The 144,179-nt window shown below is 35.2% G+C and overlaps 13 protein-coding genes, 1 long non-coding RNA gene and 1 pseudogene across 17 annotated transcripts; 12 read left to right on the top strand and 3 right to left on the bottom strand.

The window, feature by feature from the left end:
• Positions 1-5,594: 5,594 nt before the first annotated feature.
• LOC110702385 lies at positions 5,595-7,916 on the top strand. Its single transcript, XM_021880087.1, has 4 exons — positions 5,595-5,715; positions 5,801-5,858; positions 5,957-6,055; positions 7,679-7,916. Exons 1-4 carry the CDS (start codon positions 5,627-5,629, stop codon positions 7,769-7,771), a joined length of 339 nt encoding a protein of 112 aa, XP_021735779.1. The 5' UTR covers positions 5,595-5,626; the 3' UTR covers positions 7,772-7,916.
• A 15,197-nt stretch (positions 7,917-23,113) lies between these two features.
• On the top strand, positions 23,114-28,373 carry LOC110702541. Of its 3 annotated transcripts, XR_002507492.1 has the most exons (4): positions 23,114-23,479; positions 23,851-23,922; positions 24,149-24,342; positions 28,082-28,373. It is a non-coding gene; the product is annotated as an uncharacterized LOC110702541 (long non-coding RNA). The 3 variants fall into 3 exon arrangements; XR_002507490.1 differs by lacking the exon at positions 23,851-23,922; XR_002507491.1 differs by having other exon boundaries at positions 23,851-24,342.
• Positions 28,374-33,015: 4,642 nt separating this feature from the next.
• Positions 33,016-33,751, top strand: LOC110702303 (uncharacterized mitochondrial protein AtMg00810-like). Its single transcript, XM_021880005.1, has 2 exons — positions 33,016-33,553; positions 33,651-33,751. The coding sequence occupies exons 1-2, from the start codon at positions 33,016-33,018 to the stop codon at positions 33,749-33,751; spliced, it is 639 nt and encodes a 212-aa protein (XP_021735697.1).
• Positions 33,752-39,729: 5,978 nt separating this feature from the next.
• Positions 39,730-41,979, top strand: LOC110702384 (transcription factor bHLH126-like). The gene is made up of 3 exons (XM_021880086.1): positions 39,730-40,242; positions 40,772-41,110; positions 41,560-41,979. Exons 1-3 carry the CDS (start codon positions 39,853-39,855, stop codon positions 41,629-41,631), a joined length of 801 nt encoding a protein of 266 aa, XP_021735778.1. The 5' UTR covers positions 39,730-39,852; the 3' UTR covers positions 41,632-41,979.
• A 5,798-nt stretch (positions 41,980-47,777) lies between these two features.
• Positions 47,778-48,539, bottom strand: LOC110702302 (protein MAIN-LIKE 2-like). Its single transcript, XM_021880004.1, has one exon. The coding sequence runs from the start codon at positions 48,537-48,539 to the stop codon at positions 47,778-47,780; it is 762 nt and encodes a 253-aa protein (XP_021735696.1).
• A 296-nt stretch (positions 48,540-48,835) lies between these two features.
• On the top strand, positions 48,836-51,121 carry LOC110702540 (glyoxylate/hydroxypyruvate reductase HPR3-like). Its single transcript, XM_021880261.1, has 2 exons — positions 48,836-49,580; positions 50,448-51,121. The coding sequence occupies exons 1-2, from the start codon at positions 49,035-49,037 to the stop codon at positions 50,970-50,972; spliced, it is 1,071 nt and encodes a 356-aa protein (XP_021735953.1). The 5' UTR covers positions 48,836-49,034; the 3' UTR covers positions 50,973-51,121.
• A 12,012-nt stretch (positions 51,122-63,133) lies between these two features.
• LOC110702538 lies at positions 63,134-65,028 on the top strand (annotated as a pseudogene).
• A 297-nt stretch (positions 65,029-65,325) lies between these two features.
• LOC110702539 (sulfiredoxin, chloroplastic/mitochondrial-like) lies at positions 65,326-67,303 on the bottom strand. Of its 2 annotated transcripts, none has more exons than XM_021880259.1 (6): positions 67,082-67,303; positions 66,412-66,495; positions 66,162-66,313; positions 65,906-65,939; positions 65,692-65,785; positions 65,326-65,591 (listed from the first exon to the last, which is right to left on the bottom strand). In XM_021880259.1, exons 2-6 carry the CDS (start codon positions 66,479-66,481, stop codon positions 65,576-65,578), a joined length of 366 nt encoding a protein of 121 aa, XP_021735951.1. In that variant the 5' UTR covers positions 66,482-66,495; positions 67,082-67,303; the 3' UTR covers positions 65,326-65,575. The 2 variants fall into 2 exon arrangements, with proteins under 2 accessions (XP_021735951.1, XP_021735952.1); XM_021880260.1 differs by lacking the exon at positions 67,082-67,303 and adding an exon at positions 66,703-67,057.
• LOC110702537 (leucoanthocyanidin dioxygenase-like) lies at positions 66,271-70,603 on the top strand. Its single transcript, XM_021880258.1, has 3 exons — positions 66,271-66,396; positions 68,873-69,352; positions 69,886-70,603. The coding sequence occupies exons 1-3, from the start codon at positions 66,341-66,343 to the stop codon at positions 70,457-70,459; spliced, it is 1,110 nt and encodes a 369-aa protein (XP_021735950.1). The 5' UTR covers positions 66,271-66,340; the 3' UTR covers positions 70,460-70,603.
• A 1,952-nt stretch (positions 70,604-72,555) lies between these two features.
• On the top strand, positions 72,556-76,470 carry LOC110702535 (PGR5-like protein 1B, chloroplastic). Its single transcript, XM_021880255.1, has 11 exons — positions 72,556-72,933; positions 73,666-73,787; positions 73,889-73,985; positions 74,103-74,203; positions 74,361-74,417; positions 74,641-74,717; positions 75,055-75,106; positions 75,219-75,329; positions 75,412-75,509; positions 75,583-75,659; positions 76,163-76,470. Exons 1-10 carry the CDS (start codon positions 72,738-72,740, stop codon positions 75,650-75,652), a joined length of 981 nt encoding a protein of 326 aa, XP_021735947.1. The 5' UTR covers positions 72,556-72,737; the 3' UTR covers positions 75,653-75,659; positions 76,163-76,470.
• Positions 76,471-76,550: 80 nt separating this feature from the next.
• On the bottom strand, positions 76,551-80,376 carry LOC110702536 (histone deacetylase complex subunit SAP18-like). Its single transcript, XM_021880257.1, has 6 exons — positions 80,133-80,376; positions 78,556-78,588; positions 77,557-77,667; positions 77,357-77,452; positions 77,020-77,094; positions 76,551-76,867 (listed from the first exon to the last, which is right to left on the bottom strand). Exons 1-6 carry the CDS (start codon positions 80,301-80,303, stop codon positions 76,835-76,837), a joined length of 519 nt encoding a protein of 172 aa, XP_021735949.1. The 5' UTR covers positions 80,304-80,376; the 3' UTR covers positions 76,551-76,834.
• A 2,526-nt stretch (positions 80,377-82,902) lies between these two features.
• Positions 82,903-84,551, top strand: LOC110702383 (expansin-A7-like). Its single transcript, XM_021880085.1, has 3 exons — positions 82,903-83,138; positions 83,523-83,850; positions 84,050-84,551. The coding sequence occupies exons 1-3, from the start codon at positions 82,970-82,972 to the stop codon at positions 84,360-84,362; spliced, it is 810 nt and encodes a 269-aa protein (XP_021735777.1). The 5' UTR covers positions 82,903-82,969; the 3' UTR covers positions 84,363-84,551.
• A 3,847-nt stretch (positions 84,552-88,398) lies between these two features.
• LOC110702300 (expansin-A7-like) lies at positions 88,399-90,242 on the top strand. Its single transcript, XM_021880003.1, has 3 exons — positions 88,399-88,543; positions 88,969-89,299; positions 89,731-90,242. Exons 1-3 carry the CDS (start codon positions 88,399-88,401, stop codon positions 90,041-90,043), a joined length of 789 nt encoding a protein of 262 aa, XP_021735695.1. The 3' UTR covers positions 90,044-90,242.
• A 10,404-nt stretch (positions 90,243-100,646) lies between these two features.
• Positions 100,647-102,515, top strand: LOC110702382 (expansin-A7-like). The gene is made up of 3 exons (XM_021880084.1): positions 100,647-100,851; positions 101,226-101,556; positions 101,992-102,515. Exons 1-3 carry the CDS (start codon positions 100,683-100,685, stop codon positions 102,302-102,304), a joined length of 813 nt encoding a protein of 270 aa, XP_021735776.1. The 5' UTR covers positions 100,647-100,682; the 3' UTR covers positions 102,305-102,515.
• A 14,929-nt stretch (positions 102,516-117,444) lies between these two features.
• On the top strand, positions 117,445-119,288 carry LOC110702534. The gene has a single exon (XM_021880254.1). It carries the CDS (start codon positions 118,115-118,117, stop codon positions 119,120-119,122), a length of 1,008 nt encoding a protein of 335 aa, XP_021735946.1. The 5' UTR covers positions 117,445-118,114; the 3' UTR covers positions 119,123-119,288.
• The last annotated feature ends 24,891 nt before the right edge of the window (positions 119,289-144,179 follow it).

Below are 144,179 nucleotides of genomic sequence, written 5' to 3'. Positions count from 1 at the left end.
GAGGATAAAGACTGATGCTTGGTCATCTTGATATAACCCATGGTTTTTAAGTCCACGGATCTGCAACAATTGTTGTATCAGACAATTTTGTCAATTTCTGGAACTAATTTTACCTGAGTTACAATGACCCTTTTATGTATTGGTCAATACAAAGCCACAAAGCCAATTTGGGTTGTACGCCCTGTTAAAAAAAATTCAAAAAAAAAATAAAAAAAAAAAGAAGATGCATCAACTGTAACCTTTTATGACCTTGTTACTTATTTGAATTTTCATAAGTTTTAACGGGTAATTTTTATTAAATTAGAGATTATTAGTAACCTTGTTACTTAATTAGGTGAATTTTGGTAGTATGTTTTAATGTGTAATTATTAATTGGTATGTTTTAATGTGTAATTTTAGGTTGTTTTATAGTTCTTGACAAAATTACTAACTTTTATTTTGTTGTTTTATTTTTTATTTTTGTAGATTCATATGTAGTGAAGCACAAGTTTATTAGTTATTCAAGTGGGAAGTTCGAGACATTACATCCATTATACTTGCTATATTGGTATGAACTATAAACTTTATGGAGCTAAATATATTTCTTTCTATTTATCTATTTGATAAAAGTTTGTTCATGATATTACAAGTTGTGTCTTGTTTAATAATAAATAATTACAATAATATGTTGAATGTTTGCATCATCATATGCCTAGATACCCGTTCAAGGCTTTCTCATTAGGAGAAAGTCTTGAATAGTCCCCGGTTGGGACTGTTCTTGAATGTTTACTCTCACTTAGGTGGTGAATGTATGTCTTTTTTTTCGATTTTAAGGAACATCTTGGTTGTCCATTTCTTCTCCATGTTCTCTGGGTACATATGTGGGTAAGTAATTATCTACATCTTGTACTTGGAGAACTGGGGGGAAGTGCTGTCGGATTTTCCTTAAAATTGGAAAATTGACATACATTCACTAGTGAGAGTAGACATTCAAGGATGGATTAGGTTGGAGTGATAAGGACACTTTGGAAACATGCATTTGTTCACTATATGAATGGTATATTCACGATGTGTACTTGAAGTTGATTTACATAAGATATGTAGCAATTGTACATTATTGATAATATGTTGCTATATATGTTTAGAGACACTTTACTAAATGGGAAAGGATCGTGGTTGGATGTATGGTAGACGTGATACAATGGATTTTTGGAATGGGGTTCAAGAGTTTTTCGAGACGGCTTTATCTTATCAGTGCAAAATTGGTGAGGAAGGCCTATACTGTCCTTGTGTTGATTGTAATAATGTGAAGGTGGTCAATAGCGTTGAAATCATTAGAGATCATGTACTTTGTCGTGGGTTTAGACTTAAATACCATGTGTGGATTTGGCATGGTGAAAGTGGAGAGTATAGTGAGGATCTTCATGGGAATGATGTGCATGATAAAAGCAATGAGATTCATGTGGACGAGGAATGGGAGAATGATGAATATGTTATTGATAGTGGTGAGGATGGAGTTGAGGATCATCCAGTGGATGAGGTCGAGGATAATGAAGTGGATGAGATGTTGCATAATGTCAGAGGAGATGTGTTTGAATTACTATCGGAGGCTTCCAAAAAGCCTTTGTACCCTGGGTGCAAAAAATACTCCAAACTTTCTGCCGTGCTAGCACTTTTTAACATTAAGTCGAAGCATGGGTGGACGGACGTTAGTTTTACTTCTTTGTTGACCGCATTAAGTGAGATGTTGCCTGATGGGAATGAAATTCCTACGTCTTACTATTATGCAAAGAAGCTTATGTGTCCATTTGGTTTAGAGTATAAGAAGATACATGCCTGTCCTAATGATTGTATTTTGTATCGTAATGAGAATGAACAATTAGAGGAGTGTCCACGATGCAAGCAATCGCGCTACAAGAGCATTAGTTGCAATCCTGGTACGAAGGGACCTCCTGCTAAGGTGTTGTGGTATCTTCCGATTATTCCAAGGTTTAAGCGTCTATTCTCAACACCAAAAGACGCTAAAAACTTGAGGTGGCATGCCGAGGGAAGGAAGAAAAACAGAATGCTGAAGCATCCGGCTGACTCCCCGCAATGGAAGAACATTGATTTGAAGTTCTGGAGTTTGGTAATGAAGTCAGAAATTTAAGACTTGGGTTGTGCACAGACGAGATGAATCCATTTGGCACTCTTAGTACCCAACACAGCACTTGGCCGGTTCTTTTAGTGATCTACCATTTGCCTCCTTGGTTATATATATGAAACGGAAGTATATAATGCTTTCATTGCTAATAATGGGGCCTAGGCAACCTGGAAATGACATAGATGTTTACCTTACGCTACTAATTGACGATTTGAGAAATATGTGGGACGAAGGGGTTTCTTGTTTTGATGCTCATAAGAACGAGGTGTTCACATTGCGTGCAACCCTTATGTGGACCATGAATGACTTCCCTGCATATGGCAACCTGTGTGGGTACAAGGTTAAAGGGAAAAAAGCATGCCCCATATGTATTGATGAAACATCAAGCATATACCTTAAGAATTCTCACAAAGATGTGTATATAAGGACTCGAAGGTTCCTTAGGCGTGATCACCCGTATCGTAGGCAAAAAAAGGCTTTCTATGGGACAGTGGAAGAGGAGACTGCGCCTAGGCCATTGACCGGTGTTGAGGTTTATGCTCGAGTTAAGGGTATACGAACAGTGTTTGGAAAATCTGAAAAAGCTCCGGTCTCAACAGCTCTTTTCAAAAAAGAATCAATTTTGTGGAAGCTTCCGTACTGGAAAGAACATGATGTTAGGCACTGTCTAGATGTGATACATATAGAGAAGAATGTGTGTGATGCTCTTGTGGGAACACTTTTTAATATTTCAGGCAAAACAAAGGATGGAAAGGGTGTACGGTTAGATTTGGAAGAGATCGGGATTCCTCCGGAATGGTGGCCTCAAGACAAGGTTACAAAGGGGAAGGAAAGAAAGGGAAAGGAACCGGAACAAGAAACTGTAAATGGTTCGAAAAAATGAAAGGGGAAGATCAAGGGAAAGGGAAAGGCCGCGGATGCTTCAAAGAGTAGAGATGAGGGTAAAGGCAAGCTTGAGAAGAAGTATTTACCACCGGCTTGCTACACATTGTCAAGGGTAGAAAAGCGGATGTTTTGTGCATGTCTTTACGGCATTAAGGTTCCATCTGGGTACGCATCTAACATGAAAAGATTTGTATCCTTAAGTGGAGAACTGAAGCTGACAAGTATGAAATCCCATGATTGTCACATGTTGATGCAAGTATTTCTACCGATTGCAATACGTGGTATTTTACCGAAGCACGTGAGAGAAGCTATTACAAGCCTATGTTCGTTTTTCAATACAATATGCAGCAAAGTGCTTGATCCTTTTACACTTTATGCTTTGCAAACGGATGTAGTTGTGACTTTGTGCAAATTTGAGATGTATTTCCCACCCTCCTTTTTTGACATAATGGTGCATCTCATTCTTCATTTGGTGCGCGAGATTAAGTTATGCGGTCCAGTTTTCTTGAGGTGGTGCTATCCTTTTGAAAGACACATGGGCACATTGCAAGATAAAGTAAGGAATCCGGCTCATCCGGAAGGAAGCATGATTCAAGGGACCGTGAGTGAGAAGATTGGTAATTTTGTGGCCGGCTATTTAGCCGTTGATGAACCTATTGGTCTTCCTGCTTCTCGACATGAAGGGAGACTGGATGGTCATGGCACAATTGGGTCGAAACGAATGTCACCGGATCGAGATCAGTTCTTACAAGCACACCTTTATGTGTTGCACCATGTTGCTGATGTTCACTCATATTTAGATGAGCACATGGATAGTTTGCGTGATGAATTTCCATCGAAAGGTGAAAGGGCACTAATGCAGTTGCATAATAAGAGGTTTGTGAGTTGGTTTAGTAAACGAGTGATGAGTCGCTTGGATGATAGTGTCACCGATACAGTAAGGTGGCTTGCTTATGGTCCTAGGGATGATGTTCGCTCATTTGAGGGATATGACATCAATGGGTACACTTTTTGGACAGAGGGTCGGGATTTGAAATCTACGTCAACCCAAAACAATGGAGTAATGCTTATGGCATCGTCAAGGGAGTTTGCAAGTTCTAAGGATAAATCACCTGTCGATGCAAAATTGTCATACTACGGTCGAATTCAAGAAATATGGGAGCTTGATTATTGTAACTTCACGGTTGCTCTTTTCAAATGTAAGTGGGTTGATAATATCAGGCGTAATGTCAAGTATGATGACTTTACTCTTGTAGATCTTGGGCACTTGAATGATAGTGCGGAACCGTTCATCCTAGCTTCTCAAGCTAAGCAAGTGTTCTATGTAACTGACCCAGTCGATTCAAGATGGTCCATTGTGCTAGCTGGGAAAAAGAAGAATCCTAGGCATTGGAGATACTGAAGATGAGGAAGAATACGATGCATTTAATGATTCAGAACCTTTCACTGTTCCTAGACCTATTGCATCAAATGACATAGACGACCAGACATGTTATATGCTGTCAGACCACAATGAAGGAATATTAGAATGAGGTACTATACCATTTAATTTGAAATTGTAAGCAATTAAAAGTATTATTAAATTTAATCAGAAGTTAGGTAATTTTATGAATAGTTGGAGGGAAAATGTATGATATTGTTATCTTAGTTGCTAAATTTTCACAAATTCTTGTTAATGAATGAAGTATATCTCAAAATTGACATATTATGATAGAATTTAATTTTTTTAGTGTTAACGGTACTAGAAATTAACAAGTTACGTCAATATGCATCAAAAATGATAGAATTTAATATTTTATATACTAACATGTATTATGACCTATATGTCAACATTTTTATCTCTTATGGACCTAATATCGTGTTATGTTTGTAATGACAGGTGTTTAAAACTCATGGAGGACGATTATGACCCACTAGTAGAGGATTTGGAGGATGATGATGATGGCTATGAGGATGAGGATGAGGATAAGGACGAGCCATATGATGTCAACAAGGAGACTAATTTGGGTGAGCCAGAAGATCAGGAACAAGATGCTTTTGAGCGCAGGCTTGATGAATTTGAAATTTTAGCTGAACGCGCGCCTGCTATTGATTCTACAATTGTTGAGATTGTTGGTGAGAACACTACTCCTCAAACTCAAAGCCAAGGAAAGGAGCAATTGAACACAGGTGGTGGAGTGGGGGTAAAGGCACCAGCTAAGAGAAATGGTAGGGGTCCGACAACAAGTTTTAAGAAGCCATCCGGTCCCATGGTGTTGGAGTATGACAAAAGACATCCGAGACAGAAGCCAACGGGGGCACTTAAGTGACACTGATTCCAACGGGAAGCCAACGGGAGCACTTAAGTGACACTAATTCCCCTAGTAAAGTTGGGTGGTTATGCCCCGAACAGACATCCGAGACTAGAATCTTACACAACTCCCCCGAGGTGATGTATTATGTTAATCATAATATTCGGGAATCAATGCGTGCGGGAGAAAAGTTCATATTCGCCCCATGTTATGAGGAGTACGTTTAACCATGTGTAATTCAATTCTTTCTACATTTGAATTATTTGTTGTAACCTAATTATTGATTTGTTTGTGTATTGTGAATTTATGTAGGTTTCATTGGTTCCTCATGGTGATTTGTCCTGCTAATAACACAATCTTTCACCTTGATTCAGCTCGATCAACAAAGAAGTACCTCGTGATGTCTGTACTACAAAAGTAAATATAGCTACCTAGTGTTGATTATCTTAACCTAACTCATTTAGTAGTCAAACTAATCAAATTTGAATTTACTTTCCTATAGTATTATGAAGAAGATACATGGTCGTGCTCCACGGGGTCCTACATGGAAATCACCTATGGTAATGCCACATCATATTGTGATTATCTTAATAAACATTGCTAAAACAATTGTGGGTTTTACGTGACGTTTGATTCATTTGATTTGTTCCTATTCTAGTGCCCACAACAAGATAATGGAGTTGATTGTGGATTATACGTGATGAGATTCATGCTTGACATAGCGACTCATTGTTCCAACACCATACATCTTGATGAGGTACGACCTTAAACTTAGTAAAAATGCTCTTTTTCTGTGATTTCAAGGCTTAGCCACCTATAACTAAGTATAATTGACATGTTATGAGAAAGAACTTGGTCATTTGTTTAAAAATGTAGAAAATGGGCAAGTAGAAGTCAAATAGGCCTTATTTTGGCTATTTTGGATGAAAATGCGACCTTAAACTTAGTAAAATGCCCTTTTTCTGTGATTTCAAGGCTTAGCCACCTATAACTAAGTATAATTGACATGTTATGAGAAAGAACTTGGTCATTTGTTTAAAAATGTAGAAAATGGGCAAGTAGAAGTCAAATAGGCCTTATTTTGGCTATTTTGGATGAAAATGCGACCTTAAACTTAGTAAAATGCCCTTTTTCTGTGATTTCAAGGCTTAGCCACCTATAACTAAGTATAATTGACATGTTATGAGAAAGAACTTGGTCATTTGTTTAAAAATGTAGAAAATGGGCAAGTAGAAGTCAAATAGGCCTTATTTTGGCTATTTTGGATGAAAATGCGACCTTAAACTTAGTAAAATGCCCTTTTTCTGTGATTTTAAGGCTTAGCCACCTATAACTAAGTATAATTGACATGTTATGAGAAAGAACTTGGTCATTTGTTTAAAAATGTAGAAAATGGGCAAGTAGAAGTCAAATAGGCCTTATTTTGGCTATTTTGGATGAAAATGTGACCTTAAACTTAGTAAAATGCCCTTTTTCTGTGATTTCAAGGCTTAGCCACCTATAACTAAGTATAATTGACATTTTATGAGAAAGAACTTGGTCATTTGTTTAAAAATGTAGAAAATGGGCAAGTAGAAGTCAAATAGGCCTTTTTAGGCTATTTTGGATGAAAATGCGACCTTAAACTTAGTAAAATGCCCTTTTTCTGTGATTTCAAGGCTTAGCCACCTATAACTAAGTATAATTGACATGTTATGAGAAATAACTTGGTCATTTGTTTAAAAATGTAGAAAATGGGCAAGTAGAAGTCAAATAGGCCTTTTTAGGCTATTTTGGATGAAAATGCGACCTTAAACTTAGTAAAATGCCCTTTTTCTGTGATTTCAAGGCTTAGCCACCTATAACTAAGTATAATTGACATGTTATGAGAAATAACTTGGTCATTTGTTTAAAAATGTAGAAAATGGGCAAGTAGAAGTCAAATAGGCCTTTTTAGGCTATTTTGGATGAAAATGCGACCTTAAACTTAGTAAAATGCCCTTTTTCTATGATTTCAAGGCTTAGCCACCTATAAATAAGTATAATTGACATGTTATGAGAAAGAACTTGGTCATTTGTTTAAAAATGTAGAAAATGGGCAAGTAGAAGTCAAATAGGCCTTATTTTGGCTATTTTGGATGAAAATGCGACCTTAAACTTAGTAAAATGCCATTTTTCTGTGATTTCAAGGCTTAGCCACCTATAACTAAGTATAATTGACATGTTATGAGAAAGAACTTGGTCATTTATTTAAAAATGTAGAAAATGGACAAGTAGAAGTCAAATAGGCCTTATTTTGGCTATTTTGGATGAAAATGCGACTGTTTTTAATTTTCCCAAATATTTAATTTTTTTACATATTAATTTAATTTATTCTAACATAATTTATATATATTCCAAGTTTTGCAAGGTGCAAAAGGGAGATCCGTTAACAAGCAAGGAGCTTAATGAAGTTCGAGACATGTTGGCATCTTTCATCACCTTCAATTTGTAAATGTGGCATCATTTTGAATTTATACTTTGTTAATTATTAACTTTTAAACTACAATATTGACTAGTTATTAGTATTGTTTGTATTTATTTATATATCACACTTTATTTAATTTGTTGTATTGCATTTGGTTTTTAATTATAAAAGTCTAAATATATATTTTTAATTCTTGTTATGTTTATTAATAATAATTATATTATGGAAGAATTTATAGCAATAATATGGCAGAATATTATAGCAGGATCAATTGCAGGAATAATTGCAGGCAAAAAAAAAATTAGATCCTTTTATTGCCACCGGTTTACCGGTTCAAACCGGTGGCAATAGTCAGCCTTCAGCAGCAAAAAAAAACGCGCCATTTTTTATTGCCACCGGTTAACCGGTGGCCATAATTATTATTACCACCGGTTAATCGATGACCATGAAGATTATTGCCACCGGTTTTGAACCGGTGGCCATGCGACGCTTTATTGCCACCCCCCAAATGACCACCGGTTCAAAACCGGTGGCAATGGGGGGTTTTCAACCGGTGGCCATTAGCAATTTTCGCCTAGTGCACATTAATGCAAAAAGCCCACAATCATAATTTTCGGTGCTAGTTTTCCTAGTAAAAACTGGAGTATTCCATGACAAGTCAGGAACTATTTCCGCTAAAGGATCTCCTTTACTTTGCAAAAAACGATGAACAGCTCTGATCTGTAAATATAAATATAAATATATATATTTATATATATAAACATCTAAAAGTGTAATATTTAAGAAACAAAATGAAATAGTTACTAGAAAAAAAAAACTTACCAAATACTTATCAATTAAATCCAAGTCAGATCGATCAATGTCAATCCTGTTATTTATCCAATCTATACGTGGAGTTATATCAGGAATAAGATTGAAAACCATCAGAGTATAGTGATTTTTGTACCAAATGGGAAAGATTAACGGCAAAAATAAAACAAAAAAAAATAAAGATAAATTATTATAAGTTATAGACCAATACCTGACTTAAACTTTTATATTTTTATCTGTTAATTTTATAAATCATAAGAGTCTAGTTTTATATGAGTTTTATATTACAATGTCTGACTGAATGATAAATGACATAAATAATCTAATACTTGATAATTCCTGACAAATAATATCTAATTACTAATTATAATAATATAATTCCTGACAAAATATTGAAATCTTTGATAATTCCTGACTAAAAATATCTAATTACTGATTATAATAATATAATTTCTGACTAAATATAATAATAATATATTATCTTAAACTTGACAATGTTAAATCCAAAAGTTGAACTCTTAGACTATAAATTATTAATATTTGACTAAAATTTAATTCCTAATCAATATACCTTAATTCCTAAATAGAATAATAATATTTAAGACTTAAATTGTTAAGTCTGAAAAAATACAACAATACATGATATAAATCATCTAATATCTGACTAAGCATAGTAATTCCTGATTAATAAAATCTTATTCCTGATTATAATAATCAAATTCATGATAAAATGTTGTAATGTTAATCCAACACTCTAAAATCTAAGATTGTCTAATTACTATATTAAATATCTTTATACATGAAAAAAATTAGATTAATACCTGATTATAAAAGCTAGTATTTGAATTTAAAAATATATTACCTGAGTAAAAACAACAAAATAAATTTAATAACTTACCAACTCTGCTTCTGCTATGTTTAACTTTGGAAAACGATCAACCCATTTTTCAATGGAAGCATAAACATCATTAGCATCATGTTTTTTCAATTCCATATTGAGCTCTAATTTTTTCAACTTCTCCTTAAAAGTTGCATATTCTTCTGGATTATTTTCCAAAGAATTCAAAAAATTTTCCTATTCTTTTATCTTCTTGACATCTTTTTTGTAATTTTCTCTCTTTATTAAATATCTCTGTACAGAGTCCTACAAAACAAAAAAAATTGAAACATATATTATTTTATATACATAAAAATTCTAAACATTATAAGTAAAGATAAAAAAAATAAAATAAAATAAAAAACTTACAGCAACTCCAGTAAAAAAAACAAATCTTTTGTACTGAAATATTCCTCTGTCAGCTATTTGGCTCTCTTCAAGATTCAAAGCAGAAGCCCAAGTATCATGAATAGTACTATTAATCCAGACAGAGGGGCACACCGAACAAAACTCCTCTTTCACCAAAATAATATCGCTTTGGGAAAGATCTTCAGTTCTAAACTAACAGATAACATCACCTGTATCTTGCACATACAGACTGTTGTTACGCGCCTTAACTCCCTCATATTCTCCTGTAGGATCTAACTCATACAACTCATCGTATTTTCTAAAAAAGAGGAATTTTACACATATATCTTTCATGCTCAGTTAAATTTTTCAGATACAAAGACTTATTTTCCTGCAAACTCCTAGAGACAATCATTTCTCGATTTTGAATCGGAATCTTAGCAATAGGGGGATCTACCCAATCTGAATCCAAACTAGATGCTTCCAAATTATCCTGCAATTCCAACAGCTGTTTATCTCTTAGATATTGCAATCTCTCAGCTTTTTTTTTTTAGCATATGCATCAGCAGCAATAAATTTAATTTCAGGAGGGACATGTTTATCAGTAGGAAATTTGTTCACATCAATTAACTGAATGTGAGTTTTAGGAGGCTGAGGTCCTATTTCCATAAACTCATCTTGAGATAATTAAGCAGCAATAGGAGTAGGAGTTTTATCTGTTACAATAAGGGTAGGATGAGGAGCACTACGAGATTTTACAACTTCAGTTGGAATAGATTCATTAGCAACCGTTTCCGTTTCAACATATTTATTTCTCAATAAATCTAAAACTTCATTTGTATCTCTAGGTTGAGCTTCTTACAGAAAAAATAATATGTATTAAAATAAAAAACAAATAACTTAAATACAAACAATAATAACCTATATTAATTAATAAACTAAAATTTCTAATTCCTGATAGGAATATTCTTATTACTGGCAAAATTAATCTAATAGCTGATTGAATAAATCTTTTTCCTGATTAAGAATGTATTATTTTGAAAAAAAGAAGTAAATTTCTGATCAAAAAATTATTATTCCTGACTAAAATATTCTTACTACAGATAGAGGTAATCTAATAACTGACAATGACAACTTTATTCCTGATGAACAACTAGAGTTATAATTTACATCTGAACAAAATTTTATCATTTCCTGCACAAATCATCTAATAACTGACTAAAATATAATTATTCCTAATACAATAAATCTAATTAAAAATCCAACAACTATATTTTAAATCCTGACAAAAATATTTCAATTACTGACAAAACTTATATAATATATGACAAAATAAATCTAATTCCTGACCAGAATAATTTAATTCGTGAAAAACTAACAAAAAAAATTACCTGATTCACAACATCAATAGGTGATTGATGTTCTTCTGTAACTTTACTCTGACCAACATCATCAGATTTAGTAAAAACCTGAAAACATATGTATAACAGAAATAAAAAATAAATAAATTTATTTATATAAAATATTCAATTTTAATACAATAATTACTAGTATTTTAATAAATTATTCAAATAAAATACAAATATTAGACCTTAGATGTGCTGTCATCATCTTTGTCATCTTTTGTTTCTTCTTCAACAGTTACCGGATTTTCTTTTTCAGTAACTTCTGCATTTTTCTCCTTTGATGGTTGAGGAGAAGGAGGAGTAGGGGTAATTAAATTAAATTTTGGCATAGACTGATCTCCCATTGAAAAACTCCTACCTTCTTGCACAATCCTAGCCTGATTATCATTCAAACCAGCAGAATAAACTTCATTGAGTCCCCTAGCTTTCCTTGGTGTCCTAGGAGGTGATGTTGAAGAACCAAGAACACCCTCCTTACAAACTGAACTAACCACATTTTCACCTGGTGCTGTGACAGGTTCAGAATTTACAGCAGTAGTTTCAACAACATCTGAAACAGCAACATCAGTTACTTTGTCAACAGCAGAAACTTCTGCACCAAGTGAAACATCAGCGACAGGTCCTTGATGAACAAAAACAGCTTCTGAACCAATTGAAACATCAGCTTCATCTTCATTTTTCTCTGGTATCTGTTCAGAGATACCAGTTTCAGGTACATCAAATTCTTCTTCTTCTTCAGATTCTTTTTCTTCATTTCTATCTTCTAATTTATCACTTTTAGGTATATCTTGACTAAAGACTTTTGACAAATCAAGATCAGCAATAACATTATTCATCACCTGTATAAAATAAACATTAATATCAAAAATAAAAATTAAGTTAAATTTCATATAAAAAATAAAGATAAAGGTAATAAACTTACAATTTCATTAGACTTAAGTTTAAGATCAAAATTATCCAATTCAGTGGCTAACTCTTTGCTCTTCATAGCAGCTAACACTATTTCATCAATTTTAGCTAAGAATTGTGGATTGGAATATATATCATCATCTCCTTGAGATTAAAATTCTTGTGAACTTTTTATTGCCTCATCCTTCAAGTTAGTAGCAAAGTGAATTTGGTTATCTGATACAATCTTCAAGTCACGACCAAATTTCATCATTTTCTTTTTCACAGCCCGATAAAAAAAATTGAGTTTAAAAAATGAATGAGTTAAATATAATAACATATCCAACATAAAAGACACTCAATATTCTAATTCCTGATAAAAATTAAATAATTTCTGAATAAAACAACATTATTCCTGAAACTGATACCTTATTTTCTGACAATAAAAAATTAATTCCTGACAAAAAATAACACATTCCTGACAAAAATAATGTTATTCCTGTTAAAAGTAATATAAATTCTAATTTAAACAATGTTTTACCTAATTGAGATATATTTTTTAACCATTTTAATTCCTGACTAATAATATATAATTCCTGATCATACCAATCTTATTTCTGACTTGAACTTGCTAATTCCTGAAATTTAGAATGTTAAAATAAACCAAGAACTTAATTAAATTATCTAATATATGAAGAAAACAAACTAAATCCTGATTATAATAATCTTATTTCTGGACTAAAATTGTTAAATAGAAAACAGTTACTATTGACATCATCAATTGGGTATTTAATTCTTTTATTACTGATAAACATATATCAATTCCTGATATAAATATTCTTATATCTGACTTAATAATTTTCTAACTTTTAGAATTATATGTAAGACTTGAATGCAATTGAGATATAAGTTATTTCCTGACTAAAACTATTCCATTCCTGAAAAAAACTATGATATTCCTGATCAACATTCTCATATTAATAATGATATCAAATTTCTTACTTCTAATAAAACTAAACTAAACTAAACTTAATGACAAGTTATAATAAAAAAGCTTTCATAATTTAGTGCATAATAACAGATAATAAATAATGAACTCTTGAATTAAAAGCTTTAATAAATTAATAAAAAAAATGAGATTTTAAACTTACATCAATATCCATTTTATCAATCTCATCATCAGTTGGGTATTCTTTAGGAATTTTGTACATGACATATCTAGCTTTGTCATCATCAGCTTTGAACTCAATTGGGGCAGATTGTAAACCCTGACCATCCTTATTTTCACCAGAATCAATTAGGGCAGATTGTACACCCTGACCTTCCATATTTCCACCAGAATCTTCATCATCATCAGTATCTTCAAATTTAAACTCAATGTTATCCAGCTGAAAAGATTTAAGAATCTCCTGTTCACTTTTTCCAGCATACTGTAATGGTAATGTCTGAGGATACAATTTCACAGAACCATCGCTTTAATCCGCTCATTCAGAGATTCACATGACCAATTCATTACAAATGGATTCCTATCTAAAGTGGTCCCAAACTCACACTTTTGCAAAAAAAGCAATTATAAAGGCAACCAAACAGCCATTTACTTGTTTTGGTTTACTTTTCAATTCTTGTCCTTCCTTCTTCTTCAAAATAAAGGACTGAAACTCTGCTATAGATGTACATAACCAATCCATCACATAACCAGCCCAGTTGTAAGTCTTTATGAAACGTACATCTTCCAAAGACTTTATGATGTTAAAATTAGGGGACTTATCACCAATTGGAGCCAAAAAATTAGAAACAGCAAACATAACAAAGAGTCTCTTAAATTCATAACCTTTACCCCTATATTTTTCAAACAATGATTGATAAGTAAGAAAATTAACATACGTCTTCTTCTTCTTACTTTGAGCTGGTCTTTCAGATTCCTTTTTCTTGCTTTCAATACCTTTTTCAGATTCATCACCAGTTTTCCTCTTCTTTTTTTTTGTTACTTTCAGATTCATTTTCTTTTTCCAAATCTTCTTCTCCATCCAAACCTAAAAATTTCCTCCACTCTGATTTCAAATAATCATCAGGATTAAAACCTTTTTTGTTTTTTGGAAATCTCTTTTACTATCTTTTACAGGTATATCATTAAAAGGAATGCCCAAAACCTCAGCAATATCAGAACTGTCAATATGAATGGCATGTTCTTTTTTTACCAACAATCAGATTTCTTGCCTTAGGATTATAATGAGTTACCATATAACCATACAACTGGTGACTGATATTATCCTTCAAGTTCATATTAAGCAACCCACCAAACCCAATATCTTTCACATCCTTTTTTGCTGATCACTTAAATCTTCCATGATTTGACAAAGATGATTAGGACCAGATTTATTACCAAGCTCTAAGTCTTCAATATCATCTTCACTAAGAATTCTGAAAGTTTGAAAAGTAAAAAATCACATTAAAATTGAGAGATTTTTAAAACATATATTTAAGATAAAAATCTTTAAGCAAATCACAAAGTACTGAGAACCAGTCTGAGTAAAATAAAAGACTAATAACTGACAAAATTAATTTAATATCTGACTAAAACGTGCTAAATGCTGACGTTTAAATTGTTATTCCTGAATAAAATTAACCAAAGCATGAGATTTATTTTCTTACCATTCTAATTCCTAACTAATAATATTTAATTCCTGATTATATTAATCTTATTTCTGTCTTGAACTTGCTAATTCCTGAAATTTAGAATGTTATGCTAGACCAGAATAGACAAAGAACTAAATTAAATTATCTAATATATGAAGAAAGCAAACTAATTCCTGATTATAATAATCTTATTTCTGGCTTCAAATTTTTAAATACAAAACTGTAACTATTGACATCATCAATTGAGTATTTTATTTTTTTATTACTGATAAACCTAGATCAATTCCTGATATAAATTTGCTACTATCTAACTATAACTTGATAATTTCTAACTTTTAGAAATATATGTCTGACTTGAATACACCAATTCCTTAAGCACACTATCTAATATCTGACTACACAATCCTAATTCCTGGCTAATAAAATATAATTCTTGAAAATAATAATCTTATTCCTGACTTAAAAATGCAAAAATCATAAACATTCACATCATAATATAGCATTATGACTAGTGAAACAACCATTTCCATAACAAAGGGCAAAACAACAAAAGATAATCCTGACAAATATAATCTATTACCAAAATATAATATAATAACCACATATGTGATTTTATTTCCCAAGAAAATATACAAGTATTCAATATGAAACAACAAATACAAAATGCTATGTCTTTTTGCGAAATAAATAGAATACAATTTCACACCTAACAGGTCGACTTCGTTTAGACCCAGGTTTAGGACCACACTTCTTCAATGGTGGTTCTGAATCGACCCTACAAAACGGAATAATAAATTATAAAAATGATTGTTAAAAAAAAATAACTGAAGTATAACCTAAAAAATAACTGAAGTATAATAAACCTTTCAGCCATTGCAACTGTATTCTCTTTTTTTTCGAGCTTGTTTACTTCATTTATGATAAACTTTTAAGGGAGAAGAATCTTTAATCGACGACATTTATTGAGTCGAAAATGAAGAATGTTAGGGTTTATAAAGAAGTAAAAATTAAGTCGATAGTAATGGAGTGAAATTAAAGCTAGAAAATGAAGTAGTTATGCGAATTAGTCGGAAACGTGAAATTAAGTCGATAGTAATGGAGTGTAACTGTTAAAAATGGAGTGGAAATGCAGAAAACGTGGGTGAGAAGAAGGAGGAAGGCGGAACGATGAAAAATAATAATAAAAAAAAGCGAAAATTCTACTATGGTCCACTTTATTTGGACCATCACTATACTGAATTATCATTGACCGATTATTTATTTATTTTTTCACCTTAGTCAAACCTTATTTTTAGTTATTTCCTTTTTTAATTCTTTTTTTTATTTTCCAAAATTTAATTACTGAATTTAGGAAAATCATTTTAATTACATTTTCAAAATTTAATTATTAAAATCAGATTTTAATAAAATAAAAAAACCGATTAAATTAAAAAAATCAAAATAAAAAAATTGTTCATAATGTTCTTCATAGTTCATCAACATTCTTCAAGTTTTTTCATTCATGGATGAGATTAAACACAAACACATGATCTATGACCATTAAATTCACTCGCGCATCGAAAGCGAATAGCAATATAGACTGTTTAAAAAAGAAAATGCGAAATTTTAAGATATCAAAAAGTTGTAGTCGTTGCGAATTTGGGCAGGGATTTAAATCCCTAAATAATAGGTTTGGATTGTACTAAATCAGTCAACGTTTGCAAAAACGGTGATTTTATGTAACCGAAATAACAATTTTTAAGTTTTACGATAATCGGGGTTTGTCATGAACATCTGAAAAAGAAATTGCATCATTATTTTTTCGAAACCTTGTTTGATCCAAAAAAAGGGAAATCGAAATCGAAATCTTGTTTATGTAAAATGTTTTACCCAAATAAAGGATAGGACATTACCTGTTATGAAAATTGTAATTATCAAAAACATATGACATCAAGTTCTTTTGGACATTACCATTCTGATTTATAATTCATTAATATCTTGTTATTTTCTTAATTCGGTAATCTACGTTCTTCAAGATAATCTAATAAGAAAACGTATGATTTTTCTTCGAAACGTTGTTTGATCCAAAAAAAAAAGGAGGCCGAATTACAAATCATATTTGTGTTTAAGGAATTTACCCACATATGGATTGGACATTACCTATTATATACATTTTAAATATTAAACGACTATGATCATACGTTACGTTAGAAATAACCAATTATTTTAAAATACTTTACGACCTTTGCAAAATATTTGTAGCTAAACATGTACAAAAATTAAAATGAATCTATTTTAATGATTATATATATAAAAAAATAAAATAATGGAATCAATATCTTTTAGGATATCTTTTAACATTAGAAATATTATTTAAAAAATATTTCAATCACCAATTATAATAAGGATAGTTTCCTAATTTCTTATCTCATTATTATTGTATAGAAGATTTTAAAATCAGTATAATTTTCAAATTTCAAAAGATTATATTCTAATATAATCTAAATATTAGAATATATATCTTACTGATTTTGTCGACATATCTTATGATTTTGTAAAATTATTGATTTTTATCACGCCTAGAATTATGGTAATATATATTTTTAATAATGCAATAAACATGGAATGTTTGATAAACAATCGTGTAAAATGAATTTAAAAACAGGATAAAATTTAGTAAATGGAATATTAATAAATCTTAGGATAATAGATGATTTATTTTCCCTCAAATTTTAGATTTTCCTGAGATTTTGTTATTGTGTTCTTCACGCAATTTGGTTAATAGAATATTAACAAAATCTTAGGATAAAAACTTAGTACTTTCCCTACAAAAAAGATAAAATTAGGACAATACCATAATTTAATTAAGGTTTATGATTTTAAATCTATCTTTTTTTTTAAGAAAACACTTTAAGTCTTTCTTTTCTAAAATAAGAACAGATTTTTCAGATTTTTTTGACATGTTTATCGTATAAAATCAAAATGTTGGTTTCCCTCAGCTCCACGTCAAAAAAATCATAAAGTTAGAATTTTTACAATATCCAAAATACATATGGTCATTCGTCAAACTCAATAAAATTTCTTTTTTAGGTAATAACCAAAGTACACATAAGTTAAAACCTGAACTATAAACAGATCACAAAACTCACACTTGTGTTCTACGTATCAAACAAGATTTATGAGAAGAATATTAAAAAAAAAAAAATTGCGTCTTCTTCCTCTAATCGATTTGCTCATTATATATCTTTGTATCCTACAATTGCGTCTTCTTCCTTTGATCAATTTGCTCATTATATAGGTTTGGACATTAATTTTTGTTTTTTGGTTTGTGTAATAATTTGAAATTTAAACCATCTTTCTATAAGGTAAAAAAATCACATATTTAAAGCAACCAATCAAAATTGAAATTTAGATTAACAATGGAATGTGTTAGATTTAAGATCTATTTGAAGAATAATATTGCCTATATGATGGTAGTTGATTACTTATTTTTAGGAAATATTGTTACTAAATGAAACATAAGTTATCCCATATAAATTGTCGTCCAAATCTTTTTCAAATATTCTATTATAATATCTAACGTACTATTTAGGAAATAAATCAATGATATACAATAGTGTTATTATCAATTAATTTTATGACACATAAATATAGACTATAAATTAAAACTGAAACTAAACTAATAAAAAAAAAAAACTACTCGTAGAGTCGTAGTACTAAACATTGGGTAAAAAACAAAATACAAAAAATTACATTTAACATGTAACGCTATTTTGACAAATAGGAACAAGGATATTTTCGATTATCATTAATAAAACTAGAATACGTATATATACAAAACAGAAGTATGATATGTCCTAATTATAAGGAATACAACTAGCAATAGTAGTATGTATTTAGCCTAAATATAAGGGGTTGAATATTGGCTTTCCTATTTATAAATACAAAAATATATTTACTATATGTTATCAATTTATCATTGTTTCTTTCCAAAAAAAAAAAAAAAAAAAGTTTGCCATGTAATTGCTCACCTCCACCTTTTTTTTCATTTGGTTATTATATGCGATTCGTCCAATATTAGGATATGACATTACTTATATATTTAGAATTGGTCTCAATCTCCTTAATTATTGTAAAATTATAATAATAATCGAAGACGGTTCATTATTTAAATTAATAACAAACTAGTATCCAAGTAATCCAACCATTGGGTCACACGATAGATAAGAAGATAATCATCTAATTTGACAATTAGGTTGCCATTAGAATAGCTCTAAAGGTGGTTTGATTGAGAGTTTAAATTTTGAGGAATATGCATACAGAAATCAAACCACAATAGTTGATATATAAGTGATCATTGATACTTAACTTGGTATATGTAAATTGTGACTTAGCTAGTGAATGAGGATTGAGGACCACGATCCTATTTGCTATTAATTAAGAAAAATATTAGGATATTAATGCATGCACAGTATGAACTAATTATTAGCAATGTCCAAAACAACGTATGGTCGTAGACCAAGTAAACAATAATATTGCATTTTATAGGTAATGTCCTATTAGCATTTGGGTTAATACCTTATATGCAAACAAAATCGAAAACTCTATCTTTTTTTTTCAGATCAAACAAGTATTCCAAAACAAAAATCGGTGTCTTCTCCAATTTGCTCACAAACCCAGATTTCTAAAAATTGTTTTTTTTTTTCGCATACATATAATGACCAATTTTTCATCCCTTGTTTGCGATTATCCAATTAACATTTATTGCTTTAGGATTAAAAACAATCCCAAATTCATACATGAATCCAAATTTTGAATGAACTCTTCACATATAATATGTAAATCGATGTATATTTTCAATTTTCATTGATGTGCGAGTGTATTTACGGGACAAAAAGATTACCATAATGGTGGTTAATCTCATCCATGGATAAACAAACTTGAAGGACAATGATGAATCATGAAGAACATTGATGAACAATTTTTTTATTTTGATTATTTTAATTTAATGTTATTTTTTTATTTTAAAAAACTGATTTTAATAAATAAATTTCGAAAATTATAAAATAATTTCTGAAATTCAATAATTATATTTTAGAAAATAAAAATTGAATTAAAAAAGGAAAATACTAAAAATAATGTTTGACCAAGGTTAAAAAAAATTAAAAATTCGACCAATGATAATTAAGTATAGTGATGGTCTAAATAAAGTGGACCATAGTAGAAACATCCAAAAAAAGAGCTATTTAAGGTTCGGGCCGCGCGCGGGCTAATCTTAATAAACGAGCCGGCCGCGGGCCAGTAAATAGAACAGACTCACACACAATATTTTTCGAATAAACATTCATTTATATGATATGCACATATTATATAAACATTAATTAATTTGTGATTGTTTGATGTTATATCACTATCATACGACAAATCCCACTGTATAAAACTAATATATTATGACCATTTACCAATTGGTTAGTAGGCGTGACGAACATGAGATTTTCATTTGATGGAATAGTTTCATTTAAATCATAATATAATTTGGAGACAGTATGAAATTTTTGTTCGATTTAGTTTGGACTACCAGACCAATTTCACTTTTGGATTTAAGTTGGTTATTTAATTTATGATTTAAGTAATTAATTATAAGCAATTTAGTTTTCTATAGTCTAATAGTTAGATAAGCTTTTTCTTTCTTCTCTTTCTTTTTTTTTTTTTTTTTTTTTTGGAAACTAGATATGCTTTCCTCATTTGCTATAATATAGAGAGAGAAAGAGTGGAATGTTAAGATACAAAAGAGGGAGAATGATAGAGAGAGAAAAAGAGGAGAAGAGCCGAAAAGGAAGCTCTAATCTATCATAATTAACAAAATATGGTCTAGTGGCATTGTTTTTTGTAATATTTTTGTAAATACGGAGTACAACAATATCTGTGGGGCCTACATTTAATAAAAAAAAATTGTTGACTTATTTATAAATGTCATGTAGATAAACTTGTATTTTCTCATAGGGGAGTGTGAGGAGAAAGAAAGAGAAGGGTGGTTGAGAGAGAAAGAGAATGGGAAGAGTAACAGAGTCAGAGGGGTGGTGTGAAGGATGCTTGTCTTAAATTTCGTCGGCAATTATTGTTTGATTTTAAAAACAGTCACTAATCTCTACTGTGTGTTAAAAGGCATCCATAAATGTGTGTAAGTACCACGTGTATCCATTCTTACACTGATATAGCACCACATCATCATTCAACAATCTTTAGGTTCATGCCACGTCGTCATTCAATGATCATAATTAAAAATGCATGCAAAGAAATTTGAACCTCAAACCACATTGAAAGGATCGCAAACCACATGTATTACCATTTTAGCTAGAATTAATTCATGCTCTATATAATAATCTTAATTTATATATAAATACATATATACATGCATTATAATGTAGAATAAATTATAATTATCATAGTTTCTAATTTATTATTTACCCACGTTAAAAAAATTAATACGAATAAGTCTTTTAAAGTAGAGTCTAATATAAAAATGAAATTATTCAAAGTATCACCCGGGGCGGCAAACCCTGGTCACACACTAGTTTCCTTTTAAAACTCGTTGGCAATTAGCGATTGATTTTTAAAATGTTTTTTTATTGGTCACTAATTTGCCAATTTATTAACTGATTTTATGCCCGTCGGAAAATTGGTCACTAAAACTGCATGTTTTTTTAATATGTATTTATTAGTACTCCACTACTCCTTAACTTAGAAATTGTTCTTGGTTTATTACTATATTTGTCACATTTTTCTTTGATATTTTAATTTCTTATTAGGTTAAACCTCGTACAATCTGTGTATGTCAAATAATTATGATGTCAATGTAATCATATAGAATAATGGCAATGTAATCATATAGAAAAATATAAAATATAACAAATCAATACACTGCATTAAACGTATGAAATATATATATATATATATATATATATATATATATATATATATATTTTGAAATAATAGAAACATGTGAGAGATAATATTTTAGTATGCAATAGTTATATATTGAACAAGTTGATTGATTAAAAAAAATTGTGAAAGTTGATCTTTTAGGAAATTTACTTTAGATTTTATACAAAGTAAAAGTTATAATAAAAACAAACTTTTTTTTAAAAAATTTTTTTTAAGAAAGTTATTTTGGAGGGAAAATATTTAATGATCTACCGCGTACTATGTACTATTGCTACTACCACCTACTACTAGTCTACTGCTACTACTATCACTACTACTAGGAATGGCAACGGATCAAATTCGGGTTGGATGTGGCTAAATTCAAATCCGATCCGTTTAGTAAATGGACCCTGAATTCGGATCAGAATCCGAGTCCGAATCCGATCCGACTCGTAATTTTCGGATCCGAATCCGGTCCGTCTATACGAACCTCCGAAATGATCCGAATTTTTATTTATTTATTTTTGTAATGTCATATACCTATAATTGCTTGTATTGTCATACCAATTAAAATATAAATATAACATATTTAATTATAAACTAAGTTATGTAACAAAATTTTGCTACAAAACAAGCAAATAATTGTCCAAAGTTATAGAGCATATGCTTATACTCTCGGATTCGGATTCGGACTCGGATCGGACTCCGTCGGACTTTGCGTAGGGTCAAAGTCCGATCTACCTCCTATTCGGATCTATTTTATCGAATTCGAACTAATTTTAAACGGATTCGAATCGGATTTTTTCCTTGGGATCGGATCGGATTCGAATCGAACTCGGATTAAATTGTCATCCCTAACTATCACTAGTACTACCCCCACTAGTAAAAAGGAACGATTAGAGTATATGTTTATAAAATAAAATCTAAAACCAATCCAAATCGATCTGGTGTTCAAAAATTAGTCTACATTCAATTCAATTTTACACTTGTGAACAACCCCAAGCTAGTTTCCATAGGACATGTCACATTGTCACATTAATGCTTCAGCATAGGGCGCATAGCAAATTACATCTCATATACACTTCTTTTGTTCTAAATTAGATGGCATTTTTTTTTTGACACTATTCATAAAATGTTACTTTGACTATCTTTTGTGATTTTAATATAAGAAATAATTACATAGTCATGTGAGGTCTCCTCTTAATATCTATTTTCAAAATAGCAAGTTTTTATAATTTTTACTTATAATGAGAGATATTTATAATTAATTTAAGCATTAATAAACGTGATAAAAGAAGCGTGTCAATTAAATTGAATAGAGGAAGTATGAAGCAACCTTCGAATATATGCAGTGGCAGACCCACGTGAGGACAAGGGGGGACCATTGTCCCCCACTTTCAAAAAAAATCAGAGAAATTAGAAAAAAAAGAAAAAAAAAAAGAAAAAGAAATCAGCAGCACGTGGGTAAGAAGAGAAGGAAAGAGAAAAAAATTCAGAAAAAAGGGAGGAAAGAGAAAAAAAGGGAGGAAAGAGAAATTCAGAAAAAATTTCAGAAAATTAAGGGAGGAAAGAGAAAAGCTTTGAAATTCAAAAACCTAAGAGAAATTGAAGATCCCCACCACCGACCACCGCAAGAGCACGGCACCACCGAGTCACCGACCGCCGGATTTCTCGCCGCAACACCGCCACAGCGCCACTACAGTCAAGGCGTCAACACCTGAAGAAATTTCTGAAATTCTGCAAATTAAATCACAAACGAATTCTACTTAGTCCTAGTTTATCTCCATCAAAATTTTTGTACTTCAAAATTCAATGGAGTAACAAGCTGAGGATAACGAAAACCCCACTCAAAACCCTCTGTTTCCGGTATGTTTGCTAAACCCTAGGTTTTGGATTATTATATGTACGCATAATTACCTTTATTTTACAATTCTTGTTGATTTTTTTGTTGGAAATATCAAATTTAGCTAAGTTATTGTGTGTTGATTTTAATTTTTTCATGTTGATTATATATTTTCTCATTACTTTGGATGCTTTTAAATGATAAATTTGTTACATTTTGATTGGATTTGATAGTGATTCCGTATAGTGTGAATAAGATTTTATAAATCCAATTATTACCAATTGCAAGATTGATTTGAAGGCAATTGACAAAATAAACTTTTTTTGTGTTTAATCTTTTGTTGTTGTTGTTGTTGTTGTTGAAATCTTATACTTAGCTGGTTTTATTGCTTAAGGAAAAAGTCGTACAAACTAATTTGTGGAGAGAGGAAATGATTTGAGGTGAATGAAACTCCTCTATATGTCAGGTTGTTCTTTTTTTTTTTTTTTTTGATTTTTTTCTAATCTTTTTATCTTAGATTATAAAAAATTATAGAATTAGTTTATGAGTAATTATGTTTATGAAATCATGTTTTTGAATTAATTTTGATTTAGTTTATTTCTTATTAGTATTGTTTACCCGTTTTTTTAAAAAAGAAACAGGTTGATGTTAGTTGAATTAACGAAATTGTCCCTCTATTGTCAAATTTCTAGGTCCGCCACTGAATATATGTGTGCCTAAGTGATGTATGTTGTTATTGAATTATGGTGCATGTCAGTATCATTACGCGTTCTTTCTTCTACTTATTAGCTAGTTGTGCATATGAGGATGACCGGCTTGGATTGAGTCTTGAGGATTCAGGTGCCACAACATAATGCACTTACAACTTTAACATTTCTCAAATTAAGTAAGTTTTTAAATTTAAGGTTATACAGTGTAATATTTTTGGCATGTACATTAATGAAGATTAAGGGTCAAAATTTTGTTACTTGGATTCAAAGAGGCAATTTAGTAAACTTAATTAGATAGGCCAGGCCAGGTATGTTTTTGGGTCCATTTATCAACTACATACTCTGATATTTTGACAAAGCGATAGACCGATGCAATAATTATCCAATTTAATATGGTTGTATGATTGTGACAGTTTTATTCATGATTGACAGAAAAGTTGCTGTTAGAAATTTGATTTAATATGATGAGTAATGATCCTTTGCCGCTTTGCCGATCGGCATTCGGCAGTGCTAGCTATAATGCTGTTGCTATGGTCTTGCTTTTATTTTGTAGGAATGGAACGAAATTGGAATACGGCTAAGGGTCACTTCTGATTTACTGAATTGAAATGAACAAAATTGTTTATTAGAAAAGAAAATTAGGAAATGAAGTGAGCTGAAATGAATTATTTATGAGAGAAGAAAATTAGAAACTGAACTGAACTGAAATAATCTGAAAATAAGCTGGAAAAAAAAATAGATTCTAAGTTTCTATATTTATTTTTGTAAGAAAAGAGAAGGCGTTATGTTGTACAAGATAATCATTCAAATCATACTTACTCCCTCCATTTTTTTTAAATGCATCAATTTAGCTTTTACACTATTTACATGTCATGTTTGACTTAATTTTTTTGCTACTATAAAAATTAATAATCTGTAAATGGTTTATATATATATATATATATATATATATATATATATATATATATATATATATATATATATATATATATATATATATATATATATATAAGGGAAGACTTTCGTGAGAATTTTTCTTATATGAGAACACTTTTTATGTTCTAAATTTTTACTCGTATGTTCAAAATTTTAAATCTAATGTTCTAAACTTTTCCCCAGGTGTTCTAAATTAAATCAGATGTTCTAAATTAGTACTTACATGTTCTAAACCATAAATTAGTTAAGTTAGATGTTATAAATTTCGAATGACTTATTCCGAAATTTTAACTTATTTGTTCTAAATTTTAAAACGTGCGTGTGTTCTAAGATTTTTAGTTATATGTTCTAAATTCGAAAGCATATGTTCCAATTTTTACTCACATATTCTATATTTTTACTTATATGTTCAATATTTTTACTCCCATTTTCTATATTTTATACCAAGTGTTCTAAATTTTTTATTCACACGTTCTAAATGTTAAATCAGATTTTCTAAATTGTAATCATATGTTCTAAATTTCATAAAGCAAATTTTTTAAATTTTTACTCTCATGTTCTAATTCTTGAATAAGATGTTCTAAATTATTGCTCACATACAAGTTCAAAATTATCAGTCATATGTTCTAAATTATTAGTCATATGTTCTAAATTTAAATTTGAGTCGCATGTTCTAAATTTTTACTCGTATGTTCTAAATTTTTACTCACGTGTTCCAAATTATAGATCAGTTCTTATATAAGTATGAATTCTCACATATGAACCTATTCTCACCAGATCTCTCTCTCTTTCTCTCTCTCATATATATATATATATATATATATATATATATATATATATATATATATATATATATATATATATATGTGCGTAAATCCTTAATTTACTCTTTAGTTTGATAGTCAAAGATATTCTTAACTCTTAGATAATGTATCTAGTTATATTTTATTGCTTACTCATGTACTATATAACGCACTTATACTCATGAATATAATCAAACTTTTCAAACATTCTTTTTCTCATAATTCTCTTAGACACACTACTGGGCTATATAATCTCTCAAAATCTTTATGAATGTGACACACAAATCTTACACTGACGTATTTTTAATGCCTAAGTTTCTAATTGAAACGACATATTCTCCTAAATCAAACGGCTATGAAAAATAAACTAATTGTAGTAAAGAACAACACTCGTTCCTTGGATTAGAAGAAAATTTTGTATAAAGATTCAAATGGAGTGACCTAACCATGCACGATTTATTTTAACCTAGCTTGTATTTTTTTTGTTTATTTTGATGCCTTAATCGCCCCTAGTTAGCACCCCAAAAAAATTATGTAATATTTTGAACTAGTCTATTTATAGGCCTAATAGTTTGGTAACTAAGTGACTTTCTTTTGTATTGTATTGGTGTTTGCGCCTTTAAATCAATTTTCACATGGACTTCGGACTTCTGTAGCAAAATAATAAGAAAAGATGTAAGTAATTGATTTTCAGTTGCTTATCAAAAAAAAAAAAAAAAAAAAAAAAAAAAAGGAGATTTTCAGTTGGCTTAAAAACAAACGTAATAACTAAAACCAGATGTTTATTATTAGAGTTTGGTTTATTATATTTGTTAATATTGTAATTATGTTAAGTTTATCTTGTTAGGAGTTTTAGGCAAGTTATGTATTGTGTATATATATGTGAGTATTATCAATACAAGCACTACTAGAAAAAAAATGCTATTTGTAACGCCTTATTTGTAACCAACAATTTTTTATTAGTTACAAATACTATATTTGTAACCAACATAATTAGGTATGTCTGTTACAAATAGGATGATATTTGTAACGGACAACATAATGTTGGTTACAAATACACCCATTTTGTAACGGACAAGAGAATGTTGGTTACAAATACATCCATTTGTAATGAACAACTTATAGTAGGTTACAAATAGGAAAAATAACCGCCTAAAGCCCATTGCCCCTAACCCTAACAACCATACAGCCGCCCCTTTGTTTCTTTCTCATCTCTATTCTCTCTTCTTTCTTCTCTCTATCCTCCTGATCTCCTCCTCCTTCATCCTGATCTCCTCTTCTTTCATTCTTTTCTCCTCTCAAATCTCTCGGTCCTCCTCCCTTCTTTCTTTCTCGTCTTTCCCTCTCCTCTTTCCCTTAATAGCTTCATTATTATCTCCTCATTAGCACACCTCGATCACACATGAGCCGTAAAAAATCGAGCTTCACCATTAGCCCAAGAACACCGTCAACCGTGCACTCGAAGCTTATTAAACACCGACCACCACTACAACAAAATAAAGCAAAGGTAACAATGGAAAACCATTGCCTAATATAAAAAAAAGTGTTACCTTGTAGCTAAGGCAACACATATGAGGCGTAATTTATGCCCCCGTTGTCTATTCATAAGGCAACACATTTTTATTCAAAGGCAACAATTTTGAAAGCCAAGGTAAAATGATACATAAGGCAACACTTTTACAAAGACAACAAATGGAAAATGTTGTCATCTAAGGAGATAATTAAAATATGTTTCTAAATGTTGTCACTCCCAAACATTTAGTAGTTGGTAGGGCTCGAACTTGTGACCTCAAAGTCACAAGTTGAGTTTCCCACCATATATATATGCGTGTGTGTATATATATATATATATATATATATATATATATATATACACACACACACACACATATATAAATGTTGCTATAGATGGCAACATAGATATTAATGTTACATTTTCAAACAATAGTTTTGTTATTGTTATCTTTTCATGCAACAATTATTATATTTGTTGTCTTAGACAAGAAAAATGTAACACTTTAAGCAATTGTTGCCTTATATAGTCTAGAGTAACACTTTTTTTTTCCATTACTTTAGTTCAAGGTAACAAATAAATATTGTTGCGTTAGATTATTAAGAGTAACATTTCTGTAAGTGTTGCAATCTTAATTGTTGCCTATTCTCATTTTTTTTGTAGTGCACATTGCTCCACCATACACTGTCAACCACCCACAAATTAAACACCGAGAAGAATGTTGAGCACCCACATAATAATTGTCCGGGGACGAGCATTAAGATGTCAAGGTTTTTCATTTTAAATTCGATTTTTATTAAGGTTATAGTATAGATCTAGTTATTTTTGTTTTTATTTTTAATTCAAGTCTTCGATTATAATTAATTTGTTGATATAATTGTAATTTTATTACATTGTTTGAGATAATTGTAATTTTTTTTAGACGTTTTTATATGTGTAAGTTTAATTTATAGTTTTTTTGATGTTATTTTTGTTATAACTTAGCTTAGATTTGATTTTTTTTTTCATTTTGACTGAAGCTTAGATGTGATTTTACTTGTGTTATTTTTAAGATAGTTGTTTGTGCTAATTTTTATTAATTTCTAGACGATTTTCTATGGGCGATGAGGTGGTTTTTCGTACATTCGCTGCTATAGGTGGTGGTGTAGATGAGGGTCACGGGGTTGGGGATTGGTGGGTAGTGGGGGTGGGTTTTTTTGGTCATGGATGGGTAAGGGGCCTAACGGGTCGTGGTGGTAGTGAATATGGTTTGCGGTGTGGGAGAGTGGGTTGTGAGGGTAGGTTTGGGTCATGGGCAAAGCCACAAGGTATTGTGCACCTTGCGTTCAGATTCAATGATATATCTAAACCTAGCATTTTTTGCTAGGTTATTTCTTTTTAATATAAAAAATGAGCATTTGTAATTGATATGCCAGTTACGAATAGACACCTATTTGTAACTGACAATTCAATTGTCGGTTATAAATATTTACCTATTTGTAACGAACATATTAAATGTCCGTTACAAATACATAACTATTTGTAACTAACAATTGAAATGTTAGTTACGAATAGGTACCTATTTGTAACGGACAATGTCCGTTACAAATGACATGACTATTTGTAACCCCATCACTTGTAACGGCCAATGTTAGTTACGAATAGCGTTTTTTGTACTAGTGAAGGGTCAAGCCGTTTTTTCCACATTATTCTTGAGTTTAACATGGTATCAGGCCTCTCTAATTTCTAGAGATTTTTCATCGATCTTGGTTAGTTTTTTTTTTTTTTAATTCTGCAAATTTAATTGTTAGAGAAATTTGGCTTTAAATTTTTCTAAAAAAATTTTCCTTCAAATTCTGTTTTATTTGCTCGAAATTAGGGCTCACAAACCCTAATTTGATTTTGGTTTGGTGCGCATCATTGGTGTGTTCTGTTTTGTGCGCTCTGTTTTTTTTAGTGTTCTGTTTTCTTTTGTTCTGGTTTGCGTGTGTTGTTGTGTGGTGTTGTGTGTTTGCAGCATTGTGTGGCGTGGTTTTGGTGCAGTGTGGTGCTGAGGAGTGCTGCGCTGTGTGTGTTGGTGGGTGTTATTGCTCACTAATTGGTTGCTCGGTTTGTTGGGTGCTACGTGAGTGTGGTGCTCATAGTTAATTGCGTGGTGCTGCTTGTTGCGGTGCTGCGGGTGTGGTTTGGTTCCTGCTGCAGTGTGTGTTGTTGTGTTGAGCAACGTGTGTTCAGGTTTGGCTGTCTCTTTGTTGCTGCTCTTGTGTGTTGATTGTGGTGCTTCCAAGTAGTGTGGTGCTGCCAGGTGTGTTGTGATTGGTTTTGTGTATTTCGCCGCTACTTACTGTTGTTGTAGTGGTGTGGTTTGGTTTCGTGGTTACTATTACGCTTTGTGGTGCTTCGTTGAGGTTTTTCTTCACTTTACATATTTGAAGTCGGTTTGGTTTTGTCTTCGAGTATCATATTGTTTTGTGGTTCAGTAGCTCGTGGTTTGGTTTGTTGTTTGAGCTAGTTTGGTGGTTTCCTTTTCTTTTGGTGCTCGGTTTGGTGTATTTTTTTTGTTGGATTGGCCTAGTGTTTTCTTTCAATGGGGGCTCAATCTAACCGTATATTTGAGCGTCTTACGGATGCAGATCGTAGGAGTGTTCCTACTATCACTGATGAGCAATGGAAAGAACTTTTATCTTTAGTTTAGTGCTCGAGTTCTTCGTCTATTCGCACCTATAATTCTGTCGATTGGCTCATTGATAGTGGAGCTTCAAATCACATGTCTGGTAATATTGATTTATTTACAGATTTATCTGATATTTCGTCTCCTGTTGGTTTGCCTAATGGGAAGAGCACTACTGCTACAAAAGAAGGGAGAGTTATTCTGTTTGATAATTTAACTCTTCATAATGTTCTTTATGTTCATGCTCTTAAATGCAACTTGTTGTCTGTGTCTCAGTTGTTAGAAAAACAATATTATTCTGTTATGTTCACTGACAAGCTATGCATTATTCAGGACCGCAATTTGAGGAACCTGATTGGAGCGGGGGAGTAGTGTGATGGGGTCTATATTTTTCGTCCGGTTCGTGCTCGTTTTTCTCAGGAAAACAAAGTGATGATTTCAGATGCGAGTTTGTTATGGCACAGACGTCTTGGTCATCCATCAATGCAAGTGGTTAGTTCCCTTCCGGGAGTTTCTCGTATTACTTATGATCATAGTAGTTCTTCTGGTTGTTCGTTTGATTGTGATATTTGTTTTATGGGGAAGCAACCCCGCAACTCTTTTCCATTGAGTACGAATAGAGCATCTGGTATATTTGATTTGATTCATTGTAATATTTGGGGTCCGAATAAGATTTTTTCTAGTAGTGGTGCTCGGTATTGTTTAACCATTATTGATGATTTTTCTCGTGCTACTGGGTATTTTTGATGGTTGGAAAATACGAAGCTTCACAGATAATTCGTGAATTTTGTGCTTTGGCCAAAACGCAATTTGGTCGTAAGGTAAAAGTTGTTCGTAGTGATAATGGTCAAGAGTTCCTCAGTTTTGGGTCTTTCTTTGCAAAGAAGAGCATCTTGCATCAAACTTCATGTGTTGACACCGCTCAGCAGAATGGTAGAGTTGAACATAAACATCGTCACATTCTCAATGTGGCTCGTTCTCTTCGTTTTCAGGCAAAATTGCCCAAGTATTTTTAGGGTGAATGTGTTATGAATGTTGTCCATTTGATTAATAGGACTCCGACTTCGGTTCTTCGTGGGAAAACCCCTCATGAGTGTTTGTTTGGTCAAGTGTCGTCTTATGATGGCAATCAGATTTTTGGTTGTCTTGCTTATGCTGGTAACCGTCCTCGTGTTAAGGACAAGTTTGATCCTCGGAGTCGCAAATGCATTTTTGTTGGGTATCCACATGGTAAAAAGGGGTGGCGTCTTTATGATTTGGATACTAACGAATTTTTCGTTAGTCGTGATGTTCAATTTTATGAAGATAAGTTTCCGTCTCTTGAATCTCTTCCCGATGACCGAAGATTACAATGGGAGAAATATTTTTTGAACCCACCGTTGTGGGATGATGATACGGAGCTACTTGGGGGTCCTTTAGGTGTTCAAGGGGGAGGTAACGCGGTCGAAACAAACCACCCCGTAACCAAGTCGCGGGAGCAGCTGCCAGATGCAACATGGCTGCGGAGCAGTCTGCTTTTCATCCCTGCCCCCCTGCTGGAATTCCAGCAGGCCACCCAGCACCCGCTGGCCAGACGGTCGCTCAGCAGCAGCAAGGCATTGGCCAGCCCGCTGGAATTCCAGCACCCGCTGGCCAGCACAGCAGCGTGGCAGCAGGTCAGCAGAGCTGCAGCACCCAAACAGCCAGTGATGGGCAATCAATACCCTAGCCTGGCGTGGCTGGGCAGCCCACGCCGGACACCGGAGCCGGTCAGACCCCACCCCAGTCAGTGGTGGTCCGACAGCCGGTGGTGGTCGATGATGTAAATTCGCCGGTTGTTGATGATTTTTCTAATGCCGAGCGTCCTTCGCATATTATTGAGCAAGAATTAAACGACAAAAGTCATTTTATAAATCTGGAATTTTAGAGGGGGAGTTCGTCGGGTAATTTGGGTCGTGGTCATCGTGAAAAACGTCCTCCTACGTGGCATCGGAATTATGTCACTCATACAATCATCACTGAAAATATAGACCTTTCTACATCAACTGTCGTCCCTCCTCATTCGCATTCCTCAGGTAAACCTTTCCCTATGGCTTGTCATGTTGAATATAATCGTTTTTCTAACAGACACAGGTGTTTTTTTGCGCGACGATCACTAAGGGAAAGGAACCGTCTTCATTCAAAGAGGCGGTTTAAGACGTCGGTTGGCGTAAGGCTATGCAAGATGAGATTGATGCTCTAGAACGCAATGGCACATGGACCGCTGTGGATCTTCCTCCAGGCAAGAGGGCTATTGGCGTGGTTAGGTGTATAAAATCAAGTACACCGACAAATCCAAGGTGGAACGTCTCAAGGCTCGTTTGGTTGTTTATGGCAACCGTTAGGTTGAAGGTGTTGATTATATGAGACATTCGCTCCAGTTGCAAAGTTGACTATGGTACGTATCCTGTTAACTGTTGTTGTGTCTTTGAATTGGGAATTACATCAAATGGATGTTCATAATGCATTTCTTCATGGTGATTTGGATGAAGAAGTATATATGCAGTTTCCTCCAGGGTACGGTACTCCGACACCTGGTAAAGATTGCAGGTTGGAGAAATCTTTATATGGCTTGAAACAAGCCCCGAGACAGTGGTTTTCTAAACTGTCAAGTGCTCTGCGAGGTTTTGGGTTTAAAAACTCATATGCTGATTACTTTCTATTTAGCTATGTACAAGGCAATGTCTCTTTGCATGTTCTTGTATATGTTGATAACTTGATAATTGCAGGCTCTTCTCATGATGCTATTTTTCGTTTTAAAGCCTATTTGAACAAATGCTTCTATATGAAGGATTTAGGTTTGCTTAAGTATTTCTTAGGCATTGAGGTTGCTCGGAGTCCCTAGGGCATCTTTCTTTCTCAACGAAAGTATGCTCTAGATATTTTGACTGAGGCAGGAATGTTGGGTTGTAAACCCATTGATACTCCGATGGAGCAAAATCATCGTCTTGCACATGCTTCCAGTGAGCCGTTCGCTCATCCGGAACAGTATCGTCGTTTGGTTGGTCGTTTGGTTTACTTGTCGGTCACTCGACCGGAGTTGAGTTATTCAATGCATGTTTTGGCACAATTTTTGAGTGTTCCACAGGTTTTTCATTGGGATGTGTCTATTCGTGTCTTGCGCTATCTTAAGGGTAGTCTGGGACAAGGTATTTTGTTGCGACCTACGACAGATTTATACTTGATGGCGTTTTGTGATAGTGATTGGGCGGCGTGCCCGTTGAGTCGGCGTTCCTTGTTAGGTTATTTTGTTTTCTTAGGTCGTTCCCCCGTTTCTTGGAAGACTAAGAAACAGCCTACTGTAGCCACATCCTCTTCTGAAGCCGAATACAGATCTATGTCCCTCACTTCTCGTGAGTTGAAATGGTTGAAGATGTTGTTGTTTGTTCTTGGTGTTAAGCATTCAAAGCCTATGCAGTTGTTTTGTGATAATCAGTCGGCTTTGCATATAGCCAAGAATCCGGCCGGTGTTTCATGAACGTACAAAGCATTTTGAGGTAGACTGTCATTTTGTTCGTTATGAGTTGATAAATGGTAATATTTCTACCTCATATGTTCTGACAGGTCATCAGTTGGCAGATATTCTCACCACGGCTCTTGGTCGTCAGCAGTTTGGTTTTCTCTTACGCAAGTTGGGCATTCGTGATTTACATGCTCCAACTTGAGGGGGAGTATTAGAGTTTGGTTTATTATATTTGTTAATATTGTATTTATGTTAAGTTTATCTTGTTAGGAGTATTAGGCAAGTTATGTATTGTGTATATATATGTGAGTATTATCAATACAAGGGTCAAGCCGTTTTCTCCACAATATTCTTGAGTTTAACATTTATTGTATAGTGCGTGCAATAATTTGATAACTGGCTATTGGTAAAACTTAAATCTTAGTAATATCTAATATATATATATATACTAAAACTTAAATGAAACATTTATTGGTAACTATATCAATAGTTCAACAACACTAACTTAGGTTGTCAAACAAGTCACTCCTCATTTTAAAGCATTTCATACAACAAATAGAATACATCCTTAGGGTTTACAACCCTTTTGAAAGGATAAATAAATTAGGTGTTAATTATAGATGTAATAATGTAGTTTGGACAATTATATTAATTAACCAAACATTCATGATTCATCATCCTCTTGTCAATGTGAAATTAGGCTAAAAGTTCACACAAACTAATACTCCATACTAAACCTGGGCACGGGCCGGGTTGGCCCGCGTGCCGCCCGGCACGGCCCGAATTCAAGCACGGCACGACACGAAGTTCAACTCCCGTGCCACGGGCCGTGCCACGGACAGGGTTGAGAATTCCCAGGCACGGCCCGGCACGAGCACGGGCATGGCCCGCAGGCACGGCCCGCGGGCCAACGGTAATGTTACCGTTTATTCTAGCTCCATAATAAGCCAAAAAACGGCTAAAAAACGGCTAGTTTTTTTGCCAATTTGCTCCCCAAAAATTCTATAAATACTCACCTCCATTTCATTCCCAAATCACAAAATCACAATCTCTTCTTCTTATCTCTTATATTCTCTAAATCTCTAATAATCCTTATTTTCTTAAATTCTCTAATTATTCTCTTAAATTCTCTAATTATTTTCCTAATATCGGAAAAAATTAAAAAGTTCGTAATCGTAATTAGTGGAGCGTTGAAGCACGGTTGTAAGATCTAAACTAATCTTAAATTTATTATTGTTTTATTGTTATTATTAGAATAATCTTGTTTAATTATTATTGTTGTTAATTGTTATTGTTGTTGTTATAATTGTTGTTATTAATTATTATTATTGTTACAATTGTTGTTATTATTTATTTTTGTTGCTATTGTTATTGTTATAGTTGTTGTTATTAATTAATATTATTGATATTTTTATTGTTAAAATTGTTGTTATTAATTATTATTATTATAGTTAACCACTTTTTATTAAAAAATTAATTGTTAATTATGGCATCAAACAACCCATCATCTAGGTCTAGGGGGAAAGGCCGACTTATCCGTAGTAGTAGTTCTAGGGAACCACCAAATACAACGAGCCCCCAAATTACGAGTCAAACCAATGACCCCATTTACTTCCCCCCGGGCTATGAGCCATATAATACGTCGGGATTTCCAGCACCACCACTAAACCAATTTCCACTACCACTATACCAATTTCCACCTAATTATATCGGTGATCAACAAAACTATTGTTCTAGCCAAGGTAGCCAAGAAAGTACCCGAATTCCCTCCGGTTCTACCCCTTCTACTGCCACTCCCACTAGTCTCACTACTAACCATCACACACATCATGAATGGTTAACCGAAACTGAGATGCTACTTTTGAAAAACCGAAGGAGTGAGGTATGGCGTTATTTTGTCCTAAGTAAAGATGGTGAACAATGGGCAAAATGTAAAACATGTAATAGTGTATTCACGGCAGTTACCAAAAACGGGACGGGACACTTATCTAGACACATGAAAGCTTGTGCAAAACCAGCTAGTGATCCAACCCAGCCCAAAATTTCCCAATTCCATCCATACGGCTTTACATACAACTATGAGAGGGATAGGGATGAACTAGGAAAAATGATAGTACACGCCGAACAACCTTTTCTTTTCTCGGAAAGTGACGCATTCAACACCTACATTAACAAAGCACTACAACCCCAACATAAAAGAATCTCTAGGAAAACCGTTCGTTCCGCCGCAATGAAAAATTTCCTAGAGTACAAAGTCCGGTTACAAGCCGAATTGAGTAACCTTAACTGTAGAGTATCTTTAACAGCCGATTCTTGGGATAGTGGTTATAAATATCACTATTTATGTGTGACTTGCCATTGGGTAGATGATCAATGGATGTTACAAAAAAGAATAATACATTTCAAAATGCTGGAATACCCACACACCGGCATTAACATTGCTCACCATTTAATGCAAGCAATAGACGAATACAACCTTCGAGATAAAATGATGTCTATGACTTTTGATAATGCAACCTCTATGACATACACAGCTAATCTTATCAAACAAAACTTAACCGATGTACTATTAGACGGTGAAGCTCTTCATACTAGATGTGTTTGCCATGTACTTAACTTATGTGTACAGGATGGAGTTCGGGAAATTGGCCCATACTACAGCAAAATCAGAGATGCTATTATGTCTATTAATAGCTCTAACATGAGATACCAAGAATGGAAGAGTTTTCTAAAACAACAAAAGATAAGGGTAATAAAAATTAGAACCGATTGCCCAACTAGGTGGAATTCCACCTATGACATGTTAACAAAGGCAATTGAGTACAAGGGACCGTTAACATTATTTTACAACCAAAAATTTCCACAAAATGCTTTGTATGATGATGATTGGAATAACTGTGAAAGATATATGCAATTTTTACAGTTATTATATAACATGACGTATTGTTTTTCTACTGTTTACAATCCTTGTGCTCAAAACTTTCTTTCTAATGCATGCTTACTCGCCCAACTTTTCGCTGATCATCGCCATCAAAGTGATTATGATCAGTATCTTCCAGCAATGGAAAAAAAGTGGCGTAAATATTATAGTGAGATTCCTTTGATTTATATTTTTGCTTCCATATTAGATCCTAGGCAAAAGTATGAAAACACATTTATGTTAGTTGACATTTACTTTCAATGCATGTTTCTTGACGATAATGTAGAAAACTATAAGACTAATGTGAAGGATCAGTTTTTTGCTTTATATAGAGTCTATGAAGCCAAATACGGCATCGTTCCTCGCTCAGGGCCTTCCCAACCATCCAAAAACGTAAGTAAGAAGGCCAAACATTTATTTTCACAAGCTACTAACTTGATTTCAAGGTTTTCAGGTGATTCATCAATCAGGAGAACGCAAAGCGATGTCTCGGAGTTGCAGATGTACCTGAGTTACGACTTCACCAAAGGCATGGACGAAGATGAGATAAACAGCCTCGACCTCCTTGCATGGTGGAAACAACAAAGCTCGAAGCATCCAACTTTGGCGGCAATGGCACGAGACATTCTTGCTATCCAAGTTTCCTCCGTCGCCTCCGAACGAGCTTTCAGCGCATCCGGAAGGGTTTTAGACGATAGAAGAACAAGTCTAAAACCCGAAACACTAGAAATGTGCGTGTGTTTCAAAGATTGGTTGGATGCGGAAAATCGCTCACAATACCGTTCTTACGACCACAACGACAATGAAGAAGGAACCTCCGCTTCCGGTTCGGGTTCGGCTAGTTCCCAATCTATGCAACTAGCCGATGACCTTGAAGGCGAAGGCGAAGACGAAGACGAAGACGAAGACGAGCAAGAAGAAGGAGAAGAAGAATAGACAATTATTGTATATTGTACGATTTTAAAAATATCAATTTTATCATTTTCCAATTTTTGTTTAATACCATCATTGTATGATTTTTATCATTGTTATCATTGTACAATTTTCTCAACTCAATTAATAATAATATAAAGTACGCATTATTCACATCCGAAGTCTAATTTGCCTTTTTTCCCCGTTTTGTTACAATTTGTAAATTCATATTAAAAAAAAATAAAATTATACCAATTACTAATAAATCATAAACATTAAATTTTAAAGTAATAGTATAAAGTAAATATATAAATATAAATATTGAATATACAAATTATAAAACATAAATATTCAACTTATAATTATAAAATTCATAACTTAATAACTTATAACTTATAAGTTATAACCTTATAAAACTTATAATTATAATTTTATAACTTATATAAATTATAAACTTATTAATTTATAATGTTGTCATATATTAAAAAAAAAAAAAAAAAAAAAAATTATTTGAAAACTGCACCAGCCCGCAGGCCGGCACGTGGCCGGCACGGCACGAGCCCGCCAGGCATGAGGGCCGTGCCGTGCCGTGGGCTGGCCTGTGAAAATGGCCGGCACGGCACGACACGAAATCCTGGCCCGCCGGCACGACCGGCACGGCACGAACCAGCCCGTGGCCCGCCAGGCACGGCCCGCGGCGGCACGGCCCGGCACGGTGCCCAGGATTACTCCATACCATCTTTCGACTAAATACTTAACCTTTGGTGATGTCCCTTAACAAAGGGTGATAAGTAGGGGGCGGAGCTAGGGGTTGGTGGAGGCCTTTTTATTTACAAAGTAGACCCCTAAAAATATTATAAAATACATAATTTGTAGACTAACATCAATTATAATTGGTGATTTAGTTGGCAGAAGCATTTATAATTATCATTGATAATTTATAAAGTGAAATTTACATTTATTTATTTATTTATATATGGCGTTGTATATGTTGGTCAGTAGAGCTTTTTTATTTTATTTTTTTATTTTTTTTATTTTAAAGAAAGTCACTAGAGCTTTGTTGATATCAAAATGAAGTCATGTCTTAGATAAGCATGGGTCCACTATGCGACACAAAATCAAATAATCTTGGGTAATGCAAGATCTTATTCAATATTTTTTTCGGCTATTTCACCGAATGCCACTGAGTAATTTCGAAATTCACCAAATGCCATCTAACTTTTCCAAATTCACCAAATGCCACCGAATTTTAACAAAATTCACCAAATGCCATTTCCGTTAGTTGACCGTCAATGTCCGTTAGTTGACCGTTAGTTATACCCCACCACTTGCCACGTGTCACCTTCTGATTGGTCCGTTTTAAAAAAATATATATATTTTTAATAAAATTAAACAAATAACAAAAATAAAAATTAAAAACTTTTAAAAATAGTAAAAAAAAAAATTAAAATAAATAAAAATTACAAAAAAAAAATAAAAAAAATTAAGAGGTGGCAGCCACCACCTCCTCCGTGACTGCCCACCCCAAAACCCTAACCACCACCACCTCCTCCATGACTACCCACCCCAAAACCCTAGCCACCACCACCCCTGCCGCCAGGGCTAGCACCGGAAGGCGCGCTGGCCTCCGGCGACCCCTCCCCTTCCCCTCCCCTACCCCGTTGCAACCCCTTAACCCGCAAAACCCCACCCCCTTCCTCCACCACCCCGAAATACAGTGGGGACTGGGGATTCGCCGGTGGGTCGCGACAGGAAAGGGGAGGGGGCTGCGACGGGGGGAGGCGAAGGGGAGGGGGGCTGTGACGGGAAAGGGGAGGGGAAGGGGAGGGAGCTGCGACGGGGAGAGGGGAAGGGGAGGGGAGCTGTGACGGGAAAGGGGAGGGGGATGCGACGGGAAAGGGGAGGGGAAGGGGCTGCGATGGGTTAGGGGAGGGGGTTGCGACGGGATAAGGCTAGGGGAAGGGTCGCCGGCGGCCGGCGCGCCTGCCGGTCCTAGCCCCGGCGGCAAAAGGGTGCGGCGGCGGCGGCTTCGTGGGCTGGCCGGTGGCAGCATAATTTTTTTTTTGTTTTTTTTTTATTTTATTAATTTTTTCAAGTATTTTACTATTTTCCATTTTTTAAAAATTTTTTCAACTTTTTTTTATAATTTTTGTTTAATTAATTTTTTTTTTAAAAATGGACCAATTAGAAAGTGACACGTGGCAAGTGATGGGGTCCACTAACGGTCAACTAACGGTTGTCAGTCATTAATGGCATTTGGTGAATTTTGTTAAAACTCGGTGGCATTTGGTGAATTTGAAAAAGTTCGATGGCATTTGGTGAATTTCGAAATTACTCAGTGGCATTTGGTGAAATAGCCGTATTTTTTAAAAATAATGTATGAGTAAACTTTCTTTATTTCCACTCGACTTCCACAAGTCTACTATAAGAGGAAAGGAATATAGTGAGACAAAAGAAACATACCATAAAACATGACTAACCTTTTCTCTTCAATAATGTTTGATCCTTTGTGTTCACAAAATAATGAAATATTCCTAGATATTTCTGATTTTGTACCTTCAACTCAATTTGAAGGTGATCAAATAACCCCAATATTACTAGAGCCGCAACACAATTATGATCTTGACAATCTCTTTAACGAAATCCCCACTTTTATAGAAGACCCTCCTCTAAAACCAAACCTTAATCGTAAAAAACGATCATTAGCCATTGTTCATGATCAAGAAAACAATGGCATAAACCCTTACGATAGCAAGAAAAAGAAGAAGATCATACATAGAGAAATCGAACGAAAACGAAGACTTGAAATGTCTTCCCTTCATACATCTCTAAAATCTCTCCTTCCTGTTGAATACACTAAGGTGAATACTTTCTCCATCCATATCATTTTGTCTCACCTATACACTTCACTAACTTTTAAACTTTGTATTTAGTTAATTAATTATATTAATGCATTATTATTATTAATTATTGTATGATTACAAAATGTGGTTAGGTTTTTGCATTGTATGAGTAGTTTATGTTTTGTTCTTTGGAAAAGTTTGTGTTTGGAAAAGTTAGCTATTTCGTCTCAAATTATGATTTGTTTTAAAATTTAGTTATATTAGAAATTTGTGTAATTATAGTAAGCTTATTATTTACTTGAAGAATGTGTGTGATCCAAGAAAGACATGCTAAGTTTAATTTTGCATTGTGGGGGCTTTGTTTTGGATACTTATTCTATTTTGATTTTGTTGTTCAAAATTTAATTAAAACTAATCAGCTTAATTTTTTGATCGAGTTGGTTTTTTTGCAAAGTTAGTATGCATTGAACTCTTTGTACATGTATTTTACTAACAAAACTAAAACTGATCAAAAAATTTGGATGTGGATATAATCAAAATTTTGTAGGGAAAGCGATCGATATCGGATCATTTGGGAGAGGCAGTGAAGTACATAAAACAAATGCAACAAAAGATGCAAGTGTTGAATGAAAAAAGAGATACCCTTACAAAAGAAGTGTCAAAACTTGAAGGGCACAAAAAATATGATAATGATGTGATTGTGAATGTTAAGAAAGAAAATGTAGAGGTGATTGTGAGTAGTAATTGTAGAGAAGATGATGAAAATGAAGGTCAAGGGTTACCTCTATCAAAGGTTCTTCAATGTTTAGTCCAAGAAGGGTTAGATGTGCTCAGCTCTACTTCAAAGAAAATCAACACTATTTTTGTTCATTCTATTCAAGCTCAGGTATTATTCTCTAATATTATACTCAATTTGTCCACTAATTGTCACATCCTTCCATCCCTTTGTTTATATTTATTAAATGATCTTGTCAGAAGATAATTTTGACATACCTTTAATTTTTTATACCTTTTTTGTGAAAAGAGTATCGTAATTGTATTGTAATAATGGGTGTGCTTAAATCATATTCCTTTTCTTCTCGAGATACACTTAATATTGTCATGGAAATTGTTTCTAAATGAAAGATATACTATAAGCTATCATAATTAATTTGATTGATTGATCTTTCAATTAAAAATTATTTGTTTCATTATAATGAGACAATGACGGCCGACATCTCAATAATTTTACTATTATCATAAAAAATTTCATTTATTTTGTTTGGTGGTATGGTTGAGAAAATATTTTCATACATAATTGGCTTTACTGACCATTTATTTAATCTTTAATGACAGGCAGGAGAGGATGGCAAGATTGCCATTGATGCAACAAATCTCAAGAATAAAATAGCTGATATCCAGAGATGAACGATTTTTTATTCTAAATTATTATTTGATTTTCAACTTTGAAAATAAGGAGTGATGGGGAATTTAATTAGGGGTGAGGGGTGTACCTGGTATTATTTAATCTTTAATGTGCTAAATATATTGGATCTGTAATTTCAGACTAGAAGTGATAAACATTTCTGCAAGGTTTTGTTTTGTCTTCTTGTAAATCTATCTATTACTCAAGCTATCCTTGAATAAAAGTGTGCTAATGAATTAAGGGCACAAATGGGGAGATTGAATTGGGGACTATGTTATTATATCTTTCACCACCATTTGTAGACTATGTTAATTTTATGTACCTTTTGGGAATTGATGTGATATTGGATTCCTAGCCAAAGGTTAAATAATTTTGATAGAACTTAGGATATGTTCTCTTCAACTTAATTTCAGTTCAATTTAGTTCAGTTCAGCTGCAATCAGCTCAGTTCCTAATTTTCTTCTCTCATAAACAATTCATTTAAGCTCTATTCAGTTTATCTTAGCTCCAATCAGTTTAGTGCAGTTCAGCTCTAATCAGTTTAGTTTAGTTCAGTTCATCTTAGTTCAGTAAATCAGAATAGGCCCTTAGTCCCTTAAATTAAAAACTTAGGCCCTATTCTTTTGACTTATCTATAGTTCAGTCACTTTATAATAGTTTAGTTTAGCGCATATTCTTAGGTGCACACTCATGCACCTAGAAATAGGTGTAACAACAGCACAATATAAACATTAGCTTTTCAGAAAGTGAACATTGGCTTTCTTCTCATCTATTTTTCTCCTTCGTTTTTTATTTTCTCTATCCTCTATTTTTTTAAATTTCCCCTTTTTTACACTTTTTTGATTGAATTTGTTTCTTACAACATGAAAGTAGTTAGTAAGTATGAATTTTGTGTGAATTTCGATTTTGTGCTTTAATTTCGATTGATTAAGGTTTATATGAATCTTTGAATTCACAAATTATACTCTGTTTTTTCTCCTTCCTTCTTCAATTCTGTTTTCCTCTGTTTTTTTTTCTTCTACTTTTCTCGTTTTTTTCGATTTAATGATTGAATATGTTCCTTACAATATGGAATTGGTTGTTTATCTGATTTTTTGAATTCATATGAATTGAAATTTTTAGCTTCGATCAATAAAAAAAATGCAGAAGATTTTCTGCATTTTTTTTATCAATGAACATAATCATGCAAAATATGAACATATGCGTAGGTTCCCTTAAATGTGAACATTAGCTTTTCAGATAGTGAATATAGGCATAAAGCATATGAACATATGCATTTCAGAAAGCAAACATAACAATTCAAAATATGAACGCAAGCATTGGTTTCCTTAAAGTGAATATAACCATTTAAAAGATGAACATATGTGTAAAAAAATATGAACATATGCATTTAAGAAAGAGAACATATGCATAAACAGACTTAGTGAGAATATTTATGAACAACAAATATTTACTATGAATATTTACATTATGAACATATAAATATTTACATTATGAACATATAAAATATTATTATGAATATAAGACATGTAATTATGAACACAAAAAATTGAAGAAATAAAAAATAATATGATTATGAAACATATGCATCATAAGTATTAAAAATGCACAAAGTTTAGTATACGGCTAGCCGTACCGTGCGGCCATCCATATTTTTTTTTTTCATTTTCTCTCTCCTCTCCTCTCCTCCAAGCTCCAACCTAGATTGTCGTCGCCGTCTTCGTTGTTGTCAAAGCTCCTCGAAGCTCCAAACCAACCCAGACCTCCGTCGTCGTCATCTTTGCTGGCGAAAGCTCCAAACGAACTAGAACTCCGTCATCATCGTCGTCGTCTTCATCTTTGCCAACGAAATCATCCAAATTGGACCTTCACCTTCGCCGTCGTCTTCATATTTGTGGTGAATTGCAGTTTTGAAGGTGAGATTAGGAGGATGTTAAAGTAAAATTAGGGTGTTATGGTGGATTTGTGAAATTAATCGAAGAGGAAATCATGCTTTTATGGGGTCTTCAACAACCCATCTTTTCCAAACCCAATGCTTAACATTCTTCAATCTCCATCTTCTCTGGTACTCCTCTCTTTTCACCTTTTCAATTTTTTTTATAGGAATTTCACCTTTTTAATTTACATCGTTTTTTTTGCTTCTTTGTCACACTAATTGCAGTTGGTGGTGAGGTGGTGGCGTGGTTGTTGGCGGTGTGGGGCAGTGAGTACGGGAGTGAATGTGCAACAAGTGGTGTAGGGGTTACTAGGGGTTACTAGGTCGGAGTCACTAGGTTGGAGTTACTAGGTCGGCTAGGAGTTACTTGGGGTTACTAGGTCGGGGGTTACTAGGTTGGTTAGGGGTTACTTGGGGTTACTAGGTCGGTTAGGGGTTACTTGGGGTTACTAGGTCGGTTAGGGGTTACTAAGGGTTACTAGGTCAGTCGGGGGTTACTAAATCAGTCAGGGGTTACTTTTGTCTGGGGGTTACTTTGTCATTTGCTGATTTGGCATCCTGCCGCATGGTGCGGTTAGCCGCACCAGAAATGCACTGTTAAAAATGTGGGCATATGCATTCAAAATATGAACATATGCATTGGTTCATTTGAATGTGTATGAACGTAATTAAGCATTTCAGAAAGTGAACATATACATAAAAAAATGAACATATGGATTTAGAAAGTGAATATAAGCATTTTAGAAAGTTTACAAAAGGATTCAAAATATGAACATAAGAATTTAAAATATGAACATAAATGGGAATGTGAACATAAGGTATCCGTTTGATTTCACTGTTTATTTATTTTTTTACAATTCCAATAAAAAACTTCAAACAATAGAGTATCGAACAATATTCAAACAAAATTAAGTGATAATCATATAAATTCAAACAAAATTAAGTGAAATTTACATAAAATTGCCTTTTTTAGGGATGATCCTTTTGATTTTGCATCTATTTTCTAATGTCTATTGATGTTTTTGCAGCTTTTTAGTGAGAGAAAATGAAATAAAGGAGAGATCGAGAAAGTGAAATAGAGGAGAGAGAAAATCATGAGAAGAAGAAGAAGAGCAATTTCTGAGTTTGGAAGTGACGTTACACTGGGTGTGGGTGGGTGTATTGTAGTTACCGTGCTTTTTATTTAGTTGTAAGGCCTTTTTTTTTATATACTTCTGGGCTTTTTTTTGGCTTTTAGGCCGCTGTTACGCCTATCTAAGGTGCACAAGGGTGCACTTATCCAAGGTGCACAAGCCCCTTAGACTAATTGATAGTTTAGTTTAGTCATCTGAGTTTTCCATGGGTTAAGCGAAAAAAAAAACCATCATTATGTGATGACAAGGCAAGTACTCTAAACTATTTGGCCGGAATTAATACTCCTTAGTGGTTGATGGACCAATTTGCATCATTCTACAGTTGAAGGAGTAAAATGTTACAAATACGTAAGTTTATGAACCGTATTTTAACTTAACTTGATTTTTAAATGAAGATAATCACACAAAAACATTGACACACTGTATTGATAAATAAGAAGTGTGCAAGCCTTGCGTAAAAAGGAGGTGCCAAGAGGTGAAAACATTCATGATATTATCAATTTCCAGAAATTGCTAAGTGACTCAAGGTGGATGGTGTAGGTTGTTCATGTGTATCGAGAAGGGAATAGAGCAATGGATTGGTTGGCCAACCGCCGAGTTGTTCAACACTCTCAAATTCAGAATTTTAATGTTATTTCTGTAGAATTTTAAATCGTATTTTAGGGCTTGTTTTAATTGACTGAACTGAGCTGAAATTGTTGAAGTTGAATTGTTGGAGTTGAACTCAACTGAACTTATTGAACTAAACTGAAAATATTCTCAAAAGAACAAGCTTTTAGAGGAGGATATTAGTAGGGGTGTTCGCGGTGCGTTTTGGTGCGGTCTGATCATAAACCGCACCAAACCGCAAAAGTGCGGTTTGTAATTTTTTCAAACCGCACCAAATCGCACTTTTAAAAAAATCGCACCAAACCGCACCGCAAGATGCAGTTTGGTGTGATGCGGTTTGCGGTTTAACCGTAATAAATTAAAATTTTAATTATTCTTTTTAAAACAAAACTTTTATTTTATATTATAATTATTAGTTGATAATTTAAATATTAAACTCTTTTTATCAACCTTTAATCAACTAGAAGTAAAAAATTAGCTTATATATTTTAGTTCTTTATATAATTTTAATGAAAATATAGTATAAAAATCGCAAACCGCTTTAAAGTGCGGTTTGCGGTGCAGTTTGGTCTCAATAATTTTGGAAACCGCACCAAACCGCAAACCGCAGTTTGGTCATTTTAAAAAACCGCACCGCAATTTTCAAACCGCAAACCCCACCAAACCGCAAAATTGCGCCACGTGTACAACTTTGAAAAAAAGATGACATCAGCGGTTGCTAGTTTAATACGAAGTATTAATTAGTTATAGATTTTGCCTTTTTGTTTCTTTTGCTTCTATTTGGATTTGTTCCTCTTTCAAATAAAAATAAAATAAAAATAAAAATAAAAATAAAAATAAAAATAAAAAATACACCGATCTACTCGTGAATTGTTAATAAATTCCCAATTTAATACTAAAAAAGGAAAGATATTAAATACTTTTATATGCAGCCCTATAACATTACCCTTTTTTTTCGATAAGAAAATTGTCCTCTTTCTATATCTCAACTGCTATTTGTCGCTCCCAAATTACCAGGTAACGCTCCCTTTTTGCCTTGAATGGACCACTATGCCCTTTATGCAATTTGGGTTATAAAAATGACCTTGTTCCCCATTTGGACACAATACATGAAACGGTCCCCTCACTTCACGACATTGCTGTCCCGAGCTTCCCAAAATCGGTCCCCACGACCTTGCAACCAAATCGGTCCCCACGACCACCTAAATTTTCTATTTTCAAAAATCGTTAAATTTTCCGACGGGTCTTCGGTCATGGACGGCGAGTGGAACATACGTACGCCGGAGAATGCGTCAGATCATTCTGTAAGTTTTTTTTTTATTTTTTTTATTTTCAATAATTAGGACATCCGCCTAAAATTTCCGAATGTACCATGGAACATCCGGAAATTTCAAAAATTTCAAGCGGAAGATGGGATCCGCCTAAAAAATCCGGATGTTCCATGGTACATCCGGAAATTTCAGGCGGATGTACCTAGGGACATCCGGAAATTTTAGGCGGATGTCCCTATTAATTTTTTTTAAATGTTAAGTACGTTTATTTAATTTTTTTATGTTTATTAAGTTTTTTTTTATGTATTTTTTTTTTCGTGGTCTTGTGATTATTGTTGTGATTTAGTATTTGATATTTAATGTAATTTTGTTGTATTAATATGATTATTAGTAATATGTTTATTTTTTGTTTCATTATTATTATTATTATTATTATTATTATTATTGTTATTATCAGTAATATGTTGATATTATTGTTGTTGTTGTAGTTGATATTATTATTGTTGTTGTTGCTGTTATTTTTATTGTTGTTGTTGATATTGTTATATTAATTAGTAGAAATATAATTTTAATATTAATATTATTATTATTATTATTATTATTATTGTTATTAATATTATTATTTATTTATTAATTAATTTTATGGTCTTATAAATTGTTTTGTAGTTGTTGTTATAATTTTTTATTATCATTAATATTGTTATTGTTTTGTATTTGTTGTTATTATTATTAGTATTGTTATTAGTATTGTTATTATTATTATTATTATTATTATTTGTATTATTTTAATTATAATTATAATTATTATTATTTTTGTTTTTATTATTATTATTTTGACATAAAGCATGTTTTGTTTAATTTGTATAGGATATGGAATCTGAGGAAGGCGGTGACGGTGTGAATTATAGTGGGAATTTTTTCACCGATACGTTTTTTCCTACATTTGACGATGATGTTACATGGGCTGATGGTGTTTCCATAAAATTGGGATTTATATTGGTGAAATCGTCTTATAACAAAACCAGAGATGGTCGGCCATATCGGTATTTGCGATGTGATCGGTCACGAAGGAGCAAGCTGAGAGATTTGGAGAACGCGATACGGAAGGACACCAAAACCAAAGCTAATGGTTGTCCATTCTACATCAAGATATATTATGATGTCAGCACCGAAAGTTGGAAGATCATTGCGAAAAATGATCACACCGGGACACATAACCACCCAATGATTGTTTTGGATGATGTAGCTCGTCGAATCACGTAAATCCACGCTTGCAGAAGCGTGAGACAACCAGCAATCGAATCAGCACCTTTCCGTGATGCCGTGCCCAGTTGCCGATACAAGTAGGCTAGTGCAGCTGTTCCCCAAGCATACTCGTTAATAGGGACATCCGTGTGACATAGCTCGTGAAGGAAGGAAGGATGCGTACGGTTACCACTCTTGTCTACAAACAGTGTACCTCCAAGCACTAACCACAAGTATGCATCAAGCTGCTCACTAAAATCCCGGTCGACCGCCAATGTCGACTCTAAAATCTTATCAGTCAACACCCCACTACCCTGCCAAATGGTCTTTGTGCCGCAAACCTCAGACAGATCATCTGGAGTCATATCCATGGTGACCGAGCACGCGTCCCGTAACACGTCCGTGCTAGGAGTAGTGGACACCATATTGCCTGCAACCCGTAACCCAAGTATGTTGTACACGTCGTGCAGCAAGATCGTAATCTCCCCAAATGACATGTGAAAGGTGTTCGTATCTGGCTGCCACCTCTCAACAAAAGCAGAAATCAACGGCCAATCAAGTCTCTTAAACATCAGGCCAGGCAAGTGAGACAACCAACTAGCATCAATCGCCGCAATGTCCTCCACAGATTGACGGCCTCGCCAAGTGAACAAGTCAGAACATAACTTTGTCGGAAGTTCCATGGAGGATCCACCTGGAATTTCCGGATCCTCCATGGAACATCCGGAAATTCTGGGCGGATGTCACTTCCGCCTAAAATTTCCGGATGTTCCATGGAGGATCCGGAAATTCCAGGTGGATCCTCCATGGAACTTCCGGAAATTTTGGGCGGAAGTTCCTGGGATCCGAAATTAAAAAAAAAATACCTCGTCTCCACCATCGCCGCCGCCGCCGCCACCAGCGTCGCCGAAGGTCCTCACTCCGAATCTCAGCCTAATGCGCCTCGAATCACCCATTTTCTTTTGTGTTTATGATGATTGTTGTTTTTTTAAAAAATGAAGAACAATTTTTGAATTTTTTTTTTTAAAAAAAAATTGTTTTAGAGAGTAAGAGAGTTTGAGAGTTAGAGAGAGAAGTAAAGAAGTGAGAAATGTTGGTCGGGAAGGAAAAAACCATTTATATATTAGGGGTAAAATTGGAATTTCAAGAAAAAAGGGAGCGTTACCCGGTAAAATGGGAGCGACAAATAACAACACCCTTCTATATTCCTAATGTCCTATGTATATTCCTTAAAAAAAAAAAAAAATCCTATACAGTATACACTTACCAACCTCCAATCAACAATGGCGGATTCCATTGACCCAAATTTCCACCAAAAACCCCTCCTCGTAATCAACCGTATACCCTCTTTCAAATTCCGCTTCGACCACCGCCTCACACCCACTTTCACCATCGTAGACCCCATCACCGCCGTCGGCACCGACTCCTCCGCCGCCCACACCTTCCTCCGCCACAACGCCGCCGCCGCGCGCGCTGTCCTCTGCATCGGACCTTCTCCATTGATAAAGGACACCTTAGATTGCCTTCCTTCTTTGGAATGCGTTGTCGCTCACTCCGTTGGTTATGATCATATTGATTTATCTGAGTGTCGTCGCCGGGGAATCTCCGTCGCTAATGTTGGTGACGCCTTTTCGGATGATGTTGCTGATTGCGCTGTCGGGTTGTTGATTGACGTGCTTCGTAAGGTCTCCGCTGCTCACCGCTTTGTTCGGGCCGGGTCTTGGCCCGAACAAGTGGCTTTTCCTCTTGGGTCTAGGGTGAGTGGTCTTTCTTTTCTCTGGTTTTAAGTCTTCAATTTTACTTGCTGATTATGTGGTCAAATTACAAAGTGTCTGTTTTGATTTATTGAAGTGAGCTGAATTGACTGAAGTGAACTAAATAGAGCTGAAATGAATATTTTATGAGAGAAGGAAATTGAATTAATTAACAAGGTGATACGGAGTACTTAATTATTTTATTACTGGTACTTTCATTTGTTCGTTTTTGTTTGTCTCATTTTCCATTTTACTCCCTGTTTACATAGATATACATACATAAATAACATGATGCAGAAGAATTAGGACACCCCTTATCTTGCATCTACTTCCAACCTAAAATTTGAAAAAGAACGTGCTTATTGGACAAATAAGAATTAGGACACCCCTTATCTTGCATCTACTTCCAACCTAAAATTTGAAAAAGAACGTGCTTATTGGACAAATAAGGGGACGGAGGGAGTAATTTTTAGCTATATTTATAACGAACTTCATTTAGTTAATCAGAGATGCACTTGTACGGTTGTACGACATGAAAATCTAAAGGTAATCATGTAAGAAAACCAAAGAGATGTACAGTGTAATGGAAATGATTGAATGTACATACCAGAATCTCTACGGGGCTGAAATATTCGAGTAATTCAACTTGCCCTTTTCTTTTCTACCAAAAACATCATTAGAGCTTGACTGATGAATTTAGTTTATGCTCAAAACTCTATGCTTTTACTACCCCTTTAAACTAGATACTATTTAGCTAAGTCATACATTCCTGAATTTATGATGCTTGTATATAGTTATATACTAAACTCCTGAGTGATTTTCTGCAACGTGCTACTTCAATTACAATAACTAGATTTATGGCAATTGTAGTTAGGTGGAAAGCGAGTAGGCATAGTCGGCCTTGGAAGCATTGGTTCTCGGGTTGTAAAGAGACTTATTCCACTTGGTTGCAGCATTGCATACACCTCTAGGCAGAAGAAACCCTCGGTTTCTTTTCCCTACTACGCCTATGTCTATGACTTAGCACTTGACTGTGACATTCTCATCCTGTGCTGCTCATTAACCAATCAAACCCGCCACATGATCAATGAGGATGTCTTGAATGCATTAGGAAAGGAAGGAGTAGTCATTAACATCGGCAGAGGGGACCTAATTGATGAGAAAGAACTTGTGCAGTTTCTGGTGGATGGCAGAATCAGAGGGGCTGGTCTTGATGTGTTTCAGAATGAGCCCTATGTTCCTAAAGAATTGTTCAGCTTAGATAATGTCGTCCTCTCCCCTCATCAAGCTGTCTTGACTCCGGATTCCTTCATGGCCGCAGAAGACATTTCTGTAGCAAATTTGGAGGCCTTCTTTTCCAACAAGCCCTTAGTTTCTCCTATAAGTTGGGATTAGTTGCAGTCATATACTGTACATTTTGTCATGAAATCGTTGTATCAATTGTATTAGCAATAAAATGTATTTGTTCAGGGATAAATAATGAGGGCTGCCCCGTTTTTCTCTTTGATTGACAAAATTTGTCAATCTATTTTGTCATCTAAGCAATTGAGCTTACATACTGATGAGTCAGATTAGGAAGTGGACAAGTAGGCATGCGAAATTGAACACCTAGACAAGCGACATTATAACGTCGGCAACATGGTAGGTTAACGTCGGAAACATGGTAAGTACGAACAACATATCTAATTGAAATTCAAATTAACAACATTGCTATCAATTGAGTCGCACATTTAAGTCATCAATTTTAGTGCATTAAATAACAGTTGTATAATAATTTACACTGTAAATTACTAATTGAAATTCAAATAAACAAATAGCTTTCTATAGTATAATTATGAACTCATCACTTAGTGAGTACAAGAACAATTCTATTACTTGCTGTATATTTAACTGAATCACAGAAATCAGTAATGTATGGATAATTTAAACAACAATTAAGTCATCACTTAATGAATCATCTTCTAAGTTGACATCATCAACGCTATCTTCGTCCATTGCACGCCTCCTTTTACCCAGATGAATGATTCCCATATACAATCAATATCCAATTGGAGAAACGATAGGTTGAAAAGAATGCTCAAGCTTTTCCTGTTTCAATGGAGATTGGAGAAAGAGAGTTGAGTTTTTCGGAGGAGGGAATTTGGGGGTTTTTATTTTGGAGCTTTGGACAACGATGCTCCAACGATTACTGATACATTAGCTTATTGAGGAAACCAAGCGGCGAGTAAGGTAGAGGTGGGAGTTGAGCTGAGCTAACCCCAGATTGAGGTTGAATGACGGAGTACATGAGCGTCAACTTTCTGGTATGAGGAAGTACTAATGTAGGTTTGATATGTATATGCAAATACATATCAAACATTAAAATATTGAAAAGTATGTAAAGCACATGGGGGGTGGGAGAAAAGGAGGAGAAAGATGGGCACGTGGGACCAGTTTTAAATGTACCACTGAAAGCTTATATAATATCATTGACTATGTAGTGATTCTATTTCTACACGTAGTTAGTACCACTGAATGAATATACAGTACCATTGAATGAATATATAGTACCACTGAATGTTCAATGATACTATTTGATCATCTAGTGATACTATTAATCACCCAGTGGTACACTTAAATTCAGCACATGGAGGTGAGAGAAAGGAGGAGAGAGATGGGTAAATTTCATGCGAAATGTCTCTTATGCTCCTTGATATGTATGTCCAGGTACCTATCAAACCTCCCTTTGGAAGGCTTCAATCCGTGTAATACCCGTGTTATGACGTGGACTGCTCACTCAGCTGTAACATGGCAAAATGAACATGTCATCACACTGATTTGATGAAATGGTCCTTGTTTCTAATGAGTGAAAAACAAAGAGTACCCTTAGATTGACAAACTTTGTCAATCAAAGAGATAAACTGGAAATTGGCGATAAATAATATTCTCCCTACTTTCGCATTGCTCCTTTTCTTTTTTCCATTTGTCAGAGATTATTTCCACCACTCTCTCCATACTAAAATTATAGTGACATGCTATCTTAGGATATCCAGATAATGTTATAACCTTTCATTACGTAGTTATGATTTATGATAAGATTTCTCAATACGGAACACTGCTACTACATTAATCATCTTGTTGAGAGTATAAGTCAGCTATTTTAAACCGTCTTTCTTTGTAATGCCTTGTCAATCCTTATTTACAGGGATTGTGCAAATCTTTGTGAACAAAATATGGAGGACTGGCTGTAGATATCTTAGATGTGAATGCACATGATGGTTAAGTTTTGAAAAGAAAAATATATTGCTGCTGCAATTTTGAAAATTTTACAGTAGTCTTGTGAGAAAAGACTACCACAAGCCTAAGACTACCACAAGCCTAATGACGTGGCATAATTTAATTGAATGTCATAAGCTATGTCATCTTTGACTTTTCAAAGCCTTTTATAATTAAAATTCATTTCTTTAAATTCTAAAATTCATTTTTTAATTTCCGAAAATTATTTTTTATGATTTCAGAAATTCTTTTTTTGATTTAATAATTAATTTCAGAAAATCAAAATTTAATTAAAAATCAAACTAAAAAAATTAATAACAAAGATTGTTCTTCATTGTTCGTTCTTCATTGTTCTTCATTTCACTATCCAAAATTAAAACTTTAATGCAAATTTGTCACAATTATTCACTAATTAGTTCAATGTTTCATTATGAAGTCCGATGTTTAATTTTGTTCATCAATTCGTTTACTAGCAATTCGAAGTTTTCATTTTTTAATTTTTAGATTTTTGTTCTTACAAAATCTCAACCAAAACCGCATTATAATGTATTTGTTAAGGATGAATTACACGCATAGGTGTTTGGTTATATCGCGGTGGTCGTTGGCATGGTGGTTTAGGTTGAATGATTGATATTTTTCCGAAAGTATGCTTGGAGAAGACAACAATTCTTTTTTTGTTTTCGTCCTTGTTTGATCCGTTAAAATGTAAATAATTTGTTGCAAACTTGTTTGTGCCTTTGATAATGACCTTAACCTTGTTAGGTCATTACCTTTGGAAAATAGTAGTGTTTTATATTATTTGAAATCGTTTTATTTTGTAAAAGATTATTATGCCAGTTATTGTCAAATTCAGTTTTTTACTCTATCTCACGACATACACGTTTTCATCCACTAGCTCTTGTGCACTTTTTTTTTTTATTTATTTATTTTTTAGTACTTCATTCTTTGCTTTCCCTAATTCAAGTGATTGAAAATTAAATACACTAAACCGTGGATGATGCATAAACATTAATTGATTGAAATTATGTACACTTACAAGAAAATTATTCAATTAATGTCCACAAATAAAATTTCACAAGTATATACCAATTAAAGTTCATAAACACAATTCAAAAGGTATACAAAATTATATAGATTTATCAAAAATAACGAATATACTTACATCTTCGTTTTTAACCATGATGGAAGTTCAAGAGTACTCAATTGTTGAATTTGAATTGAATTAGGGAAAGCAAAGAATGAAGTTCTCTAAAAAAAAAAAAAACATTTCAGACTAAAAAAAAAAAAAAAAACATTTCAATTGGTGAACGATTTTTTATTCTAAATTATTATTTGATTTTAAACTTTGAAAATAGAGTGATGGGGAATTTATTTAGGGGTGTGGGGTGTCGTCACTGTGGTGTTATGATGTTTAATGTGCTAAATAAATTGGATCTGTTATTTCAGGCTAGAAGTAAAAAACATTTCTGCAAGTTATTGGCCCTGTTTGGGAGAAAGCTGAAAGCTAAAGCTGATTGAGTTAGTTGATTTTGACTAGCTGATTTTATTAACTGATTTGACTAACTTAATGTATTAACTGATTATATAAAAGTGTTTGGTAAATAGCTGATAGCTTAAAGGTGATTGAGTATGTGAAATGACCAATAAGCTAATTGTGGGGTAGGTAGTTTAGATAGGATTTTAAATTAAATGAGGTTATAAGTGTCTTTTCACAATAATTAATGAATAAGCTAATTGAAAAAGCTCCTAAAATGAGCTTTTTCAAAAAGAGATTATTTAGTGGAATAAGCTCTTTCAATAAGCTTACTACCAAGCACTTGTATTAGCTTGTTTGACTAGTCAATCAGCTAAAGTTAGTCAAATAAGCTAATATACCCCCAATAAGCTTACTACCAAACAGGGCCATTGTTTTGTCTTTTAGTAAATCTGTCTAATACAGTAATACTACCTCCGTTACACATTATTTGCAACGATTAGATATTTTTCCTCTTTACTTTATGTCAATCGTTGCAAATAATGTGTAACAGAGGTAGTACTCCCATTATCATATCACTAATATATAAAGCCGGTCTCGCACCCAGGTCACAAGACAGTGACTTGGCTAACTAGTTTTTCGCCAAGTGACGTGTCACGCATGCGATAACTAGGATGCTAACTATTTGAATTTTGGATAATTTTTGAAATTAAAATATTGTATCGAGTTTTATCATACTACGTAGATATACTACTAATATTTCATATACATAACATACAAATTTAACCATAACTTTTAATAAAATTCTAATAACTCGGTTATATTTCCATCATAAAATTTGTTTTTAAATTAAAATTTCTAAAATAACATCCATATATATATATTTAAAATAATAGAGAATAGTAAAAATAAGTTTTAATTGGTTAAAGTATTTTTAGTTTAGTAAAAATATTTTAAATATGATATCGCATGTCTAAATATCCTGCATTATGTGATCATAGGATCGTATTTAACATTCAAGCTAAAAGGTTTATCCCAAAATTCAATAAGCAATTTGGGCATCTCCCGGGTAAAGGAACTAGTTCTTAAATAAAAGTGTGTTAACGAGTTAAGGCACAAATGGGGACTATGTTGTTTTATTTTATTTTTTAAAAAAACCCAAACCAGGCTTAGACTGGAATATCATTAGAAGCTAAAGTAGCAATCCGGGGTGGGAGGACATCTCGCCGTACTCGCTTACCAACATCCCATGGTTGAACACGGGCAAGCTCGTGTGCTACCTTATTACCACCACGTTTAACAAAAGACCAAACAACACAAGAAAAATTAGAAACAAAGGCTAAAATGTCATCAACAATAAGATGGAAGTGGCTAGACCCCGTAGCATTGCTTCGCAGTGCTTCAATCACTTGTAGACAATCACTCTCAAGAATGATGTTTTGAAATCCTTCCTCGTGCGCCACCTTCAGTCCCCAATACACAGCATTCGCCTCAGCAATTTTCGCATCCCACGTCTCAAGGAACTGAACCGCAACAGAGCAAACAACCTTGCTCCTTCATCCCTACACACCACTCCAACCCCCGTGCCTACATTTCCCAAAAGACCAGCATCAGTGTTCACCTTAGTAAAACCCAAAGAAGGCGGAGACCAAGAGACAACAACAACTTCTCTTATAGTACCTGAGCTTCCCTTCTCCTCTCTCAAGCCCCGCATCTCCCCACACACCTTCAAGGCATAGCTCACAACACTATAAGGTTTCAACCTCCCATTCATCATAATCACCTTATTTCTAGCACTCCACACGGCCCAACACAAAGTAACTATCTCCTCCACCTCCTCCTCATCAAACTCCTTCATACACCATTCCCACCAATCAATCAAAGAAAGGAAACTATCATCCAAAACACAATAGTACTTAATACTCATCCAGACCTCGCGAGCAAGACTACACTCTCTCAAAGCATGAAGTGTTGTTTCGGCTTCCCTCATACATATGCAACAAGTGGAATCAAAGTCATGAATACGGCTATTGATACCCTTCCTAGTTGGGATGGCATTCTGACAAGCTCTCCAGGCAAAAATCTTCACCCGAGGAAGAACATGTAAACTCCAAATTTTATTCCAGAAATTATGCACTGAAGAAGCTGTTTCCTCCTCCCTCGTCCACTCATCATTAAACAAAGCTCTATAAGCAGATCGAACCGAATACACTCCATCTTTTTCGAGGTCCCAACACACACAATCCGCAGGCTTTCTACTACTCAATGGGATACTCATAATACGATCCTTTTCGAAAGGGAAGAAGATTTGATCGAGCCGCTCCACATTCCAGCTACAATTTGTTGCATTAATCAAGTCACTCACCCTTAATTTCTCATCCGGATTCCCACGAGGTGAGAGGACTATTTGGGATTAAGTTCCCGGAATCTAAGGATCAGTCCACACACAAATATTCTCTCCATTCCCTACCATCCAACACATCCCTCTACGCAACACCCATTTCGATTCCCATATTCCTCTCCACGTATAGCTAGGAGAGCTACTCAACTGAGACTCCAAGAAACTCGAATTGGGGTAATATTTCCCTTTGAGGACTTGTTCTATAAGGCTACCAGGTTTAGTAATTAATCTCCACGCTTGCTTACCTATAAGAGCCCAATTGAATTGCTTAAAATCACGGAACCCCAACCCACCTTCTTTTTTAGTACGACACAACTTCTTCTAAGCCACTCAATGAATTTTCCTCTCTCCTTCCTTTTGACCCCACCAAAAATGAGCTACAGGAGATCTTAACTCATCACAAAATGAAGATGGGAACTTAAACACACTCATCACATAAGTAGGGAGAGATTGGGCCGCCGCCTTTATCATAACCTCCCTACCTGCCTTAGAAAGCACCATCCCTTTCCACCCTTGTAGCTTCTTCCACAACTTCTCTTTAACCCTCTTAGTAATGACTTTTTTCGATCTTCCCACCACTGTTGGTAAGTCCAAGTATCTATCATGAACATCAACAATCCGAACCCCCAAAACATTAGCAAGCTCCTCACGCCATTGCTCCGGGACACCTTTACTAAACGAAATAGTAGTCTTATCAAAGTTGATTTTTTGACCCGATGAAATTTCATAACATTGTAACACCTCTTGAATAGCCTCGACATCCTAACTCGCAGCCTTAGAGAAAATTATGCAATCATCAGCGAAAAGCAAGTAGCTAATGGATGGAGCTGTAGGCGCCACTCGAACACCTCTAATGCTACCCCTCTCTTCTGCCCTTCGCAATAAATGTGAGAAAATTTCAGCACACAAAACAAAGAGGTAGGGGGGGATATCGGGTCACCCTGATGAATACCTCGACCCGGAGAGAACTCCTCTGTCGGCTTACCATTAACAAGAACCGAAAAAGTCACCGATCGGACATAATCCATCACCCTATCACACCACCTCCCATCAAACCCAAATTTTCTCAAAACTGCTTCCAAAAAATTCCATTCGACCCTATCATAAGCTTTTGACATATCCAACTTTAGAGCCAGGCAACCCTCCTTCGAGCTCAAATTTTTCATATGATGAAACATTTTAAAGGAGACCAAAATATTGTCAGTAATTAAGCGCCCCAGGGTGAAAGCACTTTGATTAACTGAAATAATCCTATCAAGAAACATTTTTAACCTGTTTGTCAACACTTTCAACACCAACTTATATATTACATTGCACAACGAAATAGGCCTAAAGTCCATCATTTTATTAACGTTTGATTTTTTTGGAATTAGAGTTATGAAAGTTTTATTAATAAAATGTGGAATAGGCGCACCTCTAAGAATTGCAAGCACCGCATTAGTCACCGAAGGCCCTACGATGTGCCAATAGGACTGAAAAAAGAGAGGACACATCCCATCCGGACCTGGCGCTTTGATAGGATGCATTTGGATCAAGGCAAATTTAACTTCCTCTACTCTATAATCAGCCTTCAAACATTCGTTCATTTCAGTCGTGACCCTAGCCTGAAAATCTTGCAGTACATGGTCGAATAAAAGAGGGCTCGAAGTAGTGAACGACGAGCGAAAATACCCAACAACCACGACACCCACCTCCTCATCCCCCGTGTGACAAACATCATCATCATCAAACAATTTCCTAATCTCGTTCCTTCTTTTTCTACCTGATGCTCTTTGGTGGAAAAACTTTGTGTTTTTATCCCCCTCCTCCAACCACAAGACTCGAGAACGCTGCTTCCAAAAAACTTCCTCGTGCTGTACAAGACCCGCAATATCACAAAGCAAATATCGTCTCTTTTCTAGCTGAGCAGCCGTGAGCTTCCCTCCGTTGAGCTTTTTTAATTTTTTCCTCTTTTTTCTCAATTCCCGAAAGGTAGCTCCAAAAGTGCGATTACGTAAGTCCTTCAAGTCATCGGCGCAAAGGGCTAATTTAGACTCTAACGAGCGAGAGCCCTCCAAGCCACGCATTCTCAACAACATTCTCACACCCATCATTTTCTTGCCAAAATTGCTCAAAACGAAAAGTCTTCTCTCCAATTTTATTACTCCAACCATTGCGCAACAATAGTTTAATAGGGGCATGGTCTGACCATTCCCTATCAATGTGTATAACATGAGCATCCGGGAACAACACCTTCCAAGTATCAACGACCATGGCTATATCAAGACGACATTGAGTATTCTCCTCCCCCTCTCTACCATTATCATAAGTGAATTCATAGCTCGAGAAAGCAATACTACTCAACCCATAAAAAATTGCCGCATCTCTAAAATTATCCATTGCCACTTCGCTCTATCATTTTTTCCGGCTTGTACCAAACCAAAGAGAACTTCATTAAAATCACCTAGACATACTTAAGGAAAATTTGATTAAGCAACAAGGTCCTTAAGCAAGCTCCACGATAGGTGTCTATTCTAAATCTCCGGCCATCCATAGACACCAGTCAATCTCCAAACATCTACCTCGAAACCCCCTGGACCTCTACATCAATATGGTGTACCGACATCAATCGCAATCTAATATCAATTACCTTTTTCCATAGAAGAGCCAAGCCTCTCGACCTTCCCATAGAATCAACCGCAAGACCCTCAAATTCCCCAATTTTCTCTTGCAACTTCCTAAACCCCGTACTACTCAGCTTTGTCTCTGATAAGAAAATCACAGGCGGGGCCTCTATTCGGATCAAATCCCGAAGTCCAGAGATCGCAGAGGGATTGCCCAACCCTCTACAGTGTTTAAGCTTAAAATACTCATTGAGTTCGGTGGGATTGCTCATCGGCAGTCTCCACCATCCGCAATCCACTCAAGTCATTCGACAAATTAATTTTTTTGTTCACAGTCTCCATATCTGTCCCATCTTCTCCTCCCTCCCTACTCCTTTTGCCTAATTCTGAGTTACCCTCCACGTCCATCTTATTCTCCTTACTGACTACATGCACCCTCATAATTTTTCTCTTATTTTTTATTTTCTTTTTTCCTTCCACACCACCCTTACCCAACACAAACTGCCCAAATCCCAACATTCCCCCCCTCTTCCTCTCGCAGCTCTCCTTCTGTCTCACTCAAAGTTTCAGACACTTCTGACGAAGCGCTCAAATCAGAATTATATTGACTTGTATTATGCAAAGCAAGCACTCCTGCATTCATATTAATTCCTTCCTCACCCAGTTCTTTTACCACTTTTTCCTCTGTCTCACCAATATTCTCCCATGCCTCTGAATTTTTAGTAACAAATAATTTCTTTCTCGTGGAAATTACCGCATCCAACTCCTCTACTTCCTTCAATCTACCACGTCTAGGAGAGGCTTTGAGCCAAGTACCCCATCCCATCTTCTTTTTCTCGCTTTCCTCAGAGACTTTAACACAGTCACGTTCAGCATGTCCGATCACACCACACGCGAAGCAGAAGTGAGGTAATCTTTCATATGAGAATTCGACATAGGTCTCTTCCCCTTTTTTTTCCCTGATTCTTTGAAACCTTCTCAAAGGTTTCGTCACATTCAGCATTACTCGAACACGACAGAATCGATCAAGCCCTAGAATATCCTCTTCAATCTCAAGCACATCCCCCAGACTAACCATCAATTCCTTCACATAGTTATCTGACCTACAATTGAACGGAAAATTTTTGATTCGCTCCCAAAAAGGTGAAAGATACAACAAGACTTTCTCTGGTTGCTCATCCCCTTCAACCTCTTTCAACACAAGTGTAGACACCTAAAAATGTCTCCCCAAAACCAAACCCGATGATGAACACCTTTCACCGCCATTATTGGTTGGGTTGAGTATTTAATCTTTGGAGTGCTTAAATTTATGTTCTATCCAATACATTTCATAAACTAATCCATTTCCTAGCTTATTTCCCTAAACCATAACTTGTTATCCACTTTTCGTGTCCACATCGCAAAACCGAGAGAAATTGATTTTTTTTCTTATAATTTTGATCTAGTTATTATTTGGTTGGATAGGCCTTGAAATAAGCTTTACAAACATATATCATAAGCCCAATTCCAATCTATAACGAAAAAGATATGAGCAAAACACTAAACTCGGCCCAAAACCGAAACCCTTCCAATAAAACGTCCATATCTTAAAATATACAAATTATTTTGACCTTATTTTAATTGGATTGAAAAGTAGCTTGATAAGATTTTCAATGATATATTATATGCCTTATTCCGAGTTACGGATCAAAAGTTATGATGATTTTAAAAACGGGTAAAAAACTGGAATTACCGCGCACAATATAAAAGCACCGTGTCATGATGCCTGATGACATGGCACGGTGCCTGGTGCCATGACACAGTATTTTACATCGTTTCACGGCACTATTTTTGAAGATTTTTCGCGTGAAAATCCACCGTGGCACGGTACCTGATGCCGTGACACGGTATAATTCACCGTGTCACGGTGCTTTTTCCGTGTAATTTCCGCGTTTTCCCATACTGTGACGCAATGTACTGTACCGTGCCACAGTGGACACTTCCGTGTCATGGTACGTGTGCCGTGTCACAGAATTTTCTCGTGTCTTTTCCGCGTAAACCCTTCACGCGTTTTCACTTCCCGTAGGTTAAATATGTCCCGCCTCGCTCCAATTTTCCCCGCATCACGGGATTTTTCCCCGTCTGACGGTGCCTGGCACCGTGTCGCGGTGTTAATTTTTAGGGTTATTATCTTTTTAGGGTTCCGTGTGTTCCCTCTGCTCATTTTCCCTATAAATAGGACCTCTCTTTCTGCAGTTCAGGGCATCAAATCCTTCTCTCTTTCCCTCTTTTACACCTTAAATCATTCTCTTCTCTTCTCTCATATTCTAAGCTTTAAACCTATATTTCTAATTACACCATTTTCCCTTAAGCACTCCAAGGAGTCTATACTGAACCCGAGGTTCCGTCCTTAAACCAAGGTGTGAAAGGCGCAAATAACTGAAGGTTTGGACCAAATCAAATCTACATTTATTTAATTTAATTTCATATTTTTATTGAAGTTACTAACAGTTTATTCATGATGTAGCAATTTTAAGGAACGGGCGGAATGTGAGTAATTAATTAATTTAATCACTTATTTTATTTTATTTTATTTTATTTAAACATAATTAATTATTTTATTTTAATATTGCTAGTATCATGATTAGGTTATTATTATTTGATTTGACTAACAATTTATTGTTGAATTGCTTCCAATATTAATGTTTATTCTATTATATTTATTATGATCACCATATTGCATGTTAAAGGGAATATGTAATTGAAAATCACGACTAATAAAATAATTTAGACGACCAGTTTAGGTTCCTTTTTAATCTTGTTGTTTAATCAAGTGATCACGATATTTTAGAATTATATGTTGCATTAATATTCAGCCAATTTAGCTCAATAATAGTTTGGAGCAAATTGAATCTTTGTTTGCATGCCTTTGAGATCGCATGAATCACTTTTCACTATAAGAATCGAGTAGAGGCCAATACGGGCGAATGTGACTCCATGACTTACTTCGTACCACCATCCCCGATCCTCCTTTCGTGGTTTCGAACCATATGGAGTTAGTAATCTCATGGATTATGAATGGGGTGTAACTTTCACGGGTTAATCATTGTTGCCTTTCGTTGTCCCTTAACTGTGGTTGCCTTTTATGATCCGTGAACGATTTACAAATTCCTTAAAAACTTGTTGGCGGCTCCCTACTTTCCCTGTCCCTAATCGTATATGTCTATTCCCACTACCTATGAGTACCAAACATATTCACACATGCTTTAACGTAGGCGCACTTCAAACGACGCCTACAACAAGCAACATGTTATCAAAGCACCAAGGCCTACCATTCAAAACCTTTTCCTTATCCCTCCAATGGAAAAATTGGAATGCATAAAGATTTGGTCCAAGAACCCTAATAACCAGTTTATCGGACAACGCCCATACCTTAGTCATCGCTGATTTGAAGGCTTCTACATTATGTGGACGTTCAGTAGCAATCCTCCCAATAAGCATAAGGTTAAATTTCTCCTTCGACTCCTCTGACTCCACAACTCCTAAATCAACAACACCACAACCTTTCTCCTCGTCAAGTTAGCATATCGAGAAATAATGTCATCCGCCATCCTCCTAGCTAGATCAAACCAAGAGTGGTAGCAAAATTTGTAAATCGACAGCAAGACCCTAGTCGCACTAGAGAGAAAAGAGCTCTTTCTTTCGAGGGAGTTTTATAAATTGAGGGGACTATGTTATTAATCGTTCACCATTTGTAGACTACGAGTATGTTATTTTAATGTACTTTTTGAAAACTGGAAAAGTAGTAATGCATAAATATCATGTATTTATATACATGTAGTATATATAACAATGATTAAAATATTCTAAAAATATATGATAAGGAGAGAAAAGAGAAGAGAAATAATCAAAATCCAAATTACAAAGCCTTATTAAAACCTCACTTAAAGGCATCAAGATGTTTACTGAACACTTGAGTTAACTCCTGTTCATTGAAAATTTTTCCTTTAAATGATGATAAATTCCACAAAACATTGTCCTCTTTCTATAATCCTATACACTTACCAAGTCACCAACTACCAAGTACCAACCTCCAATAAAAAATGGCGGATTCCATTGACCCCAATTCCCACCCAAAACCCCTCCTTGTAATCAACCGCATACCCTCCTTCAAATCCCCACCGCCTCACACCCACCTACACCATCCTAGACTCCATCACCGCCGTCGGCACCGACCCCTCCGCCGCTCACACCTTCCTCCGCCACAACGCCGCCGCCGCGCGCGCTGTCCTCTGCATCGGACCCTCTCCATTGAGGAAAGACACCTTAGACTGTCTTCCCTCCTTAGAATTTATCGTCACTTCATGCGTTGGTATTGATCATATTGATTTGTCTGAGTGTCGTCGCCGAGGAATCTCCGTCGCTAATATTGGCGACGCTTTTTCGGATGATGTTGCTGATTGCGCTGTTGGGTTGTTGATTGATGTGCTTCGTAAGGTCTCTGCTGCTCACCGGTTTGTTCGGGCCGGGTCTTGGCCCGAACTAGAGGTGTTTCCTCTTGGGTCTAGAGTGAGTTGTCTTTTCTTTTCTTCTCACTTCAATTTTACTTGCTGATTGGAAGAAGTGGTTGTTTCTCCTACGTTCCTTTTTGTTTGTCTCATTTTCCATATTATTGTTCATTTGAGTTTGTTAATGCTATATGACACCATTGCCTATTGGCGTACACGTAACGATTTTCAAATTGGACGAATAAAAGGGTACGGAGGGAGTAGTTTATAAGCTCTTTTTACAAGATTCTTATAAAAAGCTCCATCTAGTCGAAGTCGATTATAGAGATGTACACCCGTGTAGTCGAGATAGTTGAATGAATATACATGCCAAAATCTCTACTGCTTCACAAGTTTGGACTGATGAATGCTCAAAATTCTATGCTTTTAATACCCTTTAAACTAGTTGATAAGTATTATCTTATTTTCCTGATTTTATGACATTTACTGAACTCCATTTGAGAATATATCTATGCAATGTGCTTACTTTAGTTGCAGTAATCAGATGTATGTCTATTATAGTTAGGTGGGAAGCGAGTAGGTATAGTCGGCCTTGGAAGCATTGGTTCTCGGGTTGTAAAGAGACTTATTCCACTTGGTTGCAGCATTGCATACACCTCTAGGCAGAAGAAACCCTCGGTTTCTTTTCCCTACTACGCCTATGTCTATGACTTAGCACTTGACTGTGACATTCTCATCCTGTGCTGCTCATTAACCAATCAAACCCGCCACATGATCAATGAGGATGTCTTGAATGCATTAGGAAAGGAAGGAGTAGTCATTAACATCGGCAGAGGGGACCTAATTGATGGGAAAGAACTTGTGCAGTTTCTGGTGGATGGCAGAATCAGAGGGGCTGGTCTTGATGTGTTTCAGAATGAGCCCTATGTTCCTAAAGAACTGTTTGGTTTAGATAATGTAGTTCTCTCCCCTCATCAAGCTTTCTTCACTCCGGATTCCTTCAAGGCTGCTGAAGACATTTCCGTAGCAAACTTGGAGGCCTTCTTTTCAAACAAGCCCTTAATTTCTCCTATAAGACGGGATTAGTTGCAGTCATATATTGTACATTTTGTCATGAAATTGTTGTATCAAATTGTATTAGCAGTAGTGAACAAAACCTTGATTTGACAATAAAATGTTTCAGGGATACATAATATTCTTCCTGCTTTCACATTGATCCTTTTCTTTTATCCATTTGTCAGAGACTATTTCCATCACTCTCTTGAACTCGATCCCAAATTTATAGTGACATGCTATCTTAAGATATCCAGATAATGTTAATATGTTATAACCTTTCATTATATAGTTATGGTTTATGATAAGATTTCTCAATACGGGACTAAGTCATAGAAATGACTCGCTTATTATAAAAGTTCCTTGTAATGCCCTGTCAATCCTTAGTATATGAGGGTTTATGCAAGCCTTTATGAACTAAATATGGAGGATATGGGAGTATATTTCTTAGATGTGAATGCACATGATGGTCAAGTTTTGAGAAGTAAAATATATTGCTATAATAGTTTTGTGTTTTACTCAAGTTATCGAGAAAGATATGCTACCACGAGGCAGGATAGTTGTAGAATTACAAATTACAAGTGCAAAAGAACAATACATGTATGTGCTTACTTATTGCTGCTTAAAACTATTCATGCATGCTTTCAGTCAAATAGTATCATTCGGCTTCCCTCGAGGCAGAGGATAATGCTGGGAATTGAAAATGAACACAACTCTTAACGTTTTTACCGGAGATGATGCCTGCAAGACAAGTTTGAAAAGGTTTCTAAATCTCTTTGCTGAATTTTCAGAATAAACTATTGCATAAAACAGAACATCAGAAGATCTACTCAAGAGCAACCTTAATGTTTCCTTTGTTCCACGCCAGACTTTGCAGCGAATTGTTGGGAGGCCTAATCGCTGATGAGCCCCATATCGGTGGCAACCAGAGAAACCTGTTGGTAATAAGAGGAAAATAACAAGTAGTTATAATCCTATTTGCAGAATAAAACAAGCTTGATCAACCTCCTCAATAGTAAGCACAAGTAAGGCAAAAGCACTTGTTATTGGCTTACCATAGTACACTCCATCAACCTCTAGAACATCAATCTGCAGAAGACAGAAAATATTCAGTTGTAACTAAAGTATTAAGATGATCAAAGTGATTCAAATCTTAGGCACAAAATAAGTTTAACTCCAAATTCCCTGTATTCTGTGATGCATCATACTCTGAAATTTCTTATAATCTACATTGTGATCTTAATTTCTTGCAGCACAAAATAATCATTACAAACTCCTAATACGGATGTGCCCGGAATTTGAAGTACTTACAGGAACTTGAAGACCAATCTCCTTAATGCTATCCATGAGTTCATGGACTTTTTGGGGATCATTTGCTCTTGTACGCATTAGTGGTCTCTGTATCGTATCAAGGGGGAGCTCCAAGACTACTGGCCCGACTTTCTGTGTTGTTGAAGGAGCTCCTGCAAGCAACAATCACCATTTACATCATGACACAAAACAAAGAACCAGTAAATCAAGGAAAATCAGAACATGATGAGCAAAGGTAAGTCATGTATACCATTATTAGATGAAGCAGACAGATAAAATTTTCTTAGAGTAGCTGGACCTGGAAGGTAAAGGCTTGCCATCTAGAAACACTTCACTGTCATCAAAATTAAGATATCATTAGCATACCAGAAACCTTAAAAACCCCAAACGTACACTCTCGCTTGGGTAGTCTAACTACGCTTATAAGGGTCTATTCTCATTTATTGAACTGAGTTGTACTGAGCTAAACTGAACTGAATTGTTTATGAGAGAAGGAAATTAGGAACTGAACTGAACTGAATTTAAGCTGAAAAGAACGAACCGTTAGTTTCCTATAAGCTAACCAACATAAATTACGGTATTGAAGATGATTTGTACCAGCCAAATTATTGGAGACTGGAATTACTATCACTCAGCCAAATATATAAAAAAAAAAAAAAAGAAAAAAAAAAGTTATTATGTGAACCCCAAATTTGGATGAGGTCCTACTTCAATAATTTAAAACTTGTCAATTAATCTTCAACCTTAGTTAAGCTTCAGGTAGGTTCTAATTCAAATTAAAAACAACAAATTGGTAATCAAGAATCAAACATAAGCATAGCAAATATTGGCAGAAAATTCAGTTAATATATTCTTTTCAACCTCAAATCACTACATAACATCAACATATAAATAAAAATTGAACAGATATTATTCCGTACCTTAGTATTGAATTATTGATGAAGGGTCCAAAGGAAAAGAAGGCCAATGAAACTAATGAGAAATTTGGGGGATGAATTTTGTTTTGGGTTGTATTATGTGTTGAAAGTTATGAACCAAGCTTGTTGGTTTGGTTGAATGCGATTGATCCTTGTTTTTTTTTTGTATGCACCGGCCAGCCAACACTTTCTACGTGTCATCATTGTCATGTTCATGTTTATCAACAATTGTTACTTCGTATTATTTTTGTTTCGATTTTTCCACTTAAAAAGTGTGCGGTTTTTAACACAATTTTAACTATTAATATAATTATGACTTTATGAGTACTAATTTAAAATATGTATGTATTAAATTTTGAAAATATATTTGATATTTTAATGGATACTATTAAATCATACCGAACACCTACCTAACAAGATTTTTAATGATGATAACAAGTTTTAATCAAGATTTAATTTGGGATTGATCAACCTATATAGGATTATACAATTTTCTTATTAGTTTAAATGACTCTAGGTAGAGCTTAGACTTGAAATTTAGATTAAAGTAAATTTGAATTTTTAACCCATAAAAGTGAAATTTCAATCTATGAACCTCATCAATCTTAAGAGTTATGCACAAAAACAATTTTGTGAAAAAACACTTCATTTATAAATAATAGGAGGGTAATAGTAATACTATGATCAAGGATTGAACAAAAGTTTGTTTTCAATGATTATTTAAGTACATTCAATGTTTGTTTGGTTCACATGAGTATCAACTTCCTATCATGCTAAATCCCATGGGAAGTTTTAGTCCATGAATTGTTAGTTCCCTTGCATTGTGAACCTAGGAAATAACTTTGTTTGGTTAACATTTAGGCATTTTAATTTTATGACAATTGTAACTTAGTGTACTAAAGGATGGTAATTGATATTCATGGTAGGTAACAACCTAACAGGTAAACCAATTCCCATGTCCTATACGAATTTCAATTTCCTAGAAAGTTAGACTCCCCTTGTATTATTTTAACTATTTCATGTCAACCAAACAAATCGTCACATATACACATCCTAGAAATCATGACTGAAACTCATACTTAGGGCTTATTCTCATACGTTTATTTTCAGTTTATTTCAGCTCAGCTCAGTTCAGTTCAGCTCCTAATTTCCTTCTCTTATAAAATATTCATTTCAGTTCAGTTCAACTCAGTTCAGTTCAGTTTAGTCAATGAGAACAGACCCTTAACGTACGTTTGTTGGTAATAAAACAAGCACTAAGGAGCGTTTTTAAGCTTTCTTACACTTAATATATATGAGACAACTTTAAAATAAAAACACTTGAAGATTAACAATTGTCAAGAGCTGCCAATCTACCCACTCTCATAGTCTCATATGAGTCATATCCATGAATGTTAGAGGAGGAACTACCCCCCCCCCCCCCACCCCATGCATGCTTTATTCTTCGCCAACTACCTTTCCTATTAATATTCCTTTGCATTGTTAGTCATGAATGGTAAACACATACACTCAATCACGTGATTAGCTATATATCTTTCACATTTTTTAAAAATCACAACTACTTACCTTTGGAATCTAAGGGTCCAATCTAAACGCACATTCCCTTCATAATATGCTAGTGTATTTTCAACTCATCACAACCTAATATTATCTTTAATGTCATATTTCTTCTTATAAAAACACTATAACACGTCTCACAAAATATATTACAAACATATTATTCATCTTTACATACAATCCGCTTCCAAATCTTGTTTTAATTAGAGTAATGACGGCCACAATTGCTCCATCTAGGGTTGAAAGCCTAGCAAGTAGTGGCATTGAGTCCATCCCTAAGGAGTACGTGAGGCTTAACGAGGAGTTAACCTCAATGGGTAACGTTTTCGAGGAGGAAAAGAAAGAAGAGGGGTCTCAAGTACCAACAATAGACATTAAGGACATCGCGTCTGAAGATCCAGAGGTACGAGGCAAGGCAATCCAAGAGCTCAAAAGGGCTGCCATGGAATGGGGTGTAATGCACCTTGTCAATCATGGCATCTCTGATGAGCTAATTGACCGGGTTAAGGTGGCCGGACAGACATTTTTCGAGCTTCCGGTTGAAGAGAAGGAGAAATATGCAAATGATCAAGCATCAGGGAATGTACAAGGGTATGGAAGTAAGCTAGCAAATAGTGCTAGTGGGAGACTTGAGTGGGAGGACTACTATTTTCACCTTAGTTACCCTGAGGATAAAAGAGACTTGTCTATTTGGCCAGAGACTCCTGCTGACTACATGTAAGTTATAATAACTCTTACATTTATGCAAATTTACTTTGATGATTTGGTTTCTAATTTTAAAATGCTATATGATGAAATTGTGATATGGTGCCGGTACATCACATGTAATTTTAGTGTGTGTATTGAAACTGGGTTCGGGTAATCCTCTAGACTTAATTAATAAGTGGTGTATGTAAACAATACGATTACATCTACAGCTGTTACTTTGTAAAATTGTAACTATAAATAGATCAATTATCATTGACAAATTTGATCAAGTACACTTAGCCTTTTAGTTTCAATCTATCTTATCCTAATATAATATACTTGTACTTGTACTTTGTATAAATTAAATACAAAGTATCTAGTAATCTATTAAATGAACACATTTTACATAGTTCAAATTAAAATGTTGGTCGGGTATGTTTATTTACAACTTTATTATAGTCCATTTTGCGGAGCTTTACTTTCCAAGTCGTATATATATAGTTACATTTTTTTAAAAAAAAAGAAGAATTTTTGCTAACTTTCTCATCATATTATTGATACAGTCCTGCGGTATCAGAGTATTCCAAAGAACTAAGATACTTAGCAACTAAGATCCTCTCGGCATTGTCACTTGCATTAGGGTTGGAAGAGGGGAGGCTAGAGAAGGAAGTAGGAGGCTTAGAAGAGCTCCTCCTACAATTCAAGATCAACTACTACCCAAAATGCCCTCAACCAGAGCTAGCCCTAGGAGTTGAGGCTCACACCGATGTAAGTGCCCTAACTTTCATCCTCCACAACATGGTTCCTGGCCTTCAGCTCTTCTATGAGGGCAAATGGGTCACAGCAAAATGTGTCCCTAACTCTATCATCATGCACATTGGTGACACTATTGAGATCCTTAGCAATGGAAAGTACAAAAGTATCCTTCATAGAGGACTAGTTAATAAGGAGAAGGTGAGGATTTCTTGGGCAGTTTTCTGTGAACCACCTAAGGAGAAGATCATCCTTAAGCCCTTGCCTGACCTTGTGAGCGACGAGGAGCCTGCTCGTTATCCACCTCGAACCTTTGCCCAACATGTTCAATACAAGCTCTTCAGGAAGACTCAAGGTCCACAAACAACAATCACAAAAAATTAAGTACATCATTGTATGAGAAGAAATCTAATTAAGGATGTCTTTCACACTCTTTGTGATGGATGTTTTTAATTGATTAATTATTATTTCTATCCTAAGCATGTATCCCATGATTATGCCTATGAAGTTATAGTTGTATTTGATAAACTTCTTGTGATAATGTGTGACTTAATCATGCATAATCATTTACATACACTACTTTTATATATCCACAGTATCTGTAGTAGTTAATAAATGTGATTTCTAAAAATTGAGTCTTTATTTCATAGGTCAAAAGTAATACAATGCACCAAAAACAAGAGATTGAGAAAGTGGTATTTGCTTACATTCGGCCAACGATATTATATCTTGTACATGTACAATGAGATGTGTTATATTTACCAAAGTAATTTTCATTGTTATGATTTTATCTAGTACATGTACAATGAGATGTGTTAGGTTTACCAAAACTAAACTTGGGTGCAATGTTTTGTGTATGAAGTTATTTGTAGACTAAATTTATCAAAATTGAGACCCTTAAATTTTGAAGTCTTGTACTTGACCACCTTAACACTACAAACTTCCTCTGTTTTTTTATTAATTGATAATTTTTTTTTTAACAATGACATTATTCACAAAGCTACTTGGACTTCGATCTTTATGTGATTTACATATGAGTTATTGAAGGTTGCTAAATTAATCTCAAATCTATAAATTCTATATATCAACTTTTTATACTTTGTAAATTTTATCTATTGATGTTCAAAATCATGCATTTACAAAATTGCTAAATAAATGGATCAACCGAAATGAAACAAGGAAGTATACTCTAAGTGACTCCCTTGCCACTTCCCAACAAAGTACTTTAATACACTATATATCTATTTTCGCTATCTCCATATGTACCTAAATATAAATGGACATTCATGTAAAGATGGCACTAAATCGGGCCCGTCTAAGCACGAAATAGGATGGCACAACATGATGCCACCACAACTTGAATTGTAAGCCTCCTTTATTTGAGAAAAGCATGATAAGACACAACATGCCTAAGGGTGTAAATGAACCAAGCCGATCAATAAACTACTCGGGTACAAGTTCGGTACGGTTGAAGCTCGTTCATGTTCGTTTATTTAATAAATGAGCCGAGTTTGAACAAATTTTGAAACTCGTTTAATAAATGAGCTTGGACACGAACATAGATATGCTCGTTCAAATATGTTCCTGAACAACTTGTTTATTTATTTTCACGAACTCGTTTAATAAATGGTTTTTTTTTTTTTGGTGAAAGATAAATGGTTTATTTATGTTCATGAATTATTGATTTATTCAAAAGTACGAAGCTCGTTTATTATAAAAGCTCGTTTATTATTAAGCGCATTCATGAATTACTCATTTATCAACTCTTTTAATAAATGAGTTGTTCATGAACATACATTATTCTAAATGAGCCAAGCTTGAAGAGATTTTTGAGCTCGCTTAAAAGTTAGGGATCGTGCTCGGACTCGCCTAAGTTAAATGAACTGAACATGAACAAGGTAGTGCTCGGCTCGGCTCGGCTCGGCTCATTTACACCCCTAAACATGCCCTGTCTTGACATAACAAACTTTGGCTTAGGCCTGCTAGCATGACACAATGGCATGTGGATTTGGCCTGGGCAGGATACGAACTGCCGCCCTTTTGAAGTTGGCACAACATATAGCTCGCTAAGCCTAGCTAAACCCATAGACGTGGGCCCAAACGAGACACAGGTCACAACCATAATTATGTTATTCATGTGGTCTGAATAGTAAATTGTATACTCCTCCCGATTCATATTGTTCTTCCTATTCTGTCTAATTTTGTCTCACAAAAAATTCCAAATTGGAAGAACAATATGAAATGGAGGGAAAAAAAAATAATTAAAAGATAATCTTGTACAATTAAGCCCACCTCAATGCAACCACGTGGCAACAATACTCCAACCACTTGTCAACCTAAGACAAGTCGACGAACCCATAACGACGAGCCAATAGAAAACAATCCACCTGGCCAACTCAATGACATGGCAGATTAACTACCAAAATCAAAAAACAACACCAACAAGAATTCCAACAAATAGAGATCTTTTTCGAAACCCTCTTTCATTTCCCTCCACACAATCAACCATTTGCCTTATCTCCAAACCCAAACCAAAATGCCCAGAAAACTCCTTTACCATTATTCCTTTCAACTACAACATTATGCTCTTTTCTTTGAGCTCAAAAAATAATAATTAAAGGGTAAAAAAAATAAAACACAATTAGCATCTTAAGCTAAAAAAATGGCTTCCAAACTAGGTGTAGCAGCTTTAACTTCACCTAGGATATTTACTGCTCCAACTCCAAAACGCGCAGTTACAATCTTCTCTGCTTCTTCTTCATTCAAGGATGCTTCTGCTCAGTTCATGGGTGTTCGCCGTCTTGCGGTTCGACGTAGATTCTTATTGCTTACCCCCAACGCTGCTACTGATAAGCAAGGTTTTGCCCAAATGACATCCTTACATATTTTCTTTCTTGTTTAAATATTGATTGTTATTCTATTTTTCAAAAAAAATATTGTTATTCTAATTTTCTAATTTTATGTTATAGTATTAAATATTGATCTAACCATCATAGTTAGTGTTAAGATATATTAGTTGTTAATATATCTTTGACTTTGTATATATTAGTTTCCTAGTTTGTAGCTGTGAATATTTTGATGTATATCTCTTAGCTTAATTAGTGGCTTGATTAGAGCATGTAATTTGTATATATTCATAGTCAATGGAATGCAATTCTCACGGAAAAGATGTTAGTTTAGGTTGTTTTTTTAGACAATTAACAATAGTTTATATATATTTGGTCATAACATTATTAATATATATAGGTTTGATCATTCAAACATATACCGAGGTTATATAATGATGATTTAGATTATGCAAATACATATGTACTCTGTATATAGTATTAGTGGTGCTCTTATAGTTTAGGACTTGGCCTCTTGATCATGATCGCGACATTAGTGATGTGGGTACATAAGGAGTGTAATGTATTTTTGAGCTCAATGTAGTCCTCACTCTCATCAATTCAAATTAAATTCTTCAATTAGTAATTTTATTCTCCAAATTTAAAGGTATAATTTGATTCCCTGAAAAACATGTTTTTTCTGTGTTTTTTAAGTTGTTCTGATGTGAAAATGAGAACTGAAAGTCGAGTTATTGTAATTTACAGGTCAAACTGAAGCAGAAGACGAAATGGTAGACAGTAATATGTTGCAGTACTGCAGTCTTGACCAGAAGAAGGGAAAGAAATCAATAGGGGAGATGGAACAGGAATTCTTACAAGCGCTGCAAGTATGCATACATTAACTTTCTTTGTTTTCGCTGCATCTTTAGTAGTCAGAACAAAACATTTGAGTTCAGACATTATAACACGAACTCTTTTTCTGTATCAGTCATTCTACTATGAGGGAAAGGCTGTCATGTCAAACGAGGAATTTGACAATCTCAAGGAAGAGTTAATGTGGGAAGGAAGCAGCGTAGTAATGCTAAGTTAGTTTCAATGATACATTGTCAAAACATCTGAAGTTATTCAGTTGTTTCCTGACTTATAATCATGATGCTAATAGGCTTAACTTGCTTCATTTTCTTGACTAATTCATCAAACAGGTCCTGATGAGCAGAGGTTTTTAGAAGCTTCCATGGCATATGTCGCTGGAAATCCAATTTTGTCTGATAAAGAGTTTGATGAACTAAAGCTGAAACTTAAGGTCAGTATCTACAAATACTCAATATTATGATTGCTTGAAATAGATTTCTTTCTTGTCAACTGTCTTGTCTGTTTGAAGTACTTTTCTTTACTCGTTTTATCTTCTGACCTGTTGTCAATTGTGCTTGACTTGTTAATGCCCTCACTTTTTTTTTCAGACGGAAGGTAGTATGATCGTTGTGGAGGGTCCTCGATGCAGTCTTAGGAGTAGAAAGGTTGGCAATTTTCCATTAGCCTCTTAATGCTCCTATAGCAGTGGTGTTGATGCATGTATTGCTTTCTTGATTATTAACATGCTAATGTGTTAAAAAAAAATTCAATATTTGCAAGATAAGTAGCTGACATTGTTCATATGTATCTTTCATATTTTCTTTCAATGTCCTAGAGTCCATGACTCCATGAGGATTTATTTCTTTCTAACAAGCTCTCATTTGACAGGTTTACAGTGATCTCACTGTCGACTACTTCAAAATGTTCCTGTTGAACGTTCCAGCTGCTGTCGTTGCCCTTGGACTGTGAGTATCATGTTGATTTTCTGAAATCTGTTTACTGCACTCTCTCCCTTTCCTGTCAACATATCAGCCTAAGTTATTCAAACTCAAGCACCCATGTCAGGCATGCCATTTGTCCACATATAAATACCAGACTGTCATAATAATATTTTCAATTGTTGATCCAAAAGAAGTGTTAGGTGTCAAGTCTATACCTAAGTTGGAGTGTCGAGGATCTGACACAGGTCCTTGAGATGAATTGATGAGTCTGAGTAACATAATTAACTTGTTTATATCTGTCACTAGAAGAATTACATATGATCAATTCTGAAGTGTAAAAAATGGCTCAACACTTGAACAGGTTTTTCTTCCTGGATGATTTGACTGGATTTGAGATCACACTCCTGTTGGAGGTAATAACCTCACTTCCTGTTGCAAGAATCTCAGAGTTGTCTATCGAAATTCCTTCCTATCTATTCATCAGTAGCTTCGACAATTTGATCATTCTGTTCTGTGTCAATGCAGCTTCCAGAGCCTTTCAGTTTCATTTTCACATGGTTTGCTGCTCTGCCTGCAATACTGTGGTTATCTCAGGCCATTACAAAGCTTATTGTTCGAGATTTCCTCATTTTGAAGGTAATGTTCCACAAATCTAAATCATACTAGTCTGATTTTTGTGTGCCAAATTATTGTGTTTAACACTGTTGCCGTCTGCTAGGGTACTTGTCCTAACTGTGGTACAGAGAACCTCTCCTTTTTTGGGACTATTCTTTCGGTTTCCAGTGGTGGTGCCACCAACAAAGTGAAATGCTCAAAGTAAGAAAAAAATATACTGCTAAAATCTTGTATTCTTTCCTGTATAATAATCACTATGAAACATCTTCTGCAGCTGTAGCACGGAATTAGAATTCGATTCAAAAATGCGTCTATTGACAATACCAGAAGGAAGCCAAGCTTAAGGAGAAGGTATACACATTAAAACTGCCTGCAAAGTGCAATCTCCTGATATAACTCTGCTGAAGTTAATGAGTTGCTCACCTGTTTGGCTAGTTACACTAATGTGTTAAATTTTTAAAAGAAAAGCTATTGACATGAATGAACCCATGTTTGTCATGATCCTTATATTAGTTTTATGAAAACTGCAAATTGAAACAGTTTGAATATTTTTAAATAGTTATTTTTCTCAGTAATATACTATTTCCTCCATTCTATTTGTTGGTTAAGTTTAGAAATTTTTTATGAGAAGATAAATGATCAAAGCGTAATCAATAAAAAGGAACGGAGGGAATATACATTAGACCCCTAATAGATTGGAAAATATTAAAAAGCACTTAAATCTTTTTCAAAAATATACCTCTAAAACTTAGGAATATTCAAATATATAAAATGAGTAAAATTTCTTATTATTCATGCCAAACTAGATGATCTTAATAAAATCATAATCATTTGAAGATGGTTGCTTTTTGCAGACTTTGTGCAAGCTATTGAAGTGTATGTTCAGCCGAAAATGCAAATGTGTGGAACTTGTGTTATACCAGAGGAATATGTATTTCTTTGAAGATTTAGATGGTTAAGATCAACAGGCTCTTCTGAACTGCTTGTCGCAAATTTGTAGGGTGTAATAGTTCACAAATAAATTTCGGTAACCTATGTATATTCCAGTAAACTTCCTGCATACTAGAGGCAGAGTAAAAGTGAATATTCTCTGTATGTAATTCTTATACAGGCTCTTGAACCATTGGATTCCAGTGAAACAAACAACTCAATTATATGTTCATGTAAATGTCCTCTGATATTGTACACGATTGATGGCACAAGCCAAGGCAGAATGATAAGAAATTAAGCAAATGGATACAGTTAGAAACTAATTGAGGCGTTTGCTATTATCAGCAACTTCATTTAGGCATCTTTTGAATGCTATAAAAACAATTGATAAGAGTTTGACACTACTGTTCATACTAATATTAAAATTTGAATACAAGAAGAAAACTTAAGCAATGATTGATGTAATGCTGTTATGCCAATTTTCGGGCATCACAAACCACCTCAACCATGCGTAAATAACTAGTTGTACACTGGTTGAGAACATCTATGCCTCAGTAACATTGCATCTGCAGCCATCAGATGCAGCCATCCCTGATCTACTCGATTGATACATCCAAGTAATCTCCAATCTACAAAATATAATAAACAATCAACATATATTCCGAGGAGAAGACAACTATAAAGAAACAATTGAGGCTTTTGATCCATTAGAGACATAGGATATGTAATGCCAAAGTAAGATTTAAGCCAAGGCTTTGTTGTAATCATAATCAAATGATACCTGGAAGTATATTTCAGCCAAGGCTTTGTTGTCATCTAAGCGTCTCTTATTTCCATTCGAGAAGGTTTCACCCACCTAAACAATGTTGAAATATGCTGTTAAACTTGATCAAACTCAAAGAGTATGTTCATATTTTACTGACATGTCAAATTTCCACAAGGACGAAGAAAAATCCTAGCACCTTAATTTAATTAACTTACTTTTATTATAGTTACACACACACATTGTAAACAGGAACTGATGTCCCACTTTATATAGACAAATCTATAAGGACAAGTGAGAAGTCTGAAAGCATTGAGAGACTAGTTATAGACAATCTAGAGGATGCAAAATATACCTTTTTTACTTGCATACGCCCATTTTTATCAGGATATACAACTGCAAATGACAATTTTGCATCTCGTCTTCGGGCAGCTGGAGAAACTTCCTTCACCTGAAGGTTATAACAATCAATATCACACATGAAACCTATAAATGAGGGAAGGTAAAAGATAATATGACTAATACGAAGTGTTAAACAAATGTTGGCAAACATACAAGATCAGTCAACTCTCGAAGCGTAGCATCCATCCAAGTATATATTTGAACCTCATCCTTGGGTTCCTTACCTCTCACTGAAAAATCTTCTTGGGTATGGTGACCTCCAATCTATAAGAACAGAAATCAATTTTAAATTCAGCTTGATTGCCAAATAAATCAGTTCAACAAACCAGGAAATGCATACTAGAGCACAGCAGTATATTTTAGCAATATCATTAACATCAGCTCATCAATATCATATGGTCTCATGGAGAAGGAAGATTTTTGGAGAGACAGACTGACAGGAATATGATGCAACAACTATTCATTTGCAGCACTGCAAGCATATGATATCATTTACTCTTCCATAGAGAATTCAATCATTCCTGTACCAGCTTCATTTTAAAACATTACAACTGACAACATGAAGGTCATTGATATATGACATGCGTGTCCCAGATTTCTTTTTACAACAAGGACAAGACACATCTTTAGAAATACAGTACTTCTTAGAAGTCCAGTACTTCAATAAGATGTACTAAAATGATAGGATTAGCAGTCACTAAAATCTAATACCCAGCAGATAAGTAATTGTCTAGATTCATATAGCATTTCCACCCATGAGTAAGACACTTCTTTCAATTTCTCTATAAGTTAATAATCCAATGAAATTTTCATTCCAACACTCAAAAGTTTATAGACTATATATTCTAAACTACTCGTGTATCTCAAATTTGAGCATGAGACAGCACTTTTAAAATGTCATCAAACAGTCTATTAGGTAAACATCTAACTAAAAAAAACAATTAATAACAAATCAGAGTATTCACTTTATTGAAAGTTTCAGGGTTTAGCAGTTTCACAAATATATGAAATCCCTAACTCCGTGCAACATTGTATCAAGAAAATAGTGTTCTATAATAAGAATGCATAATGATAAACAAAATGTAAACAGAAATAGATAGCTGACATAATCCAGGATCATTGCAAACTACAGACTAAAGGATGATCACTAACCTTAGTGAAAACCCGAAGCAACAATGGACAAGTCTGCATTTCAAAAGAACAGAAAGTCAGTTTAGTTGCTCTTCGAAATCACATGAAAAAGCAAAAGCATACAACAAAATCATACTAAATTTAGGGTTACATTTCAAATTTCAACACAAAATCCTGGAGAGAGAGAAATTAAATAAAGCACAGCCGAAAGGTTATATTGATTTGCACTCCAAATCTTCCACGAAAGGCATACCATAATTAAGGAAGCCCAACATAAACAAAACTTGATAATTTTAAAGTAGGACTATGATAGAACGTGAAGGATAAAGTAAATAGCTATTAGCAGTTTCCACAACTTTTACTATGTCATACATACATATCACAGATCAACAGAGTGAGAAAGATTTGAGATATACAGATTTCGACTCTTAAATCTCACTGGTTCAAGTACAGTGCAGCAGGAACAGAATTCTAATTGAATCATATCTGTCAATATTAATAAATTGCACTTCCATTGATACACTTGTCAACTCTTACACATCAAATGACTAATCACACTAATTGCCATGTTTACAATGTGCTATGCTATGGCTAAATTAGCATAAAAAAACGCAATGCTATGACTATAGTTCCTCAAGAGCCTCTAATCCTCAACATAATAGATAAGAAGAATATATGAATTGTCCAAAATATTTCGGAAAAGCTTCTTTCCAATTTTTATTAAAGGGGAAAGGCTCCTCAACAAGTCAACAGGCTATAAGAAAAGCTTGCATTCCCATATTTCTGAATCCAATATGCCTAAAATATAATAAAACCATCCCCAATTTTGATGGCACCACCACATGATGACACTTACGAACATACCCATAATTAAAGGTAAAAAAGACTATCGAACTCCTATCCCCTCAGCAAAATTAAATCACGATAATTGACAGCCACAGAATTATCTCAAATATGTGAACCCCATCCAAGTATGTAAGTATATTAGGCATAATTTCAAACACTAAGGCAAGAAAGGCTGCCTTAATTCCTTCATTCTTTCATTCTCTAAGTTAATGATACCTAGAAACTCGCAAACTCAATCAATTCACTGCAACTTTATGCTCAACTAGTCAACTAATACCCAATATTCCAGTAGGGTGTTTGGTATATAGGGGGTAAGAAGATGCCACTTTCACTCAAACGCAAACAAATAATGCCTTCAGCTACCTAATAGGCAGAGAATATAACGATTACACACTTCCTTATGAATTCAATCAAGCTAATTGAATCCTGAGTGATTCTACTATAGTAAAGCATAAAATTTTAGGACTTTTACCATAGAATTGAGCCCAAAGCTCAAAATAATGAACAATTCTCTAATAAAATCACCTTAACTCAATACCAAATTACAATAATTAACCCAATTAAGCGTAAAGAATCTCAATTAAAACCAGACCCTGAATTTGGGGACGAACAAACAGAAAACCCTACTCTAAACCCTAAACCCTAAATTCCAAATTTCCAAATCAAGAACAATTAAAATCAAATTGGGGCCAATAAAAGTTGAGAAATAATCTGAGAATTAGCAGAAAAAAGAAGAGATGACGAGGAAGGACCTTTTCACGGTCGACGGGCTGGAAACGGGCGCGCTGAGGAGGGAGCCCAGGAAAGCCTCGAGAAGGGAGAGGGGGAGGCGGTGGAAGAGGGCGGCCGGAGTTTCTAGGAGGTAGGTCACCGGCGCCTCCGGTAACTCTTTCTCTCTCCTCTCTGCTTCTTTTTCTCTCCATTGCTACTTCTGTGCGCGATACGGAGAAGGGAAAACTATGACTGTGGGTGAGTCGTTCGTGTTGTGAATTGGGTTGGATTTATTTAGCTTACTAGGGTGGTTAATGCCCGCGAGGCTGAGGCATACTACAGCCATAGCTAACCATGTTCGTTATTTAATTGACGTATATAGTGGCGGAGACAGGATTTTAATAATAGTAGGACACTGGATATCGGAAAATCTTCTTATCAAGACTCCAAAACCCGTCTCCTTAGAATTTTCAATTAAAAACAATCTAGATACAATTATGCAGTAATATAATCGTGAAGGGATGTTCTTAATATCAAGATTAAAATTTATTTAACAATCGTATTTGTCAAACCTCAATTATAGAGTAACCAAATCCATCACATGTTACCTCCACCTATGTAAGTTTGTAAGAAATGACCCATATAATAATAATAATAATAATAATAATAATAATAATAATAATAATAATAATTCTTGCTTCAAAAAAATAAATAATAAAAACAATACTTCCAATGGGTCAAAATCGTTAAACACTCTTCATATCAAATAGCCTGATACAAAATACTAACTAAAACTAATGATTTGAGTGTGCATATGTTAAAAGAAATATATATATAAAAAAAAAATTACTATTTCATTAATCTTAATTGGAAAAGTAATCTTGCTCAAATATTAATTTGTATTTTTGTATCAAGTAAATAGAACATTAAGCACAAAAATTTTATAATAAAATAAAGGATGTTGGGTAAGGGAGTAGAATCCATGACCTATTGACCTTTGATAGAAAAATTAGTGTTCTAACCACTAGGATGTTGGTAACTATATATAGTTTTACCCTTCATATTCTACTTAGTATTTAACTAATTTAAAAAAGCTCACTTAAACAACTCTTTTTTTTGCTTTTGGTAGGGCACGTCCCTACCAGGACCCTAGCCAGCTCCGCCCCTGCTTGTATGTCACAAGCAGTATTAATTAGAGCTGGCAAAAACTCATGTCATGTCATGTTCATATTTGGTCCCGAATCAATTTTGTGTTGTTCACAAAACCTATTAAAAAACTATGTAAAATATACAATAATTGCATAATTTGACCATTTTATCTAAATGAGTCGTGTTCGGACTGGTTTCGTGTCGTGTCGACTTTGTGTTTTCTCTAAATAAATTTGTGTTCGTGTCGAGCCAGTTTTGACCGTATTGTTATGTCGTGTCAAAATTTGTCAGTTGTTTGATGAATAAACTATATCATAAACTTTTGTAGGGTATAAATGTATACAAACTGTTTTTAAGAGTTATGAAAATGAGGTACTTAACATTAACATTTATGAGGACAATTAAGTAAATTTTTGCAATGTAAATTTTTTTGAAGTCTTTTTAGAATCCTAGGGCAACCATGTATTCATGTACAGTTCTGCAATGTATTTGCATGTAGTAATCATAGACGTGCGTTATGCATCATATTATTATCATACTTGTTTAGTTTTTAGGTCATATGTTTATGACACTTATTTGTTTCTACTAAAAATTACTCCTTTTGTCCTAAAATGAATCTTAATTGTTTCTACTAAAAAAACAATAGTTTATGAGATTTATTCAATATGTAGCAATGTAGTTTATATTATCATTTTTTTTTGAAGGAAGTTTATATTATCAATTTGGTAATACATAATAAAAAAATATTGATGGTTAAAAACTGTACAAAGTTAAAATGGTTTTTTTTGTTTTTTTTTGTTTTTTTTTTGTAAGACAGGGAATATTTGAATAAGTTAAAGAGAACAAAAACCTCTATATTAACATTGATAAGCTTAAGGGTCTGTTCTGATTTATTGAGCTGAGCTGAATTGAATTGAATTGATTGGAGTTGAACTGAACTGAACCGCACTGTTTATGAGAGTAGTAAATTAGTAATTGAACTGATTGGAGCTGAATTGAACTGAACTGAAATTAAGCTGAAGAGAACAGGCCCCGAGTCAATGTGGCGTTGCTTATTTTGACACACCAAAACATGATGACGACATACATAAATTGCATGATACATGCTATATAGTCCAATTCTAATCAAGCGTGTGGGTTGGCTCGAAATGGTCTAGTACATAAGTGTAAACTCAGATGTTTTTAATCTATTAAAAGTCCAAACAGGATATTTGACTAGGAGATGGTGATAGGCTACGTGACTAATAAAAAAAGTGGTTAAACCTTAATTATAGTATAGTAGTTAAGTACGTTCTGCTTGTTCCACATATTCTTAACAACAATCAAATAAATATATGAATCTACATACTATATCCATTCATTCTAAATAAAATAAGATCAAATAATCAAATGACTTATTAGATAAATACATAATTAAAAGTATAGTATAACTTGTTAGCACGTTGTTGATCCTTTGATCTTCCATCAGCAAAAACATTGAACATTTGTTTATGGACCGTATTAGATTTAATTTTGTGCATGCATATTCAATTATTCTGCCTTACAACTATTCGTGGGAGTCACTAAGTTTTAGTTACGTATGTACATTCCTATTTGTTTTGGCACACTATATAAACCATGTATATTTGTTATCTAAATCATCCAAAACTCGAACATCACTCAATCTTTCAAAAGTTATCTAGTAAGCAGATTTTGTAATCCAAAGTGCAACAATTTATCTTTCAAAATTATGGCTTCTATTTTGCAAAATTCAAGGCGATTTAGTCTGTTATTTTATGTAGTGGTAGTATTAGGAATGGTGAGATTGTCAAATGGATATGCTACTCATTTCACGCCAAGCAAATGGAAATACGCTCATGCAACTTTTTATGGAGATGATAGTGCCTCTGAAACCATGGGTAAATTACTAAAATTTTATTGTTTTTCCTTATTAATATAACATTTCATACGATAGCACATAACCCAATTTCTATATGCTAGTGGCATTGTGTATGTAATATAATATTAACTTTATATCACATAGGAATGGTTCATTTTCTGTCTTGAAGATAATATTTTACTTTTTATGTTGTCATGTAACTTTGCACTCATATGTATGCACTAAATAGGTGTGTATGAGCTCATTTTTTTGTGTGTAAAAAATACAACTAATAATCTAATATGCATAATTGAGCCTTATGCGTGCCTCTCTTTATACACACCCTAAGCTAGCTAGTTAACTAATAAATCGTTTATTATTAGAATGTATGAAATATTATATTGATTTTCCCCCCTATTTACAGGAGGAGCATGTGGATATGGAAATTTGTTTAACAATGGGTATGGTACAAATACAGCTGCATTAAGCACAGTATTGTTCAACAACGGATATGGTTGTGGTAGTTGCTACCAAATTATGTGTGTTGGATCAAAATGGTGCAATAGGGGTCGTGGGCACGGCCCGACTTCCATTACTATCACGGCCACAAATCTATGCCCTCCAAACTGGGCTCAAGATAGCAACGCCGGTGGCTGGTGTAACCCTCCTAGAGCCCATTTTGACCTCTCCATGCCCGCCTTCAAGAAACTTGCCTTTTGGAAGGCTGGCATCGTTCCAGTCCAATACCGGAGGTAATAAACTATCCATCTACAAGCTCAATAGTACTCTTTTTTTGTGTATAAAGATAACAAAATTTTAATTTATAATGGTCTTTTAAGGCTTTTTTTATACAACTGCAAGTCTGGGTTAAGTCGATAATTTGGTCAAAACTTATTACTAATCAGTAAAAATAAAATTTAATTATTTTTATATTCATTGGTGACCAAGCAGGGTTCCATGCGCGAAAAAGGGAGGGATAAGATTTAGCTTCCAAGGGAACAACTATTGGTTGCTAACAACGGTAATGAACGTTGGTGGTGCCGGTGACATAGCCAAAATGTGGGTGAAAGGATCTAGAACCGGATGGATTAGCATGAGCCACAATTGGGGAGCATCATACCAAGCTTTTGGTCAATTAGGAGGCCAATGTCTTTCTTTCAAAATCCAATCTTACTCCACCCGTGAGACAATTGTTGCTTACAATGTTGTCCCACCTTATTGGAGTGTAGGCATGACTTACCAAGCTAAAGTCAACTTCCGATGATACAATTATCACCCTTGATTTTCTATGTTTATTTTTATTTTTCCTATTGTTGGTCAATGTTGTAGCAACATCGCCTATTTAGATGCAATGCCAATTGACCCTTGAATAGGATCTCTTTGTATGATTATGTTTAGTTCCTTCGTTTGAAATCTTGTATCTTTAGTGTAGCCGATTGTGGAAATGAGTGGCTCCGAGATACAAAAGATAATGCAAAATTCACCAAATTTAAAGTTTTATAGTACGTCTTTGATTATCGGATAATTTGTAAATTGCAGCCATTTAAAGTTCATATTTTGCAAATTGCAGCCATTTAATTTGAAAATATGAACTTTAAATGGTTGCAATTTGCAAATTTTCCTTGATTATCTCCAAATTTTCTTTATTGTATTTGTCTTTATACGTGTTTTTTTGAAGTTGGTAAAATATTTATTATTCTTTTGATTAAGCCAAGTTAAATACAATATAATGACACTATATATGTCTTTTTTCCCCAAACAGATCTCCTATATAATCTTATGTATTCAAAGATCTTCCATCCTTGCCTATCACATCCCATCTTTCTCTCCCACCCCACCCTTCCTCACCATCCTAGTGCACTTTAAAGATGCATCCCTCATTATCCTTGCTTCAAACTCAATTTTGACTGTACATACTTTTTTCGATCATAAAATATCTTCCCATTTTAACTATGGACGTATGTGAATACTTTACTTTGATCATAAATATCTATATTTTCATATTAGTAAATAATGTAGCCATTATATATTAATAAACTCTTTATTGAGACGAATCAAGTAAGACTCGACATGAATATGTTATATATAACATATTGAGTGTAATTAATTTAGAAAATTATCTCAACTTTAAAATATTGTCAAGATATGTGAAAAACAAAAAGGATTGAAGGATGTACTATTGCATTGGGATTTATCATTAGATAATTCAACTACTGTATTAGCTAATTAAAGAGGATTAACTTTAACTACAAAGCTAATAAGGATTGCTTGTAGTATATGTCTTAGAAGAAATCAAATGGAATTATAAGAGATGGAGCTAACTCTGTTTCATAATCATATTAACATCATACTTTTCACGCTTGTCAATGTAAATTTTTAAGCTTTAATATCTTTAACTAATTGTACGTTTATAAAAATATATATATAAAGAATACTATATTGATACAACCTAGCAATACCACAATTTTTTTTAACAAATATTGATTCATAAATTAAAAGTCATACGACATATACAAAGATATTTTTATCAAACAAATACATGACAATTGAATCAAATAAAAATATTCGTTCAGCAAAGCTATGATCGTTGTTGCAAATCGTACATTCTTTATACCCTCTTCCACATCGTTGTGAATTACAGTCTTCTTCAATGAAGGGGTCTATATATCGATATGTTGTAGCCATGAAGAAAATGTTCGCCTGATTCATCTAATTGTAATCAAAAGATAAACCTCTTTTTCGATCGCGCACATATATGTACCCATAAAACAACTTTACAGCAATCCATCAAACAAAAAGGCAAATCCTTCCTCAAAAGAGAGAAGATTTATTATAAACTTAGAACAACCAAAAACAAAGAGAAAAGGCAAACAATAAACAACGATTGGGGTTTTCCATTGATAAAAACCGATGAAAGTCCCTCCAAAATTCAACAATGAAGGATATGGTTTTTGGAGATCGAGAAGAGAGAGGCTGGGGTTAGCAATACCACATATAATTATATTTCTCTTTACCTATAAAATGATCACAAACAATGTTCAACAAGCTAAGGAGTGTCAGAATATTAAATATTATACAATTTTTTGTATGTGGCTGGCCACATGGTGCGGCAAGGGTTACTTGTACGGTGTTACTGATTTTTTCAGGGGTTACTTGTAGGTGTTACTTGTATTTTGGGGTTATTTGTATGGGTGTTACTGGTTTTGGTCGGGGTTACTTGTAGGGTGTTATTGGTTTTGTCAGGGGTTACTTGTAGGTGTTACTTGTATTCTGGGGTTACTTGTATGGGTGTTACTGGTTTTGGTCGGGGTTACTTGTAGAGTGTTACTGGTTTTGTCAGGGGTTACTTGTAGGTGTTACTTGTATTGTGGGGTTACTTGTATGGGTGTTACTGGTTTTGGTCGGGGTTGTTACTTGTAGGGTGTTACTGGTTTTGTCAGGGGTTATTTGTAGGTGTTACTTGTATTATAGGGTTACTTGTATGAGTGTTACTGGTTTTGATCAGGTGTTACTGATTTTGATCAGGTGTTACTGGTTTAGTATGGGATTTTGGTCTGGAGTTACTTGTAGGAGTTACTCAAAATACAATTAACACATACAAGTAACCCCACGATACAAGCAACCTCATAATACAAGTAACACCCTACAAGTAACCCATAGAAGTAACCCTAAAATACAAGTAACCCGTGCCGCACCATGTGGCTTGCCGCACTGAAAAACCTATGTAAATATTAAGTGTTAATATTATTATTTGAAAATAATACTTCATATAAATACTCCTTCTGCTTTTGAATACATGTTCCATTTTTCCATGCACGGAGTTTTAGGAAAATTGGAGAAAGCAATAAAAAATATAGAGGTAGTGGAGTTACTGAAAGGTAAATTGAAGGAGAGAGAATATAAAGGTAATAAATATAATTTTATTGGGTCCCCCTAGTTAAGATAAATGAATTAAGTAATGTGAAAACTTTTCAAATAAGAAAATAGAGCAAATATTTTAAAAACGACCGAAAATAAAAAAGTAGAACAAATATTTAAAAATGGAGGGAGTAATTTATTTATGCTAATACATAACAACATAAGAATCATTTACGAATCAATTAAATAAATCTTCTACATTTTGTGGTTGATATACGGAGTATAACATAGGTTGAACTTGGATAGCAATAAAATAAATTATTTAGAGCGACTTCAAACATTCATTGAATATAAAATTGTGTTTATTTAGTTTTCTACATTGTGTTTGACGTATGCAGTATATAGTATGTTGAACATAGGTAGCAATAAAATAAATTAATTAGAGCCACTTCAAACATACATTGAATATGACATATTATAAATTAAACAAAGTCAAACAACAAAAACGTCGTTCACAAATACTTAAAAAAACTATTGTTACGATTGTTCCATAGGCCTAGGACACCAATGAAATTGACCCAATTACATGATGTACTAAATTGAAGGTAAGTAGGTAACATTTTTTTTTTGTTGTTCTACTGGATTCTCTCTTTGGCCTAATCTAAATTCGGGGATCAGTTATAGGTGGTTAGGTTTCAATCTCTTCCCAATTATTATTGCAACTTTACGGGGGATCGAACATGGGAGTAGGTAACATATTTTACCTTGACTTGACACCACAAAAATTGCACGGTTCATATTTTTATCTAATTGGTCAAGCAACTCAAGCCCATATTGCTTGTAAATTGGCTCAGCATGGTCAAGTACGTACCATATCCATGTCTATCTATTCTTTTAACCTATTCAAAAATATAAAATTAATTTGGAGATGGTGATATGCTTCATGACTTTGATTTAATGAACTTTAATTTGATAAATGTGGTGTTTAAACCTTAATTTAATAAGTTGTGCATGTTGTACAAATTGCTAACAATATAATTCATGAAATCATATTACTAAATCAACTCATTATAAATAAAATATGATTATTCCTACCATATTATATAGATAGTCAAATATAACTAAATTTATTATAACTTGTTAGCACGTAAATAGCGTTGTTCTTCCACCGCCAAACATTGAACATTGGTGATACTAGACGAAACGACGTAGACTTAATTTTGTGTTTTATTTTCTATTATCTTGCCGCACTATTCGTGGGTGGCACTAAGTTTTGGTACGTAAGTATGTTCCAATTAGTTGTGGTGACACTATATAAACCATGAATAGCTATCTATATCATTCAAAATTCTTACATCTCTTAATTTTATTGTAAAAAAAAACAAAATACTCTCAAAGTGTTTATTCTAATCTAAATTATGGCTTCACTTTTGCAAAAAACAATGCGATTTAGTCTGTTCATTTCAGTAGTGGCAGTATTAGGAACGGTGCAATTGTCAAACGGATATGCTATGAATTATAAGCCAAGTAAATGGAGCTACGCACATGCAACTTTCTATGGTGATGACAGTGCCTCTGAAACCATGGGTATATATCATTAAATCATTATTTATTTGATTTATTTTATTTTATTTTATTAGTGTAATCCTTTATATACATGATGTCTAACTTCTATTTCCATCATATAATTAGTGATGGTGATTATTTTAACCCTCAAATAGCTTATTTAAATACTAGTGCTACATTAAGGTTAATCACTTAAAGAATTGTAGTATCTATGTTAGAATACATAATTTTTTATGTAATATGAAGTATGTTTAGATTTATGAGAAAAATTACTATATTTGATGATTAACTAATAACACTATTAACTTATAGACATACATGTCATCTCTCTTTATTTTTGATTGAGCCTATTAGGCTATTACCTATTTTCATAGTTTTTAACATAGTGAAGTTTTTCAACTATTATTATATGAAATGCTGATTTTTAATTTATATTATATATATAGGAGGAGCATGTGGATATGGAAATTTGTTCAACAATGGGTATGGAACAAATACAGCTGCATTGAGCACAGTATTGTTCAACAACGGATATGGTTGTGGTAGTTGCTATCAAATAATGTGTATCGGATCAAAATGGTGCAATAGTAGGGGTTATGGCCACGGCCCGACTTCGATTACTGTCACGGCCACAAATCTATGCCCTCCAAATTGGGCTCAGGATAGCAATGCTGGTGGCTGGTGCAACCCTCCTAGAGCCCACTTCGACCTCTCCATGCCTGCATTCAAGAAACTTGCCTTTTGGAAGGCTGGCATTGTTCCTGTCCAATACCGAAGGTAATAAACTAAGCTATACACCGATCCTACATGTTCTTTTTTTTTTTTTTTTGTTTTTTTTTTGCTAAACCTAAGCTACATACTACAGAGTATTATGCATTAGAAGTTTCCCTTGTAAGGAAGGTCCCCTAATAGCCTCTGTTTTTCTAACCTCTTTATAATAATAATAATAATAATAATAATAATAATAATAATAATAATAATGAAAAAAAAGAGCTACATACTATTTGTTTTTAGTATTATTTTATAAAAGTATCATTAATTAATGCTCTCGACCTATTTTAAAGCTTTATTATTTGGATACCACTTTGAATCCAAGTTAAGTTAATATACAAAGCATTATAGTTTAATTTTGTATTTTATGTCAAAACATACTTTTATCTGTATAAATTCATTTATAATTAATTTTATATTCATTGGTGACGGAATAGGGTTCCATGTGTTAAGAAGGGAGGCATAAGATTTAGCTTACAAGGAAACAATTATTGGTTACTAACGACGGTAATGAACGTTGGTGGTGCGGGTGACATTGCCAAAATGTGGGTGAAAGGTTCAAGAACCGGATGGATTAGCATGAGCCACAATTGGGGAGCTTCATACCAAGCCTTTGCTCAATTAGGAGGCCAATGTCTTTCCTTCAAAATCCAATCTTACTCTACTCGTGAGACTATTGTTGCCTATAATGTTGTCCCACCTTATTGGAGTATAAGCATGACTTATCAAGCTATAGTCAACTTTAGATGATTACATCATCACCCTTAATTTTGTGTATGTATTTTATTTATATTTTGGTCAATGACTCATCGCATTTTTAGATGCAAAGTCATATTCAACCTTTAATAGGATCTTATGTTTCTCTTTGTACTCTGTATAATTTTGATTTAGAACCTTTGTTTGAAAACTTGTATCTCAAGTGTAGCTGATTGTGAAAATGTGTAGCTCCGAGATACAAAACTTAATGCAAAATCTTGATTTTTCATATTTTATACTTGTAGTAAATATTTGATTTTCTCTAAATTTTATTAATTGTCTTTTTAATGTGTTTTTTGAGAGTGGATAACATGTCTACTATAGTCACTTGAGTGCACAAGCTAAGCACAATATAATGACACTCAATTTAAAGGTTCCACCTCTTTCACCCCCTTCCTGGATCAACGTCCTAGTTACTTAAAAGATGCCGCCATAACAATTTCTTTAAACTCAATTTCAATCAATGGATTAGTTCGATCTTAATAACTCAGCACCATCACTAGTGGCAAAAAATGAGCATTATTAGGTGTTCACACACACATATATATATATAAACGGTAACATACGAGGAGGACCCCCTACCCTATCACAGGAATAGGAGGCTAGGTGAGGAGTTGAACCCCCAACCACGTGGGGGGAAGATGGAGGGACTATTCATATCCCTACATCTCACTCTTATATTTATTTTTCACTCATAGTAGAAGCAACTTATGCATGAAAAATCAAGCATGCTATAATATTGATATTTAGACTCTAAGCAATTTTGCCGACTAGTTAGAGCAATTCAACGACATATGTACTGAGAGGCAAATCAAGCATTGGACCGATCAAATTGCTAAAGTTGGTCATCTAGTTATTTCATGGACGTTCATTGTGGTAACAGTTCTTTATTTTATATTCTCACACATTGGTGGGTGCTAGGAATTCTTCTCATGAGAATGGTTTCTTATTTTTTTTTTTCCATGTTATGAATGTCTAATGCACTTTAAAACGAACAAGTAGTTAATAATTTGTTTTCTAATGTTTTCTTTTCTTAAGGGTTAAATGTTTAGAAGTAGCATTATAGGCATATAACTCAAAAACTTTGTGTTACTATCAGACCATTAAATAGTTATTTAATGTTTTCTTTTCCTAAGGGATAACTGCTAACGTTCTGATCTGTATTCATTAATATTAGAAAAATAACCTGGCCTAAATTTATATTCCCTCCGTGTTTTTTTAAGTGTTACACTTTTCATTTTCGACCGTGTTTTTTTAAGTGTTACACTTCTTTTTTTTGGCAAAAAGCTACATTAAAAATTATATCTCTCTCCTCTCATGGTCCCCACCCAAACCCAATACTACTTTTTTATCATATCTTTCCTCTCACATTCATTACTTTTCAATAAACTAATAACCCCACTATATTTCTTTTACAATTTTTTAATACTCTAACTACCCCACTTACCTCTTGTTTTATTTAAGTCAATTAAATTGCCTAAAATTATGTGCCGGTTAAATTGTAACACTTCAAAAAAAACACGGAGGGAGTATTATGTAATTGACCTTGAGATAAAGGTAATATTAACATTCAACAACACTTGCAAAACCCAGGCTAATTGATATCCTATATATGTTAACAAAAGCATGTTTATATCACCAAATTTTCTCTCTCCTCCCCTCACATGGACATTATTTCCTTCTCTCTCCTCTATTCCCATGGCCATTTTTTCCTTCTCTCTCCTCCCCTCCCATGGCAATGGCCAAGATCGATCACCTTTGCGACTCTAAATCGGCCGGCCGGCCAAATAAAAGACACTCTAGCGACAAATTATGAAAATTAGGCCCATACTAACCCCTTAGGGAAAGGGATTCGCTCATGCTGGTGTTTCTCGCGGTGGTGTTATGGTCGAATGGCGGTGCTAATGGTCATGCGGTGGCTTGGTCGGCTGGTGGAGCTTGTGAGTGTGTGGTGGTTGGCCGGATGAAGCTAATAATGGATGGTTGTGCGATGGTATGGCAGGTGGTACTAGTGGTGTGCGATTGTGATAGAGGGGAGAGAAAGGGGGTGTCGTGGCTACTAAATTTACAAAATTACCCTTGATATGGCTATTAAAATTTACAAAATTAGCCTTGTTATTAACAAGTTTTGTAAATGTTAGATAATCTCAAACTCCTTAATAGAGTGATATTTTTTTATCAATATTTGTAAGGTTACATTGAGAGTCCTAATCATATTACGTAAATAACAAGATATGTAAAGATATCATAAATTTATTCTTGTACAAAATATATCCTAAAACTTGGAGTAGAATATTCTACACATATTCTCTATCACACCCCCACAGTTCGAGCGGGAGAAAATCGGATGCTTAGACTGGATCTAAATCATGCATCGAACGGAGAAGGATATTATGGTAACCCATGATCAAAAGGAAAAGTAGCATTAATGTGTCGGTGATGATGAGAAGAAGAAACAACCACAATCTATGTAGAGGAAAAAAGAGCACTACTAGGCTTGAGGAGAATAGCAGCACGCAGGCTATTGTAAATCTGGAGAAAAAGAAGGTATCAACCATCATCGAGGAGAAGATATTGCTGCAGGAAATCACCATTGAAGAAAAGAAAACAAGGGTGTTTTACCGATGTGTTTATGAGCCCTTGGGCTAACAATGTTGTTGTTGGACTGTTGTGGCGCGCCAAAGAGCTGCTGCACACGGTTAGAAGAAGGTCCATCTTTTGAAATTAATTTTAGTGTTGTGTGTCCAAATCAAAGAACACCATTAAATCTTAGAGAGCAACTAATAATGTCACGCAAATCTAGTATATACAGGATAGAAGTCCGTAAGGCCATGCTGGGAGATTGTGGAAATTATGGTACAACACTGAGTGGATAGTATGATCCACATACAAATTCTAAAAAAAAAAAAAACTTTGAGAAAGAAAAAAATATATATTTGTGTGTTTACGGAAGCATAAAAATATTGTGATATCCCACGGGTGGGTTTATTATCTAACCCAATGGAAATCAGGGGCGATCCTAGTATGGGTTCAGTGGGTTCAAGAGAACCCATACTAGATCTAGGAAAAATCTGTTCAGTTTAATAGAAAAGTAATACTGGTTATATAAATTAAAATGCGCAATATTATGATGCTTTCTCTTACAGCCCAGTGGTAGTTGCTTGGCAAGTTGGCATATCTTAACACAAGGGTCTTGGGTTCGAAACCCTCTAATGCCCTAATTTTTTTTTTTTTTTTTCTATTATCATTAATTTGCTTTTGGGCTTTTACTTACTTATGGTTGATAAGAAGATCCCAATACCCAAAAATTATTTTCTTCCTTTGAACGCTAAATGAGCTTAGTTATAATAAAAATAGTACTTTTTATGTTTGTACACACCCAATTTTTTTTTATTTTATTTTTTTTTGGGTATTTTAAATTATGATACTTGATTTCATTACATGTATTTGGATTCCGAACCCATAAGGCGAAATTCCTGGAATCGCCACTGGTAGAAATTTTTGTATATGATCCCAAGATCTCACCTAAGCTCTAATACCATGTTTGTAGACCAACTCAACCAAAATTTTAAGGAGTTTCATACAAGAGATATAAGGTTATCATAAAGATATTCTTATATATACAAAATATATACTAAATCTAAGAGGAGAATATTCTACACATATTCTCTATCAGTTAATATAGGATATCAACTTGTATTTCTCCAACAACACCAACTACATGCACGCCTAGGGGTATCCAATATTCGGATAAAAACCAAAATCCAATCCAATCCAAACCGAATTATCAATTTGGGTCGGATCCAAACTTTAAATCGGATCGGGTCGGGTTGAATTTTTTTGAAAATTCGAATTTTCGGATCGGATCAGATTGACCTTGTTCGGATCCAAAAAACCGAAATAACCGAATTATGAAAGCGTGATTTTACAAAAAAAATATTGTTAATATTAATCATGTTAAACTATGTTTATGATTATAATAATATTAATAATGTAAGCCTATGTTTTCAATACTTGTATAAATCATGTACTACTATACTTTCAAGAATTGAATTTAATTATTGCAATTTTATTTTTATAATCGAATTAGACCCAAAAAAATTAGCAACATATTTTAATTCGGATTTTCGGATTGGATCTAAATAACCGAATTATAATTTGAATTGGATCGGATTGGATTTGGTAAGTGATTCGGATTGGATTGGATTTGAAAATTAAAAATCGAAATTTATTTCGGATCGGATTGGATTTGGACTAAATCCAAACCGAAAATCGAATGGCCACCTGTAGGGAATATTTCAAGCATTAATCCCCTTAGCTTGAACCCCACTGTGATCATACACTAAAGTACGGTGGCGTCCAAAAGGGAAGAAGATAGAGCAAAAGAGTCGCCAACAAGTTTTAGGAACTTGTAAACCGTTCACAGGGTGAAGGTTACACCACTTAACGATCCAAGAGATCGTCAACTCCATAAGGTCTTGAACCAAATAAGGGTTCAGGGATGAAGGTACAAATCCAACCTAAAAGAGATTGAACTTGCCGTAATAATAGGCCTCTACTTTATTCTTCTCGTATTCATGTGCGCTTTCTGACTAACATGCAATCAATAGGATTAACCCTAAACCTGTTTATCTATGTTGGTTGAATATTAATGCACAAACAAGTCTATTATTGGCGATCACTTGAATTATAATCATATTAACCCTAACAAGATTATTAATTATCTTATTAAGCGTGATTACAAGTATAGATTCCCTTTAAACATGCATAAAAGGTATGATCAAGCAATAACAATAAATATTATCAAGCAACATAATAATCATAATAATAATAATAATCATGACAATAAAATTATAATCATCATAATAACAATCATAATAATAATAATAATCACCATAATTATAATAATCATAATACTAATAATTATAGCAATAATAAAATTATAATCATAATCAAAACAATTATAAAGATAATCATAAATCATGTTAAAACATAATAATAATAGCAAGATCCTATGCATGATACTAACAAGATTAATAACAAACCCTAGCATGTCACTAAGCAATAAAAATCAAATTTTTAGCCCTAACATGATACTAACATGAATAAATATTAGGAAAAACATAAAAGGCATCATAACAATCATATTTGATATTAAAATTACCCTAGACATGATACTAGGAATCAAAATAACAATCTAAACATGATTTCTACATCATAACATCAATAAAAACATTAAAGTACTTACTTTGATGCCTCGTACCTCTTTCTAATATCAAAATACACACGTTAGTAACTTCAAGGAAAATAATAATCAAAACAATTAAATAAAATAATTGAAATAGAGATTTGGGACCAAACCCTCATAAATTAAACCTTTCACGTCTAGGGCGAAGGCAACTTCGAATATGGGTAGGTGCTTCTAGATCTAATGAATGCGAAATTTTGTATGTAAAAAGCTAGTTTAGAAAAAGAGAGAGAAAGATGGCGAATGATTAAAGAGAATGAGAGAATTGAAAAACTGGTTGTAGGTGAATATTATTGAAAACTAGTCGTTGATGATTGAAAACGGAGTTTTTAATACGTTATTTATAGAGAAAATCAGCCAAAAAGATAAAATTAACAAAACAAAGCGCCAACGCTGGCTGTTGGCGCCAGGCGCCAATGCTGGCTCCAGGTGTAACACCCCAATAATTTTCTCTTTAAACCTGTGAGGACCCTAAACAATATTCAAGAGAATTACTGGCGTGCTACCGCCACGTGTTCAAACGTTAAGGCTTTATCAGAAAATAGCAGCGGAAAAACTAAATACGTTATAAATAAGTTTCAAAACCAACGAATGAAACCAAATTAAGTCATACAACTTGGAACCATTAAGGCCCTTATTCAAAACCCAATAAAAGTAGTAAGTGATTAAATTCAGTGTTTAAATAAATTCAAACCCAAAAGAAATAGTGTCGAATCAAATCGAATTAAAATAAATTCAAACTTGCAAAAGAAATAAAATGCAAACAACCAACTCTCTACTCAAGATCCCACAACCCTGATGAATGTTGCATGTGTAAGAACCTGTGGTAATTCTGCTCCCCAATATTACAAGTGTAAAAATTGGATCGTCACAGGGTCATTGAAAGGCGAAGGCCATGACCAAAGAAAGACACACAAAGCATGCAATCAGCAAAGCTGAGTACATACAAGCTGCGAAATAAATTAAGAAATCCATAACATGCTACTAATAATCAATCATCATGCATCATTAAATTATAGACTCAACACACGACTCAACTACTTATATTACTAAGACTCCATTAATTAATAATAGGTAAATCATTATTTTTATTCATTGGATTACGCAATAGACAAGGTTGTCCAACCCATGCTCCATTTGGAACATCAATAAAAGAAAAACCTCATGCCTCCTTTTGGAAACATCAATAAACATCCAACGACCACGGGCGCGACTCTGTGACCGTAGTTAGTATGAGATCTCACTTAACTCCTAGTTTTGAAAAATATTTGAAATAAGAGACTCGTAGATCATACGGCCTCGAGAAAAGTACACGGCTAATACCCCATGTACCCCAACCCCTGATTGTCATTACTCCAGAAGTGCACCAATCCAGAGTTTTATTGCTCATCCATCTTGCACTTTACGTGATTTACAGGTTTAGACTAGGTGATGACTCATATGCATAACAATACAATCAATCCAATATCAATTCAATCAAGTAAAACAACTTTTCAATTTCAATTATTGATTTATTAGTGGCAAGCAACATTTATTATTTATTCCTTTACTACCTCGGTGTATAAACACCTTGAGTGCATAAGGTACCCCAAAACCTTAACCTCGTCTTAGAAGACTTAAATTCTTCCTTTACTCATCCTGCTTGCATAATCATGAATGAGTAATAAATTAATCATTACACCAATCATATACCTTTGCCTCTAAGCGCACCTTACATAATTAGAGCACAAATAATACTTGCAATATAAAATAGTGCACGTCATACGAAATTCACAATGTATAACCAAACAATTTAACTCAGTCATCCCTATACATGATACTAAGTTCTCGATCCGTCGTCCTTAAACATGCACCTAAAAGAAAGGTTTCATAACTTGTACGTACGTTGAGCAAACGAATTGGTATGCCACTTTACTAACTAGAAATCACCTTCAATAAACTCCTCTCCTAAGCCAAATAATAACATCTCAATCAATACCTAATCAATCAAATTTACAGCAATACTAACTTACTTTAAAACCTTCAAAATCCAAATCAAACAACACTTTAAAACCCTCCCTTTATTAGTTAAAATTAAAGGCTTATATATAGTTCTTTAAATTTTCTTCATAAAAACCTTAAAATACACTCTTATACATGAAATTACAGCAAGTTCAAAGTCTAATAAAAATCTGAAAGTTATATAAAAACCCCTAATAATCTCCCTTTTTAATGGATGGGTGATTAAACCCTCTTTATAAAACATCAAAAGTAGTACTTAGAAACTATTTCCAACACTTAAAACTTCAATAAAAACATATATTTATGCTTAATTAACTTTAAACATAATTAATTTTATTAATCAAACTCAAGGATAATATTTTAAGTATAAAAAAACTTCGTTAAAATCAAAAACTGCCCGAAAATCATATTTAGAGGCTGAATTTGGCCACGAGAGGGTAGTGATCATTACGAAAGGTAGTGAGTCTTTTTTTAAAACGTTGTTTTCACATGGAAAACACTACTTTTTCATCAAAATCGGATGAGTTTAGAATCTGATCGGGATTAAAACGGGATTAGTATTAACGAACGAAAATCTAAAAATTAAAACACGAATCTACGTGTTCAAAATAATCTGGAATTAAGTTAAACTAATCAGTAGTCATAATCACCAAAATTTCAAAACATCATTACTATAAAAGCCCTAAATCAATTGTTCATAAAAATCCTAAAATCATGATTTTCAATAAATTGAAACCCTAGGTTTATAATTCATAAAATATGAAATTTATAACATAAATATAATCTGAAATTTATAATCTTTATACCATTAAAATATAATTTGATACTAAAAATATTATCTTTATACTAAAATCAAAACCCAAAACAATTAAATTAATATTAAGCAAAATAATGAAACAAAGGAGGATGAAAGTAAGACTAACCTTTTTATGTGGGAAATTTTTGGAGATTCATGGGGTATTTATAGGAGAGAATTATTGTAGGGTAAAAAGAAAGATTGGGCCTCATAAAAATAATGGGTCGATTAAGTAAACAAATGGGTTAGGCTTGTGTGATTGGACATAAATTGTAGAATAAAGGTGCATAAAATAATTTGTTCAAATAATTTTCGACTCAGATTAATAATTTAAAATTTTTGAAATTAAATTATGAAAAATAACAAATAAATATTATAAATAAAATAAATTTTCATTTATAAAATATTTAAAAATACGGGGGATTACACCAGGCGCCAAGCGTAGCGCCAGGCGCTACAGCTGGCGTTTGGCGCTGATTTTAGAAATTCACGCGTTTTCTAAAATCAGATAAAAATTACCGTACAGGAGGATAAAATCGTATTTTCCTCAAAAATGCTTTTTGATTTTAATTAAAACTCTGAAAAGTTAACAAAAGTCAATTTATCAATGCTAATTGAATTAGGAATGAAAAGAACCTTCTAGAAGAATCTAGAAGACTAAAACCATTCCTAATTGCATTAGGAATGACAAATCTATATTAGGCCCTCCCCTAGATCATTGGGCCGTATATAAGGCTTAAACCGGGCCCAGTTTAGTAAATTGGCCATAACTTCCTCAATATTCATCGGAATTGGGCTTATAATATATCGTTGGAAAGCTCTTTTCAAGCCCCATCCAACTACATCATTATTGGACCCATATTATGGACCAACAAAACTGGATTGGCTGTTCTCTTAAAATAAGTTTTCAAAAAACAGAGAGAAGAGAAAAGAAATTAAAACTATCCGCAACACCTTCCACACTTTCGCTTCATTCGATTATGATTCGACATGAAAGGTACTCATCACTGGGTTTGGTTTTGGGGAGACACAAATGGGTGTCTACACCACCCCTATGCACGTCGTGTTATATAGCAGCAACACCTTTGATTAACAGGTAGATCATGTCATTACCAAATATTGTGAAAAGTGCATTTACTTGTCAATAAGACATATAGGCTAGGAATGTCAATGGGGTGGGTTATTGGATGTGGATGTTGATTCCTTTGTCCCTATCATCACCTATAATTCTCATCCCTAGCCTCTCACACACGACGACAGGTATGATATTTCTCCCCATCCCATCCTATCCCATCCCATCCCATCCTTATACTCCACTAGAAACAAAACTAAATTCATCCCACCTCACGACCTACTTGGATGTCCACAATTTGATCATCTTACCACCTATATTTTATCTGCCTCAAAATTCATCTCATATGTCAAATCAAGTTTTAATTTCAAATATTCAACTCACATAATTACATGAAAATATAAACGATAGTTAATATATACTTCCTCTGTTCTTTTTTACTTGACCTGTTTCTTTTATCACGCTTGCCAATGCAAAACTTTAACGATCAATAACTCAAATTCTCCATAAGTAAAAATTATAAAAGTTATATATTATGGTAGTACTTTGAGACGAATCCAAAAATATCATACATGAACATATTTTTCCTTACATATTATTCACAAACCCGGATTCAAACATGAGGCTTTGGATTGGCTCGACATGAGCAAGTACGTACCCAAGTGTAAAATCATCTCATTCAAGAAAGAGGTTGTGGGAGGTTTCGGGTAACTTGATGTCGCTTAAGGGAGGTCTCGGTCGGTTCGAGCCTCACCGTATGCAAAAAATCTTATTGGGAGACTTACCTACCATAAGTCAGGTGTACTACCCGAGTTGGATTCGGATGAAGCTCCGGTGCACCGATGGACATCTTAAAAAAAAAAAAGGTTGCGGGCGAGGAAACTGACTGCTGCTAGCTACAACAATATTTCTTAGCTTGACCCATTCTAATAGAAAAATTGACTAAGAGATGCTTACGTGACTTTTTTTTTTTTTTTTTTTTTTTTTTTTTTTTTTTTTTTTTTTAGGAAATGCTTACGTGACTTTAATTATAATAAATGGGGTGGTTAAACCTTATAGTATTTATATAAATTATGCATGTTTCATAAACTGTTAACAACGATCAAATAAAATTCATGAAATTATATTGTTTCTATATCCGCTTATTATAAATAAAATAAATTTGTTCCTACCAACTATATTTAAGTCATATAAGATAATCAAATATAACTTGCTAGCACGTAAACAGCGTTAATCTTCCACCGCAAACATTGAACATTATTGATTAAGACCGATCAACGTAACGTAGACTTAATTTTGTGTATATTCAATTATTCTTCCATACTATTATTCGTGGGAATCACTAAGTTCTAGCTTAGGTACATTCCCATTTGTTTTAATTTGTTAACACTATATAAACCTTGCATAGTCTTTTAACTAAATCATCATTCAAAATTCCTACATCTCTTAACCTTCTATTGTAAGGAATTATAATCGATCTCAAATCCCTAGCTAAATAATTTATCTTATCATAATTATGGTTTCTCTTTTGCAAAAATCAAGGCAATTTAGCTTGTTGTTTTCAGTAGTGGTAGTATTAGGAATGGCGAGATTATCAAATGGATATGCTACTTATTTCAAGCCAAGTAAATGGAAATACGCTCATGCAACTTTTTATGGTGATGATAGTGCCTCTGAAACAATGGGTAAATTCTAAATCATTGAATTTTTATCATTTTTTTTAAACAATTATAAAACACTTCAATTCACACGAGTACATAACCCTTGTTTAACACTTTAACATTGTCCAGTACTGTGTTGCTGCGTAATTTTAACTTTATAAGAAACATTCTAATCCTTCTTATTAGAGATGACTAGCTTTTTTATACTCGTAATTTAAATAGACGTGCATGGCTCTCTTACCTTTATGGGTAAATAGAACAAATATACATGCATGTTTGAGCCTAATATATGCCTCCCTTTTTACTAACCCTAGTGAAATAATAAATCATTTACGTCGTACGAATTGAAGTACGATTTACAACTATTATCTAAGAAGTATTGACGATTTTTTTTATAGGAGGAGCATGTGGATATGGAAATTTGTTCAACAACGGGTATGGTACCAATACAGCAGCATTAAGCACCGTATTGTTCAACAATGGATATGGTTGCGGTAGTTGCTATCAAATAATGTGTGTCGGGTCAAAATGGTGCAACCGTAATGGTTATGGCCATGGCTCGACTTCCATTACCGTCACTGCTACTAACCTATGCCCTCCAAATTGGGCTCAGGATAGCAATGCCGGCGGGTGGTGCAACCCTCCTAGAGCCCACTTTGACCTCTCCATGCCTGCATTCAAGAAAATTGCCTTTTATAGGGCCGGCATTGTTCCAGTTCAATATCGGAGGTAATAAACTATACTTTGACTAGCTCATTTTATTTGATATAGACCTGTTATTTGTAACTAGGTTAAAATCCCGTGCAATGCACGATTGATAGATTTTTTTAATAATAATATTACAAAATATAAAGTATATAAAAAAAATTCTCGAATATTTCATTTGAGTATAAATGGAATATGGTTGTCAAACTGGAAATAAAATACATAAGGTATAAGTAGTTTACTAAAAGATTTTGCAAAAAAAAAAAAAAAAAAAAAAAGCGAAAAAGGCGGGAAAATTTTTCACAACATAATGACAAGTGTTATGGAAGGATTCGCTTTTAGTATAGGTTAATAGATTAACAGCATATTTAAATTGAATTTACCATAAGTCAAGCTTAAATCACTAATTTGGTCAAAATTTATTTTTAATCATTTTTATATTCATTGGTGGCCGAATAGAGTTCCATGTGGAAAGAAAGGAGGTATAAGATTTAGCCTACAAGGGAACAACTACTGGCTACTAACGACGGTAATGAATGTTGGTGGTGCGGGTGACATAGCCAAAATGTGGGTGAAAGGTTCAAGAACGGGGTGGATTAGCATGAGCCACAATTGGGGAGCATCTCACCAAGCATTTGGTCAATTAGGAGGCCAATGTCTTTCTTTCAAAATCCAATCTTACTCCACTCGTGAAACTATTATTGCTTACAATGTTGTCCCAGCTTATTGGAGTGTAGGCATGACTTATCAAGCCAAAGTCAACTTCCGATGATTCAATCATTACCCTTGATTTTCTGTATGTATTTATATTTTCCCTTGGTTGGTCAATGTTGTTGCAAACATCGCCTATTTAGATGTATTGCCTATTGACCCTTGAATAGATTTAATTCCTTGTATCTTAAGTGTAGCCTATTGAGAAAATGTGTGGCTCCAAAGGTACAAATGTTAATGCAAATTTTCATATTATCAAGTTAAATAGTAAATCTCGGGTTTTCTCCTTTACTTTTTTGAATCTCTTATGTGTTTTATGGACTGATAACATGTAATTATTGTCAATTATTCACCCGTATGTTTCAAGAGTAATTAATTTAAGTACAATACATTTAGATCCAAGTTATTGACGTTTCATGCAATTATAAAATATACTCCTTACAAGTACAAGTAATTGCTAATTTTAGCTTTGAATGTAAACTTGTCACTGCACCTAATACTAGGTGCTAGATAATAATGTTTGATGGTATAAGATATAGGCCATGATTAAGAAATATGTTGGTGTCATTGCCTACCTGATTTGTATCTTTCATCATATATACCATGAATTTTAAATAGAAATGTCAACTTTAATTACCATTTATTTTGATGTACATGCAATGATGCAAATGAAACTATACAAGATATACCATATATCGAGTTCTTTTTTTTTTTTTTTTAAAGATATATCAAATACTAGTACTTGTATTAAGCTACGGATTTTGATGGTATTGACAACGATAATGAGTAACATATTTGATGTTTCGGGTGAAAACAATGGGATCTTGTCGAAGGTCCGATGAAGTGGAGAAGACTGGATTCGGTCCAAGTGATGTTGGGCCGAAGGTTTCCTGCACAGTAAACACACGTAAACTAGCCTCGGGGGTGTTGCCGAGGAAGGCCCCTCCGATGCTAAAGTCAGTACAGTGTGTAGAAAGAGAACACTATGCAAGAGAATTAATTGCTTGAGACTTTGCTTGAATGAATGTACAAATGTAATATTGATGGCTTTTATACCTTTGCATATATGGAGAAGTTGAGCCTTAGCCCAATTGGCTTGCCTTGAGGACTGATCTTTGACTTTAGCACAATTGGAGAGATGAACCTTGACTTGGGTTTTTAATTGGATCATTTAATGCCTAGGCCCAATTGGACTAAATTGGACCCAAACAACTTGCCCCCCAGACCCGATTTGGAAGGATGACGGGTCGGGTTTGATTTAATCAGAAAAGGAGGGAAGTGAATGATTTAATTAATCCAAAAATTAGAATTTAAACCGTAATTAATGAGATAACAACAGTTAAGGCGGATAATTGTGGAAGTTGGACGGATAATGGGCAGTTTAATCGCAAGGTCGTGTGTTTAACAGTTACTTAGTGGGGTATTTAAGAGAAATTGAAACGCGGACTCCCCGTATTCCCATTTCTGGAGATATAATTAGAGGCGCGTCATCTCTCCTCACTTATTCACCAACACAAACCCAGAATTCTCGAGAGAACCCAAGAACCCGCATCAAAACTTCGCAAATTCCCCGAGCATTAAGCTTAGAAACTGAGACTCGCCACTACCAATTCGTAAATCGGCAACTTTCGCTTCAGATTAAGGTAAATTCCTTTGATTTTAGTTTATTTTTCTTCAAATTTGAACTCCTTCCCCTTTTTTTCGACTTTTTTCTTCGAAATTATCAATGGCGAGAGGAGTTAGGGGTAGAGCCCGTGCTCCAAGAAGAGCAAGGCCAATTCCCGATCCCAGGAACAGGATTGGGACCTGGAATGGACAAAGAGCAGAGTCTGACCCTGCTGAAGGGATTAGGGCGACTCCAATTTCTTCGGCTCCTCCTCAGAGAACGGAGGGGCCGAGCGCTTCTGGGCGGGACGATGAAGTTCCCGCTGCCCTTTGGGATATCCTTCCCGGGTTTTCAGAGTGGGAGGATGCCGAAGTAGCTTCGGCCATGATAAAGAACCGCCCCTACTCATGGTGGGTGGAGAATGCCGAACAGTATCGGTTTGCCGAACAAATTGAGTTGTATTACGGCATCCTTGAAGCTGATGGGTATAGGTGCCGAATGCCCGTGGCATCCGATAGAATCCATCGTCCACCCCCGGGGTATGTGGGGGTGTACACAAGACAACTTCAGTATGGGCTGAGGTTCCCTTTGGACGTATTCGTCCGAGACTTGCTGATCCATTACAATATTTCCCTATGTCAGCTAACTCCTATTAGCATCCGAAGGGTGATGACATACTTATGGGTCTGCAAGTTCTTCAGGTATGTGCCGAACCTGCACTGCTTCAAAAAGCTTCATCGGCTAGTGCCAAATATTCAAAGTGGGCACGGAAGTCATGGTTCTGGGTGGTACCGGATTGAGTCTCGGCCCCAGTACCTAACCATGTGGCCGAACGACTCTTCAGACAAGGACTGGAGAGGTCAATGGATTTGGGTTAGGGCACCCACGGACCCGGGCCACCCTTGCGTCTTCAGCGCTCCCCGGTACCTTGCTGAGCCTGATCCCGACATGGGAAGTTTAGGTCCCCCCCGCAGATAGCGGCCCAAATCCGAACCTTAATCAACAGAATATCTTCGGCAAGCTGCCGAACCGGGGGGGGGGGGGGGCAGCGGCCGAATGCAGCATATCCCGGAGACTTGGCTCCCCGATACGCATTATGTTTTCCAAGAGAACATGCTAGCAGCTGTCGGCCTCAGCCGAAAGTTTAAGGATGGTAAGCTTCTTCGGCTGGGGCCGAGGCCTTTTAATTATCTCTTTTTCTCTTCTTTCACTTCGCTTTTTTATGCTGTGCCAACCTAACTGAACTGACCTTTCCCCTTTTCTTTTTAAGAGCGGGACGAGACCAACGTCGGCATTAACTACGCTCGTCTTGGCGTCAACCGAGAACGAGTTGTAACTGATCGGGCCCCCTCTATCACTGAACAGAGGCATAGAGAAGTTCATCTAGACTCTTCCCACTTCCAAATTGAGGCTGTTGCTCTGTATCAGAGGCAGAAGCCTTGGTGGAAGAAGAGAGATCCCTGGTTTCAGCTGCTGGACGAAGAAGCTGAAGCTGCCCGTACGGCCGAAGAGGTTGCACGGGTTATTGAAGCTTGTGAAGGAGGAGAAGGGTCCTCCAGGGCTGCTGAAGAAGAAGCTGCAGCTAGGGCAGCTGAAGAAGACGAGGCTTTGCTGAAGACCTCGGTGAGCTTTCAGACTTAATTTTGTCTGTTTCTGGTTGTTGTTTTGTTTTTTTTTTTTACTCACATTCTTCCTCCCCCCGTCTTTTACAGTCTGAAGAGAGTAATAGACATAGAGAAGGGAAAGCCCCTGTTCGTCCCGAAGACCAGATACAAGAAGAGTCCTCAGACTCAGACATGGACGAGCAGCCGCTTCAGAAAAGGCGCCGAAGAATGGCCATCATCGGCCCGCATGACTTTCAGAGAAGGCCGATGACCATCGGCGTCGAAATAAGGGAACCCGAGGAAGGCAATGGATCGCCGAGGGTTCCCCGGCCACCACCTCAATCACCTCCAAAGACCCCTCCGCCACCTCCCGAGATGGAGGTGGATCAGAAAACTCCCGAACCTAAGGGAGGGGTCCAAGAAGAAGTTCAAGAGAGTGATGTTGAGCACAAGAATGAGGATGCCGTGATGCCCAGTGCTGAGGGTTTCACGGCAGACATTGCAAGAGAGGTTGAGGCCTTCGTCCTCACCCCTGAAGAAGAAGAAGTCATAATAATTGACTCTTCTGAGAAGAAGGAGGATGCTGAGCCATCCAAAGTTAAAGAAGCTCCATCGTCATCCTTTCCTTCCTTCCAGACTCTGCAATCTGGAGAAATGGGTTTCTCGGCCCCCCGAATTCCAATCCCAGATCACATCTGGGACCTCATATGGGGTCAGAACCGAGAAGGTGCTGCAGCCTACTTCGGCGATTTTGCTGGCATGTCCGAAGTAGATAGGGCAAGAATCTGGTCGCTGAAGGCCACTGCTAGGATGGGCAAATCCAGAAGATCAGTTCCTGACCCAGCCAGGTCTAACCAACTGCTGATGATGCAGGTGATTTTCCTTGCCTTTATCTCCTTTAAAATTCAGCTCTTCAATTATCATTATTATTATTATTTTTTATTTTAACTTGTGCTCCTGTTTTCAGTTCGTGCACAATCAAACTCTCACTGTAGAGCTGATAGATACCCTATAAGATAGGGTGGACGCTGCCGAGCATGACAAAAAGGTAGCCGAAGAGGAGTTAAAGCTTGCTATGCTGAAGCAAGCAGCAGCTGAAGAGAAGCAGCAGAAGGGTGAAGAATATGAGAAAAAAGCTGCTGAAGCCCTCAAAACCTTCTGCGATGCTATGGAGAAGGAAGTTTTTCCCCCACTGATGGAAGGGGAAAAATTCCTCCAAGAGCACATGGGAGTGGACATCTCCAAATTCAAGGCTACCATTGAGAGCCGAATCCAGGAAGGAGCTGCTGCACAAGCTGAAGTGCAGCAACAACTAGAAGCTCTTGAAGCCAGCAGAATGGCTGCTGAAGAGATGCTCCAAGCCAGGGATGTCCAACTCTCAGAGGCTGCTGCTGCTGCTGAAGCTCAGAGAGCTAAGCTCCAAGAAGCTGAGGATCAGCTGATGGCCAAAAAGGAAGAAGTGGCCCAGGCTCAGACAGAGGCTTCCCAAGTTCAGCAGGAGCTGAATGAGCTGAAAGGTTCCTCCTCCAAGCTCGCCGATGAGCTGAAGAAATCCAAGGAAGACTTGGAGGAGACAAAGAAGAAGTTGGCTGATGCTGAGGCTTTACTCAAAGTCTGTGTCTATACCTAGGAAGAATATGAAATGGGTTTCAGAAACGGGTTCAGAGTGTGCCAAAGAGTCTGCCTTCATGCTGAGCCGAAGTTGGACTGGTCCAAATGTGCTGAATGGGTCCAGGATCCCGAAGACCCTCATATGAAGTATGCAACTCCAGTCGAAGCTAAAATCCTTAAGGCTGAGGAAGCCGAAGAAGAAGCTGAGAGAATGGAGTTGGAGGCTGAACAGAGGGAAAGGGAGGCTCGGCAGAGTGCAAAGCCTGCTTCTTCTGCTGCTGGGGCTAAGACCACCATGGGGCCCAACAATGCTGACCAGTCTGATCCTCGGGCTGAAGCATAGGAACTCGGGCAGTCGTCTTCAGAATCTTGCGGTTCATCATGCGCTCAACTTTAGACTTGCCGCTTTCTGAATTTTTGCCTTGTTTGTTTTTTTGCTTCAGCTTGCCTTGTCGTACAAAACAGTTTATTTTTTTGCTTCTGTACGTATTTCGGCAGCTGTTATTTTCCGCTTGTGGGCGGCTGCCGATATAGTTTTTTAACTTATTTGAACTTGTAGCTCAATTTCTGAGCATGAATTATTAATTTGATGTTCTTTTCTTCAGCTGCTTTGTTTTTGAATGCTTTACTGTTTCTTCAATTCTGCTGAACATAAATTTGCACTGGTAGTGCTTCTTGTCCCCCCCCCAGAAATTGAAGTATGGCTTCAGCTGAATAAACAATTTCTTTATTTCTTAAAAATGGGTATTCGAAACACAGGGCCAACTGAAGGCAATGCTTCGGATAATGACTTTCTTGGATACAAGGCTCAGTTAAGGAAATATCCCAGAATTGTCCATGGACTCATGCCTTTGGAGAACAAATCTTACTGAAGCTTGACTTCAGCTGAAAGACTAGAGTTCTTTAAAAAGACGAGTTTGTCAGCAATCTGAAACCCAGTTACCCGAAGGCAAAGGTTTCAGACGAGGCTGAATAAACAATTTCCAACAGTTGCTGTTATCCTTGATTTTCTGTCTATCATTGAAAAATGGATATCCGAAACACAGGGCCAACTGAAGGCAATGTTTCGGATAATGGCTTTCTGGGATACAAGGCTCAGTTAAGGCAATATCCCAGAATTGTCCATGGACTCATGTCTTTGGAGAACAAGTCTTACTAAAGTTTGACTTCAGCTGAAAGACCAGTGTTCTTTAAAAAGACGAGTTTTGTCAGCAATCTGAAACCCAGTTACCCGAAGGCGAAGGTTTCAGACGAGGCTGAATAAAAAACCCTTCAAGAGTAGATAGAACCAAGAAAACTTTGAAAGGATAAAAAGTTGCAAATATTTATATAAATGGTGGCTCCAAGGCCTTTCATTAATTCAAAATGTACTTACAAAGATTGTTCTGCCCCGAAGGGTTTACACATGATATTTTTTCAGTACATCAGCGTTCCAGTGATTTTTCAACTCAGTTCCATCCAACTGTCGAAGTCGGTATGTCCCTGGCCGAAGCTCATCACATATTTCATAAGGCCCTTCCCATGCAGCTGAAAGTTTCCCATGGATTCGGCCTTTCTGAACTACAGCAGCATTCTGAAGGACAAGGTCTCCAATTTTAAGAGGCCTTGCATGGACCCTTCGGTTATAAAATTTGCTGATTCTCTGCTTATAAGCAGCCATTCTGTCTCGGGCTGAGTCTCTTACTTTGTCGAGGAAATCGAGAGATTCCCTCATCAGTCGCTCATTCTCAGCCGAGAAGTGGTGCACTCGTAGGCTCTCAGAGCCAATTTCCACTGAAAGAACGGCTTCGGCACCATACACCAGTTCAAAAGGTGAATAGCCCGTTGCCTCTTTTTCAGTTGTCCGAAGGGACCAAAGGGTTCCAGGGAGCTCCTCCAGCCACTTGGACTTTTGATCTTCCACCCTCTTTTTGAGGGCATTTAGGATCTGTTTATTTGCAGCTTCGGCTTGTCCGTTACTTTGCGGGTGGCATACCGCTGAATATGCCAGGTTGATGCCGAACTGATCTGTATACCGCTTCAGTGGTAAGTTATCAAATTGCCTCCCATGATCGAAGACAAATACTCTCGGGATGCCAAAACGAGTGATGATATTCTGCCAGATAAATTTTCTGACAGTTTGCTCTGTAATGTTCGAGGCTGCTTCGGCCTCGATCCATTTACTGAAGTAGTCAACACCAACTATCAACCATTTTTTTGGTACACAGCCTCTGGATATGGTCCTAGTATATCCAGTCCCCATTGGGCAAACAGGAGTGGATTAAGGATCGACTGAAGATCCCTTGCTGGCTGGTGGATAACTAGAGCGTATTTTTGACATTTTTCGCATTTCCGGACCAGCTCCTTAGCATCTGCGATCATGGTGGGCCAGTAATATCCAGCCCTCAATGCCTTGTGGGCTAAGGTCCTTCCCCCAATGTGGTTCCCACAGATGCCGAGGTGAATCTCCCGTAGGATATAATCTGCATCTGTTGGTCCCACGCATTTTAGCAATGGGGCTGAGAAGGATTTTTTCAGAAGTTCCCCCCTGAAGACAATGAACCTTCAGCTGGTTCTCTTCATCTTGGATGCCAAAGCTTTATCTTCGGGAGTTTCTCCCCGAAGTTTGAAAGCTAGGATGGGGTCCATCCAACTAGGCTCTAGGTCAGTGCAGCACACTTCAGGTGCTTCGTCGACACTTCTCTCTCGACGCACTTCTACATATACAGATCTGTTCAGCTCGGTAAGAGTTGAACTGGCAAGTTAGGAGAGTGCATCGGCTTGAGTATTCTGACCCCTTGGGATCAGCTGAACCTCAAAAGTTTTCAGCTTTGCAATGACTGATTTGGTCTTGGCAAGATAAGCTATCATGGAGGGCTCTTTGGCCTCGTAGCTGCCGCTAATCTGATATGCAACTAGCTGAGAGTCTGTTTTCAGGCAGACATGATCGACTTCCAGGGAGATGCACAATTCTAGGCCGCCGATTGCTGCCTCATATTCGACTTTGTTGTTCGAGGCCTTAAAAGAAAATTTTAGTGCATACTCGAAGGATTTGCCTTCGGGAGAAGTTATCACTACTCCTGCCCCCGAACCGTTTTCGGTGGAAGATCCATCCGTAAACACGGTCCAGACTTCATTGTCTAGCGCTTCTTGGTATGAGCATTCGGCTAAGAAATCCGCTAGAGCTTGAGCCTTAATGGCAGCCCTCGGACGGTAGCTGATGCTGAATTCGGTGAGCTCAAAAGCCCACTTGACTAGCCTACCAGATTTTTCAACCTTGCCGAGAACTTTTTCCAACGGCTGATCAGTTAAGACCACTATCTGATGGCAATCAAAATAGGGCCTCAGCTTCCGAGCAGCTACTACTACCGCGAAAGCGACTTTCTCGAGTAGAGGGTAGCGAGTCTCGGCATCCGTCAGTGTATGACTGACAAAGTAGATCGGTTGCTGACTTTTGCTTTCTTCCTTCAGCAGTACTGCACTGATGGTGGCTGGGCTAACAGCCACATACAGGTACAAAGTTTCTCCTTCTGCTGGGCTAGCCAGCGTTGGGAGTTGAGCTAGATGCTCCCGAAGCTGTTTAAAGGCGTCTTTTTGCTCTTCCTCCCAAACGAGCTCTTTTGTTTTCGGGAGTTTCAGGGCTTTGAAGAAAGGTAACCCCTTATCCGAAGCTCTGGAAATGAACCTCGAGAGGGCTGCCATTCTTCCGGTGAGCCGCTGAACATCCCGCTTTGTTTTCGGCTCAGGAAGGTCAAGCGCTGCTTTGACTTTGGAGGGATTGGCATCAATCCCCCTCTTGCTGACTATGAACCCAAGGAATTTCCCTGACTTCACGCCGAAGACACACTTCTTCGGATTCAGCTTCATTTGATGCTTTCTTAAGGTGGCGAAAGTTTCAGCCAGGTCCTTAACATGGTCCTCAGATTTTTTGCTTTTGACGATCGAATCGTCGACATAGACTTCCATGTTACGGCCCTTTTGATCGGCGAAAACTTGATCCACCAGCCTTTGATAGGTTGCCCCCGCATTTTTCAATCCGAAGGGCATCATTTTGTAATTGTACACCCCAGCGTTCGTGACGAATGCCGTCTTTGCTCGATCGTCGGGGTGCATGAAGATCTGATGATACCCCGAGAATGCGTCCATGAAACTAAGCAAGGCATGGCCACTTGTCGAATCGACTAGCTGATCGATCCTCGGCAAGGGATAGAAATCCTTCAGACAAGCCTTATTTAGGTCCGTGAAGTCAACGCACATCCTCCAGGTACCATTGGCCTTCTGAACCATCACCACATTTTCCAGCCATTCTGGATATTGGCAAGGCTCGATGAAGCCTGCCTCCAGCAATTTTTTGACCTCGGCTGCGATGTCTCGGTTCTTATTAGCAGAGTAATTCCGCTTCTTTTGCTTAATTGGTCGACACGTTGGGTCAACATTAAGCTTATGGAAGATGAGGTCTGGACTTATCCCGGGCATATCAGCTGCCGAGAAAGCAAACACATCTCTGTTGTCCCGAAGGAGCTGAATAAGTTCACAACGGGTGTTCGGATCAAGGTCCATCCCGATTGTTACACATTTCTCAACGTCTCCTTCGGCCAACTCAACTGTTTCAGTCTGTTGGTCCATGTCCATTGCTGATGGACTGGACTCTTCAGAATCTGGCCTGCTGCCTATGTCAGCAGGTGTCCTAGTCTTTTTGTTCTTCGGCTGGCTCTCTGAGTCTTGCTGTTCAGCTGAAGAGCTAGCCTTTTCCCTTTCGGGCCCTTTATCTCTGGGTACAGATCCTTGGGCCGAAGCACTTAGGCCTTTCGGCTTTTTTGTGCTTGGCTCTCTTTCTTTTTCTTTCTCCTCCTCATCCTTGTCGTCATCTGGGCGACTACTGGATGGCTTGAGGTAGTTGCACCTTCTGGCGTCCTTTTGGTTGCCCTGTATCCTTTCGGGGAAGCCAGCGTCTGAGACGTAAATCATCAGCTGATGATAAGTTGAGACGACCCCTTGGATCTCATGAATTATGGGTCTCCCCAAAATCGCGTTGTACACTGAAGGAGCGTCAATGACCAAAAATTCAATCATGACGTTCCTAGCTGCCTCATCGCAGCCGATGGTGATAGGAAGTGTCACCTTCCCATCTGGATAAGTTGAAGCCCCGTTGAACCCGAATACCGGGTAGGGTACCGGCGTAAGGTGCTTGGGCTTCAGCTTGATTTGATTGTAGGCCTTTCGGAACAGAATGTTTGCTCCGCTGCCACCGTCAACAAGGACCTTACTGACGTCGTGGTTGGCCACCGTGGCGATGATCACCAACGGATCCTCGTGAGGGAACGTTACCCCCCGGCAATCGGCGGCTGTGAACGTCATGTTCGGCACCGACGATTGGGGAGACTGAATGTCAGCGTTGTTCACCTGGTGAGTCAAAGCCCTAAGGTGTCGCTTGTGCTCCCTCCGAGAGCATATTCCTCCCGAGATAACATTGATCGGAGAGAATTTCCCCTCTGGCTTTTTACTGTTCTTCCGGGGGAAGTCGAGGTCTTACTGAGAGTCCTTTGCTGACTTCTCGGACTCTTTTTTCTCGCTGTGATCCGCGATGTATTTTTTCAAGTATCCCTTTCGGACCATGTCCTCTATCTGGTCCTTCAGTTGGATACACTCCTCAGTGTTGTGTCCCGAAGATTCGTGGAACTCGCACCACTGATTTTTATTTTTTCGCTGATACCACTCTGGGAGTGGTCTTGGCTTTCGGTAACTCTGCTCCTCCTTCGTCACGCTGTAAATTTTGGCGCGTGGAAGAGAGAGCGGAGTGTAGGACTCGTATCTGCCTGTGTATGAGGCAGATTTTTCCTTCTTTGGGTCGCTGTCCGAAGATTGCTCCGAGGCCTTTGACTTTCCCTTTGCCTTATGGCCTTGGCCTTCAGACAAGGGTATTTGTTTTTGTTTCCCTCCCCCGAATTGAGGTTGGGTTTTCGCTTTGTTCCATTCTTCGGCTCGGATGAACTTATCCTAGGCATTCAGAGCTTCCTCCAAGGTCTGCGGGGTATGCATGACGATGAAGTCTAGGAACTTCCCGGGCTGAAGGCCATTCTGCATTGCAAAAACGGCTAGCCCCTGGTCCAGCTGAGAGACGCTGGATGACTCGTTACTGAAACGGGTCAGATAGTCTCGGAGGCTTTCGGTTTCCCCCTGTTGCAGACTCATGAGTTCTGCAGTAGTCTTCTCTCGGCGGTTTGCCGTGGAAAACTTGCTCCTAAATTTGGAGGACAGATCATCCCACCCTGTTATGGAGCCTTGCTTTACTCCCTTAGAGATCCACGCTTGCGCGACCCCCTTGAGAGTGGTTGGGAAATATTTGCACCAAGTCGCTTCGGATCTGGGGCAAAGATGCATATGAGTCTCATACGAGGCCACGTGGTCCTTCGGATCCGAGGTCCCGTCATATGTGATGTGCGACGGTATTTTAACCGTGGGCACGTGCTCTTCCAGTATCCATTGCTCGAATGGCGAACTGGCGGGTAGCATAACGGCCTTGCCCTTGTTCCTGGCCGAAGGGACCGCGCTCCGCCCTCTTAGAGAGGTAGGAGTGGTTTTCGTCCCTGGCTGGGAAGTCTGGGCCTCGGCCGCAGGGAACGAGAGGCGACTATGCACGCTCGGTTCCTTGCCGCCGAGTCGGTCGATGACGCTTCGGCGAACAGTCTCAGGTTGTTCTCGGTGAGTAGATTCTGGCCGAGAAGCTGAGTTGCTGCTCTTATGCGTTTCTGGTCGGGAGGTTGAGGATCCTTTGAAAAATTGAGGGTTCTTTTTCCTGTCTTTTTCAGTTTTCCAGGTATCCTCTTCCCACTCTTCCAGTTCCCGGAAGGAAGGAAGCTTCCCACCATCATGGTCTAGCTTCCTCCGTTGATGCCGGGTATGCGGAGGAGTTCGATCACGAGGTGGTGGCATATTTTGTGCCCTCATTGCCTCCATGAGCACTGCCAGCGCTCTTGCCACCTCCTCCGAGCTGGGCCCCGTCAAAGGGGTCCTCGGCCGAGTATGGGAATGAGAGCGCACAGTCGATGGTTGGCTTTGGGGCACTGAATGTGTCCTATGATCGGACTCACCCCTGCTAGACCGAGAGTGACTCGGCCTATGATGAGAGTTATGAATTACGGGAGAAAGGGAATCCTCCCTGTATGATCCTCCCCCCGAGCTGGCACCCTTGGGAGAGTTCCGGTCCGGCGAGGGTGATGGTGTAGGGGTTTTAGGCTTTTCGCCTGCTCCTTGACGGAGGCCTTTGCTCTTGCGGTTCTTAGCCATTGCTACTAAGATAATTGCAAGATGATCTTGGTTAGAAATTTGGCTTAAAGATTTTTGAAAGTCCTCCCCACAGACGACGCCAAATTGTTTCGGGTGAAAACAATGGGACCTTGTCGAAGGTCCGATGAAGTGGAGAAGACTGGATTCGGTCCAAGTGATGTTGGGCCGAAGGTTTCCTGCACAGTAAACACACGTAAACTAGCCTCGGGGGTGTTGACGAGGAAGACCCCTCTGATGCTAAAGTCAGTACAGTGTGTAGAAAGAGAACACTATGCAAAAGAATTAATTGCTTGAGGCTTTGCTTGAATGAATGTACAAATGTAATATTGATGGCTTTTATACCTTTGCATATATGGAGAAGTTGGGCCTTAGCCCAATTGGCTTGCCTTGAGGACTGATCTTTGACTTTAGCACAATTGGAGAGATGAACCTTGACCTTGGGCTTTTAATTGGATCATTTAATGCCTAGGCCCAATTGGACTAAATTGGACCCAAACATTTGATATTGATGTTCCTTTAAATTCTTAAAGGTCGGAGAATATTTTGATGGAAAAATCATAGAGGGAATCAAGTTACACTAAATTTTGAAAACAAACCCCATGGATTCATACCCTACAGGCCTACACACGTTTTTTATCCCTCAATCCTCAACTTCACTATTTGGACACCCTTGTTATTTGTAAAATTGTTAAATTCACAGAGGATAAAGCATGCATGCCTAGCTACACTTTTAATTGCCAAGCTCATGCATCATTATGGATCAACTGTCTTTCAAATACACCAAAAGCGGTTTCATCAAAGTTTCATTCTTTATGGCGTTTGGAGTTGATTTCTATTTCTTTTTTGAATGAAGTCAATCTTCTCACCGACAATCTCTTTTGTTTGGTGTTGTCATATCTTTTGGGACAACATGCTCTTTATACTTCAAACTCTAATTAGTAGTTTTATAGTTGACATTCAGAAATTATGATCCATTAAGTATTTTTATTGACAAATATAGCAACCGTAGTTTTTTTTTCCTTGGAATTATTATTATTTTTTTTTCTGTAAAAAAAAAAGGAATTCGTCTTACATAATTTGTATAACTTATTTAATTTTTATTGGAAGAGCATGTTTGTAAAGACATTTAATAAAGTATAATGTAGTAAGGGTAGGGCTAACCATGAATAAAAACTAAGCCAAACTCAAACATGGCCGGCTAAACATGAGTTTGATTTAATTTTACATTAGTTAATTTCAATTCTGCACTATAATTTTTTGTGTCCAATGCATTACAAAATTATTACTACTTTTGTGTATAACAACATAAAGATTCGAACTCATGTAATTTTTAACAAGTTTTGATCATGAGTATTGAGTTTCACCTCATAACACTTATCTTTAATGAATTTAAGTTGCATGATTTCTATTCAATACCAACCACGAGTCCATGAAAACTTTGATATGTGGGTTATAGACCACGAGTTCACGAGAACATTGACACGAGAGCGTAAAGCCTAGAACAACATAGTACAAATGTACAGGATGATACCACACCCCCCAAAAGAGGTTATATTAAGGAGACATAACACCAACACAATGATCAACTAGTTGAGCCCTAAAGGTAGAAACTTGCATATGCATTGCTAATTTTTTTCTCTCTCCTATCCCATGATAAGTACTTCTTAGCACGCCCCAGTCTCCTTTTTTATTAGCCTTTTATCATATGAATGATCATCATCACTCTCATGCTCCAAATCATTCCTTTGCTTCTTTTGTCACCTTACTTTTCACCTTTTCCACCACAATAGTCAATATTTTCTCCTTTTTTGATCCATTTTTACTCAATCTAATTAGTTTTTAAATTTCAGTGGTCATAGAGTAAACACCCCATTATAATTATTAACTTGATCAACTAGCTTAATTATATACTTTGACATTGCTATAAGTCTTAACTATGATCACCACTTTTGATTTTAAAAAATGATTAAAATTAAAAACCGTGATCAACACTAGAAGTGCTTTTTAAGATCCATGATCAGCAATGTACATTCTGTCAAAAGTTCAAGAAATTAAATTGGAGATCATTGTTTAAGGGTTTTTTTTTTTTTTTTTTTTTTTACAACCATAAATATGATAGGTAGTTGTGGTACATTAAACTTTACAGGACATTAAATTATGGATTCATAAGTTATTTGATTATTGAATGGCTTATTATTTTAAAAGACAAAGAAGGAATTAATACAAAGAAATGCAATTAAAAAAAGTTGCTCATATTTGGCTATGATCCTTACACAATCTAAAACTTTATTTTATTTGACTTAATTTGATTGAACTGATTTGTTTGAAGTTAGCTCTATAAGTTTATTTTTCTTTACCTGAACTGTTTTGTATGAGATATGTCAAATTATGTTGAAATAAACATGCATTAAATTCAAATAGTACATGCACAATTTTTGACAAGACTTGAAATAGATTTGAAATGACCTAATACAAAATTTTGAATAATATACGGCGTTGTTAATTATTATCAATAAACTTGAGTATCTGATGAGGTGCATTGAACTTAAAAATGACTAACATAAATGACCATCAAAAGAACAGTTTGAATCATGCAAACTAAACTCAGTCCAATCAACCCATTTGTCATGTTCTACTCAAGCTCAATCACTTACCTTCATTTCATTGTCCATATATTGTGACAAGAAACCATTGTTTAGCGTATTATGTCCACACATGATTATATTCAATCAAAATAACATGTATCTAATAATCATGAACTAATTTCACTCCAAGTGACCCATTTTCCATATTCTATTCAAGCTCAATTCACTTGGACTTACCTTCAATTCATTGTCCACATTATATGACAAGAAATTATTGTTTAGTTCCTGTTTCGGCAAAAAATGAGCTAACCGGGCCTTGGAGGGGTGTCTGAGAACCTCGAATTTGGGCCTTGAATGGACCTGCAAAATGAACCCCGAGCCCCGGGGGTTGAACCCGGGGCGGAGCCTCCGACGCCCAAGTTAGTTGCCAAACAGTGCATATTTTGAGAGGAGTTTAGGGGAGAGAGTGGAGGAGTATGGTCATCTTAGATGATAAGAGTGACCCTCTTTTTACCTTATGGCCTTTGAGGGGTATTTATATGAGTACATTTTGCAGGTCCATTCAAGGCCCAAATTCGAGGTTCTCAGACACCCCTCCAAGGCCCGGTTAGCTCATTTTTTGCCGAAAACAGTTCCATTATATCAATACAATATATTGAAATACATTTCTATCCTTGGACCCTATATACCCCTTTTTCCCATATAAGAAAAACAATTAAATCCACTAGATAGTGACCAATCCTAAACTAGTCACTTTATAAAATAAATCATCTATACAACCCATGGCTTAAAAAGAAAACCTACAAAAACCTGCAAAAAGCTCTTAATGCTCCCATAATCGTTTGCCACTCTCACATACCCTATAAGAGGAGGTAAATCTTTTGACATAAAGTTTTTTTTTATCATGGCCCAACCAAATGTTTATTCTATCTCAATTAATTTCTATGCCATGGAAAAACAAACATCTACTTTACTTTCCCCTTTTCTTTTTCTTTCTTCCCCTGTTTCTACTCTGTTCTTCTATAACCTTTCCCTCTCATTCTCTCATATACTCTTCCTCATTTCCCCTGATTTTTTCCCAAAAAGGCTGCTACCTTTCATTAACAACACTCCTTTCGATGCGAAAACCGCTTCGAAATCATAATCAATTTTGTTAATCACCCTTTAATAACCCCTTGTTATTCCCTCTTAACACACATATGGACTCTGTTTTTCCCCTGTTTTTTGTGTTTCTTCCTCTTATATCATTGGCATTGCCACCTTTGTCATTAGCATCATCACCATCATCAAATATAGAGAGATTAACAATGACGGAGGGTAAAACAGTCATTAACATTCGATCTCCTCGCATCCTTGATCTTGTTGTTCGAGACTACACGGTCGGGTTATTCGACAAGAACAACTTCCAAACAGGAGTGGTGAGCAATGTACAATTACCATCAAATCTCTCCGGCATTAAGGTTGATACAGCAAGGTTTCGATGTGGTAGCCTAAGAAGGTATGGTGCTCGAGTTAAAGAGTTTTACTTACGCAAAGGAGTTCAGATTACTCCTTGTGTTGAGAGAGTTATATTAATTATACAAGAACTAGGATTAAATTTGTCTAACATGTACTATGATAATTACAATTTACAAGGGTATCAACTTGTTACACCAATTATAGGCTTATTAGCTTATAATGGTGGTGATGATTATCAAAATGTTAGTCGACCCGACCCATTTGAGCTTCGAATTATTGCTGATAAAGATCCAATCAAGGTAGATTTCACCAATGTGAGTCGAATCGATTCGAGGAGTATCAAGGGTATAATGCCATATTGTGCTAATTTTGAAGGCAAAGGTAAGGTGACACTAACAAGTATGGTGTCACCTCATGTTTGTGAAGCCAAAAGACAAGGGCATATTGGATTGGTTATCGAGGTGACTCGGCCGTCTCCTCCGGTGGAGTACACGAAGGGGATAAGTAGATGGAAAATCGCGCTAGGGAGCTCAGTTGGGGCGGCATTGGGTGCATTCTTGTTGGGGTTGTTATTGATTGCTATGCTTGTGAAGGCGAAGAAGAGGTCAAAATTGGAAGAAATGGTAAGAAGGGCTTATGAAGAGGAAGCATTGCAAGTTAGCATGGTTGGACATGTTAGGGCTCCTACTGCTCCTCCAACTAGAACTGTGCCTATAATTGAACATGATTATAGACCGCCATACTTTTGAATTTTGATCAAATTAAAATTAGTCTTGTTGATGAATCAATTCTTTTCATAATTAAGTGTAGTTTATAAGTTAAGTTTTAGTTTTGTAAGATTGAAAAATATGAAGAAAATATTGTTTATAGTATGATATGATTGTCTCATTTATTACACCTTCATTAGAATTTACATATTAGCACATATAAAAAAAAAAAAAAATCTATAAAATTTAAATTAATTCAAGTACTTTCTTGAACTTAATGGCGAATTTAGAAAGAGTATTTAGCGAACGCAGTTAAAAATTATAAATTTTAATGGATTCAAATAGTTTATTTTGTTAGAAAATTATACGTACTAAAATAAAATAGATAAATTTTATAACGAGTAACTGCCAAAATCTCAAATTGAAGTGTGTTTAATGGACCTTATTTAAGCTAATTTGCCTCCGTCCATTGGATCTTCTGAAGTGAGTCCTACTGTCCTAGGAGGTAAAAATCGGATTAAACAAATTGCCATTAGAATAAACTATCTTTAACAGGTTTTATTGTTCGAGCATAAGGCCATAAGCTCAAACGCCTAAAGTTGAATTTATATGATAACGGTTGTCTGTTAAGACAGGGCTGCATGTTTATGTCTTAATTTATCCGTTATCAATCACTTTGACGAGTAAATTGTGAAATTTATATGGGCCAAAGGATTATCATTGTCTAAATGACCAGCCCATGTGTGATAGGTGCCTAGGTGGGTTTTGGGTAGTATAGAGGACTCTTGATTAATTGCTTTCCGTCCCATAGTTCTATTTCAATTGCTACTCCTTATTTTTTATTTTTATTTATTTTTTATTTTATTTTTTTTAGGGTCCTTTAATCTTATTTACTAGCAATGTTTGATTATTTTTTGTGGACGTTTTTGGTCAAATTAGACAAATAAAATGAGGTAGTTAAAATATTAAATTAATATCATACGCGGATACCCCTCTTAATTCCTTGTAAAATAAAATAACGGAATTAAAACTTGAATCACAGATTAGAACGAAGTACTCATATATAATTTTTTTTAATATAAGAATTAAAAAAGTAAAAGCCTCATCAAAATCACACACACCTCTTGTTAACTTATAAATAAGAATACAAACAAAACCAAAATGGGATTCATTAGCCATCTAGTCCAACTCAAATCATTTAATTTGAGGGATTGCTTAACGAATCCTCCCTTGGACATATGGACATACAAATAAGTAATTGCTGTAAAAAAAAAAAAGTTACAAAAAATAAAATAAAATAATAAAGAGTAAATTAATGAGTAATAATAACAGTATAAAAAGAAGCAAAAGAAAATGATGCATCATGCATGCATACAGCAACATGCATGGGAGCTAGTGAGCTAGCAATAGAATGATATGATCAGTATCCAGTCTCGGCTGCTGGAGGAGGAGGAGGGGGTGGGGTAGCTGGGGTTGCAACCTGTGCCGGACCGCCCCCGATTGCGGGAGCTGTTAGGTTGCCACAAGGGTTGACACCCGCCGCTTTGACATTCAGGCAACCGTTCATTGGGGCTTTGGATGTACCATGTGCCCTAGCAACCCCTGCATCCTGGTCCACTGTTACAGGAGACAATTGGAGGAGGCGTCGGGACGAGGCTGAGACAGCCAACGCCATAACAAGCATTGCCATTGCCATGAGGACCAAAGACTTTGCCATTATGGTACGGTGGTGTTGAGTAAAGAAAAATGGGAACTTTTAAATAATATTCTAGGAATAGAAAGAAGCTAAGTTTAGAGCTTTACTTTGATAGATGAAATTGTAGGTTGAATTTTAATATAAGATATAACCAAGGTTAAGTGTATTTATAAGCAGCAAATAAAAAGGATTGAACATTATTAACATCATTTTCTAAGATTAGTCCTCAGGTTGTTAGATGATTTCAATAATTTTCCATGGACTACGACTTTAATTTGTTTGTAATATACAGAGTAATATAATATGATGATTAGTCTTTTTCTAATACTATAATGATAATACGTGAATTCCACTTTTCAGTTGATCTGTATCTTATTAATTAGTATATACGAAGTATATTGGAATTTGCAATAGATTCAATTGAATTTAACATATATCTGTCAGGGATGCTAGTGGGTCTAATCAAGGCTTATACCTAGACCTTGTTAGATCATACTCTCTAATACTACCTCCTGTTTTTTTTGGCTTATACCTAGACCTTGTTAGATCATACTCTCTAATACTACCTCCGTTTTTTTTTTAACACGTTTTGACTTTAACACAATTCATACACTCCTATTTGATCGTATTTTGTGCTTTATACGTAATGAAAAATATAGTCATGTGAAATCTTAGCTTGTTAGATTTGTCACGATAAATATTTTCAAAATATCAATTTTTCATAATTTTTTCTTATCGCTAATTAAAGATATATATGGTTGAAATTGTGCATTGTCAAACGTGACTAAAGAAACGTGTCAACTAAAAAAAACGGAGGAATTATAAGGATATGATCGAGTGACTTGATATTTAGATCTTATGACTCGGGATTTGGTTCTATAAGGTGTTGGATCAAATAAGACAGCTTGACAGGGTTCATATGATTCATATCCAATGCTTACATAGTTACATAGACAACATAGTCGCAGCGCTCAGGCGCTCACACCCTACCATAGACCCGCCAAACCTATACCCTATATCTAAATTCTTACATTGTTGGATTATTATAAGAAAAAATGGAATTTAAAAATCCAACCTTTGGCCGGTCTGACAATAAAATCCAACCTTCCATTAATCTCAAAAAAATCCAACCTTTGCACCCCACCTTCTTTGACAGGTCCATTTGACCTTTAACTTGTTAAACCGATTAAAACGTTTTTTTTTTTAATATCCTTCTCACTCCTCTTCTTTCTCTCTCCTCTCTACACCACCACCACTTCTGCCACCACCTTAGCACCACGAAACCACCCAACAACACCACCACCTATCATCATCAGCCTATCACCACCACCACCTATCACCACGAAACCACCCAACACCACCATCTAGCACCACGAAACCACCAAACACCACCACCTAATACCACCCACCACCCACCACTACAACTCACAACCCCAACTCAAATTAAACCCGGAACCCCAAAACCCACAACCCAAACTCAAACCCACAACCCAAAACCCACAACCCCGAACTCAAACCCAGAACCCAGAACCCCGAAATCAAACCCACAACCCCAAAAACGGGCAGGGGTATTAGAAAACCGGGGTCGGGTTTAGGGTGGGGAGGGGAGGAGTGGAAAGGGGTCAGGGGTTGTCGGTAAGTGGTCGGCGGGCGGGTGGGGAGGTTCGGGGAGGGGTCGGGAGGTTTGGGAGGGTCGAATAGGGTGTTTGGTGTGGTGGTTAGGGTTTATATCGTAGGGGGTTTTGGTGGTTGGGGAGGTTGCGGCAAGGGGTGGGGGTGGGGGGAGATCGCCGGAATCCGGCGACCCCGTTGGTGGGGCTGGTTGGGGTGGAGGGAAATTGTAGGGGAGTGGGGGAGGTGGTTGGGGTGGTGCGGGGGCTGGGGGGAGGTGGCTGGTGGTTTTTTTTTGTTTTTTTTAATAATTAAAAAAATTATTGACCAATTAACGACTGTCACGTGGCACATAACTTACAAAAACGGTCGTCAACAGGTAATGGATATGTTGGAGAAGGTGGGGGGCAAAGGTTAGATTTTTCTGAGATTACTTAAAGGTTGGATTTTTATTGTCAGACCGGCCAAAGGTTGGATTTTTATATTCCATTTTTCCTTATTATAATGTATACTTTTATGATATAAATTTGCCTATGATTTACTAACATATAATTAAATATATTAATGGTCAAAGTTGTGTTTTGACATGCATGTTTGGTCAAAGTATAATACTTAGTAAAACACGCAGAGAGTACCAATTTCCTAGATGTAGTTAATGTAAGTTCCAATTAGATACAGAGTTGTAATAAGTTAAAAGTCTCTAGGTTCTCAATATACGGGGACACAATTTCAAAGACAACTAGTGTATGGCCCAGACATTGCATTGGTTCGCTACTTTAATTTAACTTTGCTACTCCGTATTATATGTACGAAATATTTAATTCCTAAACTTGTTTTATTTTTTTTCCTTTCTAAATTAAATTTTGCGATTTGCAATTATATACATTTATACCCATTTTTATAACATAAACGCTCTTAGGGCCTGTTTACATTTACTTAATTTCAGTACAGTTCAGTTCAATTCAGCTCTAATCAGTTCAGTTCAGTTCAGCTCCTAATTTCCCTCTCTCATAAAATATTCATTTCAGCTCAGCTCAGTTAAGCTCCAATCAGGTTCAGTTCAGTTCCAATCAGTTCAGTTCAGTTCAGTAAATGTGAACATACCCTTAATTATACTACAAAAACGTCTTTGTATATATTTTTTTAGTAGTTCCAATTTTACTACCTACAGTTAATGAAGCCTACAAAATCAACTCATACAACCATACTAACAATCTAAAAGGAAAAGAAACATTTGATGCAAATAAGTGTAGCTAGCATTCATTTTTGACATAAATTGCAAATAATGTAACATTAATTAAAGCATACATTACCATATTCACATCAAGGATACTCCAATCTTGATGTTTTGGTCTCAGCTGTACTGTATTTATGTTATGTTAATGATCCTTTTACACATTCATACAACAAACGTATAAACCATGTTAGCTTAGTTATATGTATTATGTAATTTATGATTAATCAAGGATTTTAATTACATAGTTTATCATGGTCAGTACTCTAGAGACTCAAAGGTAACTCAACTAAACATAAGTATTATCAGATTATTCAACTTATATCTAAGAACAATCCAATTATAATCACAACAATTGAGTTAAGGGCTCGATCATCAACTCAATAAAATGAGTACCTCCTTTCATCTTTCATCTAAATAATTATCATATGATCTGAAGACTCAAAACGGTAGTTAAACAATCTTTCGAAATTAAAAAAAAAAAAGGTTAACATCTGAAATTAGTGGTTAGGCTGTTGATCCTTTAAATAAGTTTATCATGGATTACGAGTTGGATTTGATTCTCAAATAATTTTCACTATATATTTTTCAGATAAAACGTGAATTCCACTTTCATTTCATTTCCATATTCTATCTTAATTAATTTGTAAGACGGGCTTGGGATGATTAAGAGCCAGCACTTAATTGCATATATATTATCTGTTTTTTAAAGGAGTATTATATTATTATCATAAGACTATAATGGATTTATGGATAAGTATTTAGTAGTTTATGTTTAATTAAGGCTATTAACGTCGAACTTTGTTTTTTAGATGTATATAGATGATTTAATTAAAGTGATCAAACCCAAAATGAAAATGGTTAGCACAATTATGTATCAGATCGACCTTGTTACCTTCGCAAGTTGGCATTGCAAGCTTTGACTCCTGTCTCTGTGAATGAGGATGATATTTTGGGCCTTTTGGCCCTTATGTACTGTAGTATAATATTACGTTATTATTTTTGCTAGCTTTAGGCATTATTAATTTATTAGTAAGCCTCTGCTTATGGTTGCTACAAATTATTTAAGGAAACTTTGTTGGATACTACCTTATAAAAATTGGTTTTTGTGAGAAACTATCTTACTGTATAAAAATTGATTTTGTGATAAACTATCTTACTGTATAAAAATTAATTTTGTGAAAAACTACCTAGTAAAAATCGAATTTTGTGAAAAACTACTTTACAAAGCATAAGATGTTGTAAAAAGGTCCGTATTGCCACTTTCCAAAAGTTTGACCTTTCTAACATTGACTTTTTGTATACTAGGATAATTGATTGAAACTAACTATTTAACGGTCTCTAATAGGTTTACCGACTATTTTTTCAAGTTTTGCAATAGTGCCCTTATAGCAACTCCAATGGTTGTAGTTAGGGACTTGCTTGCAATTTTCAAAAGTTTCTAGCTACTAGCTTGACCACTTGAGGTAAAAAGTATAATTAGCTTGAAATATACTACCTCTGGTCCAAATTACTCGCAAATTTGGGGTATTATTTGTAAGATATAAAATATTCCAAAGTTGCAAGTAATTTGGACCAGAGGTAGTAATTAACTTGAAATCGTATATGGCATGAGAAGCTTTATTTTTAAAAGAGCTGCTAGGGCTTTTTTGATGGTTTTGTATTCTAAAGCAGTCGATAAAAAACAATTATTTTATCAATTGTTTTTCGCATTCAATCGATTGTTTTGTAATTTTGTGGGCTTATAAGAGGGTTATTGGGAAACTAGGCTAGAAAAAGGGCTATTGGCAAACTGAGCGGGGATAAGTTTCCCAGTTACCCAAATGCCCCATTATAACCCCATATTCCCCTTATCTTTCATTGTTAAATTTCACATGGTTAATACTTCATCCTTTTTTAAATACTTGTTTCACTTTTTTTTTCAGGCCGTTTTTAAATCTTGTTCTATTTCCTTATTTGAAAATCTTTTACAATATTTAATTAATTTATCTCTCCTCCAATTCTTTCGAGGAATTATTGACTCTAACTGTTAGAGTTATAAACGACTCTAACAAGAGCATAATCGTCCATTCACTTTTACCGCACTTGAATAAAATAATATCATAACACATGTTGTATTTCATTATACTTTACATAGTATCACCATGATACCAACCACCTTATTCAATGATTCCAATGAACGTAAAAATATTTTGTTAGTATAGATATGATTTGTTGTTGGTATCATATGAAATACCAATGTGTGCTGTTAGTCTAACAATTAAGTCCAAGAATTCCTCAATTCTTTCCACTACTTTTGCTTTTTACAATTTTTTTTTATTCTTCTACCTACCCTACTACCTCCATATTTTATTACTTTTTCAAATTTCTCTTAAAACTCCGCGCATAGAGAAAATAGAGCAAGTATTTAAAAACGGAGGGAGTAACTTACAACATTTAGGCTATGTCTGACAATTAGCGTTTGCATGTAAGTGGTGAACTGTTTTAACCAGCTGTTAGCTATTTGCATTAGTAGTTTTGCCTAGTTGAGTGTAATTAACTATTTTTATAAAAGTGTTTGGTAAATAATTGTTTTTTATCAACTGCTTTAGAATACAAAACTATCAAAAATGCCCTAGCAGCTCTTTTAAAAATAAAGCTTCTAATATGAGCTCTTTGAAAAATAGTTTTTGGGTCCAAAAAGCTATTAACTAAACACCCTCAAGAGATTTTAATTTTAAAATGGTCAAAAAGTTCTTTTTTGCTTTAAAAGGCATTTTTTTTTTTCTTCAAAAAGCTCCTAATAACCAACTAGCCTTAATGTTTTATTTATAAGGTACTCGTAGTTTCTTACAACATTTTTTTTATAAAGTAGTTTTCAATAATATCTAGTATGTATAAGATAGTTTTTCACAAAAAAAAAAAAAAAAAAAAAAAAACCTTAAACGATTAATCAAATCGTGTAAGAGAGTACTTTAATAATGTTTCCTTATACTTTAATAATGTTTCCTTATGGAAACTAACGCTTTTCCAATTTACTTAAGATACGAAGTATTATTTTTAACTTTTTTTTTTCCCTTCAGTTTTGTATTGCTATTAAAGAAAGAAGTTTTAAATAGGAAAAATCTCAACATTGCTGTATTTTTTTTTAATAATCTCAACTTTGAATTATTCTAAAATAATCCGAACTTGGGGACTGTTTACTTTCTTCAATTCCAATTACCGGTGACCGATTGAATGGGTTAATTTTTTTATTTTTTAATTTTTCAATGATACGTGTTGCAAGTTAATTGTTTAAAAAAAATTAAATTTAAAAAATTAAAATTACAAAAAAAAAAAAAAAAAACCCTGTCACGGTTCTCACACCAACCAAACCCCATTTCAATTCCATAAGATCCAGCCACCCTAACCCTTGACGCCTGATGCCGACCATCCAACTTTAATGCCCGACGCCGGCCGGCCGCCACTACCCTTTTCTCCCCCACACCGGTAAACCATAAACCCCTTCCCATCCTTTGAAACCACATCCCCACCGAAACCACCTAAACGGAAACCTCGCCCTCACCTATCCTCCACCTAGGAGCAATTGGTGGCAAGTTGTTGGAAGTTGGCTAGGAAGTGGTGAGTAAGCTAGGCAGTGGCGAGTTGGCTAGGATGGCGGTTTGGGGTTTTTGGAAATGGGAGAGATAGATGGTTTCGTGGGGGAAATGGGAAAGAGTTTTAGGGAGGGGGAAACCGACGGCGCCAGGGGTGGCAGTCCGCCAAGGAGGGAGGGTAGCGGGCTTGGAAGTGGTGCTGGAGGTTAGGGTGAGCCGGTGGGAGAAGAGGATAGAGGCTTGCTGGGTTTTCTGGTTTTTTGTTTTTTTTTTAATTATTTTTTTGACCAGGCAAGACTAGACACGTGTCAAGTGATCTGATATAATATGTCATTGACTTTTGTTGACCAGTTTCGAATTGATGAAAGTAAACAACTCCCCAAACTTCAAATTATCCCAGAATAATCCAAAATTGGAAGCATTAAAAGATAATACAGCAAATTAATCAACATGAATCTCGTCTATAAATTTATTTAATGTAATAATAATCTTGATAATAAACCTCATAACACAACTCTTGTACGTAAACTTAATACTTATAGTAAATAAGGATACAGACCAAAAAAATGGTACACTTTGTCCAATTAGTGCAACTCAGACTATTTGAGGGATTGTTACAAAATTGCTCACTTGGACAAATACTTAGTCCCACTGAACAAAATATAATTGTAAAAAAAGTAAATTATAGAATACGAAGTAATAATTAACTAACGATGTGAAGAAACAAATGAAGATGATATATAAGCTGCAGTACGTATGCATGCAGCAACATGCATGCAGCTAGCAATAGATTATTGATGCATGTTTGATCATCAGTATCCAGTCTCGGCTGATGGAGGAGGAGGGGGTGGGGTAGCTGGGGTTGCAACCTGTGCCGGAGAAGTGAGGTTGCCACAAGGGTTGACGCCCACGGCCTTGACATTCAGGCAACCGTTCATTGGGGCTTTGGATGTACCATGTGCCCTAGCAACCCCTGCATCCTGGTCCACTGTTACAGGAGACACAGGCAGTTGCTCTTCGAGGCGTCGAGAAGCCGAGACAGCCAAGGCCATCACTAGCATTGCCATTGCCATGATCACCAAAGACTTTTTGAGTTGTTGTTGTTGTTGGGCCATATTGGTGTTAGAGCTACTAGATGAGAAATTTTGGATTTTTGAAAATAAATTCTAGGAAACCAATAAATGGTATATTGATAAAATTGTAGGTTGAATTAAAACAACCAACATTGTATGTATTTATAGAGGATTTGTCCGGCAAATAAAAAGGATTGAAAATTGTTAACGTAATTTTCTAAGAGTATGTGGTGCTCATGTTGTTAGATGCTTTCAATAATCTTCCATAGACTACGACGACTTGATTGACTTGTTTATACTCTGATGATATTATGATTAGTTATTATTTTGTATTACTATGAGTCTACAATGATTATATATAAATTATATTTTTCTTTTAGGTCCCGTTTACTTCATCTTATTTTTATTGAACTGAAATTATTTTTGTTAAACTTAAATTATTTTTACTGAACTGATATTAATTCAACTAAATTGAAATTATTTTTGGTGAATTGAAATTATTTTGACTCTTTAAGTTTATTTAGGCCCTGTTCTTTTCACCTTAAAAAAATAATATTAAGTAAAAATAATTTCAGTTAAGTAAAAATAAGTTCAGTTCAGTAAAATTAATTTCAGTCAGTAAAAATAATTTCAGTTCAGTAAAATTCAGTTTTCTTAAAGAAGAATTATAATAGAAAATCAGTAAAAATAATTTAAGTTCAGTAAAAATAATTTAAGTTCAGTAAACTTAATTTCAGTTCAGTAATATTAAGTTCAGTTCAGTAAAAATAAGTTCAGTTCAGTAAAAATAATTTCAGTTCAGCAAAATTAAGGTGAATCAAACAGGGCCTTACTGATTTTTACTAATTGAACTGAAATTAATTTTACTAAAATGAATTATTTTTACTGAATTAAAATTAATTTTATTGAACTGAAATTAATTTATTAAATATTATTTTTTGTAAGGTGAATTGAACAGGTCTTAGTCTTTTAATTATTTTATTAAATTATTGTAATCTTGGACACGTGCAACATGTTTGGCATTGCCCAGAGCCATAAACGAAAATGCTAAAAGTCGCAAGTTGTGATAAATAATTACGTTCTAATTATGTCCCTTTAAATATTTGGGAATAATTTTTTCCATTTAAGTGCGAGTACAAAGTAATTCTTTTTTTCTAAAGTATAATACACACCTGTGTACACACACACTGACACACATACATAAACTTATAAAGTTGACATTCTTAACAAGTGACGCCCAAGCCTGTTTAACACTCTATTTTGATACCAAGAGTACATAATGTCCTTCCAATAACCTCTAACATGTGATTTTATTGGATAACAAGCAAGAAAAGGAAATGACCCTTTATTATAAAGGAAAATAACTTCAAAGTTTAGACACCTTACCTACACATGACTCACCTTTTCTGTATACAAAACCAAACTGAAGAATGAGACATCAGACACACAAATTAAAGAAACATCAAGGCAAACCAGTCAAATTAAAAAAGGTAATCAAAATGTTGTGCTTAAGAAGAGAAGAGAAATTATATAGATGGATAACTATGAGTTTAATTTTATGATAAAGTAAGAATGTGTTAACCGTTTATATAAGGGTTTTGAAAGAATTATTTTGGATGAGTAACATCCTATAGTTGTGTTCACGTTGTTAAATGCTTTAAAATATTTTGCCATGGGTTACAAATTGGATTTGTAAATCAAATGATTAGGCCGGTTTAATAAATAATGTAATACTATACTTTAATAACGCAAGAATTACACTTTCATTTGTTATGTATTTGATCTATTCATCAAAGACTAGTCGACTAGTGATAATTAAGGTGATATAACACTGGCAACGTCCAGCATTTAGTTTCCTGGTATAGAGCTGCCAGTTTCTGACCAAACCGTTAAACTCGATGGTCTCGAACCGATCCAAAAAGGAACTAAACAGTTAAAAACCCGTTTTTTGAAAACCGAAAACCAATCAGACCCAATTTTTTCTAACCTGAAACTGAAATGAACCGAATTTGTGTGAACCTTTACTAACCTGACCTGTATCAAGCCAAAACATTACAACCCGAAACTGAAAACAACCCGGCCGAACCAATTACATTTGAATCCGACCCATTTATAAACCTGGTTAAAATCCAATAAACCTGAATCGGTCCAATCCGTAACCTGTTGTGACTGAACCATTAATAACCCGTAACCCATTATGACCGAACCATTTCCAACTCGTAACTTGTTAAGACCGAACTGTTTAAGACCCAAAACCTGTTGAGACCAAACCGTCACCGCTAACCCATTATGATTGAGTCGTTTATATCCCATAACCCAATAAGTTTATGATCTGATCTGTTTCAACCCATTACTTGATAAATTAAAACCCAACTTATTTATGACTTAACTTGATTATAACATGACCCGTTCCTACCCGTTATCTGACTAACTCGACTTGATAATGATCCGACTCGATTTTAACCAAACATCATGATTTGGACTGAAACTCGCTTCAAATTTGGTAAACCCGTTTTCAAACCGACCAAGTTCAAGTCAAACCGATTATGACTTGAACCGATAATTAATGACCGGACCTTCAATTTCACTCAATCTGTCTTGAACCGAAACCCATTTTCAAACTGACTCGGTTTAACCCAAACTGATTATGACCCGTCACGATTACAACCCGAACGATTTTGAACCGAAACCCACTTTAAACCGGCTACACCCGTACTCAAACCGACCTGGATCAACCTAAAGTAACTATGACCCAAACCAACTATAACCCGGCCCGATTAGGAGTTGACCCGAATAAAAACCACTACAATAAAAAAAAAAACCAAATTGATCAGACCCATTGATTTTCAAAACTGACCCAAACCGACCTGCTAATCATTTCAACCCATTATAAACCGAAACTAATAAACCTAACCCAAATCGAAACTGTTTACCCAAATTGACACCCCTAGCCTAGTATATTATATTGCACGGTATGACGACAATTTGTACAACCCCTCTTTCTCTAGGGTTGAAACGTGGTTTAGGTGTGGTGGAGGAGATTTCAAGCAAGTTGTATTAGTTTTGGGAATGAAAGCGACGGTTTCGAGAGAGTTTTGAGGTCGTCGGTAAATGGTGGAAATCCAGTATAGTTAGTATTTTACAACATTTTCCCTTTTCTTATGTAGGGCTTGTTCTCATACGATTATTTTTAGTTCAATTCAGTTCAGCTTTAATAAGTTAGTTTAGTTCAGCTCCTAATTTCCTTCTCTTATAAAATACTCATTTCGGTTCAGTTCAGTCCAACTCCTAATTTCCTTCTCTTATAAAATATTCAATTCAGTTTAGTTCAGCTCTATTCGGTTCAGCTCATTTCAATCAATGAGAACAGACTGTAGTTTTTTTACAACATTTTACCTTTATTAGGTACATTATTACAACTTTTTTTATTAGATAGTTTCTCACAAGATATGGATTTTATTAGGTAATTTTTGACAAAAGTCATTTTATTAAGGAAAAATTAGAAAATAACACCAAAAAATTGTCACAATTTTGATAATAACACCACCAAAAAAAATGTTTTTATTATAACACCACAAAAAAAAAAAAAACCAAAAATTTGCTTTCACCACCACTTAACTTTGCCATCCAAAAAAACCGTTAAGTGGGCCCCACACAGTACACGTGTCAATCAACTATTGGATAAAAAAAAATAAAAACCCTATAATCCTAACCCAGCCACCACCACCACCACCGGCGCCCATGGCCGGCACCCCAACCCAGCCCCTAACTCAACCCCACCATGGTCGACACCCCAACCCAGCCCCTATCACTGTCTCCCAGACGTCACCGAACTACCCAGACCCCAAACCAGCCAGCCCCCATCATCGTCTCATCGCCGTTGCCGAACCACTCAGACCCCAACCCAAACCAGCCCAAGCCCCATCATCGTCTCCCCGCCGTCGCCGAACCACCCAGACCCCAACCCAAACCAGCCCAGCCCCCATTATCGTCTCCCTGACCCGAATCCATCGCCAAACCACCCAAATCCAACCCTAACCAGCCCAGCCACCATACTCCTCTACCAAATCCAACCAAAAGTTGTCGCCAAACCGCCGAAACCCTGACCCAGCCATACCCAAACCCACTAACTGCCCTACTCCTCTCACCCTCACCTTGAACCAAATCGGGGTTCGGGTTCTTTCGTGGTACGTTTGGGCTGATTTCGGCAGTGAATGGGTGGTCGGTTGGCTGGTTTTGTGGGTCAAGGGTGGTCGGTTGGGATTGGGTGACGACGGTGGAGGCTGAGTTGGAGAACGGCGATAGGAATGACGGCGCCAATGGTGGCTGGGTATTTTAAGGGTTTTCCTTCTTTTTTTTAATTTTCTTTTTTTTTGTTTTTTATTTATTTTAATCCAATGCACAATTGACACGTGTACAATGTGGGACCCACTAACTGTTTTTTGGTGTTTATTTATTCTAAAGAAAAAAAGAAAACTTTAAAGTGAGAAATAAAAATATTCATTTGTTACAAATAAAAAAGGATGTCTGTTACGTAGCCTTACTTTAGAATTTCTTATTTTGTAATGTGTGTCAAAATAGGGGACTACATATGTATTTTCATTTTCCAATATTATACAAGGTAGGTCATTTGAAAAATGACTACCATATTATTTTAATGATATGTTATATGATCGATTTATTTTTTCACGTTATAAAATGACCATAATTAGTCTTATAATATTTATAATCTAAATATAAATTTTGAAAATTTTAATCCAACATAATATAAATATTTTTTGAGAAACTATAAAATAAATACTACTAATACTATTTAACACCATTAATAAAGTAATATAATTAATTACTAGGAAATTTATGTCAATTATAAATTATATATATAATCATTAAAAAAAATTTGAAAGAAATTATTAAAACATTATGGTAGTCATATTTCAAACGACTACTGTAAAAATGTTTGATGAGGAGATATATGTAAGGTCTTTAAAATATGCAGCCCCTCTGTATTAGATGTACAAATCCATACTTATATGTTAAAAAGTGTTCCTAAACACGTTTGTGCACGTAGATCTGTACTAATATTACGCCACGAAACTATTCAACCAATATTGCGCTAAGTCACCACTAGCATTGTAGCAATGATTCCATGTCATTATTAATGAGAAAAAAAAACCCCCTACAAGTTTTGAGCAATAATGTGACCTCATGGTCTTAATTACCATCTCAACTAATAATAATTCTTGTCATTTATATACTCATAAATTAATACTCCGTATATGTTTAAGTAAGCACATAAAAAGGATAAAAAAAAAAAATTATATAGTCTAGAAAAAATCAATAAAGAGGAATAGCTTTAAAAAAATTTAGACAATGTTAAGTAATTTTTTTTATCAATATTATGTTTCAAAATAGTAACCCGGTGCAACGCCTTGGCTACACACTAGTTTTATTTTTTATTATTTTTTTTAAGGTTGTATTTGGTGTACATTGTAATGAATGAAAGCTAACATTTTTATTAATTAGGAAAATAAAAACAAAATACTTTATTTAACTACATAATTAGTTTTTTTTTTTATTTGGTTCAACCCGGTTCACCCTTTGGGCTAATCTGGATTCGGGGATCAATTTTGGGTGATTAGGTTTCAGTCTCATCCCAATTGTTGTTGCAAGGGATCAAATACGGGTTTTTCGGCTCTCCCTACCAACTGTAGTCTCAATCACCACTACAATGAAAACTGGAAAAGCTAGTTAATTTGACCGGAAAAGCTAATTCGACCAATGAAATAAAAATGCACGCAATTGAAATTGCAATTACATCAAAGCTCGGCAAACCATCCAATTTTGGAACCAATTGTACAGTAATTTCCAAATGCTTTAATGCTAATTACCTCAAAGTTTATTACTGTTAGTCTTTAAGTCGTTGAGGTTTCTTCATCGTCTTCTATGTCATTTTGTTGGTTTCTGGGTTGGTTTGGTAGGGTTGTAGTTGGGGTTGTTCGTCGTCATCTTCTTCAACTAGGGGTTTCTCGGTCAGTTAGGGGTTACTTAGTCGACTAGGAGTTACTAGCTAGGTCGGGGCTACTGGGTTGGTCAAGAGTTACTCAGCCCTTGGTTTACTAGCTAGGTCGGGGTTAATATGTCGGTCAGAGGTTACTTGATCAGGAGTTACTAGGTCAATCAGAGGTTACTTAGTTATGGTTACTTGTGTGTTACCATTACCTGGCCACACACAAAATTTTTTATAGTTACAAACCTGGTTTCAAATGTAGAACAATTTCCTGAATGCGATTATATGTAGTAGTTAAATGCTAAGGGCTCAATGAAATTGATCGAGCACATTGTCTTTCATCTCCTTTCATCTTTTATCAAAACAATAAGGATGAAGACTTGAACAGTAGTTTAGAATTGAATAATTATTTTCTAAAAAAAAATACCGTAAAAAATTAGCATTAAGGTCATTAATAAATATTTTTAAAAAAACTTTATCCTGAATTATGAGTTCGATTTGATTCTGACTGATTCATGTTTTTTTATGTAGTATACTTTTATGATGAAACGTGAATTCCACATTTATTCGATTTGCATATTATCTCATAAATTTGTAAGACAGCCGGTGTAGGATAATCGATAGCCAGCACTTAGCAATGTTCTTTAGGACTTATTTTCAATTCAATTTAGTCCAGTTCAATCTAGGTCGGTTCAGTTTAATAACTCAATTCAGGGTTTAGTTCAATTATTGGGTCAGTTAACATATTTTTATTATCAAGCAATTATTGAAAGATAATTTCACAGGTACATATATTGATATATGCTATAACATGCATGCAAGAGAAAGGAAATGAACAATATTTAATTTTAAGAAAAAGAGAAATAACATCATTGATTAAAGCTCAATACATTTACACACCTTTTGTGTAAATAAAGGCTATAGTATATAAAGCCAAACTAAAAAGAAAACAAACCATGCCAAAATGAAGACGTACATTAGTACATAGAATGATACAAACAAGAAGTCAAAGTGCTTATAAAGAGTCAAACGTAATCGCAACAAAGAGTAACGCATTAAAATAATGCAGCAACAATATCAGTTTTGGCCAGGAAGTTTGCCATCCAAGAAAGTGTTAACATGGCCTTCAATGGGAGGCCCCATGCTCCCACAGGCTTCGACGGCAAGCCCATCGGCGTTAAGACAACCGTTCATTGGGGATTTGGTTGTGCCGGATGCACGAACGACCCCTGCATCAGCACTCACTGTCACTGTCACCGGAAGATCAACCAGGTTTCGGGCACCCGAGACAGCATAGGCCATCACAAACATTGTCATTGCCAAGAATACTAAAGACTTTGTGAGTTGAGGAGCCATTTCTGTTTAAAGTTTTTAGTGGTATGAAATCTTATGAGGCAGAGAAGAGAATATGTGAGTATGAGTAATTATGAGTGTAATTTTATGATATGCAATGTAGTATTGTATCAATCCTTTATATAAGGGTTTCGAAATTATTAATTAAGATGTTTAACATCTAATAGTTGTGTTCATGTTGTTATATGCTTTAAAATATATTGTCATGGATCACGAATTTGGATTTGTGTATTATACTAGGCCGGTTTAATATAATACTTTAATAATGCATGATTTACAATTTTATTTGATATGCATGTAATTTTTTGTGATGTGATGTAAGTGAAAGACGGGGACTACAATATCTTGTTCCAATAATATACTTGATTGCCTCAAAAATGTCGTTTTCATAGAGATATTTGAAAGGTCTTTGAAATATGAAGGACCTCTGTTCACATAAATTGTTACAAATGAAGGAAAAGTTCTTATTTAATTATATTATAAAGATAAACACAAAAGACTTAACTATGATTAATTCGGTTGGATGAGAGATGTTTTTAACAAATGTATACGACTCTCACTCTATTCTTGGCTTGGACAATTGGACCCTAGGAAAATGCCCTAGTTACTTTGGCTTAATTACGAGCTTGGTTTCAAATTCAAATCAAATTCCTAGATGGAGTTACAATTGAATACGGAGTTCGATATATATCTTTATGTTTGACGTTTTCCATAAAAAGAAGGAATATAGAGTTTCACATACATTTGTTTTCTAGTTCCTATTTCGTTACAATGAAGCCTAGAAATTAAACTCAATCTATATCTGTACTACATTCTAAAGTAATTTAATCAATATAGGAGATACTTGGCATAATTTTGTGAAAAAATTTTCCTCTAAAATTCTATTTATTTATTTTCTTTTAAAAAATCTATTAAAAAAATCTAAATTCTTTTAATAAATTTTTTTTATACATAATATGCAACACATAAGAATTTAAAATATAGACAATAATAAATTCAAATTTGAAACAAAAAAAAAGTTACTTAAGTCATTTAATTTCAATTAACTCTATTTCCATAAACTATTATTCTTAATAAATCTTGCTTTATAGATCCGGTAAGAACTCTCATTATATAAGAACCCTAGTTTTAATACAAGAACCAATTTCAACCGTAGGATTATATTGAGATGAATGGTTAATAAAAATGGATAGCAAATAATGGCATTATTATTGTAATTATCAAAATCTTTCACCTTTAATTTTCTTTCTCTTCAAACCTAACCCAACCTCTTTATTTTCTCTCTCCTAAACTATAATACCCCAGAAATTCCCTTATTTTAAAATACTATTTTTACACTAATTAAAACTATTTAAAGAAAATATCCAAAGTATTACCGCCACCGTGGTAACAGCTAAGACTATTTTTCAAAGTCACACAACGGGAGTCTAAAATAAAAACCAACTTTTAAAATAAAACTTATATTCACAACCTCAAAACGAAATAGAAATAATTAAATCACAAGTTGGAACCAATCCAAACATGACCCTTTTAAAAAAAATCCAATTTTAAATAAACACGTCAAGGTTAGTCCATAATAAACAACTAAAACATAAAACTAGGAAAGCATAGCAAGTATCTCTTGACACTCATTCCCATCATGCTTCAAGTACCCGTCACTTCCCTTTATTTCAAGCCTCTACTCACCATAAAATGGGTCATAGTAGGGTCAACCAAAAGAAAGCCAAACCCAAACATAAAAGTACGAATCAGCAAAAACTGAGTACATATATACCACACTAACATGAATATCCTATCAATAAGAATAGTATTAAAACATGCTTGTCATACAATCACAGTCAACTTACTTTGACTCATAACTAGCAATATTAATTATTAATTAATAGCTTTGGATTACACATCAAACGGGTTTTCTTCCTTAAAAATATAGCCCATTAAAATGGAGCCTCCAACCAGGGAGTTACCCAAATTGGCATCTACTATGTCACACCTTCGTGACGGAATCCTAGCGCATAAATAATAATAAAATAAAGTACAGCGTCCTGAACACCTGTAGAAGCTATGCTCAATTATAAAGCCACATAACTCCCACTAGCAGAAAAATGGAGATTGACACCGAATTAAGGCCACTGGTTTTTACTGGTGGGAAAAAAATTGGGGAACTAGGTAAGGTTTTGAGGAGAGGGTATTGGCACCGGTTCAAACCGAACCTGTGGGAAAAATAATAATCCCAACGGTTTGAACCGGTGCCCTATTTATTAAAAAATACGCTCCCTTTATAAAACCCTAACCCTACCCCTTCTCTCTCCTCTCCTCCTTCTCTCTCCTCTCCTTCTCTCTCTTGCTCTCTCGTCTCACCCCCTTATCTCCTCAGCTCTCTAGTCCCCTCAAATACCACTACCACCATCGCCACCAAGACCGACAACCCTCTAAGCCCATCGACAACGTACACCTGGTCTCCTTCTTTCTCACCGCCCTCCTCTTCTTTTCCCTCAAAGGCCACCACCGCCACTAACCACCGCCGCCACCAAGACCAACATCAACAACAACATCCTTTGCTTATTTTCTGGTCAAATTCGAGGTTAGTGCATGTTTTTGGGTTTAATTATTCGAGGTGAAGGTTTCTGGGTTTAATGATTTATGTTAAATGCCTTGATTTTTTTGGGTTTGATTGTTGTAATATTGTTCAAAATTTATGGGTATAATTGATTTTGGAATTTTTTTACGTTTAATTGATTTTTCGAGGTTTCTGTGTTTAATTGATTTCGGAATTTTTTCTGAGGTTAATTGATTTTCAAAAATTTTCTGAATTTAATTGATTTAGAAATTTTTCTTGGTTCAATTAATTTTTGAAATTTTTAGGGTTAATTGATTTTCGAAATTTTTGGGGTTTTTCGGGGATTACTATTTTTTTATTTTATATTTTTTTAATGTTTTAAGTTCATGAAATTTCTAGATTTTATAAGACAATTTTTTTGGGTTTTCATCCTTTTCTCTTTCTCTTTCATTCATTACTAAGTTCACGAGTTTATGGGTACGTGCATGAGTTTTCTAGGGTTTTTCGCATTTTTTTTGTGAGTTTTATTAATTTCTGGGTTTTAATTGATGCAACAAGGATTCAAGACTTTGATTTTGGAATATTGTTTTTGATGTTGTAATTTTTTTATTTTTTTTGTATTGTATAATAACAATTTAACGGTGAATTTCATTGTCTGATTATAATTCATTGTAATTTTTTTTTGTATTGAACAATAACAATTTATTGTTGAATATAATGTGATTATATTTCATTGTCTTTTGCACTCCTGTTATATTGATTGTGATGTTGTTTTCCTTGTATTTCATTGTCTAATTTCAAGTGCAAAAAGTCAAAAAAAAAATTAATACATGAAATGGCATCGGTTAACCGGCGCCAATTTACATTAATAAAAAAAAAACCCCGGAATAGTTTTGCCACCGGTTAACCGTTGGTTTTTTATTTTATTACCATCGGTTAACCGGTGGCAATATGTGTTTTTGCCACCGGTTTTGAATCGGTGGCTTTTTGATTGAGAATTGCCACCCGTCAAATGCTCTACGGTTTAAAACCAGTGGCATTGAGGGGTTTTGAACCGGTGGCAATTTTACTTTTTCTACTAGTGTCCCCTCATATGTTCATACTCAAGGTATATAAATTCCAAGAGTTTTATAATTAGTGCGTATCCTCTTACACTTTAAGTGATATATCAATTTAATATGTGAAGACTCCAACCAATCAATCAAGAACAAGCATAATAATTGTAGGCGTCGTTCGAAGTGCGCCTACGTTAAAGCATGTGGTGAATATGCTTGGCACTCATAGGAAGTGGGAATTGACATAACACGATTAGGGACAAATAAAGTAGGGAGCCGCCAACAAGTTTTTAAGGAACTTGTAAACCGTTCACGGATCATAAAAAGGCAACCTCGATAAGGGACAACGATAGACCCGTGAAGGTTACACCCCATTCATAATCCATGAGATTACTAACTCCATATGGTTCTGAACCACGAATGGAGGATCGGGAATGATGGTACGAAGTGATTCATGGAGTCACATTCATTTGTATTGGCATCTACTCGATTCTTATAGCGAAAAATGATTCCTGCGATCTCAAAGGCATGAAAACAGAGATTCAATTTGCTCCAAACTATTATTAAGCTAAATTGGTTTAATGTTAATGCAACACATAATTCTAATATATTGTGATCACTTGATTTAAACAACAAGATTAAAAGGAACCTAAACCGGTTGTCCATATTATCTTATTAGGCGTAGTTTTCAATTACATATTCCCTTTAAACATGCAATATAGTGATCAATAAACATAATAGAATAACATCAATATTGAAAGCAATTTAACAATAATTCCAACAATACAAAATCGTTAGAAAAATAATAGAAATAAAAGGAACATAATTCTTACTTTGATTCTGTTTGCTTGCAACTATAAAATAATAAACGAGTTAGTAACTTCAAGGAAATAATAATAAAACAATAACTGAATTAAATTAAATAAAGTAGAGTTGATTTGGGGCCAAACCCTCAAACAGTTCTACCTTTCATGCCTTGGCTTAAAGACATAACCACGAGTAAAGTATGGACTCCTGGGAGTGCTTGAAGAAGGAATTTTAAAAGAACAAGGGTAGGCTAGTGTTTTGGATAAAGCATAGAAGAGAGAAAAATAGAAAATTAATTGATGCCCCGTACATCAGAAATGAGGGGGTATTTATAGAAAAAATGTGATGAGGGAACACACGGAACCCTAAAATGATAAAAAACCCTAAAAAAGTATCCCGCGACACGGAAAAGTGTATCGTGACACGGGAAATCCCATCGTCAGACGGGAAACATTCCCGTGACACGGTGCACATTTTGTGTGACGCGGGAAATATTTAGTGAACGGGGGAGAAAACGCGTAAAGGGTTTACGCGGAAAGGACACGGAAATTCCTGTGTCACAGCAGGTTTCCCGTGTCAAGGGGAGCCCCACCGTCAGACGGGAAAGTTTCCCGTGACACGGTGGACTGTTGCCGTGACGCGGGAATTTTCAGTCCGCTTTTCCCTCTAAATTCATTTTTAACCCTAATTTCGTTCAGCATTTTAAGTGCCGGTTGATAATTTCGGGCCACTTTCTGATTTTATTATTATTTGGGCTAAAATAAATAAAATAAATAAAAAGTTTGGACCAAAATAAATAATAAAACAGTAAAATAAAAAAAGGTTTGGGCTAAAATTAAATAATAAGTTTGGGCTGAAATTAAAACTATGCTTTGACCAAACATCACGACTGATCCATGGACTATTCCAAAATTGAATTTAATTAAATACGATATTTTAAGCACTCTCGGGATTAAATACTGAACCCGACCAATAGTGGCGGTGAAAGGTTGTTCATCATCGGGTTTGGTTTTGGGGAGACATTTTTAGGTGTCTACAATAATAATCAACATATTCTTCCAATTATTTGACTAAATTAGTGAGCACATACTATTTATTTTAATTAAGGTTTCTTGCCTAGTTTGTGCACAAAATTACAAGATTACTACCTTGGTGCATAGAATGCATTAATAAACTCCTTGACTCAATCTCAACTTACTTGAGTGAGCAACATTTAAATAAACTAGCGTCCTTGACTCAACACCAATAATAAATTGGTGAGAATAAAATTCATGAATCATGTTCAATAATTTTAATTATAGCTCTTTTAAATACACATAAGCCTTGCTTATTAATTTCATGCTTCCTTGATACTCAAAAACAAAACATACTTCCATGCTTCACATATATTCAACTTGTATCATGCTTCAAATATCATATTTACATGCTTGCATAATAATTCATGTTCAACCAACATCAATTCCAAGCATATAATCAACCAAACATGCTACTAACTCATCACTTCAATCATAATTCACAATCCTAGCATGATACTACGCATACACAATTATTCTTGTGCACATACGTAACTTGAATAACGCCTTAACTCGGCCACACTTGCTAGAAATCACCAAGCTCGGAACTTTCTACAGTTAGAATACATAACTATAATTAATCCACTATTCTCACAAATTTTCAGCGACTATAATACTGTTTAAATCATACTAATCAACCCCTTTTAATTACAATAAAGCCATAAAACTTTTTCTTTAAGTGGGTACTTTAAATCCTTTCAAAAAGACTTAATTTTTATGACTTAAATAAAATGTTAGCATACTTATTTAGTATAAATCATCACCTTTAGACTAGGAAATTATAAATAATCATTAAAACCTTTTTTCCTTTTATGGGTAATCAAACCCTAACTCTATAATTAAAAAGTAGTGTGTCAATAAATTCTAGCATTAAATTGAAGGCTTTAAACTTATCAAAAATATGATTAGATCATGAATTAATCAATAACAACAATAACCTAGCCTCAATCCCTAACCAATTATACGAAATTCCCAATTTCTAGGGTTTATAATTTGGGGTTTTTTATTAAATAAAACACAAAGTATTGGGTTTATAATTTGGAGTTTTGATTAAATAAATAAATCGTCTTCTATGTCATTTTGTTGGTTTCTGGGTTGGTTTTGTAGGATTGGAGTTGGTGTTGCTCTTCGTCGTCTTTTTCAACGCTATTAGAGTAGGTTCGAAGGAGATCTATTGAAAAAGAGGACGAAGAAAAGGGGTTTCTCGGTCAGCCGAGGGTTACTTAGTCGACCAGAGGTTACTAGCTAGGTCGGGGCTACTAGGTCGATCAAGAGTTAATATGCCAGGGGTTACTAGGTCAGTAAGGGTTACTAACTAGGTAAGGGTTACTAGGTCGGTCAGGGGTTATTCCGTCAGGAGTTAATAGGTCAATCAGGGGTTATATGCTATAACATGCATGCAAGATAATCGATAGCCAACACTTAGGCCCTGTCATGCCTTTAGAATTTATTTTCATTTCAGTTTAGTTCAATTCAGTCTAGATTAGTTCAATTTAACTCAATTTAGGGTTTAGTTCAATTATTAGATCAGTTAACATATTTTAATTATCAAGCTATTATTGAAAGATAATTTCAATTCACAAGTACATATATTGATATATGCTATAACATGCAAGCAAGAGACATGAAATGAGCATTATAATATTTAATTTTAAGAAAAAGAGAAATAACTGTTATGAATTATATATATAGAGAGAGAGAGAGCTAAAGAAGTATTTTACTATCTGTAATATTATCGCACTACAGATGAAAATGAGAATGGGTGAATTTTCAAGTGCATTTCACCATGTATTTATTGTAGAAACATGCTACTACTAGATATACATTAGTCATACATATAGGTTACTAGGTTTGGAAAATATTGGCTAATGCATTTAATGGTGATGACCAAGAAGACCAAATAATTGTGTGGCATTCACACAAGTTACTTCATAACACTCCCCCTTGAATGCCCACACAAAACTGAGTAAATGTTGTCTAATTAAAATCTTGCTAGGAAAATATTCTATTATATGATGTAGTGTACTGCCTCATTAAAAACCTTGTCAGGAAAAACCCATTGGGATAAAAAACCTGATCGAAGGGAAAAAGAGTGCAGTGTATATAATGCTCCCCCTGATTTTAACATAGTTTATGAAGACGACGCATCCCAATCTTGTGGACCAACTGCTCAACACTCTTCGAAGGTAGGGACTTTGTAAACAAGTCTGCAAGATTATCAGATGATTGGATCTGTTGGACATTTATCTTCCCCTCCTTCTGCAAATCGTGTGTAAAGAACAGTTTTGGGGATATATGTTTAGTCCTATCACCTTTAATATATCCTTCAGTCACTTGTGCGATACATGCAGTATTGTCTTCGTAAATGATGGTTGGATTTTCAGTTACTTCTTTCATCCCATATTCTTCTTGGATATTGCCGATCATTGACCTTAGCCATACACACTCACGTCCTGCTTCATAAAGGGCAATCAACTCAGCATGATTTGATGATGTCGCAGTCAAGGTTTTCTTTGTTGATTTCCAAGAAATTGTAGTTCCACCATAGGTGAACAGATATCCAGTTTGTGACTTGGCGTTTTGTGGGTCTGATATATATCCAGCATCTGCATATCCGATGAGGGTGGCATCTTGCCTTGATTGATAAAACAAACCAAGATCTTTCGTTCCTCGTAGATATCGTAGTAAGTGTCTTACTCCTTTAATTTCCAGTGTCTCTTCGTTGGTGCGTTACTAAACCTGGCTAACAAATTCACAGAAAAAGCTATGTCTGGTCTAGTATTGTTAGCTAGATACATTAAAGCCCCAATTGCACTTAGATATGGCACTTCAGGACCAAGGACATCCTCATTTTCTTCTCGGGGTCTAAATGGATCATATTTCATATTCGAAGACCGAACAATCAATGGGGTGTTTGTTGGGGTCGCTTTGTCCATGAAAAAATGTTTTAACACTCTTTCAGTGTAGTTAGATTGATGGACAAAAATACCATTATTTAAGTGCTCAATTTGCAGTCCAAGACAAAATTTAGTTCGTCCAAGGTCTTTCATTTCAAATT

This window comes from Chenopodium quinoa, unplaced genomic scaffold (assembly GCF_001683475.1).
Source record: "Chenopodium quinoa cultivar QQ74 unplaced genomic scaffold, ASM168347v1, whole genome shotgun sequence".
In the NCBI taxonomy this organism is placed as follows: Eukaryota; Viridiplantae; Streptophyta; class Magnoliopsida; order Caryophyllales; family Amaranthaceae; genus Chenopodium; species Chenopodium quinoa.
The sequence above is the reverse complement of the archived record's forward strand: the minus strand, read 5'-3'. Positions and strand labels throughout refer to the sequence as shown.

Excerpts from the sequence above, each read along its gene's own strand:
- LOC110702385 (XM_021880087.1), top strand. The coding sequence starts at position 5,627 with ATGGTGATTTGTCCTGCTAATAACACAATCTTTCACCTTGATTCAGCT. Across the intron at positions 5,716-5,800 it reads GTGATGTCTGTACTACAAAA|TATTATGAAGAAGATACATG; the intron begins GTAAATATAGCT and ends ACTTTCCTATAG. Across the intron at positions 5,859-5,956 it reads CTACATGGAAATCACCTATG|TGCCCACAACAAGATAATGG; the intron begins GTAATGCCACAT and ends TTCCTATTCTAG.
- LOC110702303 (XM_021880005.1), top strand. The coding sequence starts at position 33,016 with ATGGAGCAAAATCATCGTCTTGCACATGCTTCCAGTGAGCCGTTCGCT. Across the intron at positions 33,554-33,650 it reads TATAGCCAAGAATCCGGCCG|GTCATCAGTTGGCAGATATT; the intron begins GTGTTTCATGAA and ends ATGTTCTGACAG.
- LOC110702384 (XM_021880086.1), top strand. The coding sequence starts at position 39,853 with ATGACTAACCTTTTCTCTTCAATAATGTTTGATCCTTTGTGTTCACAA. Across the intron at positions 40,243-40,771 it reads TTCCTGTTGAATACACTAAG|GGAAAGCGATCGATATCGGA; the intron begins GTGAATACTTTC and ends AAAATTTTGTAG. Across the intron at positions 41,111-41,559 it reads TTCATTCTATTCAAGCTCAG|GCAGGAGAGGATGGCAAGAT; the intron begins GTATTATTCTCT and ends CTTTAATGACAG.
- LOC110702302 (XM_021880004.1), bottom strand. The coding sequence starts at position 48,539 with ATGGAGGATCCGGAAATTCCAGGTGGATCCTCCATGGAACTTCCGACA.
- LOC110702540 (XM_021880261.1), top strand. The coding sequence starts at position 49,035 with ATGTCCTATGTATATTCCTTAAAAAAAAAAAAAAATCCTATACAGTAT. Across the intron at positions 49,581-50,447 it reads CTTTTCCTCTTGGGTCTAGG|TTAGGTGGAAAGCGAGTAGG; the intron begins GTGAGTGGTCTT and ends TGGCAATTGTAG.
- LOC110702537 (XM_021880258.1), top strand. The coding sequence starts at position 66,341 with ATGACACAAAACAAAGAACCAGTAAATCAAGGAAAATCAGAACATGAT. Across the intron at positions 66,397-68,872 it reads TCAGAACATGATGAGCAAAG|GGTTGAAAGCCTAGCAAGTA; the intron begins GTAAGTCATGTA and ends TGCTCCATCTAG. Across the intron at positions 69,353-69,885 it reads GAGACTCCTGCTGACTACAT|TCCTGCGGTATCAGAGTATT; the intron begins GTAAGTTATAAT and ends TTATTGATACAG.
- LOC110702539 (XM_021880259.1), bottom strand. The coding sequence starts at position 66,481 with ATGGCAAGCCTTTACCTTCCAGGTCCAGCTACTCTAAGAAAATTTTAT. Across the intron at positions 66,314-66,411 it reads GTCTGCTTCATCTAATAATG|GAGCTCCTTCAACAACACAG; the intron begins GTATACATGACT and ends TGTTGCTTGCAG. Across the intron at positions 65,786-65,905 it reads GGTTGATGGAGTGTACTATG|GTTTCTCTGGTTGCCACCGA; the intron begins GTAAGCCAATAA and ends TATTACCAACAG.
- LOC110702535 (XM_021880255.1), top strand. The coding sequence starts at position 72,738 with ATGGCTTCCAAACTAGGTGTAGCAGCTTTAACTTCACCTAGGATATTT. Across the intron at positions 73,986-74,102 it reads AAGCAGCGTAGTAATGCTAA|GTCCTGATGAGCAGAGGTTT; the intron begins GTTAGTTTCAAT and ends TTCATCAAACAG. Across the intron at positions 74,418-74,640 it reads GCAGTCTTAGGAGTAGAAAG|GTTTACAGTGATCTCACTGT; the intron begins GTTGGCAATTTT and ends CTCATTTGACAG.
- LOC110702536 (XM_021880257.1), bottom strand. The coding sequence starts at position 80,303 with ATGGAGAGAAAAAGAAGCAGAGAGGAGAGAGAAAGAGTTACCGGAGGC. Across the intron at positions 77,453-77,556 it reads TTCGAGAGTTGACTGATCTT|GTGAAGGAAGTTTCTCCAGC; the intron begins GTATGTTTGCCA and ends TATAACCTTCAG. Across the intron at positions 76,868-77,019 it reads TGGCTGAAATATACTTCCAG|ATTGGAGATTACTTGGATGT; the intron begins GTATCATTTGAT and ends TATATTTTGTAG.
- LOC110702383 (XM_021880085.1), top strand. The coding sequence starts at position 82,970 with ATGGCTTCTATTTTGCAAAATTCAAGGCGATTTAGTCTGTTATTTTAT. Across the intron at positions 83,139-83,522 it reads TAGTGCCTCTGAAACCATGG|GAGGAGCATGTGGATATGGA; the intron begins GTAAATTACTAA and ends CCCTATTTACAG. Across the intron at positions 83,851-84,049 it reads GTTCCAGTCCAATACCGGAG|GGTTCCATGCGCGAAAAAGG; the intron begins GTAATAAACTAT and ends GTGACCAAGCAG.
- LOC110702300 (XM_021880003.1), top strand. The coding sequence starts at position 88,399 with ATGCGATTTAGTCTGTTCATTTCAGTAGTGGCAGTATTAGGAACGGTG. Across the intron at positions 88,544-88,968 it reads CAGTGCCTCTGAAACCATGG|GAGGAGCATGTGGATATGGA; the intron begins GTATATATCATT and ends TTATATATATAG. Across the intron at positions 89,300-89,730 it reads GTTCCTGTCCAATACCGAAG|GGTTCCATGTGTTAAGAAGG; the intron begins GTAATAAACTAA and ends GTGACGGAATAG.
- LOC110702382 (XM_021880084.1), top strand. The coding sequence starts at position 100,683 with ATGGTTTCTCTTTTGCAAAAATCAAGGCAATTTAGCTTGTTGTTTTCA. Across the intron at positions 100,852-101,225 it reads TAGTGCCTCTGAAACAATGG|GAGGAGCATGTGGATATGGA; the intron begins GTAAATTCTAAA and ends TTTTTTTTATAG. Across the intron at positions 101,557-101,991 it reads GTTCCAGTTCAATATCGGAG|AGTTCCATGTGGAAAGAAAG; the intron begins GTAATAAACTAT and ends GTGGCCGAATAG.
- LOC110702534 (XM_021880254.1), top strand. The coding sequence starts at position 118,115 with ATGGACTCTGTTTTTCCCCTGTTTTTTGTGTTTCTTCCTCTTATATCA.